At 46.1% G+C, this 143,119-nt stretch overlaps 5 protein-coding genes, 3 long non-coding RNA genes, 1 other non-coding gene and 3 pseudogenes across 11 annotated transcripts; 7 read left to right on the top strand and 5 right to left on the bottom strand.

Moving 5' to 3' along the window:
* Positions 1-41,251: 41,251 nt before the first annotated feature.
* On the top strand, positions 41,252-41,885 carry LOC136552275 (histone H4). The gene has a single exon (XM_066543799.1). It carries the CDS (start codon positions 41,332-41,334, stop codon positions 41,641-41,643), a length of 312 nt encoding a protein of 103 aa, XP_066399896.1. The 5' UTR covers positions 41,252-41,331; the 3' UTR covers positions 41,644-41,885.
* A 495-nt stretch (positions 41,886-42,380) lies between these two features.
* On the top strand, positions 42,381-45,514 carry LOC136552278 (uncharacterized). The gene is made up of 3 exons (XR_010782782.1): positions 42,381-42,558; positions 42,914-43,019; positions 44,180-45,514. It is a non-coding gene; the product is annotated as an uncharacterized lncRNA (long non-coding RNA).
* On the bottom strand, positions 43,585-46,187 carry LOC136552277 (NAC domain-containing protein 45-like). The gene is made up of 3 exons (XM_066543801.1): positions 45,909-46,187; positions 45,545-45,822; positions 43,585-44,116 (listed from the first exon to the last, which is right to left on the bottom strand). The coding sequence occupies exons 1-3, from the start codon at positions 46,063-46,065 to the stop codon at positions 43,895-43,897; spliced, it is 657 nt and encodes a 218-aa protein (XP_066399898.1). The 5' UTR covers positions 46,066-46,187; the 3' UTR covers positions 43,585-43,894.
* Positions 46,188-47,715: 1,528 nt separating this feature from the next.
* LOC136552276 (NAC domain-containing protein 54-like) lies at positions 47,716-50,574 on the bottom strand. The gene is made up of 3 exons (XM_066543800.1): positions 50,188-50,574; positions 49,761-50,041; positions 47,716-48,840 (listed from the first exon to the last, which is right to left on the bottom strand). Exons 1-3 carry the CDS (start codon positions 50,342-50,344, stop codon positions 48,535-48,537), a joined length of 744 nt encoding a protein of 247 aa, XP_066399897.1. The 5' UTR covers positions 50,345-50,574; the 3' UTR covers positions 47,716-48,534.
* A 4,320-nt stretch (positions 50,575-54,894) lies between these two features.
* LOC136548895 (mitochondrial outer membrane protein porin 1-like) lies at positions 54,895-57,097 on the bottom strand. Its single transcript, XM_066540256.1, has 5 exons — positions 57,083-57,097; positions 56,809-56,919; positions 56,474-56,563; positions 56,185-56,393; positions 54,895-55,491 (listed from the first exon to the last, which is right to left on the bottom strand). The coding sequence occupies exons 1-5, from the start codon at positions 57,095-57,097 to the stop codon at positions 55,185-55,187; spliced, it is 732 nt and encodes a 243-aa protein (XP_066396353.1). The 3' UTR covers positions 54,895-55,184.
* A 564-nt stretch (positions 57,098-57,661) lies between these two features.
* Positions 57,662-61,028, bottom strand: LOC136548894 (serine/threonine-protein kinase BSK5-like; annotated as a pseudogene).
* Positions 61,029-63,216: 2,188 nt separating this feature from the next.
* LOC136548893 (poly(ADP-ribose) glycohydrolase 1-like) lies at positions 63,217-66,371 on the top strand (annotated as a pseudogene).
* Positions 66,372-67,839: 1,468 nt separating this feature from the next.
* On the top strand, positions 67,840-70,027 carry LOC136552274 (uncharacterized). 2 transcript variants are annotated; one of them, XR_010782780.1, is made up of 6 exons: positions 67,840-67,898; positions 67,977-68,054; positions 68,200-68,357; positions 68,441-68,698; positions 69,053-69,220; positions 69,728-70,027. It is a non-coding gene; the product is annotated as an uncharacterized lncRNA (long non-coding RNA). The 2 variants fall into 2 exon arrangements; XR_010782781.1 differs by having other exon boundaries at positions 67,841-67,898; positions 68,196-68,357.
* Positions 70,028-84,768: 14,741 nt separating this feature from the next.
* Positions 84,769-88,631, top strand: LOC136552273 (uncharacterized). 2 transcript variants are annotated; one of them, XR_010782778.1, is made up of 4 exons: positions 84,769-85,004; positions 85,137-85,192; positions 85,313-88,010; positions 88,135-88,631. It is a non-coding gene; the product is annotated as an uncharacterized lncRNA (long non-coding RNA). The 2 variants fall into 2 exon arrangements; XR_010782779.1 differs by having other exon boundaries at positions 85,089-85,192.
* Positions 86,861-86,932, top strand: TRNAP-AGG (transfer RNA proline (anticodon AGG)). The gene has a single exon. It is a non-coding gene; the product is annotated as a tRNA-Pro (tRNA).
* A 993-nt stretch (positions 88,632-89,624) lies between the features above and the next one.
* Positions 89,625-92,261, top strand: LOC136548892 (auxin response factor 10-like; annotated as a pseudogene).
* An 11-nt stretch (positions 92,262-92,272) lies between these two features.
* On the bottom strand, positions 92,273-96,420 carry LOC136552272 (U-box domain-containing protein 44-like). The gene is made up of 4 exons (XM_066543798.1): positions 95,899-96,420; positions 95,255-95,763; positions 94,848-95,157; positions 92,273-94,640 (listed from the first exon to the last, which is right to left on the bottom strand). Exons 1-4 carry the CDS (start codon positions 95,936-95,938, stop codon positions 93,016-93,018), a joined length of 2,484 nt encoding a protein of 827 aa, XP_066399895.1. The 5' UTR covers positions 95,939-96,420; the 3' UTR covers positions 92,273-93,015.
* Between the last annotated feature and the right edge of the window lie 46,699 nt (positions 96,421-143,119).

The following is a 143,119-nucleotide window of genomic DNA, read 5'->3' as shown; positions in this document are numbered from 1 at the left end:
AAGCATGGGCCTGTGTCTTTACTTCTTTAGGATATGATGGGACAAGCAACAGCTGCGCTTGTGTGGGTGTTGAGATGTATGTGGATCTTGCTTAAAAAGTGAACTTTTGGTGATCCTACCGTGTAAGCTGCATTCTGCGGGAGTATTTGGTACATTTCAGAGTTGTATATGGAACTTGTCCCATACTCCATTACTCCCTTATGCATTAGCTAGTTCAGCTGTGAAGTGCAACAACAGAAAGATCATTGGGAGGAAAAGAGATCGCCACGTTTTCCCGTGCCACTTGTGTGCTGGACTCAGGACAAATTACAATCTCCTTTCAGCACCTAATGATCGTGTTAGCGTCTTGAACGTATGTTCGTGTGATCATGGCACGCACTGTACGTGTTTCCAAGGAGACGTACGATACAAGTAAAGTCCTTTTTTTTCTCCGTTCGCTTCGCTGGAAAAACAAGCCGAAACACTGTTCCGGCTGATTTGTTATGAGAGAAAAGCACTGTTTCGGCTAAAAAAAACAAGCTGAAAAATACGGATTATAAGAGAGTGCCTTTGTTAGCTGCGTACTGGCTTTCCGGTATCTGATTGGGAAGCAGATCTGTTTGATGACCGATGAAGAACGTTTTAGCCACGTAGACATACAGGATGCCTTACATGAGCTTTTGGCCAGATGTAACTACATCAGAACAGTGGTGGAGCGTGACATTGAAACAGGGGAGGAGGGCAGTTGGCCAAGCCTTTGTTCACTGCTTCCACTCGCTCAAGTCATAATCCTATTTGGACAAGAAACTTCGGATGTTATTACTAGTCTTCCAGGTGCAGGCCAAGATATTACTTGTTGGAAATTATCTTCTGATGATGCATGTTCTATTAGGAGTGCTTACAAAATGCTAGTAGCTGACGAACCAACAAATAGAGTACCTAGTAAAATTTTGTACATTCTTCAACAGGTATGGGAGGACAAAACGATCCAGCCAAGAGTCAAGACATTTGCTTGGAGATTGCTTAGACTAGCCTTAGGCACTACAAATCATCTTCACAGGATCAGTGAAAACCATCTTTTCTTTGAATGCAACTTTGCTAGGGCAATCTGGTTAATTAGGATCGGCTTTGGGGCTTAGGTCAACTGCACTACCTTGGTCAAGAAATGGGTTGCACCTGCAAATCGACACCATCCTGCAGCAACCACAAGCCACGATAAGTTTGTTTTTTTTTTCAAATATGTGGTGCTTGTGGAAATCTAGAAATGATCACAAGTTCAAAAAACAACCATTGGTCAGTTACAAGAGTGCTTCACGAAGTCATTGCTATATACAGAGCTCACCTCGCCAACGGACTCCGCGCCGTGTGCCTCGGTGCCTCCAGCGCCGGCGCGACGCGCCCTCTGCAGTAGCGCCGCCCCACCTATGGCCATCTCCTTCTCCGGCGCTTCACCCTCGCGAATCTCCCACAGCAGCACCCACCACACCTATGGCCCTGTGGCTCCCGCAGTAGCGCCGCCCCACCCGCGGCCATCTCCTTCGCCAGCAACTCACCCTCGCGCATCCCCCACAGCAACACCCACCGCGCCTGCGGCCCTGTCCCTCGCGCGGTAGCTGGACCCCATAATCATTGTGTAATTATTTGTCAAAGTTTCTCGATTCCTCCCAATAAAATCGCATATTGGACGTAGTTACCACTACCGGAAACAGAGACTTTGCCGAGTGCGAAATTCTTTACCGAGTGTTAAAAATCGGACACTCAGCAAAGAATTACACTCGATAAAGAGTTCTTTGTCGAGTGTCGGGCACTCGGTAAAAAAATGCACTCGGCAAAGGATTTCTTTGTCAAGTGCCAGACTCTCGGCAAAAGTGCGGTACTCGGCATAGGATGACCCGCGTAACGGTGTTCGGTCATGTCCTTCTTTGCCGAGTGCCTGCTGTTAGGCACTCGACAAAGATTTATTTTAAAAAAAATATATTCATTGCCGAGTGTACTAGATCTGGCACTCGGCAAAGATTTAAATTTTTTTTAAAAAATTCTTTGCCGAGTGTCTCAGATCTGGCACTCGGCAATTTTTTTTTAAAAAAAATACTTTGCCGAGTGCCCCTGGCACGGCACTCGGCAAAGTTTTTTTTTATTTTTTTTTTGAAAAATACTTTGCCGAGTGCCCTTGGCATGGCACTCGGCAAAGATTTAATTTTTTTTTAAATGTCTTTGCCGAGTGTCCTGTGAAGGCACTCGGCAAAGAGGAAATTTTTGAAAAAAAATTCAAAACCCCCTTTGCCGAGTGCCTTATTCGTGGCACTCGGCAAAGACTCCCTTTGCCGAGTACCATGCCCCGGCACTTGATAAAGTTTTTTTTTTGTTTTTGGCCTCCAAATTTTTTGTGCAGCCCTTTTAAAGCACCAGGAACTCCTAGTTAGAATTTGGGGATTTTTTATGGCTTTTTGATATATTTAGTTACTTTATTTCATTTACTTGAATTTTTTCGAAAAATATAATTTTGAACTACACGTGGTACGAATAATGAAATTTAATGATTCAAAAAATGATAGTCATGTTACTGAGTGTAGTGTGAGGCCGTATCCAGGAACGGACCCGAAATTTCGGACATCTTGTTCACGAAACATGACCGCGAACTTATGTGCGAAGTGTTTTTAAATTCTATAAAAAGCAAATAAAGTCCGAAAATCATGAAACTTGTTGAGATGTCGTGATATCATATATGGAGGCTATGATAAGGTTTGTAAGCATCGTACGTGACAACGTGCACGAAATCTTCTAAAATTACATGGCTTGATATATTCTTCTGCATGGATTGATATCCAAATTACATGGCTTCTTGTCGGTGTTTTGGAACCGGGGGTCCCTCAACCAACGAGTGAATTTGTGCTGCGTGCCCCTAATACTGGATGGTGATGCAAAGAGACACAAGGTTTATACTGGTTCAGGCAATCGAGGCCCTATGTCCAGTCTGAGAGATCGATCTTCTGTTCCTTGCACCAGAGTGCTCGTAGTAGGGGGTTACAAGCTAGGTGAGAGAGGGAGCTAGCCCCAGGTCTCGGCGAGGGTGGTGCGGGCTGCTTGAGGCGTTGTTCTCAAGCAGCGTAGAAGTATGTAGTTCTATCGGTATGTTCGTCTTTCCTCTCCTCCCTCTAGAAATGGCCCCGGTCCCTCCCTTTTATACTCTAAGGGAGAACAAGGGACGTCCATACATAGCGCTCTATAAATGGGGGTGGCGTGTCCGAGCCCTGTAGCCGGCCATTGTTGTGGTATGGTCGATGGAGTGGCCCCGTCCTTGTCGTGCAGAAGTGACGCGCCGGTCATACTTGATCTTGTGCGTCGTGGGGCTCCAGTACAGCTTGATGCAGGACATGGCGGGCGACGTGCTGGTCATCGTGCGATGACGTCATAGGGAGCTGTGGCTCTGCAGATGCCGAGGCCGAGCCATCGTGGGGGGCTCGGCGGACATGGATCCTCAGGCTGCCGAGCCCCTGAAGCAAACTGCCGAGGCCTTGGAGGGAATTATTGGTCCTGGGTACTGATTCCGAGGCCACAGTATCCCAGACGTGGCTCCCCATGCTGCGTTGTTCTTGGAGCAGGAGTTGGCAGCACAGTGAGGCATGGGCGTCAACCATGTGCATAGTGGTTAGCACAGTGGCGGGTAACCCCTGCCCAGTCCTGCCTCCTGTCCCGTCGGCCATTCCGCTGTACTGTGCCGAGCATGCGGCCGATGTCAGGGGCAGCAGTTGGCTGAGTTAATGTGACACGACGTTTTGTCAGAGAGACGGGTGAAGGAAGAGGCAGCGGAGTGCTGCCGAGCCCGCCTCGCGCGAGACGGAGGGTCGGTGGTCCGGCCGAGGCCTGCGACGAGAGGGGGTCGGCCAAGGCCTTTGGTGGGGGATCACCGAGGTCAGCGGTGAGGGGGCCTCGGGCGAGTCGGAGAATCGGCCGAGGCCAGCGGTGTTTAGCTGGTTTCGACTTTTACGAAGTCTAAGCAGTCATTTTTTGGTTCTTGCTTAGGGTACCCCTTCTCACGGTATCCGACAGTAGCCCCCGAGCCTTGGGGGGAGTGGAGGCACTCCCCCTGAGGTTCTGACGAGAATTGGCTCTTGATAGTTCCTGTTGGGATGGTGTTTTGTACTCAAGGTTTCGGTGGGTGCACGTGAGCGCACCCACCGGGTGTAGCCCCCGAGGCCCTGGAGGAGTGATTTCACTTCTTTAGGGGCTTTTTTCTCTCTCGAGTGAGGGGTTTTCATTGTGTTTGCTGGGCCCATGGGTGCGAGTTCGGATCGCAGGGCCTCGACGATGCTACGGAAAGAGCCCCTTAGCCTCCGCCTGGAGCGAGAGGGCCGTCAGGGGTTCCCTCGGCTTTTTGTACGACCCTCGTGCTTCCTTTTCGCTCGGAAGGAGGGGTGGAAGATGCCATGCTACCCTCGGTGGGCACGAGCGACGGCATTTTCGGTGAGCTGTTATCGGGTAAGTCCGAGTGGAGGCCCATACCCCGTTCGCTGGGGGTCAGCTAGCGGTCCGGAGACGCACTCCAAGAGTACCGGCGGGTTTCTCTAGTGGGTGCCGAGGCCGTTCGCTGGGCCTCGGTGGCTCGGTGCCTCCCTACGGTGGGATCCCATTCGGAGACCTCCCTGCCGGTCTCGGACACGACACAGGGCGTGCTCGTACAGGCTTGCCCATAGTCGTCCCTGACTCTTTTGCCCTGGGGCAGCTGTCGAAACCCCTGGGGGCCCAGCCTTCGAACCCCTGGACCGTAATGGGCTTGGGTCGCTTGTCTTTATCTTGGGTGCAGGAAGAGCCCCCGAGCCTCCGCACGGAGCAAGAGGGTGGTCAGGGGTCCTCCCGACTTTTTTGTCCATCCCCCGCACATCCTTTTCGCTCGGACGGGGGGCTGTTTGCCGAGCCCACTCATGTGCGAGCCTGAGCCGCTGGGTCTCAGCAAAGTTGCAGGAGGAGCCCCCGAGTCTCTCGCACGGAGCGAGAGAGCGGTCAGAGGTCCCCCTGGCTTTTGGTTCGCCCCTCACGCGTGAGGGTCTGTCTACCGAGCCCCCCTCGGGTGCGAGCCTAGGTCGCGGGGTCTCGGCGTCTTTTGCAGAAGGAGCTCCCTAGCCTCTGCACGGAGCAAGAGGGCCGTCAGGGGATCTTCTGGCTTTTTGAACGACCCTCGCGCTTCCTTTTCGCTCGGAAGGAGGGTTTGTTTTGCCGAGCCCCCTCGTGTGCGAGCCCAAGTCGCTGGGCCTCGGCAATGGTTTACAGGAAGAGTCCCTTAGCCTCTGCGTGGAGCAAGAGGGCCGTCAGGGATTCTCCTGACTTTTTATTCGACCCTCGCGCTTCCTTTTCTCTCGGAAGGAGGGGTGGAATGTGCCGCGCTACCCTCGGTGGGCGCGAGCGATGGCATTTTCGGTGAGCTGTTATCGGGTAAGTTCGAGTGGAGGCCCGTACCCCGTTCGCTGGGGGTCGGCTAGCAGTCCGGAGACGCGCTCCAAGAGTACCGGAGGGTTTCTCTAGTGGGTGCCGAGGCCGTTCGCTGGGCCTCGGTGGCTCGGTGCCTCCCTACGGTGGGATCCCATTCGGAGACCTCCCTACCGGTCTCGGACACGACACAGGGCATCCCAAGCATTTCGCTTGCTTGGGCCTCGGCCTCGTATAGGCTCGCCCATAGTCGCCCCTGACTCTGTTGCCCTGGGGCAGCTGTCGAAACCCCTAAGGGCCCAGCCTTCGAACCCCTGGACCGTAGCGGGCTCGGTGCCCAGTTCCTTTGCCTGAAAGGAATCGGGGGGGGGGTTATTTCTCTCCCTACGGCTAATAACGGCAGGCGCGTCTTTTAAGGCGGCTTTTTCGGGGAGGCGAAACGGCGCCTGCTGCTGCTGTGGTTGGACGCGACATGGCGTCAGCCGACGGGACGTATCTGCACGCGCGATTAATGAGGAGGGAGTGGGCGCGTGGGCGGTAAGACCGGATCTGGATAACCGCGCCGGATTTTTTGGGGGAAACTTCCCCGATTTCGTCGCCCGGTGGTTTCGTCTCGTCCCTGCATAAATACGCAAAGAGCCTCGCCCTCCCCCTTCTTACCTTTTCTGCATTCGCTTTCGCTGCCTCTGTGCCATTGCTGAGAGCATAGAGCGCCGGGGAGGAGAAGGGCGAGAGCGAGAGACTGAAAGAAAGAGAGAGAGATTACCGCCGTAGCAGAGACCTCCACCGCGCAATGGCTGGTGGTCCCGTCATCCTCCCAGCGGATCCCTGGGAGCATTCTAACGTCACCGAGGAGAAGCTGCAGTCGCTCGTGGAGGCCAGTCTTCTTTGCCCGATCACCGATCCTGACGTGCCAGAGTGGATTGCTCCGGGGAACGAGTCGGAGCCGAGGCCGCGCGACGGCTACGTGGTGAGCTTCGTCGTCTTCCACGAGCGAGGCCTCGGGTCACCGATGGATAAGTTCATGTAGGCGTTCCCACACTACTATGGCGTGGAGCTTCACAATTTCAGCCCCAACTCCATCGCGCAGGCGGCCATCTTCGTCGCCGTCTGTGAGGGGTACTTGGGGATCGCTCCCCACTAGGAGTTGTGGCTCCACTTGTTCCGAGCGACGTTCACCACCAAGCCGGGGGGAACGAGGGGGGCTCGGAAGGTGCAGAGGGCCGGCGGCTGCACCCTTCACGTGCGCCAAGACCGGCAGTCCCTCTACATCTCGGCCTAGCTGTCATCGTCCAACCGTCGTTGGTACGACGGCTGGTTCTACCTCCGTAATGACGACGAAGGACTTCCTCCTTATACCGGACGGGTTGTAGAGAGTCAACCAGAGAAATGGGGATACGGCGTTATCAAGGTTGATCAGCCTAGGCTGGAGCCGCTCTTGCGGGCCTTGGGGAAGCTGCGTGACCGCGGCCTTTCGGCGGCCGTGGTTGTGGCGGCCTTTCACTGCTGGAGGGTGTTGCCGCTGATGGCCCGGCGGCGGCGGCTGTTCGAGATGACCCCGAGCGACCCGATTGCCGGTATCAAGATGTCCACCTTTGCTCTTACCAACAACGAGACCCTGCGTCGGGTGAGAGAGGCGGTAGACGGGAAGCCGAAGATCGATGATTTGATGCCGTTCCCGATGCGCCCGTCGCGGGGGCACATTTCACTGGTGAGTTGGATGTTGCCGACGCTTTCGCGGCCTTCTTGTTTTCCGTCTTTTTTGTCTGTTGTCTTACTTCGTCGTTCCCACAGGGGATAAGAGACGTGCGAGACTCCCCGCCGCCCGTTCCCGAGGACACCCGGCGGCGAGCCGTGAACAGGGCACGCGCCGAGGAGGAGAAGAAGAAGAAAGATGCCAAGGAGGCGAAGCGCACAAAGAAGCTCCTCGTGCGCGAAAAGCTGGACGCTCGTCGCCGGCGTCAGAAGCTCGACGGTCTCCCGTTGGAGCCATCTCCCTTGTCATCGGTGTCGGATTCTTCGGGCGACGGCGGCGGGCGTGAGGTGGGGACGGCCTGCCTGGAACACCTCCCCGACATTAGGGAGATGGTGCCCGGGGCGCCGACAAGGAGCCTGATGCTCCTAGGAGGAGGAGGTGTCCCGGGGCCGGTGGCAGCCCATCTCGGGGCTGAGGCCGACACGCCCGAGGCGCGGGTGTCGGAGGAGCATGCCGTCAGCCCGATGGGTTCGACGGTGGAGGTGGAGCGAGCGACGGTGGGGGCGACCCCATTGTCTCCGCGAAGGGTCGAGGAGGTGCCGGGGTCCGGCGGAGGCCAGCTAGCACCGGTGGACACCGAGGCCGCGCTGCTGCCACCACCGCCGTCGTTGCAGAGGAGGCTGGTGATGTCGAAGCGGCTGCATCCCCGTTCGCGGTAAGCGTCTTTTCTGGTGGAGTCCGTAGTACTTCTTGTTTGCCCCTTGGTCGCATGCTGACCTTGGGAGTGTCTTTGCTTCTAGCTAGAAGCATCTGGTGGAAGATCCTACCTTGGCGCCCTATAAGGCGCTCAAGGTGAACGTTAGCTCCTCCGCCCATCAGGCAGCGGAGGCGCAGGCTGGTGTGCAGCGTGGCGCGGCGTCGGGCGGGGCCGTTTTGGAGGAGGCGGCTGCCCAGGAAAAGGGTGCCGAGGCGGCCGCGAAGCGAGTGGAGGAGGAGGAGCCCACGCCTCGTGATGTCGTGAGTCTTGGGGCGAAGGAGGCTGGGGCGTCCACCATTGCCGAGGCCATTGAGGGTGAGGCCGGAGCCCCGAAGACCTCCGAAGTTAGGGCGGTGGACGCCGGGGCCACCAAGGTAGAGATGGCAGAGGCCAGAACCCCTGGATCCGTCAAGACCGAGGCGATGGAGGTGGAGACGGAGCAAGTTTTGGCGCCGCCCCTGGTTCAGACAATCTCGTCTGATGATTCCTCCCAAGGGAAGGAGGCGGCGGACGTCGAGGCGGCCAGTACCGCGGAGCAACCAGTCCCAGATCCCGCCAAGGGGAGTTCGGCCCTTGCCCGGCTATGGCCCGAGCCCCATGGGTGGAACTTCCCGCGTGTTTTCTGGCGGAACCGAGCTGATCCCAAGGGGGAGCCTGTGTTCGCCCTTGAAGATATCACAGAGGGGGGGCGGTGGGATACCCTCGAGCAGTACCGCCAACTGGCAGTGCGGTCGCTGCAGACAGCGATGACTATTATGGGAGGGGACTTGCCCGGTGTCACCCAGGTAAGTACTTTCCTCTCCCATGCCGCGTTGTTTTCTCTCCGAGCCCCCTCGCAATGTTTGACGTGCGTTTTTTGTTTTGCCTCTTTAGGAGCTCGAGACCCGATCCCTTGGGAAATCGGTATTCCTACGAAGGGAGAGGGATATCTAGGACCAGCTCCGGCGGCAGAAGGGCCTGCTCGCCGATGCTTAGGGGCTTTTGTCAGCGCGGAGTGCGGAAGTGGAGGACCTCCGCCTTCGTTGTGCTGACATTCAGGCCAAGTTGGCCACGGCTAAAGAGCAGTCTGCCCCTCTGGTAGCAAAGATCAAGGAACTGGAGGAGGAGCGAGACGCCTCTAGGTCTCGGGCCCAAGAAGCGACGGCCTCTGCAAAGGCCATAGCCGGGTAGCTGGGTGCGGAGCAGAGCGAGCATCAGCTGACAAAAGTCGCCTTGGCTGAGGCTACCAAGGCGGCCGAGGCCTCTTGGGTCAAGGCCTTAGACTGGAAGAGCAAGGCCGAGGGTAAGTTCCGCCGAACCGTGCTCCTTGTTCTTTTTGTTCTGGTTCGCGTTTGACTCCTAACCCCTCGTTGCGACGTAGATCTGGAGAAAGAGGCCTCCCAGGCGGCTAAGGCCTCCGTCGCAGCGCAAGCGGTGCTGGATGTTGAGGTCCGGGAGCACGAGGTGCTGCGCAGCATAGTCCGTACCGCCTGCAAGGCCCTGGACGTCGAGGGAGTCCAATCGGCCAGCTCCCTTGGGAGCCGCCTAATTGCGTTGAGCGGCCGCGTCCACGAGAGGCTCCGGGGGGCGTTGCACACGGGCATCAAGCGCGCCCTGGCCGTTGTTTCCTCGCACTATGCTATCAACCTCGAGGCTGTCAGCGACGGCTACGTGTTGCCAGAAGATGACGAGGAAGCTGATGCAGAGGTCGTGAAGCTATTGGAGGCGGCCGAGGCACCTGGCACAGCGCTGGCTGGTCTATTTGAAGAAGAGGTGGTCTCTCCCGCGCCGGCCGCCGATCCTTGAGCTTTGACCTGGGCCAAAAGGGGCCATGTAACCGTTTTTTGTTCTACTTCTGAGCCTGTGCCCTCTGTCTCGATCTTGGGAACCCGCAAAGAAATCCCTCGGAACCTAAGCCGTCCTTCGGCGAAGGGTGGTGAGGGAGCTGCCGTAGCCCAGAGGCGTAGGCCGTTCTCACGACTCGACCGGCCCTTTGGCCTCGAGACAAGCTTTTGGTCTTTGGGTTTCTTGTGAAGGTCCTATCAGAGCGCGAGAGAGTTTGGCGTAGAAATTTTTGAAAGACCATTAACAAACGGTGTTCGGGACTTAGGGGGTTCCCCCTTTTTAGCCCCCGAGGGAGGCTCGGCTTTGCAGAGGCAGAGCCGAGTCTCCCTTATAGCGCTATTGTGACGTCGAGCCCCTATTGATAGACAAGCTCTCTGTACAGAACTTCCTCGGAGCCTACGTTGTCCTTTGGGTGAAAAGGTGGTGAGGGAGCTACCGTAGCCCGGAGGCGTAGGCCGTTCTCATGGCTCGGCCGGCCTTTTCGCCTTTGAGACGATCGTACTATCCTTAGGTTCTATACAATCGACTTGTCTATAAGGGGGTTCCTCGAAAGATTATAACAACTAAGAATGCTTCTTTATTGTATTTCGAGAAACAATGTAAACGACGTTTGGAAATTTAAGGGTAGAAACGACGTAGCTGTTCTATGTTCCAAGCGTTGGTGAAGATTTTGCCCTTCTCGTTGGCTAACTTGTAGGTCCCGGGCTTCAGCACTTGAGCAATGATGTACGGCCCTTCCCAGGGTGGGGTCAGCTTGTGGCGGCCCTTGTTGCTCTGCCTCAGTCTCAGCACCAGGTTGCCCACCTTCAGGTCTCAGCTTTGGACGCGCTGGGCTTGGTAGCATCGTAGGGCTTGCTGGTACCTGGCTGAGTGTAGCAGCGCGATGTCTCGGGCTTCCTCCAGTTGGTCGAGGGCGTCTTCGCGGGCGGTGCGGTTGCTTTGCTCGTTGTACGCCTGTAGCCTCGGGGAACCGTATTCTAAGTCAGTGGGGAGGATGGCCTCGGCTCCATAGACCAGGAAGAACGGTGTGAATCCTGTGGCTTGGCTCGGGGTGTTTCGTAGGCTCCAGATGACTGACAGGAGTTCGTCAAGCCATTTCTTGCCAAACTTCTTCAACCGGTTGAATATTCTTGGCTTAAGGCCTTGTAGGATCATGTCGTTGGCACGCTCTACTTGGCCGTTTGTCCTTGGGTGTCCTACGGCCAACCAGGCCACCCGGATGTGGTGGTCGTCGCAGAACGTTAGGAACTTGCGATCGGTGAATTGTGTCCCATTGTCAGTGATGATGGTGTTAGGAACCCCGAACCTATGGATGATGTCCGTAAAGAACAGCACCGTTTGCTCGGATTTGATCTGAGTGATCGGACGAGCCTCGATCCATTTGGAGAATTTGTCGATGGCTACCAGCAGATGGGTATAGCCCCCGGGTGCCTTCTGTAGAGGCCCAACCATGTCCAGCCCCCACACAACGAATGGCCATGTGATGGGGATGGTTTGAAGGGCTTGGGCCGGGAGGTGTGTCTGTCGAGCGTAGTACTGGCATCCCTCGCAGGAGCGTACTAGCTTCGTGGCGTCGGCCACCGCCGTTGGCCAATAGAAACCTTGGCGGAAGGCGTTACCCACGAGCGCCCAAGGCGCCGCATGGTGCCTGCAGACTCCCGTGTGCAAGTCCCAAAGTAGGGAGTGGCCAGCCTCGGTGGTGATGCATCGTTGGAGAATACCCGATGAGCTACGCCTATACAACTCGCCGTTGCAGAGGATGTAAGTCTTGGCTCGTCGCGCAAGCCACCGGGCCTCGGTTCTGTCCACAGGAAGCTCTCCTTGAACGAGGCGATCAAGGAAAGGGACTCGCCAGTCTATTCCTTGGTCGGCCTTGGGAGGCTCTGCGTCAATCGCCATGGCCTCGGGCTTGGCTGGTGGGGTCTCGGTGGCAGAGGGGGCATCGGGCCCTACGTTGGGCTCGGCCGATATGCCCTCTTCCATCGCCGAGGCGTAGTCGATGAATGGCTTGTGGAGGTCTCTGGCGAAGACGTTCGGGGGGACCGGGGCCCGTGCCGATGCCATCTTTGCCAGTTTGTCCGCAGCCTCGTTGAACTTTCGCGCAACGTGGTTGAGTTCGAGACTGTCGAACTTGTTCTCCAGGCGACGTACTATCGCGCAGTACGCCTTCATTTTGGGGTCATGGCAGCTTGACTCTTTCATCACCTGATCGACGACGAGCTGGGAATCACCCCGTACGTTGAGACGTCGTACTCCAAGTTCGATGGCGATTTGTAGGCCGTTGACGAGGGCCTCGTATTCGGCGACATTGTTGGAGGCGGCGAAGTGAAGCCAGATCATGTAGCGCATGTGTACTCCAAGGGGCGAGACCAGGAGCAGGCCCGTGCCAGCCCCAGTCTTCATGAGAGACCCGTCGAAGTACATGGTCCAGCATTCTGATTGGATCTGAACGGGTGGCAGCTGTGTGTCGGTCCATTCGGCTACAAAGTCGGACAGGACCTATGATTTGATCGCTTTCTGAGGCGCGAAAGACAAGGTTTCCCCCATGAGTTCGATAGCCCACTTGGCTATTCTACCCGAGGCCTCCCGGTTTTGGATTATCTCTCCCAGAGGAAAAGACGACACCACAGTCATCGGGTGGGACTCGAAGTAGTGATGCAGCTTGCGTCGAGCCAAGACTACGGTGTAAACCAGCTTCTGGATGTGGGGGTAACGCGTCTTAGTCTCGGAGAGCACTTCGTTGATGAAGTAAACAGGTCGTTGGACGGGTAGAGCATGTCCCTTCTCCTACCTCTCGACTACTACGACCGCGCTGACCACTTGGGTTGTCGCGGTGACGTAGAGTAAGAGGTGCTCGCCCTCGGTGGGCGGAACCAAGACGGGGGGGTTGGTGAGCAGTGCTTTGAGCCTAGCGAGGGCTTCCTCGGCCTCGGTGGTCCAAGAAAAGCGCTCAGACTTTCTCAAGAGGCCGTACAGGGGCAGGCCTTTTTCGCCGAGGCGCGAGATGAAGCGGCTTAGGGCCGCAAGGCATCCCATTACCCTCTGCACCCCTTTGAGGTCTTAGATCAGGCCCATGTTGGTCATGGCCGAGACCTTCTCCGGGTTGGCCTCGATTCCACGTTCCGAGACTATGAATCCCAAGAGCATGCCTCGGGGAACCCCGAAGACACACTTCTCGGGGTTGAGCTTGATGCCCTTCTCTCTGAGACATGTGAAGGCAACCTCCAAGTCGCTGATGAGATCACTGGCCTTCCTGGACTTGACTACAATGTCATCCATGTAGGCCTCGATGGTTCGCCCGATGTGTTTGCCAAAGACTTGGATCATGCACCGTTGGTAAGTATCCCCTGCGTTTCTGAGGCCGAACGGCATGGTTATGTAGCAGTACATGTCGAATGGAGTGATGAAAGAAGTCATGAGCTGGTCGGACTCTTTCATCTTGATTTGGTGGTAACCGGAATATGCATCAAGGAAGGAGAGGGTTTCGCATCCTATAGTGGAGTCGACGATTTGGTCAATTCGTGGTAGTGGGAATGGGACTTTCGGGCATGCTTTATTTAGACCAGTGTAGTCCACGCACATCCTCCACTTGCCACTTTTCTTCCTGACTAATACAGGGTTAGCCAACCACTCTAGATGAAATACTTCCTTGATGAACCCGGCTACCATGAGATTCTGCACTTCTTCGCCGATGGCCCTGCGCTTCTCCTCGTCAAATCGGCGCAGGCGCTGCTTTGCCGGCCTAGAGCCTGCCCGGATATCTAAGGCGTGCTCGGTGACCTCCCTTGGTATGCCCGGCATGTCCGAGGGACTCCACACGAACATATCGACGTTCGCACGGAGAAAGTCGACGAGCATGGCCTCCTATTTGCTGTCGAGGGTGGCGCTGATCTTTAGTCCTCGGCCGTCGGGGACGGCGGGATCGACGGGGATGAGCTTGACGGCCTCTGCAGGCTTGAAGGTCCCGGCACGCCGCTTAGCATCGGGAACCTCGCTACCAAGCTGGTCGAGATCGGCGATGAGGGTCTCGGCCTCCACGATGGCCACGGCATACTCAATGCACTCGACGTCGTAGTTGTATGCATGTTCGTACATGGACTCGATGGTGATGATGCCGTTGGGGCCTAGCATCTTGAGCTTGAGGTAGGTGTAGTTGGGGACCGCCATGAACTTGGCGTAGCATGGGCGCCCCCAGATGGCATGGTAAGCCCCCTTGAATCCAACCACCTCGAAGGTGAGGACCTCCTTGCGGTAATTGGAGGGAGTGCCAAAGCAGACGGGTAAGTCGATGCGCCCAAGGGGTTGTGTGTGCTTTCCTAGCACGATGTTGTGGAAGGGTGCGGAACCGCCTAGGAGTCGTGACTGGTCGAGCTCCAGGAGCTCTAGAGTGTTGACGTAGAGGATGTTGAGGCTGCTGCCTCCGTCCATGAGCACTTTGGTAAGCCGGGTGTTGCCGACGATCGGGTCGACGACAAGCGGGTACTGCCCGGGGTTTGGAACATAATCAGGGTGGTCATCCCGATCAAAGGTGATTGCCTCCCGAGACCAATCGAGGTACCGAGGGGTGGCCACCTTGACCGAGAAGACCTCCCGGCGTTCCCTCTTTCGCTGGCGCGCCGTGAGGCATGCCGAGGGTCCACCAAAGATCATGAAGGCGTTGCGTACCTCGGGGAACCCATCATCTTTATCGCCGTCCCTTTCGCCGGCGCCCCTTTTCCTGGCCTCATCGTCGTCGGGGAGCCCAAGCCGGGCGTAGTAACGCCGGAGCATGGTGCACTCCTCGAGGGCATGCTTCACCGGACCTTGATGGTAAGGACAGGGCTTCTTCAGCATGTCGTCAAATAGCCCGGGGCCCTGGGGGCCTCAGGGATTCCTGCGATCTGCTGTGGCGACATGGACGGCCTCGAGGACCTCCTGCTTCCCTAGGCAACCCTTCTTCTTTCTCTTGGGGACGCGGGTGGGCGAGGCCTCGGGGGCCTTGTCCTTCTACTTCCCCTTGGCGTCGTTGTTGGGGAAGATGGCCCCAACTGCCTCTTCGCCCAAGGCAAAGTTGGTGGCGATGTCGAGGAGTGCGGCCGCTGTGGTTGGTACGTTCTGGCCCAATTCTCGGACCAGGTCTCGGCAGGAGGTGCCAGAGAGGAATGCTTGGACGATTTCTAAGTCACCGACACGGGGCAACTCGGTGCATTTCTTGGAGAAGCGCCGGATGAAATCTCAAAGAGATTCGTCCGGCTTCTGGCGGCAACCTTTGAGGTCCCAGGAGTTCCCGGGGCGCACATAGGTGCCCTAGAAATTCCCGACGAAGACCCTCACCAAGTCGCGCCAGTCATGGATCTGTGTGAGAGGAAGGTGTTCGAGCCAGGCTCGCGCTGAGTCTGACAAGAACAAAGGGAGGTTGCGGATGATGAGCAGGTCATCTTCCGCACCGCCTAGCTGACAAGCCAGGCAATAATTGGCTAGCCATAGCTCGGGGTTCGTCTCGCCGCTATACTTTGTGAGGTTGGCAGGTTGCCGGAACCGGGCTAGGAAGTGAGTGTTGCGAATGGCTCTACTAAAGACCTGAGGGCCAGGTGGCTCGGGAGAAGGACTGCGGTCCTCTTCACTGTCGTAGCGACCACCCCGGTGTGGGTGGTAGCCCCAGGCGGCTCCGTCGCCGTGGCGCCATCGCCTGCCAACTACTTCGTGGTCGCCTTGTGCCTCGTGTTGGTCTCTAGGTCGATCACGCACCGAGGGGGCCCGGTTGGCCGTTGGCACACGAGCGGGCTCGGGACGGACCGAGGCATCCTGGCCCCGGCGAGGTCGCACCGTGGGTTGCTCCGAAGTGCCTCCGCGCCGACGGGAGGTGGAACTTTCGGCCTGCTGTATCACAGTGGTCTTGAGGAGGTCGCGGAGCTCTTCGCGGACCCGTCGCCCCTCGGTGGTGGAGGGCTCGGGCATTGCTCGGACCAGCATCGCAGCCGCTGCGACATTCTGGCTAGCCCGATTAAAGATTGGGGGTGGCTCTCCCCCCTTGTTGTCGTTGATGCGGTGATGGATGTCGTGGGCCTTCCCTCGGGCTCCTCCGCCCTCACCGCGCCCTTGCTGCTCCTGCTCGAGAGTGTCCCGAAGCTGTTGCAGAAGGAGTCGGTCTTGTTCGACCTTGGCTTGAAGCTCGCGGAGCTGCTCCAGGTCTGGGCGTCGATGCCCCCCGCGGACGGGATTCTCGTTTCGTGCCGCTGGGGCTACGAGACGTGGAGGTGTGGCATCGCCCGCCCTTGCCTGGGGCGGGGAATGGTTGCCTGTCCTCTCATCTTCTTCGCCCGCCCTTGGCATCCCGAGCCCGACATGGAAGCACTCACGAGATGGATCGTAAGTCCCTTCGTCATCGGAGTCGAAATAGCTGAGGCAGTAGTCGCTTGCGGCCAAGAATTGGCGCAAAGCCCCAGGGTTGTGGAGTTCGGAGAAATCCACCCCGGGCCATGCCTCGTCCTCATCCGAGGAGTCGGAGTGGGTGCTCAGGTCGAGAGCGAAGCGCTGGCGGCGTTCCGAGGGGTGCTCGTGAGCGGCAGTGTAGGCGTAGGCATAAGAGGCGGTGGCATTCCTCAACCCAAAGGGGTATGGGGACGGTGCCGTCTCCATATTCTGCCCTGCTGGGGTCGACTCTTCAGAGAGTGGTGGAGTGGAGCTAGATGACTGGGCATCGCCACGAGCCACCGGCGATTTTCCTTTGTCCATGCTCAGGCCAGACAGGTCCCCAGCCAGGGACCTCGTACCAACAGCTGGTCGTAGGATATCGGCGGGGAGTGGCGTGCCGCCCCGGGTTCGTGTAGCGTCGGGGTGGCCTTCCTCGCGTCGTGCCTGGCGAGAGCGGCTGCCCGGGCGCCGCCTGCGCCTGGGCTGCCGGGGCGTGACTTCATCGTCAGACGGTGGGGCTCAAGGGGTGAGGAGCACCATGTCGTACTCATGCCCTAGAGACATGAACTCTAGGCTCCCGAACCAAACTACGGTGCTGAGATGTAATGGTCGTATGGGGTCTACCATCCGGGTCCTGCTGGGACGATGAAGCTAACACGTAGCGTCCCCTACCCGGCGCGCCAACTGTCGGTGTTTTGGAACTGGGGGTCCCTCAACCAACGAGTGAATTTGTACTGCGTGCCCCTAATCTCGGATGGTGATGCAAAGAGACACAAGGTTTATACTGGTTCAGGCAATCGAGGCCCTACGTCCAGTCTGAGATATCGATCTTCTGTTCCTTGCACCAGAGTGCTCGTAGTAGGGGGTTACAAGCTAGGTGAGAGAGGGAGCTAGCCCCAGGTCTCAGCGAGGGTGGTGTGGGCTGCTTGAGGTGTTGTTCTCAAGCAGCGTAGAAGTGTGTAGTTCTATCGGTGTGTTCGTCTTTCCTCTCCTCCCTCTAGAAATGGCCCCGGTCCCTCCCTTTTATACTCTAAGGGAGAACCAGGGACATCCATACATAGCGCTCTATAAATGGGGGTGGCGTGTCCGAGCCCTGTAGCCGGCCACTGTTGTGGTATGGTCGATGGAGTGGCCCCGTCCTTGTCATGCAGAAGTGACATGCCGGTCATACTTGATCTTGTGCGTCGTGGGGCTCTAGTACAGCTTGATGCAGGACATGGCGGGCGACGTGCTGGTCATCGTGCGATGACGTCGTAGGGAGCTGTGGCTCTGCAGATGCCGAGGCTGAGCCATCGTGGGGGGCTCGGCGGACATGGATCCTCAGGCTGCCGAGCCCCTGAAGCAAACTGTCGAGGCCTTGGAGGGAATTATTGGTCCTGGGTACTGATTCCGAGGCCACAGTATCCCAGACGTGGCTCCCCACGCTGCGTTGTTTTCGGAGCAAGAGTTGGCAGCACAGTGAGGCATGGGCGTCAACCATGTGCATAGTGGTTAGCACAGTGGCGGGTAACCCCTACCCAGTCCTGCCTCCTGTCCTGTCGGCCATTCCGCTGTACTGTGCCGAGCATGCGGCCGATGTCATGGGTAGCAGTTGGCTGAGTTAATGTGACACGACGTTTTGTCAGAGGGACGGGTGAAGGAAGAGGCAGTGGAGTGCTGCCGAGCCCGCCTCGCGCGAGACGGAGGGTCGGCGGTCCGGCCGAGGCCTGCGACGAGAGGGGGTCGGCCGAGGCCTTTGGTGGGGGATCGCCGAGGTCAGTGGTGAGGGGGCCTCGGGCGAGTCGGAGAATCGGCTGAGGCCAGCGGTGTTTAGCTGGTTTCGACTTTTATGAAGTCTAAGCAGTCGTTTTTTGGTTCTTGCTTAGGGTACCCCTTCTCATGGTATCCGACACTTTTCTTGAGACATATGTGTTTGTCGGCCATCGTGCCGCTGTTTTTTGCAGGTTTTGGAAACCTCACCGTGTAGGGGAGGTTCTACTGAATTTTTTTAAAATGACAGTATTTTGTTCCATTTTTGTAGAAAAGAGCCCATCGGAGCCAAGTTGGAGTTCCTGTCGCCGTGCCGGTCTGCCTACACCGCGCCGCCTCGCCACTACTCCGACCCGCCATGGCCCCGCTAGCCTGACTCTGCCGCCACCCTAGGTATAACCTCTCTTTCCGTATCATGGTCGTAGATCGCGTAACCTAGTTAGGCGTCTCCCGTTCGAAAGAGATACGGTTGGAGGTATGCAGATCTTTGCATATCTATGACCGTATCTGTTTTGGATTGTCCATATTTTTTAGATAGCCCGCAGATACATAGATGGGTTAGTTTCCATGGTCTGCTCTAGTCCGAGACAGAGTTTTGGCATCACCTCCTTGTTGTTCTCTAGATATGCACTCTTCTTTGGCAAGACGTGTATTTGGAGAACAGCGGGGAGGTATTGTCGAAATTCTATCTTGGATAGGAGTAGAGTATGGAAACTAACCTCATCTATGCATCCACGGGTGGGATTATGACTTATCCTCACCTATTAGATAGTAGGAACACCATATAGATGCAATTGATGGTTATATTACTCGCTGATACATATGTTAGAGGATGGATGACCGTCAGTGGATGTACACGGGCTGAAGAAGTCAGAGTGATTACACCACGGAATGGATGAACAAGACCGATGCTTTCTTAAACAGTGCATTTGGCAAGGCTGCTAAAGGACATTGCCTAGTTTTGTGTCCCTGCAATAAATGTGGAAACAGGAGGAGGGTAAACAAGGTGGAAATGGGTAAACATCTTGTGAAGAATGGATTTACGCCAGACTACACCCGGTGGGTCCACCATGGTGAAGCCCATCGTATAAGAGAGGAGGTGGTGAGACCACGGGTGGAGGCTTTTGATGCTGATGCTGGGGTACCAGACATGTTAGATGACTTTCACCAAGGACAGTTCGATGAGGGACATGAGAAGGAGGAGATGGAGGTAGCTACATAGGTGTTCTATGACATGATGGACTCAGCATAGAAACCCCTTCACGATCGGTCAACGGTGTCTCAACTAGATGCCATTGGACGCTTAATGGGGTTGAAGTCTGAGTTAAACTTGAGTTGACCTGGCTTTGATAAGATGTTGGCCGTGATTGGCACCCTACTTTCGGAGGGCCACATTCTGCCAAAGAGCATATACGAGTCACAGAAACTCCTTCGAGCACTTAAGATGTCGTATGAGTAGATACATGTCGTCTAGGTTTATTATACGTCATAAGCGTGCAAAGACGCCGAGCATCTTAAGGGTTGGTCTATTGTGCATAAGGTATCGCCATACGGTAAACTACCTGTCCCAAACGATAAAGATTACAACTTCAATCTAAACACATATGATGGAGAGTTCTATCAAGAAGAGGGACTACAAGGAAGGTTTGACATAGACTTAACCAAAGAGATAGGAATGAAAGTAGACAATAAAAGGGATGATGATGAGGACGCTGGAGACGATGTGCGAAATCTGAAGGACATACAAATGCTTGAGCGATTACGTTTAGGCAATGACAATGAAGACAACATTCCTCCTTCGAATAGTGTTGATGAGTTGGATAATGTTGATAGTGATGACGAGACCTATGATCTAGCTAATCTCAATCATTAAGATTATTTATAATACATGTAATACTATGTTTTTTGTAATTATGTTTTATTCATTTTTGCAAATATTTCTAATACATGTATTACTATGTTTTTTGTAATTATGTTTTGTTCATTTTTTCACCTATTTCTAATTACGTCTTGTTTTTCTTTTTTGTTGTAGGTGATTGAACAAAGATGGTGGGTGACCATCATAGGTCCGTGAACTCGATATACCAAAGACCACGCCGGTTGCAGGAGGAGGTGGAGGGGGCGGTGGAGGGATCAGACAGAAGGAGAACTGCTAGATGTAGGAGGGGCCGTCTCCTCCCATGCCATGTGAGGAGGAGCCGAAGGAGGAGGTGGCACCCATGGACGAGTTGGACGATGAGCTAGTTCGGTAGATGGACGAGGAGGAGGGGCCGCACGAGGACGACGAGTTGGAGGCGGTAGGCATGGGTTCTACATCCTCCGACTCCTCTTCGAGTGTCTACTTGCGAGGTCCTGCGAGCCTTCCACATGTTCCGCTTCCTCACCAACGCCCAGTGATTCGCCCTGAAGGGCAAAAGTAAGTAACTTTATATGTTATCACCACTACTTCATATGATATGATGAAAAAAACTAATAATTTTTCTTAATCACTTGTGTAGGAACTGGGTGGTTGTGTTGGGTGGTAACGCACAGCTAGTCTACGGCATTCTGGGTCTTTTGTGCAGGCAACACTTCCCTAATATTGTCATGTATGCATCGAAGACGGAGCTGGCCTACTCGTTTGACCACTACCAGGGTGTTCGGCTGGTATGAACCAGCTGGTGCTGGAAACCAGCTGGCACAGGGAAAACCAACTAGCATAGTTCCATCCATCCAGCACACATGCAGCCAACAGCACACCTAGCTCATTTCAAACACATGGCGCCAACAGCACATCCAGCCCAGGCAAAAAATGGCGCCAACAGCTCTTCCATTCAATGGAGCCAAACCCAACATCCATTCAAATAAAAATACAACATCTCGAATAACAGTCAACTTGGGGGCTACTAACAGTCCATTAGAAGCTAATCCATTACAAGTTCACTACACATAACTGATGCCTGCAAGCACTTATACAATAGTTCAAATTACACACAACAATTCAAATTACAATTCTTGCTCACAAATCATATAGACTGCAAGTTTCACAAAAATGAAGACTTGAATTTCGTCTTCTTGCCACCTCTATCCTCTAAGGCAGGCAATCAACATTCCAACGAGATAGAGAACTTGCTGGAACCATGGCCTGAAGGAAATCAAGACTAAAACAAGAATCCATGAGCACAACGTGTTAACCGATCAAGATGCATGGCACAAACAAGATGCTCAATTGGCTGCAAGCAAAGAACTGAGCAATGCATTATCACTGCTTTGTGACCCAACCTATGCAATTGCCACAAATGGTTTACATCTTATATTTCACGAACAATGTATGCTTAGCAAGTAGCGGTATAATTTCCAAACTTTAACATGGGAACAATAAACAAAACCTTTAACATGTCCATGAAAAGATGCTAATTATGTTCAGCAGATTCAGGTCATTGTAATAGAGCAAAAAAAAAACACATGCAAACACAAACTACAATGTTTCAATTAATGGCTACCACTGCCAAAGCCAAGGTAGGATTGGTCAAAAACTAAGTCAAACATTCATCTAATTCATTGTGGTGCCAAAAAAACAACTCAAAACAACATTGCAATTAGACAGGCTTGTTTTCTCAAGGATGAGATAATTCCTTTGGATGTAGCAGCATATTCCACCCACTGGAACTATGATACAACGAACATGCGTGGATAAACACATGCTTGTCTATACTCAGTAATGCCCTAAGGGCGAAGAGAGCAAAATCCCAGAAATGTAATTACTTTTTATATGAATTACCATTATGTACAAGAAATGCTGGGATAATTTTATATAATTATGGACAAAAACATATTACGTTGAGTAAAGTCACAATGGCAAACAAACATGACAGTGGCAAAAAACAAAAGAGCTAGTACACTCAAAGATGATACATTGATAAAGTAAAGGTTAACAGTCCACTTGAGTACGTCAATGATAACAAAGATTTGGCAAAACAAAGCACCCATATTTCCCACTTCTTTTAATAGACTTCATTTCACCCAAATTCGTATCAATGCAACAAACAGGAGAATATTCACACTCACAAACACAACATAGTTGATAGTTAAATGGGTGCTGCCTCATGTTGAAAAGTAACATATACAAGAACCACGAATAATGCACCACCTATCAACACTAGTAACTAAACCTTTAACCCCCTCTTTAGACATGCATTCGAATCGAATTAATTAAACCATGAAACACCGAAAGTGTACAAAATGCAACTACATAGCCAAAAAGGAAACTATTCATAGAATGAGGATCACCTTTGCAAAGTAGCCTATGCAGCACCACAAGTGTCTCCTGGGCAACCTAAAACAAAAGAAGAACCCATCCTATATTAATGGCCACTAAGGGCAGCATAACCCAGTCTTTATGAATGGCACAAATACATGGGACGGCACAAATTACCTTTGTTGCATCATTGCCCCCAGAAAGCCACAGATATGTACTCCCTCACTAATGACATAGTGGAATTAGCATTGATCTGAACCCAATCCGACGGTGGGTATGTAGGCGAACCAACTCCAATCTCACGATTGCGTAAAAAATTGTGCAATGCAAAGCATGACATAATAATCATCTTTTGCTTTTCCCTATGATAGAATGGTACCCCATTCAATATGTGCCAATGGGCTTTGAGAACCCCAAATGACATTTCAACGATATTGCGGAGGCTTGAATGAGTGAAGTTAAATTTCTCTTGTCTAGATAATGTGTCCATGTCTACACTCCTAAAATCGTCTAGATGGTACCTTGTATTTTTGAATGGAGCCAAGTAGCCAGTGTCCAGCGCATATCCAGCGTCCACCAAATAGTAGCGTCCTGCAACACATGCAACATTTCAGTTTGAAACAGTTTCAGTTTCCTCAGAGGCAAGTAACAAAAAAGGGACAATTATTGCATGGCACTACTTACTAACCTACTGGTGGATGTGGGAACGATGGTTGCTGCCAACATTCTCTTAGTACGGCCATGTCATGCATTGACCCTGCCATCCTGGTCCCCACAAACGTGAAGCGCATATCCATATCCACAATGGCACAAACATTAATTGTCACATCTCATTTCCTGTTTATGTAGTCAAGTTTGGCCTCCTTGTTCACCGACACTTTAATATGAGTTCCATCCAACGCCCCAATACACCCATCAAAAAATGGTGCATATGTTGCAAACTAAGCTTGCACTCCAGCATAAGTACTATCAATTGGAACTAAAATACTATCTGCCCATCTACTAACAATCTCGGCCACTTAAGTAACCTTCCTGCTTACTATATCTAAAGATCGTTCAAATCTATCCCTACTCCTTCTAGCTGTCCTGTTGTGAGCACAAGTCCACACATACAAACCTAAAGTTTCTATGGATCTAGTCTGTTGTGTACCCTTCAATCCATACTCAACTAAAATGTTGTGCAAATGCAGGAAAGCATCAGGAGACATACGCAGATTTTCTTTGCACCTTTGTTTATTTTGCAGATTGAGTTCCATCCACTGACGCCTGCTCATCTTTGGGAGGGGACGGCTGGGTTCACCACTAGAACCGCATTGTCCACTGCTGCTTTTAACCGTGCGAGGAGGACAGCAGCAGCCGCTATGTTATAAGTTGTCGTTCCTTCGCTCAAGGTGTCACTGATGTCGGAGTCCTCAGAGCTGCTCATCTGCAAGAGCATGATATACAAATTAGGTATGGCTAACAAACAAAATAGCAGTCAATGTTCAGTCCAGAAAGTATAAAACTTCTGCTGATAAATTAAAAGTAATAGACAAGTAAGCACATTTTGAGTCAATGTTCAGTCCAGAAAGTAGCTAACACAGATTTTCTCAACATGAAGCTAAATTTGCCACAAAATCTAAACCACTGCCAATATTGAAAGGGATAACATTAAGTAAAAGGGAGAACAATAAATTTAGATTTAACTGTCCTTATTTACTATTGAATCTTTCTATAAATTTAAGCACGTTTAAATTGTCAGGCTCCTCTTTGGTGCACCCCTCAAAGCTCCCACTGGTGGCACATTCTCCTTGTTGCTTGATGGTGACAGGGCCTATCAAGCCAGCGGCTTGACAACACCTTTCCACAAGCATTCTATTGCTAAGCTGTGCAGTTTAGTACAATCTAGGTTCAATCTAGTCTAGTTTCAGTGCAAGATACTAAGAAAAAAGATGTTGTAATGACTACTATTGACAAATACTTAGACACTGAGAAAAAAGATACTAAGAAAAAAGATGTGACTAACTGCTGATCTAAAAACCAAAACAATAAGCCTTGAGCTGATGACCTAAAAAGAGAGCAAATCATAAAAAAGAAGTTATTGCAACATGGACAGAAACACAAAGACGGCAAATAGAAAAGCAAAGAACTGAACTCATACCTAAATGTGCTCCCTGTCAACCACACTGACACTAACCTAAAAGGCAATGAAAACAATGAAACTAAACTAAAATACTTTGGATTTGCTTAAGAATGGCATTGCAAACACAAATACCTTTAGTTTTTCAAAGTGCACCACAGCAACCCAGGGGATGACCCAGAGAAACAGCACCAACGCTACAAACTAGAAAAGTAGGATAATGTGAGAAGTCACAATAAGAGAGTTAGCAAGGTAACATACAACTCCAATTAATAGAGTCTTGTCTTGTTACAAGTTGTAGGTGAACCTACAACCGACGCATGTACATCACAGAACACGATTTATTTTGATTAGCGAAAAAACGAGTACACAAAGTTCAGGCCACAGGCCACAACACATCGATGCAACTAAGCAAACAATGTCTAGGGAACATTACAATGACAATATAAAATGAAACGAACATAGGCCAAACATACATCCTCAACATGGACAATTCGAACATAAAACTAGATAGAGTGCTGCAGTAGGAATGTTCATTGGGATAACGACTACTTGGATCTAGCTCTCAGAACCTCCCAGCAGGCCTCAATCAAGTTCATGCGGCCCTCTTTCATTTCCATGGTCAGAAAGTTCCTACGGTCAACTGTGTTCTTGAACACAACTAAAGCATGAGCAAACGTAGGATCAGACTCGGCGACCCCATCTTGTTTCATAAGTTGCTTCACTTTGGCCATCTCCTCCTCGTGCTTGCTTGACCTCGCCTTCTGCTGCTGCTGGTTCTTAATGAACTGGGTTAGGTCTTCAAGGCACTCTTCAATGGAAACAATTTTTTACTGGGAGGGCTATTGATGGAATGTTCTTTATTGGTTCATTTGGAGGACTGGCCAACACTGTGTGTACCTATAGGTTCCTGGAACATGTCTTGTGGACTTGCATTGGTAGGAGTACTCGATGTCCTCTCGCGATGATGGCCACCAGCAGCGAGCAGGGTGCCCCTTTCATGAGGGGTGCGTCCCCAAAGAGTGACTAGTAGGTCAAGGCATTTGGGAACTTTGGTCCGCTGCGTAGCCGATTGGCTAGTTTCCTACACACATGCCATGGTTCCACAAGTTAGGCCAAATAGAATAGGACCATCCATAGTACTTGGTAGTTAGTGGGTTAGAAAGAAAAAAGGTTGAAGGAAGTACCCCGTTGCCATCCTCAAAAAATGAGGGGTCAACTGCGACGCCTCCTGTGATCGGGTCATGGCCTAGGCCAGTGTGGGTTTGAAGGTCACGCCAAGTGAAATATGATCGCTTTAGGTCACTCAACTTGTTCTGAAGCTGCTTCTTGTCATAACCCAACTTTGTTTTGTTTTCGAATTGTGGGTACAGGTTGTTCCACCCGACGGTCGTGAGGCCTCATTGGCTCCAATGCAAGAGGTTTTTCTGTTCTATGACTAATTCGAGAAAGATCCTCAAGGTGGCTTCATCCCAGTTAGCACGGTCAGTGGACATCTGTTGGCGTTTCAAAATTGTATGGTATGATGATTGCAGCATATAAGCAAATTTACAGCAATTGTAAGAGTGACAAACATGGGATTTAGGTCGTAATACAAGGGGACTTGCCTTGCTAGAAGTCCTCACATGTTTTGAACGACGGATGCAGTGCCTGCCTTCAGGAGAGGAGCAGGACGAAGCGGACGACGCTGCTAGTGTGTCGAATCCGGTGAGAAGGCTGGTGAATCCAATGAACTGATAGGCGGATCCATTGGTACCGGGCGGCGTCAGCTACAATAGGAGCATGTGGGTGTCAGATCTAGTGGGGGGGGGGACGATGGTGGCATCGGATCCACAAGGTGGGTCATAGAGAAACCACCTGCGGGGTAAAGGCTAAAGGCCTAACCGCTTGAACCACGCCGTGCTATGTCGGCCGAGCAAGCGCTAATCTTGCAGCTACCTAGAAAATAGGGAAGGAGCAAGGAACCGTAGGTGCGGCCACCGGCCACACCATTCCCCCCCTATGGCCTCGAAGAAAATGGTACAAGGAAACCAACGAAGGGGGACAAGAAGACTCAGGAAAAAAAGCAGGGATCTTTGGGCTACTTACCGACATCGGCGAGCAGATCTAATGCGTAGCGGTGGTGAGGAGGACCTAGAAGCTTTGGCGGGGGAGAGGACGGTAGATTTGCGTAGGATTTTTTGCCTTTTTCTTATGAGGAACAATAAGAGAAAGGCAGTGGTGTGGAGAGGAGTGAGGAGAGGGAGGGAGGGAGCAGCGAGTACTAGAGCGGCGTGGAGGGCTCGGCGGGGACGAAGTGGAGTCTAGAGTGTGGGAGGTTTCGATGGCGCCGGGGAAGGAACGGAGAAGCGGAGCTCACACCGGCGGTGACCTGCGCGGTGGAAACCCTAGGCGTGGGGGCGCGCGGGATGGAGTGAGGGAGGGAGGACTACGCTGCCTATTCGAAGTGAGTGAGTGAGCGACTCAAGGACATGGAGGGATGCTGGCTTTATAGCCGTTTGGCTGGACTTGGGCCAGCTGAACAGTTGGGTTGATCAGCCCAGCAAACAGCAGCCTAGCCAGCCGATTTTGCCTAGCCAAATGGGCTCTACGCCATCGCCACCGATGCGAAGTACCCCAACAAGGCGCCGCGGGTGAAGGTAGAGCTTTGGGTAAGTCTCCCTCGCACAACATTACTAAATACATCGCATTCATTGGACTTTTCTTGAAATAATGAATGGATACATCGCTTTTGTATGACAACTTGTTACAGATGCGAGGAGGGATTTGAGGCCAGGGCGGAGCAAGTGACTACCAAAGCCTATAAAAAACTTATCTCCGACATGCATCATGAGGTGCGCATCTAGGCCATCGTAACCTACTATGGGTCAAAGCTTGGAGAGAGAAAAACCAAGAAAGATGCAAGAGAGATGCAGCTGACCTAGGAGTAGTACCTTGAGGTAAATGAAGAACATCAATATTGATTCGTTTTGAGATTAAGTTGGTTTAATTTGATCTTCTTATATGTCCAATACTTGATGACGTGTAGATGATTCCCTGGTGGTGCCAAGCATATCCCAAGTGCTGGGCGATGATGGTGGATAGGTGGTTTACGGAGGAGTACCTCAAGATGCATAGGGATGCCCAGGACCATCGTTTGTAGATGCAAGGTCCAGCACACCATCAAGGCAGCCACAGCCTCACCGGATACAAACAAGCATGGGTACGTGAATTTATTTATCTATTATGATGCTCAATTCTGCCTAATTTCTAATCATCATGTTGTCTTTCTCCTAGTCGGCGTCACATAGTGGCCAGGCTTGCTCGAACTTCCAGGCATGGTGTATGGCACACAAGGGCAAGGCAACATCCGACGTCTCCTTCAACCTAGAGGACCCACCCAAGGCATACACAAATCCGAGTGTCCACTCTCGCATCAGTGAGTACACTGAGGTGGCAAGGTCGCTCCATGGGTCAGCCCATGATCTGAGCACCTAGGACTTTGATGGAGAGGCTGTCAAAAGGGTGGGGCAAGGCAAGAAGCATGGGCAGTTCTAGCTTGGCGATGACGTCATTGACACGACCTCTACTCCCTCTCTATCCTGGCCATTCGCACACGGCTGACCGCTGCACAGCACCGGGTCAACGCACTCGAGGTTATTCCTATTTTACTCATCACACATTGATCTTTACACACCTAAATTAGCTTTGCATTACTAAAATATTGGAGTGAAATATTGCAGGCCCGACTGGAACAAGAAATGAGGCAACATCTGGAGCTAGAGGCCAGGCACTAGAGGATGGCGGCCTAGCTAGAGGCCGAGCGGGCCGAGTGGTAGGCCTAGATGCAGAGGTTGATAGACATTACGGAGTTCCTATGATGACTTGGGTAATGTGTGGGCTTCTCTCTACCACCTGGGCTGTTGGTTCCACCTCCGCCTTCGCGTCCTACAGCTACAGCTACTCCTATAAGTATGAAAGTTTTTTACTTTCGCTTGTGCTTTGCTTGTATGGCCTCTACCTTCCTAGATTAGCTATCCAAATAATCTTGTCTCACATGCAATTTTTTCTCCTTTGTGCAGTCTCCATCTGACGGTGGTTCGAATAATCCACCTCATGCACCTCCGAATGATGGAGCTGGGCCTTCACCACAGTCGCCTTGGCCGAGATGAGTGCACATTGTATTTTTTTCATTTGTTGTTCACTTTGTGATATACTTGTGATGCACTTGTGGACTTTGATGGACTTGTGTATTTATTTGGATGGACTTGAGCACTTATTATTATATATGTGATATATATTATGATGGATATGATATGTGCGGATGGATGTGTGGATGGATGAGATATATATGTGATGGTGAAAGCTCTAGTTTGGTTTTGGTGAATTGATGAAACCCTAAGTGCTAACCTAGTTTATCAAGTGATCATGAGATAGGTAGCACACCATAAGTGGTGAAGCAAATAAAGATCATAGCATGATGATGATGATACCATGGTGATGATCAAGTGCTTGGACTTGGAAAGAAGAAAGAGAAAAAACAAAAGGCTCAAGGCGAAGGTATAAATTGTAGTAGCCATTTTGTTTTAGTGATCAAGACACTTAGAGAGTGTGATCACATTTATGTTTGATAGCCATACTATTAAGAGGGGTGAAACTCGTATCAGAATGCGGTTATCAAAGTGCCACTAGATGCTCTAACTCATTGCATATGCATTTAGGATCTAGTGAAGCGCTAACACCCTTGAAAATGTTTGTGAAAATACGCTAACACAAGTGCACAAGGTGATACACTTGGTGGTTGGCACATTTGAGCAAGGGTGAAGAAGTTAGAGGTGCAATAGAGTTGGTCGCAAAGATGCCGGCATCGGTCAACTAACTGGACGCTGGGTCGCTCAGCGATCGGACGCTGAAGGGCTATGTCCGGTCGTGTTGTCGGTTAGCACAGTAAGAAGTCATAATGTGACTGGACACTTGCAGGGTTCGGTCGAGCATGACCGGACGTGTCCGGTTGGCAAAAATCAGTTTTGGAACCTTACTGTAAATGACCGGACGCTGGGTGTTCAGTGTCCGGTCAACTCAGGTGCAGTGTCCGATCAAGACTGATGACCATTGAAGTTAGGACACATGGCTAGCTATGAGCGACCAGACGCTGGGGGCTCAGCGTCCGATCAACTGACCGGAGCATCCGGTCAGTCCGCGTTATGCCTAGTGAAGAGGTATAATGGCTCTATTTCATGGGGGTTTCTATTTAAGCCCCATGGCCGGCTGTGGCTCATAACTTTGGCCATTTTCATTGACTTAGCAACCTTATAAGCTTAGCCAAAGCCCTCCCACTCATCTCCATCATTGATTCATCATCTTTGTGAGATTGGGAGAGAATCCAAGTGCATTGCTTGAGTGTTTGCATCTAGAGGCACTTGGTGTTTCATATTTCGCTGCAGATTTCGCTTGTTACTCTTGGTGGTTATCGCCACCTAGATGGCTTGGAGTAGCAAGGATCGTCGAGCGGAGAGTGGTGATTGTCTCTGGCTCCGATCATGGTGATTGTGAGGGGTTCTTGACCTTTCCCCGGTGAAGAGCCAAAATATACTCTAGTGGATTACTCGTGGCTTGTGTGATCCTCACCTTGTGTTAGTTGTGTGGCACCCTATTAAGGGTTTGGCGTGTGAAGCCAATTAGCGCGTGAACCTCTAAGTGAGTGAATCGCCACAACGAGGACTAGCTTGCCGGCAAGCAAGTGAACCTTGGTAAAAATCATTGTGTTTATTATTGATTCTGAGGTGATTGGTCTTCATTGTTATTCATCCTTATGATTGATTGGTTCTTTCATCTACACGGCGGTATAACCTTCTTGATCACTCTCTTTACTTTACCATAAACTAGTTGACAAGCTCTTTAGTGTAGCTAGTTGTGAGAGCTTGCTTGGTTGGTTGGTGTGGCTCTTTAGTTAGCCTTTGAGAGCATACTAACATAGGGTAGTGTCATAGCTCTTGTGTGAATCGACACTATCTAAACTAGAATTGTGATAGGTGGCTTGCATTTTGAGTAGGCTAGCACAACACTTGCTTTGCCTTATAATTGTCTAACTATTTTGTTAAGTGTTGTTGTAGAAATTTTATTAGGCTATTCACCTCCCTCTAGCCATTAGGACCTTTCAAGTGGTATCAGAGCCGAGGTCACCGTGATTTGAGGCTTAACAACCTTCGATGTAAAAATGGCTTAAATCAACAACACCAAGAAGCCACCTCAATTTGATGGCACAAATTATCCTTATTAGAAGTCAAAAATAACCACACACATCAAGTCAATCAATAGAAAGGTGTGGAAGGTGGTAGAAACCAAAATTGAGATTGAAGATCCAGAGAATCCCACCGTGGTCGAAGAAGTGCTTCTCCAAAACAATGATATTGCTCTAAGTGTCATTCATGATGCAATTGATGAAAGAACATTTGAGCAAATCAAGAATATTGAGATGGCACATGAAGCGTGGAAGGAAGTTGGAAGATCATTTGAAGGCACTCAAGCCTTAAAGGGTGCTAAGGCATACATCCTTCAAAGAGAAGTTTGCAAAGCTTCAAGATGAAAGGAGGAATAAGAGTGTGCCGGGATGTTCAAGGCTTCAAATGCTTGTCAATGATCCAAGCACTGGAGGGTGAAGGAAGACTTCCCATAGTTCTTGAGGCTTACCTCATGCACATCACCATTTAGTAAGAACGGTTGACAACCATTACACTAACAGTATGAAGAATAATGGATGATCTTTAGAGATAATGATGAGAAGAAGAAAGAAGGAGAAGAAAGATACAGATAAGGCATGGCTTCGAAGCCACATATCAAAGGCAAAGCTCTCAGTGAAGAATATGAATCTAATGATGATATGAGAGATGCTCTCTTGTCAAGATTGCAGTTCATGGTATACCGTGCTAAAGGTAGAAGTCTTATCAAAACAAGAGAGTCAGACAAGTTGGAAGCAAGATAGCAATGCCCATACAATAGCCATAATAATGATGACAACAAGAAGAACAAGAAGGAAAGAAAGAGAAGAAGGACAAGATGGCATTCAAGAAGAATAAGGATGGTTCCTATGTAGTCACTTGGGATAGTGATGCTTCCTCAAGTGATGATATGATGATAGTGATGATAACAAGACCACCAAAAAGAAGGTTCTTACAAGCATTGCTATCAATGAGAAGCCTTTTCTCTTCGAATCTTCATCATGCTTCATGGCTATGGCCACTAAGGTACAATCTTGTGATGATGAAAGTAATGAAGAACATATTGATGATAATGAACATAAAAATGAAAATGATAGTGATAGTGATGATGATGAACCTACTAAGGATGAATTAATTGACATACTAGAAGATGTTAAAGAACACTTTGACATCAAGAGAAGGGAATAGCAAAAGCTTGCAGTAAGGAACTAATAGCTCTTAAGCAAGCCTTTGATGAGCTCAATGCATCTCATGAGAGGCTAGAGGAAGCTAATGAAAAGCTTGGAAAAGCTCACAAAAAGCTTGAAAAGGCTCATTCATCTTTGCTTGATGAGCAAAATAAAAAGAAGCATATTAAAACTTGCAATGTAGGTTTAACTTGTGATATAATTAGGTGAATTACTATCTATGCCTATCATTGTTGCTCCTACTAACCCTTCTTATAGTACTTCCACTTTCCTCCTCATCTAGTAGTGATGGTCTCACTTGTGACACCTCACTAGTGGTTGAGAATGAGAACCTCAAGAAGAAGATCAATAAGCTCACTCACACCTTAGCTAAAGCTTATGGTGGTGAGGACCGCTTGCTTATATGCTTGGGTAGCCAAAGAGCTTCTCTCTACAAAGAGGGATTAGGCTATACCCCTAAGAAAGGCAAGGCAGCCTTTGCTCCTCACAAGACTAGTTTTGTGAAGAACAATGGTCGATTTTGCACTAGTTGCAAGCAAGTTGGTCATAAAGAGCATGAATGCAAAAACAAGAGCAAAAATGCTAATATATCCTCCATTAAGCTTGATTCATGCTATATGCTTACTAAGGGCACAAATGGTGTGAATGTTAAGTTCATTAGTAAACCATGGATGGACTCAAAGAAGAAAGCCATTTGGGTACCAAAGAGCTTAGTGACTAACCTTCAAGGACCCAAGCAAGTTTAGGTATCCTAAAAAGAATTGATCTTCTTTTATAGGTTAATTACAAAGTCAGGAGGAAGGCATTAGGGTTCTTGATAGTGGGTGCACTCAACACATGACTGGTGATGCAAGAATATTCAACTCAATCAATACAAATAGCAATGATGGCTATGATAGTATCATATTTGGTGACAATGGTAAAGGCAAAGTCAAAGGACTTGGTAAGATTGCAATATCTAATGACATGAGCATATCTAATGTGTTGCTAGTAGAGAGCTTGAACTTCAATTTGCTATCTATGGCATAATTGTGTGATCTTGGATTCAAATGTATATTTGGGATAGATGATGTAGAGATCATAAGTGTAGATGGCTCTAACTTGATCTTCAAAGACTTTAGATATGAGAATCTATACTTGATTGATTTCAATGCTAGTGAAGCTAGATTATCTATATGCTTGTTCACTAAGTCTAGCATGGGTTTGGTTATAGCATAGAAGGCTTAGGTCATATTGGAATAAAACAATTGAAATAGATTAGTTAAGCATGACTTAGTTAAAGGCTTGAAAGATGTTATGTTTGAAAAGGATAAGCTTTGTAGCTCTTGTCAAGCCGGACAAACAAGTTGGAACACCCATCCTAAGAAAAGCATGATGAGCACTAGCAAAGTATTTGAGTTATTGCATATGTATTTGTTTGGGCCAACACAATATACTAGTATCAGGTGGTAACAAATATGGTTTTGTGATAGTGGATGACTATACTAGATACACATGGATATTCTTTCTAGTGGATAAAAGTGATGTGTTTACAACATTCAAATCATTTGTTAAAGGCATTCACAATGAGTTTGAAACAACCATCAAGAGAGTGAGAAGTAACAATGGTAGTGAGCTCGAAGAACACTATAATTGATGAGTTGTGTGATGAATTTGGAATTAGACATCAATTCTCGGCTAAGTACACACCTCAATCAAATGGTACCTTGTTGAGAGGAAAGAATAGAACACTAATTGATATGACAAGGTCTATGCTTAGTGAGTACAATATGAGTCAATCTTTTTGGGCCAAAGCTATCAACACTGCTTGCTATTGTAGCAACCGCCTCTATTGTCACCCATTGAAAGAGAAGACACCATATGAGCTCTTGAATGGTAGAAAGCCCAACATTGCATATTTTCGGGTCTTTGGTTGTAAATGCTACATCTTGAAAGAAAGGCACAAGATTGGGACAAGTTTGACTAAGAAATGTGATGAAGGATTCCTACTTGATTATTCCACTATAAGCAAAGCATATAGAGTTTGGAATTTAGATAGTGGCACTCTTGAAGAAGTTCATGATGTTGAATTTGATGAAACCAAAGGGTTCACAAGTAGAGAAATGAGAACTTAGAAGATGTTAGAGGCATTCAACTTTCAAATGCCATGAAGAACATGAATATTGGTGAATTAAGGTCTAGGCAAGTGAATGATGATGAAGATAATCAAGTGTAAGTGCTCTCTAACTCAAATGTATAAGATGATACAAATCAAGTTAGTGCAAGTGGCTCTCATGACAATGAACAAGATCAAGTGGCTAGTACATCATCTCAACCCAATGATCAAGCAAATGCAAGCAATCAAGTTCCAATACTTCAACCTACCAATGTCGCAAGAGATCATCCATTGGACACTATCATTGGTGATATTTCTAGAGGTGTACAAACAAGATCAAGATTAGCATTATTTTGTGAACACGTCTCATTTGTGTTATCTATTGAACCAAAGAAGATAGATGAAGCTTTGAAAGATGTTGATTGGGTAAATGCTATGCATGAAGAATTGAATAACTTCACAAGAAATCAAGTATGGGAGTTGGTAGAAAGACCGAAGGAACACAATGTGATTGGAACCAAATGGGTCTTTAGAAACAAGCAAGATCAAGATGGGATAGTAGTAAGGAACAAAGCAAGATTAGTAGCACAAGGCTATACATAAGTTGAAGGTCTTAACTTTGGAGAAACATATACCCCGGTTGCTAGATTGGAAGCAATAAGAATCTTGCTAGCCTATGCTTGTGTCCACAACATCAAACTCTATCAAATGGATGTTAAGAGTGCATTTCTCAATGGCTACATCAATGAAGAAGTATATGTTGAGCAACCTTCCGGTTTTGAAGATGATAAGAAGCCCAACCATGTGTACAAGTTGAAGAAAGCATTGTATGGCTTAAAGCAAGCACCTAGAGTATGGTATGAGAGATTGAGGGATTTCTTACTCTCTAAAGGGTTCATAATGGGCAAGGTTGACACCACTCTTTTCATTAAGAAGATTGGATAAGATCTATTTATTTTACAAATCTATGTTGATGATATTATATTTGGATCAACCAATCAAGATTTTTGTGACAAGTTTGGAAAGATGATGGCTAATGACTTTGAGATGTCCATGATTGGAGAATTGAGTTACTTCCTTGGTCTTCAAATTAAGCAATTGAAAAATGGTACATTTGTGAGTCAAGGCAAGTACATCAAGGACATGATCAAGAAATTTGGCATGATTGATAGCAAAGTCATTAGCACATCAATGGGAACCAATGGCAACTTGGATAGTGATGCAAGTGGAAACATGGTGGATCAAAAGTTGTATCGGTCTATAATTGGAAGCCTACTCTATGTGACCGCATCAAGGCCAGATGTCATGTTTAGTGTATGCATGTGTGCAAGATTTCAAGCCTCACCAAGAAAAAGTCATTTGAAGGCTATAAAGAGAATTTTGAGGTACTTGAAGCATACACCAAATGTTGGTTTATGGTATCCTAAAGGAGTAAAGTTTGAGCTAGTTGGTTACTCTGATTTGGATTATGCAGGATGCAAGGTTGAAAAAAAGAGCACCTCGAGCACATGTCAATTATTAGAAAGATCACTTATCTCATGGTCATCAAAGAAGCAAAATAGTGTTGCATTATCAATCACTGAAGTCGAATACATATCCGCCGGTACTTGTTGTGCACAAGTACTTTGGATGAAGGCCACTTTGAGTGATTTTGGAATCCAGTTCAAGAAAGTGCCATTGCTATGTGACAATGAGAGTGCAATCAAGTTGACCAACAATCTGATTCGATATGCAAGAACAAAGCACACTGATGTCTGCCATCATTTCATAAGAGATCACCAACAAAAAGAGGACATTTGCATTGAGAGTGTAGGCACCGAAGATCAACTTACCAATATATTCACTAAGCCATTGGATGAGAAAAGGTTTTACAAGCTAAGGAATGAGTTAAACATATTGGATTTCTCAAATATGTGTTGATGCACCCCCACTCATATGACATGCCCCTCCTTCGAGCTAGTCAAGGTAAAAGTTGATTGGCATGACATACATCCTTACTAAGGACATATTTAGTGCATCTAGTCATTTTTTTAATCTCATTAGGACCTTTCAAGTGGTTCTATTTTATTAGGCTCATTCATGAAAATCAAATAAATTTGATGTTTATATGGTATCACTATCGCTTCTATGCTTGACTTGATCTAGTGATGGCACATGACATGTTTATGGGCTCGTAAACCTAGTGTTTAATCTAGAAAATGACCTCTAAAGTGTTTAACTAACATGGTACAAGATAATCCTTATTTGGAGGTGTAAAAACCTTGTCCTTGGATCAAACCGAGTTAAATATCTTTGTCATATATTCTAGTTTGAACCAAATCTAGAACTTTGATCCTCACCCCATTGATTGACATTGATAATCTCGACCCTATAAGTAATACTATCGATATTTTGAACCTTTGTGGTCATTGATGACAAAGGGGAAGAGAAACAAAGATAAGTGAAAAGAAAGTGAAAGTGGAGAGAAACAACAAAATAAGTGACAAAGGGAAGAGAAATAAAGATACAAGTGATAGAGGGAGAACTCGACATAAGAGGAGAGATATGATATAAGGAAAGGGGATTAATTAAAATTTTGAGCACACAAGTAGGGGGGAGCAAGCTCATGAACTTTTATGATGCATTTGAATGTGTATTTCATATGTTTGCTTGCATGGTACAAGCATTAAATTTAAACATCCTTGCTTGTGTGATGTATGCTAGTTGTAAGTTTGAATGATAATATGAAAAACTAGCATGAATAGATTATCTAGTGATTTCATTCTCTAGTATTATTAAGTGGTATCTATTCAAAATATTTTCATGTGGTATATTTTCAAATGGTATCAAATTAATCATAGTGCTAAGGATGGTATAATGGTGCACTCCGATTGGTATCACGCTTCAAAGGTCCATGTTTTATACCTTAGCATCATTTGGTAGACATTGACTCCTATATTTCCTATCTAATCATATGTGCAAGCTTCAATCCAAACTCTTAGCACATATGTAGGGGGAGTAATTGCTACCATATGAAGTTCATGAAACTTGTCCATATCCTTTTACACATAGTAAATATGCTTGGGCAAGCAACATGGATTCAAATGAATTTTATTTCATATCTTTGTATAAGGGTTGTCATCAATTACCAAAAAGGGGAAAATTAAAAGCTCTAGTTTGGTTTTGGTGAATTAATGAAACCCTAAGTGCTAACCTAGTTTATCAAGTGATCATGAGATAGGTAGCACACCACAAGTGGTAAAGCAAATAAAGATCATAGCATGATGATGATGATACCATGGTGATGATCAAGTGCTTGGACTTGGAAAGAAGAAAGAGAAAAAACAAAAGGCTCAAGGCAAAGGTATAAATTGTAGTAGCCATTTTGTTTTAGTGATCAAGATACTTAGAGAGTGTGATCACATTTATATTTGATAGCCGTACTATTAAGAGGGGTGAAACTCGTATCGGAATGCGGTTATCAAAGTGCCATTAGATGCTCTAACTCATTGCATATGCATTTAGGATCTAGTGGAGCGCTAACATCCTTAAAAATATTTGTGAAAATACGCTAACACATGTGCACAAGATGATATACTTGGTGGTTGGCACATTTGAGCAAGGATGAAGAAGTTAGAGGTGAAATAGAGTTGGTTGCAAAGATGCTGGCATCGGTCAACTGACCGGACGCTGGGTCGCTCAGCGACCGAACGCTGAAGGGCTGCGTCCGGTCGTGTTGTCGGTCAGCACAGTAAGAAGTCACAGTGTGACCGGACACTTGCAGGGTCCGGGCGAGGCATGACCGGACACGTCCGGTCAGCAAAAATCAGTTTTGGAACCTGCTGTAAATGACTGGATGCTGGGTGTTCAACGTCCGGTCAACTCAGGCGCAGTGTCCGGTCAAGACTGATGACCGTTGAAGTTAGGACACATGGCTGGCTGCGAGCGATCGGACGCTGGGGGCTCAGCGTCCGATCAACTGACCGGAGCATCCGATTAGCCCGCGTTATGCCTAGTGAAGGGGTATAATGGCTCTATTTCGTGGGGGCTTCTATTTAAGCCTCATGGCCGGCTATGGCTCATAACTTTGGTCATTTTCATTGACTTAGCAACCTTGTGAGCTTAGCCAAAGCCCTCCCACTTATCTCCATCATTGATTCATCATCTTTATGAGATTGGGAGAGAATCCAAGTGCATTGCTTGAGTGTTTACATCTAGAGGCATTTGGTGTTCGTGTTTCGTTGCGGATTTCGCTTGTTACTCTTGGTGGTTGCCACCACCTAGATGGCTTGGAGCAGCAAGGATCGTCGAGCGGAGAATGGTGATTGTCTCTGGTTCCAATCGTGATGATTGTGAGGGGTTCTTAACCTTTCCCCGGCGGAGAGCCAAAATATACTCTAGTGAATTACTCGTGGCTTGTGATCCTCATCTTGTGTTGGTTGTGCGGCACCCTATTGAGGGTTTGGCGTGTGAAGCCAATTAGTGTGTGAACCTCTAAGTGAGTGAATCGCCACAACGAGGACTAGCTTACCGGCAAGCAAGTGAACCTCAGTAAAAATCATTGTGTTCATCATTGATTCCAAGGTGATTGGTCTTCTTTGTTATTTATCCTTCTGATTGATTGGTTCTTTCATCTATACGGCGATATAACCTTCTTGATCACTCTCTTTACTTTACCGTAAACTAGTTGACAAGCTATTTAGTGTAGCTAGTTGTGAGAGCTTGCTTGGTTGGTTGGTGTGGCTCTTTAGTTAGACTTTGAGAGTACATTAACATAGGGTAGTGTCATAGCTCTTGTATGAATTGACACTATCTAAACTAGAATTATGGTAGGTGGCTTGTATTTTGAGTAGGCTAACATAACACTTGCTTCGCCTTATAATTGTCTAACTATTTTGTTAAGTGTTGTTGTAGACATTTTATTAGGCTATTCACCCCCTCTATAGCCATTAGGACCTTTTAGATGGATGAGATATATATGTGATGGATGAGATATATATGTGATGAATGAGATATATATGTGATATATGTTTGTATGAATTTATTTGTCATGATGGAATGTAAAAAAAATTAAAAATTGCAGTTTTGGGTCACTTTGTCGAGTGTTGCACTCGGCAAAGGACCTCTTTGCCAAGTGCAATGGTCACAGGACTCGGCAAAGCTAGAAAAATGGGTGTCCAGAAAACTATTTTTCCAGCTTTACCGAGTGCTGTGACCATGGCACTCGGTAAAGAATTTTTTTTAAAAAAATTCAAACTTTGCCGGGTGCCGCACAGATGGCACTCGGCAAAGAATTTTTTTTAAAAAAAATTCAAACTTTGCCGAGTGCCGGACAGAGAGCACTCGGCAAAGAAATTAAAAAAAAATTCAAACTTTGCCGAGTGCCGAACAGAGGGCACTCGACAAAGTTTTTTTTAAAAAAAAATCAAACTTTGCCGAGTGCCGGACAAAGGGCACTCGGCAAAGATTTTTTTTTTAAAAAAAATTCAAACTTTGTCGAGTGCCGGACAGAGGGCACTCTGCAAAGATTTTTTTAAAAAAAATTCAAACTTTGCCGAGTGCCGGACAGAGGGCACACGGCAAAGAAATTTTAAAAAATAAAATAAAAATCTTTGCCGAGTGCCTGAAGGTTGGCACTCGGCAAAGAAATTTTATAAAAAAAAACTCTTTGCCGAGTGCCTGCAGGGTTGGCACTCGGCAAAGTGACCGTTAACGGGACCGGCGCCGTGACGGTCGTTTTTCTTTGCCGAGTGTCCCTGAGGCACTCGGCAAAGGCTTTGCCGAGTGCCCGATAAAAGACACTCGACAAAAAGTGCTTTGCCGATCAATTTTTTGCCGCGGCAAAGGCTTTGCCGAGTGCCTAAGGCACTTGACAAAGAACCTGAATCTAGTAGTATACTATGCTGCTATCTTGAATTCTGTAGTGATATTTCCCTCCTTTGGATTTATGCGAGTCTACCTTCTATTATCCATCTACGGCTTTTTTGTTCGATTGTATTTGACTTATAAGTCATGACTTATTAATCAATAAATAGTATTTTTTTCTCACATCAAGCCAGTCAATAATATTTTTAGTCAAGGCTTATAAGCCAAACCAGCCAAACAAATATGACGCTAATTTTTCCCTACTGTTGCTGACGTACATTAACACGTTATCTTCGTGCTGTGGTGATTTGGCTGCCAATCTTTGTTCGATTGATTGCTTGCTTCATGGTACTGCCTTGGGGAAACACAACATTATTGTTGATAATAATGCTTTCAGTAGGTTCTTTTCTTCTTGAGCCAACACAAGGAGGCAGGTGACCTAATACCACATACCAAGGATTCAGGCCATTGGTCAACCAATACAACCAGAATACTCAGTACCTTCTTTTGGACTCCTTTATTTGCCTCATGTTATCTAAAAACTGCACTTGCCTGCTGCTATACAGTTTGTTGCTACTTGGTTTGGTGCCCAGCTTCATACTCTTTGCTTTGGAGATACTTGGTCTGTTCGCTGGTTGGTTTCTGGGCTGGTTTGGGTTGGCTGGTGCTGGTTTATTGTGAGAGGAAAATATTATTGGCTGGCTGGATTGGGTTGGCTGAAACCAACAAGCGAACAGGGTATGAAAGTTTGGAATCCTTTATTGGGTTGGCTGAAACCAATACTCTTTGCTTTATTTGCCTCATGTTATCTAATTAGGTTTGAAAGTTTCGTCTCGCGATTTCTCACTCAACTGTGCAATTAGTTTTTTTCGTCTACATTTAGTACTTCATGCATGTGCCGTAAGATTTGATGTGATTGATACTGCGCAAATTTTTTTGAAAACTAAACAGGCCCTAAAGAAGGCCTTAAGCGCTGGTCCGCTGGCAGCCTGTTCGCTTGCTCGTAAATAATCGTAAATTTCAGCCAGGAATAGTGTTTTTCTCTCACACCAAACCAGCTAGGACCGTAAGCCTGCACTGTAGCCACACTGTTCGGTGCCTTTACACAGTCAGACGCGGCAGCCACTGCTGCAGTGCTGCTGCGGCCAGTTTGGTTGTCGAAATTTTTGGCAAAACCACACTGTAGCGTTTTCGTTGTTATTTGGCAATTAGTGTTCAATCATAGTCTAATTAGGCTTAAAAAATTCGTCTCGTGGATTTCGTCTAAACTGTGTAATTAGTTTTATTTTTTATTTATATTTAATGCTTCATGCATGCGTCTAAAGATTTGATGTGATAGAGAATTTTGAAAAATTTGGTATTTTGGGAGAAAACTAAACAGGGCCCAAACAGCCGAATAGGTTATTCACATTGGGCCCATCGTCATACACAGAACGGTCCGAAATTTCGCGAACCGCGAAACTCCCCGCCCAACCTCTGTCGTCTTGAAACATTAGGCCCACCTGGCACCCACTCAACCACGGTTCCCTCCAAAATCCGTCGACCCCACCACATCCTCACAAACACAAACACACCCCCAGATCCCCTCCCAGCCACGTCACCGATCCGCGCACCCGCACCTCCTCCATTCTCTGCCACACATCCCGCATCCAGCGGCACAGAGCTCCCATCACGCGGATCGTGCCTCCCATCTGCCCCCCAAAGGCCCCGCCTCTATAAAACCCAGCCCCACACGCCTCCACCACCCACATCAGCACTGGTCTCCTCTTCACACGAGGGACACAACCACCACCCAATACTTTCAAGCAGGGGAGGCGACCGGCGTCGGAGATGTCGGGCAGGGGCAAGGGCGGCAAGGGGCTCGGGAAGGGCGGCGCGAAGCGTCACCGGAAGGTGTTGCGCGACAACATCCAGGGCATCACGAAGCCGGCGATCCGGAGGCTGGCGAGGAGGGGCGGCGTGAAGCGCATCTCCGGCCTGATCTACGAGGAGACCCGCGGCGTGCTCAAGATCTTCCTCGAGAACGTCATCCGCGACGCCGTCACCTACACGGAGCACGCCCGCCGCAAGACCGTCACCGCCATGGACGTCGTCTACGCCCTCAAGCGCCAGGGCCGCACCCTCTACGGCTTCGGCGGCTAGGCTAGGTCAGGGTAGTTGCCTGGCGAGGTGTCTCGGATCTGTGGTACTCCGTAGCAGTTTGGTTACCTTCCTGTGTTCGTGTGGTAGTTGCTGTAGTGGTTGTAGTAACTGGTTCCTTTGTCCTCTTAGAGTCATGTTATGTGGGTCTGTAAGAACCGCTAGTTCGATGGAATTGGATGGATGGCGATGTAAGAAAATCATCCAGTGATTTGAAACTTGCTCCAACGTAGTGTTGCCTCTAATTGGATTTCTTGCAATTGGCTTTCAATCGTGCAGCTTTGATCTGGTTTATTAATTCTTCGTGTTCAGTTTTAATCCCCTTTCTGAAGTTTCATTACTTCATTGTTTGGGATCAAGTTGTTCACACCAATTTGTGGAATATGCGCTTTGAGTCGAAGTTTCAATTCACGTAAGTGAAACAATCGTTAATTCATCGTCGAATTTGTTAAATCGGGGTTGGAATTTAGCGTGGATGGATCGGTAGCTTGAAATGTGTCAGGAAGGGGAAGGGGCGAACACGGCAGCAGCCAACTCAGACGCTGGGACGAACAGGTACGTACCCAAACCGCCCCCCCCCCCCCCCCCCCCCCCCCCCCCCCCCCCCCCGCCCCGCCCCGTTCAGCAATTTCGTCAAGCAGCTGAGACCCACGGTCTCTGGTGTCGATGGCACCCCATTCATCCCATTGGCATTGGGTGCACCACATCCATCCCATTGATCCTGTTTTCTGGCCCAGACGGTGCACGCCCTCCGGCGCTCCCTTGGGTCTGGTTGGTGACTTTGTCGACCTTGAGGGATGCGCGATTCCGATCCTACGGCACCGGTGTGCAGCGCGACGAGTAGCAACTGCAGCCTTGCTTGGGAATTGGGATTGTCTTCCGAGTCTGGGGCTTGGATTTCGCTTGCCTGCTCAATCGGTAATGATTTCCCTATCTTTTACACGTCCTTATCACGGCTTTCGTTTCAGTTATTTATCGGTGCTGAAAAGCTGCTGGGATTAGTCTTGTGGGTGGTTGTTCCCTGTGGGTGGCTTTCATCAGGCTCACGCCAGCTTGTATCCATGGAACTTTTGTGGTTATCACACATTCTCTGATTTGTCAGTTGTTTCAGAGTTTTTTTTTTCCCGCTTCGAATGCAACAAGTGGAGTGTTGACGTTGTGTTCGGCTCAAACCTTGATCATTGAGAGCTCGACACCATTGTGGAATTGGTTTCAGTCCGATATAATGTCTTCTTAGCCCAAGTACCTAAACAAACTTCTTTAACTATGCCAGCAGCTGATGGAATACCAAGATAAAGCGAATGCATCCAGAAGCAAGTTTTGCAGAGACGAATGATGAAATTTCAAAAGCATTCCAGCATTGAGCAATGGAACTAAAGGTATAAAAAACTTGGGCCATGTTACTGAATCTTACTGTTATATGAAACTAAATTCTGAATTTGCAACACTGCCATAGAAGACGAGCTATATATGCTCTGGAAAATGCAAACAGTGTGCAGTTTAGCGTATTGAAGCTTTGCTGACCCAGAATCCTGATGCTGTGGTCTAGTGCTACTCTTGTACTACTGATTTGCAACTCAGAAATCCCTAGACATTAGCAACGTTGATTCAGTATCATGCTCATACCATACTGTTTCTGGTCTAAATCAAGAAACTCAGACTTTAGATTCAAAACCAATCGGTTCTTCTCAAGTGTCACTCCGTTCTGAGTTGTGGTGCCACTGTTTACGTTTTTTTTTTTTTTTAAACTTTAGCAGTAGTTCTGCACTTGTGCTATTTCATTAGAGTAGAGTGCCAAGGAATTGCAAAGAAAATGTGTACGAGTATGTCTAATAAAAACAACTATCCTTGGGTCTAGGTATAGATTGCAGGTCATAGGGGATTGACAACTTTGGTGACCTTTACTGTAAAATGATATCTGTAGCTGCATATGAAAGGAATATGTAAATAAATAATATGTGTCAAATTAAATTTCTGTCGTTGTACTGTATTCCCCCCTATAAATCGCTGTGTTTAATGACAGATACAGGAAGACCAAACCTTGAAGTACCAAAGTAGGATGTTTTTTCTATTACAGTACCAAAAGAGAACTATAACTCCACATGAAGAGTCAGAGCCCCCAAACTTAGTGGTCATCCTGTCCAAAGTGAGAACTGAAAAGTGATGTTATCAAACATATACAAAGTCAATGTGCAACTGAGAAGTTTCTAGTTAGATGAAGTTAAACAACTGTCTTATTAGTTCCATACTTCCATCACTTTGTTTTGTTGCACCATAGATCATCAGCTATGAACTGCATCCATGTGTTGTCTTTACCATGCTCATTTGAACCAGATGACTGTCCAGCATCCCCGACACTTGTAAACTGTTCTTGTTTTTCTTTAGCTTGTGATGAGCTGCACTCGCCTTGCTTTTGCTTCTGAAACTCTCCGAGTGCCACATTTTTCTTGAAGACACGACACAGTGCATATGAGTCCTGTAAAATAACAGCACGAATTAACAAGAAATTGACTGCATTTCTGTTTCCTTAACAATTTAGGTGGGATGATTTTTGGTTTTGCACCTATGGAAGGAAGACTTCAGGTTGAACAATTTGGATGAAGAGTTATTGCCATGCAAAATTGAATGCTAGTAAGTTGCTTCTTGAGTGCTTCCTATCCCTCTACTGAACAATATATGGTTGTATGTACTGAAAAAGTTTATCTAGATTGTACTGCACTGTTCCGTTGGGAACATTTTACTGAGTCCAATGTCCTCTTTGTTCAAATACATTCCATGTTTATCATTTGTTTTCTTAAGATATAGTATCTAGAGTCAGAGAATCCAGCATCAAGTACAGGTGTACAGCAAGAAATCAACAGTATGCAGATTCAGAACTTATAGCTAAAGCAAATCACTCATCTCCAAATGGTTTTACTGTGTACTTGGGTTGAACAATTTTAGCTCAACTCTTTAGTTCATAGAAATGTCTACTAAGAAGTCAGAGTTAATATCATGCTGCTAAAAATTTCTCTTAGAACACGAGCAATCACTCATTCCTCCAAATAATTACTATGGCACTTACTTTAAAACTGAATTTGGTTATCATGAATGATCTTTGTTCAACTCTTATTTGTTCACAGAAATCTCAATTAATGCCTTTTCTAACTGAACCTGTATTGCCAGATCTAATTCATATGGGGTCAATCAGACATTTTATCGGTTCAGGCTTTAAGTTTTCTACTATTAAGTAAAGTAGTGGGACATGGAGAATAAAGTGTAAAGCCACCGACACAACACTGGGTCACACCACACATGTCTAAGCTTTAAGGTAGCATCCACATGCAACTGACCCAGACTATGTATACTCTGAAGTCTGCATCATGAGGTGATGGCGGCACCTACTAAACCGTGTACAATCATGTGTTATCATTTCACATCCCCGACCAGGAATTGGATGTTAAATTTGTCTTATCAAGAGCACCAGAAAAAAGTGTACCATGTATGACCCCATTAGATAACTGGAACGAAACTTCTTCTGTACTTTGCAAAGTAACTATGTTCCATGGAAGCAAGGAATACTTTATGGCCACAGAAGGATACGGGGAGAAAAGGGATAAGAGCCCTAACTTTACATGCACTCCATGCATAAATAACGTAGCTTCCTAGAACAAACAATGCCCTAATTTGTTTTTCTGTATGTTTCAACGTGAATATTTCTTTAGCATGATATCCTTGAAATTCTTGTGTATTTAAGGACATGGTTACTACAACATTGATTAATATAGAGAACAAACATCTTTTTATTTGGGGAAGTCGGTTAAATTTTTGGTACCTATTGAATGCAGACTGAGATCACTAAATGCAACAGAAGCAACACAAAAGGTTTAACTCATACTGATGCATAGGAACATGAATGAGTAACCTGAATCCCCATGGTGTTCTCGCATTCGCTTTCCTCGATGCGGTACTCATGCATCACCCAGTTGGTCCTCAGCCCCTGAGGAGCTCGACCCTTGTAGTAGACCAATGTCTTCTTCATGCCGATTGATCTGTTCTGGTAGTTGATTCGCCGATCTTTGCCTGTTGATTTCCAGTATCCTGCTTGGGTTGCACGGTTTGTGCGGCATCCATTTGGATACTTCCTATCCCTTGGCCCAAAGAAATACCACTCGGAGTCTCTACTAGGCAGGAATGATTTCTCTTCCAAAACAAAGATATCTCAAATTTCAGTTAGGAGTGATGAAATCTCAGGATGAACAACTGAATGAACTTGGATTTCAGGTTACCTGCTAGCTCCCAAGGCTCACATTTGTAGAGGTCTACTTCAGGGATTATGTCGAGCTCGATGCTGAGCCCATGGACCTTCCTCTTGAGGTAATAGTTCACAAGCTCCTCATCAGTTGGATGGAACCTAAAGCCTGGTGGGAGATCAGCCGGCGCCATGGCCTCCCAGCTCGCTGCCTCCTTTCTTGCTGATCTTTCTTTGTCTTTACCCTTTGTCTTTCCCTTCTGTTGCCGGCCACTGTGCTCTTTAGCTCCTCCGTGAAATGATTCAAAGCCTGCCCTACAAGTAGCCGTGTTTCCCTTTACAGGATTCTCACACAAGCTCTGGACGTCTTACAGCACCGCTGGATCTTCTTTTCTTATCTTTCAACGAAACAAACTTTTATTTTTGTTTCCTGGATAACACACCTTTATGATATTCATGCTAGTAGATTGTGTAGGGCTGTATTGGGACGTGAAAGTTGTCACGGCATTGCCCTCTTGCGCTGTGGGGGTATGTTCTTTTGTTCACTAAACTTGTTTTTGTGTTTCAGAAGCTTGGTCTCTTTGAAGTGTCATAGAAGAGAACAGGACTAAAGGTGAGGGTGTTCTAGTAACATGTCTCTATGTATCGGGATCAGCGTTGCAAAACAGAAAGTTTATGGAAGGTAAAAAGAAAACTAAAGGTCCATGCAGCCATGAGGCCTTCCAGTGTCAATGAGCTTGCAGCTATCTATTTAGCCATCTAGATCAGACAAAACTTTTGGCTTTGGATTCTGATAAAGGAGTACTCGAGTACTAGAGGATCGCCATTCACTTTTTTAGTCTAGCATATATGTCTCTGGACATAAACTTGATTGCCTTCCCCCCGTAATAGATATGATCTAGCTAGTTCCTTTCTTTCTTTAATGAAAGATTTTATAAACAATGATCACAATCTCAACCAATATAACAGATATTTTATTTGATTTCAACCTTGGTTGGGTAACAAATCGTTCTGTCCATCCTGTGATAACTCGCTGTTTTCTTGTTCTTCTTAACTTCCCCAACACTACAATGACAACATGCATTTAAAGAGGTCTGCAACTAGTCTTACCCAATTCTACAGAAAAGACATGCATCCCTTTCAGCTGCATGTGGTCTAAAGCAATTTTTGCAGCTAAATGTAGATTTGCAAATTGCTTTTGCAGTTGATATGCTTGTTGAAATGGTGGAACAGTCCAAAGGTGGTTCTGAGGTGTTGTGTTGACATCAAGGGGGCACTCTGAACATTGCAGAGGCAACACGCTTGCAACAAAGTTTCACGATGAAGATGCTTGTAAGGTAGACTTCTGAACTTTAGTTTTGCCCGAAGCTTAGAAAATAGAAACATGATAGAATACAACACTATTATTTTGCTAAAATCTACAGAAAAGTATTCTTCAGCATATTGGTTATCTTAAATCTGTTACCATGGCACTTCTCGGAGGGTAATTTGCTGTGACATGTTGAAAAATGAATTCCAAGAATTTCAAGGTAGGAGGGTCCAAAGCATCTCTATCTAGCTCAAACTGGTCATAGTTATTGACCTGGAGGGCCGGGGTTCTGATTGACATTCCAGAAAGGGCTCCTGCAACAGCATGCGTTTTAACCTCTGATATTACTTATGGAATAGTATTTCTTCAACCCTTTGTGAACCCAAGCGTTTTAGCTTAGCAAAGCATCGCTACTGACAGCATGTGATTGAACGCCTGCTGTTAGGCTTTTCCTTATCAGCGGATCTATAGAGACCTTTATATGATATAATTGTAAGAACAACACTGCTGTTTGAACAAGCTATACAGCCTTTCTGGTTATATATGCTTAAAGGGAAAACACTGGTTTCTTACATGTGTGAAGTAGATATTTGAGGTGCTGCGAAATATGAGCCAATGTTTTGACAAATAATCTCCAAACTCTTCAGTAACATAATGTTTATATATATCAATATATGCAAATATCCTCATCTTATGATAACATGTACACCAGTGAACTGTCTTTGAGATTAAATTTTCTTTTCCTTTTTCCATTTTATTGGTTACGTAAGATGAGCAGAATAACTAGATTTTGCAGCTTGATATAACTTAAGAGGACAGGTATATAATAGTCATAATAATAATAATTGTCTTCAATTTCCATTCATTCTGTGCATTATATTTCATCTGACATATATAGGCACAAGACAAAAACTATGCAATGGCACAGCTACATCCAGTATGCTTCACAGAAGATAAAGACACCACTCCAAAAGGTACAATACATTCGATGAAAAACCAAAAAAGAAGAAAAGAAAAAAAAAACAAGGGAGCTGGTTGTTCCTATATACTATATAGTATATTAAATATATATAACCCTCCTTATGAACTCAACTCAAGGAAGGATTCTGACAACAATCTTGAGGCGGCAACGATCCTTCAACTCCCAGCAATAGGATGGACGCTGAAAACCCAACGGATGCTTGCTTATTGTGCTATATGATCTTACACCTTGTAGACATGATCACGGTGGTTATTAATAGCTAGCCAGCAGCAGCAGCAGCAGCAGCAGCAGCTCGATCAGAGAGAAAGAAAGAAAAATAGTTATTATTAGGAGAATTTCTCAGCTGCATCATCTTTGAACAGATCAAAGGTTTCAGCTGGCCAGGGCCACACAGGAGGTGCTCTCCTCGGCACCGTCCGCCGTGCTGGAGCACCACGCGTCGTCGGAAATGAACTGCATCCAGGACTCATCCTTGTCCGCATCATCGTCAGCTCCGCCGGATGTGGACCCGACGGGCACGTCCGGCGACGGGGTCTGGTACTCCTGGCTCTGGCTGCCGCTGGTGAGCAGCTGCTGGCAGGCGCCCTCCAGCAGCGCCATGCTGCACTGCGCTTGCAGGCCGTCCACCTCGGTGCAGATGGCGTTCTTCTTGAAGACCCGGCATAGTGCATAGGTGTCCTGATCATGAGAATGCCAGCACAGAGCGAGGAATTCAAAGAAAAAAGTCATTATTAACCAATAATATCTCTGTAGAACCTTAAAAAAAAATACCTGTCTTTTTTGCTCGTTAACTCGTGTACTACGACACTGATGCATGATTATGTTTGTACTACATGCTACATTTGCTATATCGTCTCGTTGAACAAATTAAACACAAACCATGCATGCCCTTTACTGATTAATGTTTTTGTGTTCTGTTATATAAGAACAGAGAGGACGTGCGTGATTTACGCGCGAGAGAAAGAAAGACGGCAAGGGAAGGGAAGGGTGTGCGAGGCTGATGATGGATTCAGCATGGAATAAAGCGGAAAGTGGCCTGGGCGACACCGACTCGCTTGGCCATGAGAGCGGGAAGATTGTGAGACGGTTTGCTTTGTTTTGCTTTGCCCTCCTTTAATACCTCATGGACATGATCAATGCACAGCCCAATGGAGATCATGTCTGCTGATCTGATGATGTTAGTTAAAAGAGGAGATTATAGAGGATTCATATACATATACATAGTACGGCTAAGCTACATACTACTAGACTGTAGAGACACGAGAAAGGAGAGCATTCAGAAACTTCTGTGTCAATAAGATCAAGGACAGAAGGAATTGAAGGGGCCCAATATGAGCAGACCTCTACTAGGTACCTAGCTATCTAACAGGAGAGCGTCATGATGTATCTGCACTACACAGCACGTGATATATCACGATCTAGCTAGTTCAATGTAAGCTGCCTAGCTTATTCAGCATACCAACCAGTTCATTGTAAGCTATATACCTAGCTTATTCAGCATAGCGGTTCGCTACCATTGCCACTGGAGCTGGTACATCATGCAAAATCACAAAGCCAATGCAACAAGCAGATAGGTAGCAGTGGGTAAAGCAGCTAACCTGGATGGGCAGCGTGTCCTCGGCGTCCTTGTCGTCGAGTCGGTACTCGTGCATGACCCAGTCGGTGCGGACCCCCTGCGGCGCGCGGCCGCGGTAGTAGACGAGCGTCTTCTTCATGCCGATGGGGCGGCCGGCGTGGTGCAGCACGCGGCGGTCCTTGCCCGTGGACTTCCAGTACCCCGCCCGCGTCGCGCGGTTGGTGCGGAACCCGTTGGGGTACTTGCGGTCCCGCGGCCCGAAGAAGTACCACTCCGGGTCACGGCTAGGCAGGAACGACTTGTCTGCAATTGCATATGCATGAGATCAATTCAGATCATCCAGCACAAAAAATAATCACGAATTCACGATGGAGCGGCGGCGGATTGCATGCAGCAGAGGACGAGCGAGATGCATATGGAAGAGCGAAGACATGTATCTATACACGTACCTGCGAGCTCCCATGGCTCGCACTTGTAGAGGTCGACCTCGGGGATGATGTCCAGATCGATCTTCAGCCCGTGGATCTTTCGCTTCAGGTAGTAGTTCACCAGCTCCTCGTCCGTCGGGTGGAACCGGAAGCCCGGCGGGAGCCCCACCGGCGACATGGTGACGATGTGTGTATCTCTCTCTCTTCGGCGCGGCGGTGATGAGATGAGCTACTACTGAATGAAGTAGTAGACGTACGTAATGATGCCGCCGCCGTGCTCCGGCCGGCCGATCGAGCTGGCGTGGCGCGCCGAGGAGGAGGAGGGCGCCCGTAAGTGCACCGGCCGGCGATCAGCGAGCTCCTCCACGGGGCCGGGTGTGAGCTAGCGCGTCGCCAAAGACACCTTGCTTGCTCCGTTCCTCTTTGGGCGCTGCTGCGGATCGATGCCTTTACCTGCAACGACCCCTGGCCTTATAAGTAGTTTTTCTCCCGATCGATCGCCGGCGTCAGCAGGTGGTGGCCCTAGCTGGGCCTGGGGTCGACACGGACACACTGCCCAGACAGAGTCATGCCTCTCTCACGATTCTGGGCGATCGGATGGCCACCTTTAGTTGTCGCTTTCCCAGATTCCCTAGCTAGCCCTCAGCCCCTCACAAGCTTGACCCTTTTTTCCATGGGCTCCAGGATCATGCATGCCGCCCTTGGCCCCTTCTCTAGAGTCCAGAAGACTAGATGACCTCTCCTCTCTTCCAACCCTGCACTGACAGATGCATGCATGCATGCTTGGCCGACTTGGTCTCGCCCTCTGCCCCTCCATCTACTAGCTGCAGTACATCACTGCGCAGGTTTTATTCTAGAGTCTAGTCTAGACACACAAAAGCGTAGTTTTTTTTTTAATTTTTTCACTAGGGAGACATACAAAATCTACAATTTTATATGTCTCCCTAGCCTCTGCTCCCTAGCATATATCTGATCTTGAGTCCTTTGCCTTGATTGATGAGAGATTGATATGTATGAATCGCTCTGTTGTAGATTGTGGGATGATGATCCTACAAAAATGATTTTTAGCAATGGAAACTAACTTTTCTGGATAGAGACGGCTCTATTCCTAGCCACCTCTACAAATCGAGATGGAAAAGTAGAGGAGGCTTGCCAACCGCCTTTATAGAGGTATTCCAGCGCGCCGCCTCTATAGATCGGTTTGTAGTAGTGCTTGTCGGTGATCAAAAGTGCACATTGTATCATATATCTGGCTAGGCTACTGAAATTGAATTCTTATATAGTACATCTAGTTAGATATATACGATTGCCCAAACTCTAAACTCCGAGCATGTAGTTCCAAACACCCCGATTCCATTATTTTCTAGAGCACACCAAGCCTCCCAATTCATGAACTGTTTTTTTTTTTGGCAAACTTGCTCCATTGTGGATGTTTTTGTAGTAGATATAGTAGATAGAAAACCTAGAGTGAACCAGTCACAAACAGGCCTATACTTGACACATGGTGCACATGCCACTCAAATTAGCCATCCAAAACCTCATCTTATATATTCTAACCTAAGGAAGAGTATGGTTACAATTGTACATTGAGATCTCGAATGAGATATATGAACAGTTAATGATTTCTTATGGATTTTTTAAGCAAAAACACCATACACATGAACACTCATAACATATGTGCACGCAGACACATACACCCTACCTTATGGAGCATATATGAAGAACTAGGTTGAATCTTACGCAAGATATATATGCGTGGTATAGAGTAGCAGTTCTCATGTCATATTATTTGATATCTAGAATAAAATTTAAAAATAGAACAACATTTTTTCATGATTAAGATACTAAGTTTGATCGGTTATTTATGTTTGTTTAAACCCTATTCTTACTGTAAAATACCATTCCCGCACATATTCTCTGTTATGCTAGATGATTGCATGGTTATATATATTTTGGTGTTTCAAAGTTCAACCTTGCCATTATAAAAAAAAAATCTCAACCTTGCTGACGTTTATATTATTGATTCTTGGTTTATATCTCCTCATCAGTCCTGAGGAGAGAACATTATGTTACCAACTTTGCCCTGACCGTTGATCGATCTGCGTGGTATGTACATTATATATGCACTGCGTGACAAAAAGCAGAAAAGAAGACAATGAAAGAAGGAAGCTGAGATAAAGAATGGAAGGAAAAAAATATCTTTAGAAGTCTTGAGGAAGAAGGGGATACAGAGGAGCTTTGCTGTCTCAGCCACCCTTTGGTGTGCGCCAAGCATCAGCTTTAATTTACTTTCAGGGATCCATCCATATGATCGTCCCAAAAATGGAAGTAATGATAAGCGAAGCGCTGCACATTATGCAAATTAGATACATGTAGGTACAAAAAAACTGATGGACGGTCATACATCCATATCTGACCAGTTTTAAAGTTATTCAGCCTATTCGCTAGTTGGTTCCTAGGCTGATAAACCTGGCTGATGCTGGTTTGTTGTGAGAGAAAAACAATGTTGACTGACTGATAAGCCCTGGCTGAAATCAAGAAGCGAACAAGTTGATTGGCAATTAAGAAGGTCGATTTGTTCATATATTAGGAAAAAATTAGACGGGGACATATATTCCATGGAAATGCCGTGTAAGGAGCTGTCGCGCATTCGTGACATGGATCTATGTGTAAGCATTCAACTATAGGCTTTATTTATAAAGGAGTAGCTTCAAAGAAAAAAATACTATATAAATTTAGAGATTACAACTCTCTTAGGCGCTAAATGCTTGTGCATATAGACATGTAAATTGCGAGGCATTGAGTCCCAAAAACCACCAAGCAACTCAAAACCCAAGGAAGAGGGATCATGCAACATACCCGTGATCAGGTGTGGCAGACGGATTATGCCCCAACCCAAACTCAGGCGGTGGCGGAGGTGGACGATCTTTCAAGGTGTCTACATGGCTCACCATCTCGGACATCTTCTGAAGCAAACTGCTGAACACCTTGTCCAAGGTCGCACACCATGCTTCCAAATTGCTTAGCATGTCTACGATTGCTAAAGCATTGTTTGGAACCCTTCATACTGCTTTATGAGTTCCTCCACGGTGATCGTGAGTTGTTGCTAGAACTTCATGGGCTTGCGCGATGGAGCCATCCCGCTCACACTTGAGGCCTTGTTTTGATGTAGTCGGTTTCGTATCAATCCACATGTGTTGGAGTGAAACTTGAACTAAATTCTACCCTAATCCACTCAACACATGTGGATTGAGTTGAATCCGATAACATCCAAACAAAGCCTGAGGAAGGTCTGGTGGTAGGAAAAAAGTTATGGCGGAGGTTCGGCAGCTCTGGATACTAAATGTTACAGTCCTTGCTTGCGAAGAAGCAACCTGAGATATAATCGAAGAGGAATGGAGAAGAATAGCACAAGTAAAAGGAGGAAGAAGCAGTCAGAAGGGATGGTTACTAGTTCTGTTATTCATTAAGCATTCTCATTTGAGTACACGGGAATTTGTACCTACTTGTAGCATGCAGGCCGCCTATTCTGTCCTGAATGGGCATAGCTCGACATGAACAACCTAAATAGGCCCATACACTCAACCATTAAAGATACTAGCCATTGCTGCCCGCGCTTCGCTGCGGGTGATTTGCTTGGTATAGAAAACCTCATATGACTAATATGTTTTCTCATCGTATTAGTACTGAAGATTGGTCTCAATACTGTAAACGAACATAGAGGCTGGTTGTCATTACATGGTGCCTATTCTAGGCCAACAAATAAATGACATGTTAGTGGAAAGAAGTATTTGATGGAGTTGGGTTCAAGCAACTAACACACTTAGATTTGAAGTACAACATTGGATAGCATTACATTATAGGCGAAAATAGCAAAAACTAAAACACAAGTACTTCTCCTAACGGTAGGGTTTAAAAAAGTGAATTAGGATCCACTCTTCTTAGGTGAATCTACAACACGCATCCAATAACTACGGATGACAATAACGACAAGAGTACAATACAGGAGTACAGCGACGAAAAGCACTACTACTACGGGTACAGCATCCCAAGGCAACTAATCTACCTTGGAACCACGCATCTTGATTCCTGTGCTTGGCGGATTCTTTTACTGTCCTGGCTATGGATCTGCAGCTTCTCGCGCTAATGGCTGAGTGAGAGGAACCAAGGGTTCTGCTTCTAACACTTCCGAAGGTGAAGGCGCTGGCGGTTCTACATCACCGGTTCTCCTTGTTTCAGTTGGGTGGATAGGGATCCCCTCCAAGATCGGAGCATCCCGCATTTCATCAACCAGCGCCCTCCGCTTGGCCCTAGTGAACAAATAGGCCTCACCCAGTTGATGAACATGCCGATCTTCGGCCTCCTTCAGAGCTTCTAACATTGCAGTCTCCCGGCTCTCAGCAGCTGCAGCACTGCCATGCGCTTCGGCGAGCTGCACCTGGAGCATTCGAGTGAAGATCTCGGCTTCTTCGGCGCGTCGGAGGCACGCCCTCAGCTCCAAGGCTTGCCGGTCATACTGCTCATCCAGAGCAAGCAAGTACGTGGTCAAGCGCACCACGATAGGACTATCTTCTTGCGCATCACGCCCTTGCAAAGCCTCCATGCGAGCCATCCATGGCTGCCGATTCCTATCCAAGGGTGGAAAGAACTTCATGGGGGTACGGGCAACGGGCTCTTCATAGAGCTGGCAAAGGTACCACGTACCCCTTGCAAAAACGGTTGCAGGAAACAGGACCACCCCTACCTCAATTGACACAAGTCACCATCAACCATTGTAAACAAGTTCAGAATTCTACCGAGCTTGAATTATTGTGAAGGTTGCTCATTTAACAGAGCGCTACACAGACGACCGAAAAATTTCCTCAATGAAACATTTCACAGTTCATGAAATCGACAGACTACAACGACCAAAAGATGCCGGGAACCCCAACAGTTTTGTTTTCACCAGCTGACCTGATCTGATCGAAACAGTCATGCTAGGAGCTTAGAAGGAAAAAAAATATGGTCTCGATAACCAATCAGGGCTTGAGGGCCACGGCAATCCCGACCTTCGAGCTCTTCTCGATGGTCTCTGTGTCGACCTCGGCCGAGATGGTGACCAGTGACTTTGGGCTCCACTCATGCTGGATGAGGGCGCTGGCCTTGCCAGAGTTGTTGGTGCGGGCCTTCAAGACGGTTAGTGGGTCCAGAGCGTGCTGCCCGCCAAAGTTGAGGGTGTTTTCATTGGTCGAGAAGCTGTGGGTAAGCTCTGCCCCAACAGCTGTGTTGCTCAATTCGCTCACCTTGTGGTAGTAAGCTCCAATAAGGCTGTCTCCCCTGTTGTTCCTGCAAGAGAGGGTTAGATCAGTAACATGAAATTTGGAAAGGCACTGCAATAATAAGACAATAAACATCCTAGAAGAAACGGGATTATATCTGTTGAGGAGCTATGACATCAGTTTCATTTGATATAAGAAAATTATACATAGGGCTTTTTCACTCAATTAGGAAACCAAAATACTGAGCATCAAACCCAAAATTATACATAGGACTTTTCACTCAATTAGAAAACCAAAATGCTTAGCATCAAACCCTTCCTGGAGGCACTGCTCAATATTAGCCATATTGCCACCAGCTTACTGCAAAAGATCCTTTTTTTTCAATGAAACAAAAAAAAAACACTTAGCAAAGTCAGTAACTTTCATCAATTGCTGTACATGCAATAATCTGAGTGACTTAGGAACTCGTGTTTGTTGCAAACAAATATAAGTGAAGCAAAAATATAAAGTTGCTTCTTTCAAAAACTCCATTTGAGAAATGTCTCAAAAGGTGAAATCATGGTGACAATATATTAATATTTTGACTATTTTTATGCACTAAACCAGCTACACAACGGCTTGAAGTTGAAACACATTAAGCAGGGATTTGCACTTAACCATAAAAAAAGAAATTACAAGTATCAAATAAGCTTAAGCGTTGTCAAATAACAGTCGCATACAGTGCCTAAATATATAAGGTTACTACACTTTGAAAACTCACAGGGTCAGGGATGCGATGAGGTCTTCATGAGTGAATCTCAGTCTAGCGTTGTATTTGGTTAAGTTCCCAGTGGCAGTATCAAGTGAGACATCTGCACCAACTGCAAGAGCCTTAGTGCCAAAGGCAGCAGAGAGGTTGACTACCGGATTGGCTGTCAGACCAATGCTTGCATTAACTCCAGCATAATCATGCAAATACTGAAGCTCAACCTGCAACCAGAAATAAATACATGAATACATTGAAGAATAACCTTCCACTTAAGAAATAATAAACTGAATTAGATTATTACCTTTCCAGCCCTCTGATCAGGAACAACAAAGCTAAGGATGGTTTTCAGTCCTGGAGTTGCAATCTCATCAACAGTAACTGTAGTAATGATCTGAACAGCACGTCAAAGCAAGCAGTCAACAGAACTCGAACAGTGAGAAACATGACAGATCAACTAATTAGTCAAAGAGCAAATTGTTGACCAACACAAATAGCATGCTTGATAATAGTTTGGCAAACTACTACTATTAGTCTAGGTGATATCACAAGAAATGAACATGTTGCAGGTCCATTTTGAGCAAAGCATGCAATTTCCAGGGGTTAAGTATATACATATACAGAGAGAGAGAGATTTACATTTGACTCTGAGTTTGCTTTCACATCTACCGTAATGTTCTTGTTCTTTATCTGTGATTGTATCTCACCAAAGATCAGGTCAGCTTTCTTTGTGCTAGAAGCAGTGATAGCCTGCATGAAAAAAGCAACAGAGGATATTAAAATTATAAGAATATGATAGCCATGCATGCAAATAATTCTAACATAGTCACGATTTTCAGTATAAGCATGTAGGCAGCATTAAGAGAACAATCAAACATATACACGCAAACCAAACAATTAGTTGTTAAATCACCCAAGCCTTTACCATTTAGACCACAACATATGTAATTCCAGACTCCAATACATCAACGGAAAATACAAGTTGCAAAAGTCATCATGAGTTGAGAAGCATAATTATGGTAACAGCATACCTAGGGTTCAATACAATCGTTTTTCAGGTGTTTGATACTTCCATTATAGTTTTATTATCCTCAATTGTTTAAGTTCAGTACAGATATATTTTTCCTAAAAGTCTAAAACCCATCAAAACCTACAATTTACTCACATCCCAACCATGGAAGGAAATCCACCGAGCCGTGCTGACATCGCCCAGCTACTTACAATTATTCTACTCAATAACTGACTACCCACTGTCCTCCCACTATCCAGACAGTGCCAACATGTGTTACATCCCCTGAAAATTGAGCCCGACACCAGTTACATAACTAAAGCTGGCTGCTATTTCACATCACCTCCCAGTTTTTACTAGAACCACAACAGCGTGGGGTTCCACCGTCCTTTTTTATTCGAACCCTTTTCTCCCCCGGCTAAGGGGGTTTCTCTAGCGACCCACTTATTCAAAACAAGCATTAAAAAGAGCATCACATGTAAATCACACATTGCCAAATCCTATACCCTACAGCAAAAAACGAACAAGCAGACAGGCATAGAGCACAACTCAAGGCTATGCAGGAACCCAATCTAATCAATAATCTCTTGTGCTGGCTTTCGCTACCAAACAGCCACTCACTCGCTAAGATCGAGCAACAGGATCCGAACCCCACAGACGAATCCAATAGAAGATCATGAACCCATCCCACGGCTATATCAACCACCCATCCCAAGCAAGAATCCATCAGCACTAGAAAGTTCTTTCCTCTTATAAGGTCGAGTGCCTACAGGGAAAAGAAAAGGTAATGTCAACTCGTTCCCTCGAAAAAATATACCAAAGGCAAAAAATAAATATCCACACACAAAGAACTAAATAAAGGAGAGAAAAGGTTAGTGTAAAATTTATTTCTATATAAATTATAGAATATGTTAATAGCACTACAGCGCCAATGTATTATAAGTGTAGACTATGTTAAAAGCACGCAGGGTAGGAAAACTTACATGACTTGGTGGAATGTGCTTTCCACTCAGGAGATCAAGCGAGACAGTGCCAAAACTGTAAACCACTCTCAGGACTTACTCTGCCTGCAGAACAGATAACAGTTAAAGAGGCACATCCCCAAAATGTTTCATGGGATATTGCTAGTGTGACACATTTACCTGTCTTAAGATATTGAGGAGGCGTGAAAGCCAAATTAGTACTGTAACTCTTTCCATCCCTGCTGTTCTTCATCAGACCAAAACATGATAGTCTTGGATTACCATCCTACAAAATTGGCCCACAGTCAAAACACAAAAGGATTAATGCTTTTGTATGAAAGATCTGAGAAGCAACTAATGCGAACAAGTAAAGACCTACCACATCAAAGATGACCCTGTATGCATGCAGATCATGATAGAGTGCCCTCCCTTTGCTACTGCAGTAGTCCAACGCCTGTGCCACATAAAGCGCAGCCCTCATCCTCATTGCCCAACCCAATGGATTTGTCTCCCCTGACACATATAACCACCATGAGGATAAAATGCAGCTATCGTCTTTTTTTAACACAGAGCAACTATCATATATTAGATTGGTATAATCCACTTAAAGATCAAAATTTTAAATGCTTAAAGCTCCTGACAGCCATATCCCTCCGAGAGTGGTCCATAAATGGAAGGTCATAGCAATTCAAATCCTCCCTAATAAGTACCATTTGTTGGAAGCAACATTTGCAGGTTAGATGCAAATCAAGCTACATATATCCTCTAGCATGGCCAAAAAATCAATGGCATGAGTGACTGCTGCACCTCCAACTAGAACAAAGTAACAAACTGAGACAACCCAATATTGGTGATTAAAAGTAACTATAGAAAACCAGTGTCTTGATTTATTGCTAGCCTAAAGTACAGAAATAGCACCAGATACAACAAACAGGTAGAGGATTTGGCACTAGAAACTACTTCCACCCTCTGCGGCCAAAGGCCACATTTCCACAGTGGTTACTGGTACTGAGGTACAGGCGACAAACACACATCCTTAAATATGGTGACTAAAATTAATTATAAAAGACCAATGTCGATTTCCAGTTAGCCTAAAGCACAGAAATAGCCCCAAATAAAGCAAACAGCTAAACAGTTGTGCAGCAGAAACTAACTTGAACAACACTCTACAATTTAAGGCAACACTTCCGGATTGGATACAGGTGACAAACACACATCCTTAAATATGGGTCCCAATACCATCACCTTGATGCTACATTCGAACTAGTACCACATCAGAATCAACTCGCTAATGTAAGAGAAGAGTGAGGAAGGAGAAACCAAACATATAGTGGAAGAGATGCTTTGCCAAGGTCTCGTGCCGCATGAACTCTGCGACGAGGAGACGCTCGACGCTCTCGCAGCAGCAACCGATCAGATTGGCCAGGCGACCACTGCGCAGCTGCCCAACAGCCCTCGCCTCCTCCTGCACCCACGGACACACAGTCATTCAATCAGACGCCATAGAGCCAAGACGAACACAAGAAACAATCCATCCATCACACGGAGCAAGGTACACGAACCAGGAACTGGCGCGAGTCCGGCCAGGCGGAGCGACCGAATCGCTTGATGGCGACGGTGCGGCCGGATCTAAAGAGCGTGCCACGGTAGACCACGTTGGGTGCCTTCTCGCCGTGCTCCGACACGATGCGGTCAGGGGCGAAACCGTCGGTGGCCGCTCGGAGCTCGTCGAGGCTGTACTCGGCGAACACCAGCACGCCGCTGCCATCATCCTCGGCGGCGCCATTCTCTGCACACAGGGAATCGAACACGGCTGTCGGATCAGGACCAAGGACGCGAGCAGACAGCCAGACAGACACAGCGGCACACCACGCTCGGAATCAACAGCAAACCACTCGCTGTTAGCTTCGCATTGCTCTCCGCCACGAGAGTGCACGAAGAAACGCAGAGAACCAAACACGATTAAGTCCAGAAACCTCGCGAGAGCAACCAAATTCGCCGAACCGAGAGGAGGAGAAACGTGAGGAATTAGCGGAGCAAGTGGCGGCCGCTGGCCAGAGCGAACCATGATTCGAATCGCTCTTGCGCGTGCGAACAAATCAAACGGATGGGATCGGAGCCACAGTTCGAGCGAGATCGATGGGGCCGCATCCCACCAAACGGAAGCGCGAAATCACGCACGCGGAAACGAACAGCAGAAACCCCTAAAAAGCCGCAGCAGAAAAAACACCCCAAATGCCGGGCCGACTCCGCCGCCCCCAACAACAGAAGAATCAGGCGCGGGGCGTGAGGCGCATCGAGTGTGTGATGAGGAGAGAGAAAACAAAAACACGGAGAATCCTAGGGAGAGGCAGTGGTGGTGGCAATGTCCTGGTATATCTTGATGAGGAGAGAAGGAGGGAGGAGCAGAGGAGGGGGAGGCCGGCGGGGGAGAGAGAGATGCGCGCAGCGGGGGGAGGGGAGGCGGCTGCGCCCACCGCCGGGGCCTGGCCACGCTAGTGCGCCGGAGGCCGACCAATGCGACCGTAGATCTGGAGAGAGGCAGTGGGAGAGGAAGAGAGAGAGGCACCGCCAAGCCACCCCGTGTGGAGAGAGAGAGAGAGGCAAAGAGAGAGGAGCTCGAGAGCAGAGAGAGAGGGACGAAGGAGGCGGAGGGGAAAAACTCACCCGCGGCGGTGCGCCGCCCGCGCAGGGGCCTGACGTGGCCGGCTCGCCCGTCGCCGCTCCGAAGCCGCCAGCGTCGGGAGAGGAGAAGAAGAGGACGCCCGCCGCCGCTCCGGGGGCGGCCTGCGTCGGGGTAGGAGAGGAAGAGGGTGAGGTACCGCCACGCCGGGGGAGAGCAGGGGCTCGGACGCCGCCGCGGCCACCGGCGTTGGACGGCGCACCATGGCGCCGTGCCGGGGGACGCCGCCGCGCCGTGCACAGGGTGCGGGGAGCCTCAGCGGTGGCGACGATGAGCGAGGGAGAGAGCGAGAGCGAGAGCGCGGAGAGGAGAGAGAGCGCACGGAGAGGAGAGAGAGGAGGGGAGGAATGGAGATGGGGACGGGGATGGGGATGGGAACCGGAAACGAGGATGGGATGGGGCCATGGTGCACACAAATCGACGATGCATGCATGCAAAGCGAGGACGGCCCCAGCATGTACGCGTTAGGCACCGACCATGCATGTCACCTGTTACTGCCTCACCTGACCGGTCGAGACGCGTTTCATGTGAGCCGTGGAATCTCGATCTAACACACTAAATTAAAAGAACTGACATGGACATCCTAGAAGGCCGCCGATTCGGCGTGCCTTCATATCTTTAATGAAGGCACACCGAATCGGCGGCCTTCTAGGATGTCCACGTCACTTCTTTTTATTTGGTGCGTTAGATCGAAATTCCATGACTCAGATGAACCACGTTACAGCCAGCCTTCGTCCATGTGTTCCGATGGCTTTGTCGGCACGCATGCGAGTACGTATGTTGGGGCCTAGGAAAGCGTGGGTGGTCGGCACCGTCCATTCAATGAATTCTCGGCATGCATTCAATGAACTGGAGCATGCGTACTATTTGGCGGACTTCACACTTATCCTCTACTCCCTCCCTCACTCTCAGCAGCGGCGCAGGAGCTCTGGCGTGGCTAGGCGGTTCCGGCGCAGCGGCCACCGGCACAGGAGGACCCCAGCGCAAGCGAGGCCTCGCTCACGCTGCCGGTGTGCGCCCTCGCCTAGGGCGGGCCCCACGCGGAGGTGGCGCGGCGGCGCGGGGGGAGCGCGCAGCGGGCGTGGCGGCGTAGCGCCGCTGTTCGAGCGGGGCTCCCACGCGGAGGCGGAGGCGGCGTTGCTGCTATGGCGCGCGGCGAGCAGCTGTTCTAGGCGTTGGCGGCCGCGGGCGGGCGGGTCTTCTCCATGCACCAGGACGGCCGCGTCCGCGTCTGGCGCGTCTCCCGCCGCTCCCGCTCCGAGAACGCCTTCAAGCTTGTCGCCGCGCTACCCACCACCAGGGACTACCTAGGCCGGGTGTTCCGCCAGCCCAGCTACATGCAGACGACGGCGCGGTGTAGCCACCGGCGCCTCTGGATCGAGCGCGCCGACAACATCTCCTGCCTCGCCATCGCCGCCACCGTGCACAACGCCGCATCCTCCTTCGACTGAGATCACTGCGCGTGCCGCCAGCGCCATGGCCGCGCCACCACCGTCGCCAGCCAAAATCCACTAGCAGCGCGTCGTGTCGCGGGTGCACCTGCGGCCGATCTAGGTTCGTGCGCGCTACCACTTCCCTCGCTTTCTGCTCCCGCCGATGTGATCTTGTAGCTCCAGATTGCATCTCCCTCTCCTCGTTCTTTCGGCTCGGGCAGAATGCTTCTTTCCTTGCTCGCAGGCTGCGGTTTATGCTCAAGAGCGCGATCTTTACGCTCGGAATAGCTTCGTTGCAGGAGGCAGGGATTTCTTCTTGCCCTTTTCCTCGCCCGGCGCTGTGGAATACGGGCCTAGATTTGCTCGTGAGTGAGAGGGGTAATAGAGTGACGGAGGCGCACGGGGAGAAGATGGCTGCGGAAATGGTGAAGGCGGCGACGAGCGACAAGCTCAAGGAGATGGATTGGGCAAAGAACATCGAAATCTGCGAGCTCGTGGCGCAGGATCCTTGGTATGCTTGCCATTCCCCCCTTTCGGTTCCCTTTCTCCCCCTGTTTTTCCCCTTTCGGAACCATTGGTTACCGAGTAGCATTGGAACTTTGCTGGTGGGCGTGTGGATCCGGTTGCCAAGGGCCATACGTGCATGGAAACGTACACAAAGGTATCACTGAGTCTGATCCGCCCCCTTCAATTTTAATCTGTTTCGATCTACTGGTTCCATGGATCTCTCATCCTTCAATTTTGGTTTCGTTTTGCTTTGATCTACTGATTCCATGAATCCATGCTCTTTTTAGCCGTAGATCCTTTGTCCTCTAGTCCTGAGAGTTAGCAGCCGGGGTTGATTAGACAAAAGAAGCAGACCGCCGATGCCCCTTGGAGGTGCTGATGGCTGATGCAGAACCGCTGCCCTCCCCTACGACAACCTCATCTCCGTGCCCTGCCCTGCCCTGTGAGGAGCTGATGGCCATGTGCGTGACCTGTAACGAGCCAACGACAACGGATTACTACCTCATGTTTGTTTTGTTGTTGCCTATCAATGGTAAGTTAGAACTCTTTAACAACATCTTTTCACCATCTGTTCATCGTTTTTTTATGTATTTGCACATCAGTAAGGAGCTCAATTGGGTTGCAGAACACTCTTTGAGGTTGATGGGACCAAGGACGAAACAATCAAGCTTGAATCCTCCTCAGTAAGCTTGCTGCATGCAGTGCAGGTTTATGGAATAGGTTTTTTACAGAAAAAATTCTAGAATGCCATTAGATTTTACAGAAAAGTTTATGATTAAAGAAGTATCAGAAGGAACTGACTGAGATTAGTAGATTCCCATTGAATAGTCTATTATTTTGGTGCTAAAGTTTTTAAATCTGGAACCTGAGTGCATTATTCATGTCTCAGATCAATTCCATTGTTTAGCTATGTTTGTGCAGTGGCCATTCGAGATTACCTTACTATGCATTGCTTTAATAGCTTGTGTGACTTCTTCAGCATGGTGGTTCCATCTTATGGTAGAATCAGCTCAGCGTGTAGTAGTATTTTTTATATCACCATCTATATTGTTTCTTGCACAATTTACCTTTTTTTGTTACAAACAGAACATCATTCGTCTGTTAGATGATTGTTTTGTAATGCTAACTGACTAGTAGCTGTAAAATAAAAGACTAAATGCAACTTGTCTTGTTAAAAGGTAACATCATGCTGGGCTTTTTGCAGCAAAAAGGTACTTGGCGGATGGTGATTCATTTCTTGCTAGGCACCACATGGAATTTTCTGGCAGCATGATTAGAAAAGGAGTAAAACAATGCTTGCACATTGCAGCTTAGATATTGTACTCTCTTATTATTGTCGTTTCTTTTGAGTGTACGGTGAATTGATCTGGAGGCGCTACCAGTTTTTCGTTGCCAGTTGGCTATGATTTTTTTTTGCATATAAGTGGTGGTTCATCGGTTGCCATTTGGAAAGGGTGTTTTTTGTTTACTTGAATGATGTGTTAATTTTCTATTCCCTGTCACTGTCACCAGGAATGCCTCGAGTACATCCGCGCCCACGACGACGCGAGTACCTATGTTCATGTTCTGTTCACCGATTGCAGGGCGCTGATTCACCGATCGCAAAGCCAGGAGCACAAAGTGAGGTGCCTTGCTGTTTCGAGATGGTGACTGATTCTACACCTACTGGTTTTGTTTCGTTTGAGCGCAAAGTTCTTCCCCGCCGAGGCCTCTCTGATAGCATTCCCTACCCTGACATCCATGCGTGGTTGGCATCTAGTGCACCCCTTTGCCAATTCCAGGTAAGAGACCACTGTATACTGATTTACTGATACTGAGTAATATGTTTGTGTTGTAATGGTTATAAAATTGCTTTCAGGTTATAAATTTTTCTGATTATCTGGTTCCTTTTCATTAGTAGGTATTTTCCTCAGGTTTTATAGAAGATGAGGAACAAGAAGCTCTTCAAGTTGACTTTGCAAATAAATATTTGGGAGGAGGTGCCCTTTCCAGGGGTTGTGTGCAGGTACCTTTCTTTTGATTGGCAGATTTTTAGTTTACCCAATCTTAGATTTCGTAGCAACTACTTTGGTTAGGGTCTGTGTGATCATGTGATGATGTTCATTTTCAGCAGTTTTCAGATGAATTTGTGCATCAGCACAGTATGAATTGCAATTTATCCACCATTTCCTATTTGTGCTTAAAAAAGTCCTTCGCGTTCTGCTGTGAATTGAAAACTTTTCAAATAGATTACATATGTTACAATGCTCTCTTGTGGTTTTGTGTAACCACTCTGTGTTTTCCTCTATGGTACAGGAAGAGATCCGCTTCATGATAAACCCCGAATTGATTGTGGGTATGCTATTCATGGCTTCTATGGAAGATAATGAGGCTATAGAAATTTTTGGTGCACAACGGTTCTCACAGTATATGGGGTTAGTGAAAACCCTATCCACCTTTTGCTTAATTTAGTTCATAGATTCGATGAAGTGACTGATATGATCCTTGTATGATTTCCCTTGTGTGATACTATGAATTCAGTACCTGTTTCTCCTTGCAGTTATGGTTCCTCCTTCCACTTTGTCGATGACTATTTAGATACCGAACCCTTTGATTCAATGGGGAGACGGAGAACTAGGATAGCGACAATTGATGCTTTGGATTGTCCAGCTAGGTTACACTATGAATCTGGTTGTCTCCTAAGGTAATAAGTTACTTTTTTTGAATGTCACAGTTGTCAGTGATGATATCCTTTGTAAGCAGATAATATTTATGGTTCCACTGTTTCTAACTATCCTTTGTTCAGGGAAGTGAACAAGGCTTTCTTGTGGATTTTTCGTTCAATCAAAAACCAGCTTTATGTGAAGCTTTTCCAGGTTGTTTAACTAATCACTCCATTGAGTTTCACTCAATAGCGCTTTCCTTTTATTTTTGCAGCCAATATGGCCTTAGTCAACATTGCAACTTTTAGTTTCTTTCTTGTGTTCTGCCAATGATGTAACTAAATGCAGATAAAAAAATGGCACTCTGGTGCTGTAATCTCAAGAAATGCCCAAACATTAAGCCTGTATATGCATATCATCAGAGGTATGACAGATGTGTCATATATTTGCTGATTATGTTTTCCATTTTTAAATACTGTTCAGGATTCACACAACAAGGGTGACTTTCCAAGTATCAATTCCAATGAGTACATAGGAGTTTCAACAGGAAATTGGGGTTGTGGTGCTTTTGGTGGAAACCCTGGAATCAAGAGCATGATTCAGTGGATTGCTGCATGACAGGTACAGGATACATGTGTTTCCATTTAGATGCAGGTGGCTGATTGATGCATAGGGATCAAATAAATCTGTATGCCTCTTTTTTTTTTGGGGTGAAATCTGTATTTTCTTAATCATATAGGCTCTCCGCCCTTTTGTTAATTACTACACCTTTGAGGATGCACTTTGGAAAGATTAGAGGTGTACTATACATCCCTTCCACATTTTTTTTCTTACGCCACATGATTAGAAAGTTAAACTCTTGCTGTACAACTTCTAAAGTTGGTGTACCCTTTATAGAGAGTGAGGATCCTCATTCGGTACAGTTTAGTGGAGCCTCTCCTAGAGATAACTACTAATTGGGCCTGATACATTTTTAGAAATGCAGAACAAGTAGCTTGTACGATGCACAACAAAATTTATTTTGAATCAATTACCACGAGCCTCACTAATTTTTATTGATAAAAAGAAGAGTTACAAAGTTTGCTCCCTCCGGTGATGAGGAGGATCCGTGCAGGGGTGCCGTGGATTGATCCTCTTCGAGCTCCGGCCTTCATCCTCCACCCCATCGATGGTGTCAGCGGCCCTCACGCTGCCGGTGGTGTCTCTGCGTCTACGTGCCGTGGTTGGTGGCCGCACTGATGGGCGGATCCCCCGGCTTCCCCCGCAGGAGGCCGGACGCATCGGCGGCAGGTGGCCAGCGCTCCAAAGCTGCTCCTCCTCTTCTGCGATGGCGTGCCCAAGCCCGCGCGCTCAGCGTTCCCTGGTGGCGTGGTCTCCTCTGGCGGCGGTGTCATCGAATCGCGTTCTCAACCAGGACGGCATGGCTCCCCGGTGACCGGTAGTGGCCCTGCACGGCTGCACCACAACAGCGATGGCGGCGTCGTCCTGGTTCTCCCCCGGTAGCAAGATCCGGCGTCCTGGGTCTCTGGTGGCCAACGGAGGAGCAGATTCTGTCTTTTCTTTTTGCGAATAGCATCTCCCATCCTGGATCTGAAGAGCATCGGCTCTCTCTCTTTCTCTGTCTCTCTCTCAACTGCTACTGATGTGCTTGATTTCAGAAATTTTGTTTTCACGATGAATCTGATTGTTTTTTGTGCAAATGTGATGAATCTGATTGTTTTTTGTGCAAATGGCGGGGGAGGAGGAGAGGAAGCGGGTGCTGGTGACCAACCCTTGAGCTAACAATGATTATGGATGTTGTTGCAAGATTGATCCTTTTCCTCAGTATGTTGTACTCACTGGTTACTTTCCTTACATGTTCAGGGTTCAATTACATTCCATGATGTCATTGACAATGCCCACGATGGTGGAGTGGCTCAAATAAGGTTAGAAGGAGTGTACATATGGCCTTTTAGACAACTCCGCATGGTAGCAAACAGGTAACTGCCTTATTTTCTCTTTGTAACTGAAGGTCTGTTTGAATTTCATTCTCCCGTGGAAAGTTTCTTGTTAAATATAAATATTTTAGACGCCCTCCTTTTGTTGTATGACCTAGTGAAACTTTATTTTGTCCTTTTTACTTTTTAGTGGCGCAGATGGTGAACCACTTCAGGAAGAGGATTACTTTTTGTCAAATCCATACCATTTGGTAAGCTCGCAAATTTAGCTTGTTTTGTTTTTGATGAGTAGTACATATGGATATTATTTCATAATGTATCATTCAAAATTCTGTTTTTGCTTCCTGAGTTTTCACAAGCTTCTTGGTATCCATCATACCTTTGTCTAAGTTGTCTTCAAATCAAATGTGCATTTATCTAGTACCCAGAAGATCTCTTATAATTAATGAGCATGTTTATGAAACATACTTTTACCTGGTTGATTTGTAACAGCTGTGGATTTTCTCCTCTCAAGTGTTCCAAGAATCTTCTGAAGAGAAGAGCCAAAGGAAGAATTGTAAGATTCAAATTGTACACTCAAATACTATATATCGCCTCCTGCAATTTTTGATGTGTGTTATTTCCACCTTATCAGCTCTCACATATGACATGGAGAAACATTGCAACACAGAAATAGCTGCTAAGGTTGTTCGTGTGTCATCTAACCCAAATGGTATGTAATTCCTTTATTCCACAATCAATTTGTTGTGTTTCATCATAATTTACATGTGGCAATACTAAACTGTTAGTTGGTAATTTCCTCATTTAGTTACAGCTGAAACAGTATGTGCTTTTGTAAAAACTTTTTGTTTAGCTAGATGGAGAACACGAGAAGTACCGTTTGGAGGGTTTGGTGGAGAGTCCAGCTGTCCATGATGATGGGGAATGCTTCTCTCCTATCTTATTGAATGCAACTTCTTTGAATGTTGAAGTTTATTACAACAAAGCAGTTAGCTACACACTGATGGTCACTTTTGTATCCTCTGTGCCTGTTTTTTATGTTGGTTTTATCTTTATTGGTCTGTCCAGTCTGTGAATTCCTTAACTAGGGTATGGTAGATCTCTTTCCTTCAAGTTTTGCTGCTGATTAGACAAATGGAGCATAGCAACACTCAATCCGTAAGCGCTTCTTTTCCCTTTGTGAAACATTTAGTAAAACAAAACCACTTGCATTACATGGCTTCCAAGCTCATTTGCTTGGGTTGCTTATGTATTGCTTATAGGGAGCTGCTAAGGTTTTTATTTTAATGATTGGCCAACAAGTTATCATGGATGCATATCTCTGTCTACTTCACCTGACTGCTGGGATATTGGTTGGTGAGTACTGTGACTTGCATAATTTGTTTGTGCTCTGTTCTCTGACTTGTAACATCTGCTAATAAACTAAAACATGACCAAGTAGGATTTCAGTTTTTTTTTGTTCAAGAATTTGTGCCTTTGTGGTCTGTATTTGGTTATATTTTCTTCAATGTTCAGTTCCCTTCTGGTCAGTCACTCAATGCATTATTCTAAAAACCTGGTCAAAGTTAGAGAAATTTGGCATAGGACAAAGCTAAAGTGAACTATATTGGGACATGGAGGGAGTATTGGCCTGCTTAACTTTTATTACCACTTCTGCATTGTGATTATAATTTACTCGAATAACACTCTTATGTGTTTAACTTTCTACAGAGTCAATCTTTAACGCCTTCGCAACGGCTGCATTCTTCAAATTTGTTGTATTTTCTATTTTTGAAATGAGGTACCTTCTCGCCATATGGAAAGCAAGTAGTCCTTTAAACAGTGGAGAAGGTTGGGAGATAATGAGGCGAGAGCTGTCTGTACTTTACAGCCGCTTTTGTAAGTAGTAACTATGCTCATTTGGTTTCTTTTCACTAAGAATCACGCCGATTGGAATGAATCCTAATCAACATAGTTTGCATACAGAGTGGTGGCATGCTTCTTGCCATACATTTGTTTCTATTAGAACTTACATGTGCAATCAATCTGACCTTTCCCCTGTTAGCTGGTTCTTGTCTACAGCATACCTTTGTTGCCCCCTTACCTGCTGCATGTAAATCACATTTACCCATGTTTTAGTTGGTAGGTGAAGTACTTGGTGCTTGCTATAAATGGAAACCTGGATATTCTGTTAGAGCTTTTAGAGTGTTCATTTCCTTTGTTAACTTGATACAAGATATCTTACCCCCTCCCCACCAAGGGAAAAAAACACTTGAAAGAACTTATAGTAGTATGTCATTATTTCAAGAGATGTGAGCTTGTTTGCATCTTCCACATACGGTACAAATTTTTACTTTTTCCTTATCCAACTTTAAGGTATTCTTTAATTTGCTTTGTGCTCTGCAGATGTCATTCTTTTGGGAGGAATCCTTCTAATGTATGAGCTGCACAATTTCTTACGCCCACTTCTTCTCCTGATGTACTCCTTTTGGGTACCTCAAATTATGACAAGTGTCATCAGGGACACAAGAAAACCTCTGCACCCGCAATATATTTTAGGCATGACAGTTACCCGCCTTGCTATTCCATTGTACATGCTTCTGCTTCAGCACTATCTTGGTTCTCGCTGCTTTATTCCTCGCCAGGTATTAACTATATAAGGTTTACCATCGCGCATGCATTGTGTTCTGCTGTATCATAGATGCATTTTAGTTGCCATTCATGCAGCTAATCTGTTCCTTCGAAGGATGTTTAGGTTGCCACTGCTGTATCGAGCTGTTCCTTATATTGATGTTTATAGTGTATTTTATTAGTATCAGTTTTTAGAAGTAATCTATTGTGTCAGTTTTTAGAAGTAAACTGTTCCATGATGACATTCCGAGAGTCTGAAACCTATACTTCTCTACCATGACCAAATTTATTTTGCTTTTTTTCTAAGTCAAACTTCTGTACCGCTACAAATAGTTATGCATGCATAGGTTCATGCAGCGGGCAAGGTGATTGATGGCAGCGGGTGACCCTGGTCTGGTCTACCACGCCACAGCACACCATGCATGCACCTGCAATTGGTCGGTGCAGAGGCGGACCAGACCATGCACCTCGGGGCGACGCGTGCGGGACTCCAGAGCACGCGTCGTGCGCAGGCGCGGGAGGCTGTTCGTGCTGGATCGGTTCTGGATCGTACCCGTAGAAAATCGAGTGCTCACCGCTCGAGAAACACTCGAGTATGGTATAGTTTTACCGAAAAAAGGTAAAAAAAGATGTGGGTATCAGGGTGTGGTATAGATAGACAACAGAGCAAAGCAAAGGGAGCCATGCCTGAACAGAGGTCACTGGCATCCTCATGGTTCAGATAATTCTGAAAAGATGTTGCGATCTCACTTCATATAAAGGTTGGCGCATATTGTGGACAAGGAAGGGAAGGAAAGAAGAACACCTAGGAAAAGTTAGTCTTGGATAGTAGGGAGTGCTTAGAAAAGCCTGAGTGGATGTCAAGTCCCAAGCACTGTGCCCAGCTCGACCACACTATGCACGTCGGGTCACTGTCACCGTGTTCCCTGCGGACGCCGTCGGTGTCGGGCCCGTTAGCACCTTGTCCTCGCATGGCCACGACATCATGCCGCACTCGCCGTCCTCGTGCACTGTGCGCTTCTACTTTTCCCGTCCTCCGGTCCGCTTTTGACACTCGCCCTCGTCCCCGTACCGGACCCTCCTCCCTTCTTTCTTCTTTTGGGGACAAGGCCGCCTGCATGCCTCCCTCATCGAGCGAACCCTCTCTCCTCTCCTTTATCCCCCCTCCGCTCGCTTGCGCAGGAAGCACGCCATGGCCGACTGTATCCCCACAACGTGAACCAGCAGTGTATCCCATCCATGCCATCTCCACTTTCGGTGCGCTGTGCCCTATCTACGTTCGCCACTATAAGATGCCCTTGGTCCTTCCTCTTCTCCTTCATCCTCATCCCTCTCGAATCTGAAGCAGAGCTAAGAGATCCAGTCGTCATTGTGGAACTAGGTTCGTCTGACAGAGGTAATGGTGTAATCTGAGAAGAAAGGATCTGGTTTTCAAAGAAGTTCAAGTCTACCGTTGGTTAGTTTGGTCTTAGGGTTAACGATGTTTTACTTCTCAGTCTCCTGTTTCTGGATCTGTTGGTCATACGCCATGTTTTGGATAATCATTATCTTGTTGTTTCTCCATTGCCCTCGTCTATCCCGACTTCTGGACTAAGCCTTGGTTATACTAGGTTGCTCTTAACCATGTAACTTTAAATCCCGGTGTAATTTAGTGTTCGACGCCGTGTAGTCTTTCGTGTGATTCCAGATTTACGAAATGTGTTGTAGTTTTGCCTAAGAAAAGTGGATCCTAATTCACTCTTTTGTAAACCCTCACGTTTCGCTTGGAGGAATTCTGGAGGAATTTGGATGAATCTGGAGGAATTTGTGAGAGAAAAATACTATTCTGGATGAAAAAAGAAGCGGATCAAGGTGGGTTTAAGGGCACGCGAACGGGGCCTTGTGTTGTAGTTTTTGTTCTTTTCACCTATAATGCAATCCTAGCCAATGTTGTGCTTTGAATCTAAGTGTCTTAGTTGCTTGAGTCCAACTCCATCAAATACTTCTTTCCACTAACATGTCATTGATTTGCTGGCCTACAATAGGCACTATGTAATGACAACCAACCTCTATGTTCGTTTACAACATTGTAATGAAAAAAGCCATGTTATATTTCCTTCCCGTATTTACCCGTTTAATGTACCGAATAGATCAACCTTTCGTACCAACACGATGAGGAACATATTAAACATATGAGCCACCTATACCAAGCACATCACCCGCAGCGAAGCGCGGGCAGCAATGGCTAGTTGTTATGAGCTCCCACCATCTTCAACGTCTTCTGCTTGTACGTGACAAAAGATAGGTCTACTACATGTGTGGATGGAAAAGCTAGTATCCTATTCATAGAGGTCCAAGATCTCATCGCATTTGACCCTGCACTATTTTTTCATGTATATCTTTGATTAGTTATTTTTTTCTAAAATATATTCTTAGAATCCTTGATATTTATGATATTTTGCAAGCATTTTTCTATACAATTCTACACATATACCTTACATGTTTTCAAACTAAAAGTATTGATAGCTTCAAAAAAATTCCTAATTCTTGTCTAAGGGCCGTTTGAATTCTTTTATTTTGGAGGAATTGAAATATACTTAATGGATTATGCTATTTGATTTGGAATTTGAGATTCCATAGCTTTTCAAAGTTCACATATAAGTCCATCTCAAATTCATAGGGTGGGCGATGGAAGTTGATTGTATAGATCACCATGTTATGTTTCTACTCTTTAACTTATTAGCACGCTCTTTGACTCACCTCTCTATAGTAGAAATGCAACATATAAGCATCTTCCTTGCATGGCTAACAATAATATACAAATATATTTCATATACAACCATATTAGTTTAATTATTGCAGCCCTTTGCTATGGTACCGCTGTGGCAGCCAAAATGACTCTGAGCCGTTCATTTAGCCCTTGTTTAGTTCGCGAAATTTGGAATTTGGGGCTACTGTAGCATCTTCGTTTTTATTTGGCAAATAGTGTCCAAACATTGACTAATTAGGCTTAAAACGTTCGTCTCGCAATTTCCCACCAAACTGTGCAATTAGTTTTTCTTTTCGTCTACATTTAATGCTCCATGCACGGGCCGCAAACATTCGATGTGACAGGTACTGTAGCAACTTTTTGGACTTTGAGGTCCAACTAAACAAGGGCTTATTTTGATCGGACGGTTACAATCATATGTGGAATATATATATATTTATTTATTTTAATTTGTAAAATAAGATAAATAAGGTAAGTTTTTTATATAATTTTTTTCTAGATTTAATTAATGCATGCGTGATCTGACAAATATGGTGTTTTTTCGTAATATATACTTTGATTACCATGTATTTTTGTACGTGACTTACATGTGTGTAGCGTGTGTATACGTGTTAGTGAGTGGCCGGTAACGTGAGTACGTAACGTGTTACATGAGAGGCCGGTAACGTGACTTGCATGTGTGTTAGAGTGAGTCACTGCATGCAATGAATTACTGTTTGCAACTTTTGAATCTACTAGTAAAAATACACGATTGAAAGGTTTTTCATCCATGCAATGTGTCATGTCACTTTTTTTTAAAAAAAGTGTCATGTCATATATGTACATATAATCCTATGTCCATAATTGATTGTCGTAGCCTCGTAGGCAACATTACAGTGTAGACCACAACTTGGTAACATGTCATGTGCATATAATCTATTTTATTAGTATTTATTAAAATAATAGACATTCTGGTCATTCCAATAGGCACTAGTAGAGAAACAGGCTGCATGTACTTCTGGTTCTCAACCCTATTCAGTCCCGGTTTTGGAACCGGAAGCATGAATCCGGGACTAAAGGACTATTTCTTTAGTCTCGGTTTTGCGCCCGGGACTAAAGAGGCCTCTCGACCTAGCCACGTGGGCCGACCCTTTAGTCCCGGTTGGTAATCAACCGGGACTAAATGTTTTCTTTTTTTTTTCATTTTTTTGTTTCTATTTTCAATTGATGATTCGTTTTGGTTTTCGAATAGGTTTTCGAATACGCATTCTACGCTGCTAATAATATACGTATTCTACATGTTTATAATGTTCGAATATTTTGTACAAACTAAAGTATGAAACTAACGTATATATTACATGCATATATATATATATATATATTGTACGTTATTTTATGTACATATAATATGTATATATATATTACAAATAAAGCTTGCATTGTATATTCTATCATATTTTTGGCATAACAAATTCACTCCATCTGGTTTGGCTTCCATGTTTCGTTCACGTCATTGTAGAACTCGTCGGCGGGGTTTAGGACCTGGTCATTAAGAAATCCCACTATGGTCTTTTGAATTGCTTTCAGTTGGTCACGTCGTATGACTTTTTTCTTCAACCATAGAGTCTTCGATAAAAGTTAAAGAAAAAGTATTAATATATATATATATATATATATATATATATATATATTATGTTGGCCACGTGATTACTTATATATATATAAAAGCAATAAAAGAAATTGTGAATATATAAATATATTTATATAACATACTTTGAGGTTCTCTTCAGGAGTTCTTTTTTAGTACGCCATGATGAACTCGCAAACATAGTATCCGCAGTAGTTGTTCCTCTATTCTTGCCTCAGAACCTAATTTTACGAGAAAAAAGATTCGATGAATTGAAAGCATGTATGTATATTACAGTGTAAACGTAGCATTGCGTCATCTTAATTTGGCAACTCCGTGGAAGCGTAGCTGCTTTTCAACTAATTAGGGGGGGCTAATATTAATGTTGATTCCTGGATCTGATGCCTGCCTTTGGGCACTCATTGCTATTTGCACTTGCTTTATGATTTTATCCTGGATTCTAGCTTGCATGTCTTTTTCGCGCTCCTGTGCTTGAAGCAACGCCTCCCGTGACTCACGAACATATTCCTCCAACCTGCTGATCCGCGCTGCTTCCTCATCCTTCCTTCTCTGCCAGCTTCTGTAGGTATCTCTGTCGTTAGGGAAACCATGCTTCCAAGAAATGTTCCGTCCTAAACCTCTCGTTCGGGCACTGTGTTCAGCAGTTCCGATGGCATATGTTAATTCATCCTTCTCTCTATTGGGCCTGAACGCACCAATAGCTTTAGCTTGTAGAGCATAAGAAAATCTTTATGTTGCTCTTTTGAGTTTTGGGCCATGAACCAGCTTCCTGATCTCTAAGTCCAGTCTTCCCCCATGAGCGAAAAACCATTTCTTCGCACGTTTGTGTCAATTGAGTGATTCTAGTGTTATGCAAGAATGTCCGCTTCCATTTTTTCTCACTTGGGAATGGCAGTCGCGTAGCCACCTAATCCCATGCCATGGTGGTATACCTTCTGTCGGGCATTCTCTTGGTTCCTTCTTACCCGTTCCTCACCCTCTTTCGATGTCTTGTACTGTACAAAATTATTCCAGTAGGGCCTCAACTTCGTGAGTGGGCCACTAGTATTGAAATTGGGCGTTAGGTTCTTCTTGACGTATTTCGTGTATAGGGATTTCTTCCAAGTCTGAAATTGTGTGGCCATCTTCTTCATAGCCCACTTTCAAACTAGTTCCTTCAATTCATCATCGTTGATAGCATCATAATCATCTGCTTGCAATGTGAAATATTGATGGATATCATCCCAAATTAAATTCTTATCAAGATCAGAGACAAAACTAACATGAGGCTTGTTGATCTTTTGCTTCCATCCACGGGCACTGATCGGAAGTCTGTCCCTTACAAGTCATCCACAGTGTTGCACGAATTTCTTTGCATGTGGACCAAGTGGTTCGCCTGTCTCGATATTAAATTCTGATATTATGTAGCGCCCCTCCAATGGTTTTTTCGGGCCTCAAATATTTTTGCTTTTCGCCATTGTGGTCGTCGATCTAGAGGGCTACGTATAAAAAAGAATAAATAAATATCATGTGTACACATAATAGATGATAGATATTCAAATATATATATAAATAATATTCAAATATATATATAAATATATATACCTCGCCAATGTTTTCTTGCACAATATTTTCTTGGTTATCTTCAAGAGCCAAGTATTGACTCCCGTCATCTACATCCTGCTGGTCACCATCGGCCAATTGAGTGCCGGTGTTGATAATATCCATCATTTCTTCATCCATGTTGTCTCTCGGGGCAGCCATCTAGCTTTTACACCACTAGATATATCTATAAAAAATAAAAACTATATCTATCAAATATCTATCAAATTCTAGCTCAAAAACATGTTTAAATAAATAACCATCCATACTAGTTGACCTTGCTTACATGATCATCTCGACGAGCATTTCTCCACCGGACGACATCGTACTTGGCCACGAAAGAGCTCCAATTCTACGGGGAAGGGAACACTGTCTTCCACGACCGTTGCCACTCACCCTCGTAGAATCAAAGCTCCTCCTTGATGTCCATTACCACTCGGCAGAGAACATGCTAGCCAATATGAACACGGTCCGCCTACGTGATCAACTAGTACGGATTTTCTACAATTTTCTAACTATTTTCTAAGTTTTTCATTTTATGGAAAAATTAATTCTAAAAAATAAAAGGCATGATTTCTAAGTATTTCATTTCATGGAAAAATTAATTCTAAGTGATCTGCTCGATAATGGCGAGCTCGCGGGCATTTTATGGAAAAATTAATTCTAAGTGACCTGCTCGACAAAATTGAGAAAAAACACACGCTCTTATGACCTCACACATCTTCTAAGATCACGTAAGCTTCCGTACTAGTTGACCTTGCTTACATGATCATCTCGGCAGGCATTTCTCCACTAGACGGCACCATACTTGGCCATGGAAGAGCTCCGATTCTACGAGGAAGGGAACACGGTCTTCCACGACCATTGCCGCTCTCCCTCGTAGAATCAAAGCTTCTCCTTGACGTCCGTTACTGCTCAGCAGAGAACATGCTAGCCAAGATAAACACGGTCTGCAAGTTCAACTAGCATGGATTTTCTACAATTTTCTAACTAGTTCGCGCCAAGGAGGCACAGGTATGCCCGCCCGAGTACAAGAACTACGTGCCCTGCTACTACAACATCACGGACACCGTCAAATGTCTCGGATCTAGGGGTCGGCGTCGTCATAAGCTACCGCGCAAAAAGGAGGAAACGACGAAACACTGGGCCATGCCCATGCTCCACTGAGCTCGATGGCTCAGCGCAAAATCACATTACAAGATTGCCGGCACGAGGGCTCGGCACACGCATCCATCTGATTACAAAAGGTTGGAACAACTAATCCATCATAAACAAATTATATATGGTGGCTACGGTGGCTCACATCTAAGGTGTCAAACGCGAGGTCCAGCTCCTACAGCCAAAAAACATGTTAGAGACTTAAACTTTGCTAAAAACAGTAATAATCTGTTTCATTACAGGCCGATGGTAAATATGGCTGCCCATCCATTTGTACACTGCATCTCACAGAGCCTAGACTCCACATCCTACTAATCGTATAATATTACTACCTAGTAGGCTAGCACTCTGTAATGCTTTTATATTGGCACTGAGACTTGCCATGTAGCAAACAAGGTAACCATCGCTGTGACATGTAATATTCTGTATATATAACTATGCTTCTTGCATTGTACTTGAATCTATCAAGACTATCATGCTTGCCACCATTACAACTAATATTACATGTTATTGTAACCACCATAGATTTGGGCCAATTTAGAATTTAATGTTTGTTCAGTGTATAGCAGAAAAGGTAAATCAACGGGTCGGTCGGGTAGTCGAAGCTCTGCCAGAAGACGGCGGACGAGTTGGAGGAGCTCCGTAGGACGAGGTTGCCGTCGTTGAGGAGCACGGCGACGGTGTCATTGGTCATGGGGTCTAGGATCCGACAGATGTGCTATCTAATTTTGTAAAATAGGAAGTTGGCTATTCCTTTATTTTTGATGGCCATATATAATCAAACAAAGCTGTTGTAGATCTCTTCTTTTTTTAGAAGTTTTCTATTTTACAAAATGGCTAAATAATGGAATTTGTCAACTAAATTTAGCTTAGTGCTATAGAAACCATCTGAGATGAAGAGCTTGGACTGTCATCCTCTCTCAAATATGCAAAACCCTGCTGCTCTCTTTGGACTTGTGATCCAACGGTGATGGGAATTGTGTCAGGCACACGATACAACATCCGCGTGGAATGATCATGTTATTGTCGAGCCGACACCGGTTACTAGCGACTATTGAGTGGTGAAGTCAAAACGAAAAATGCAACAAACACAAGATGGAGCCGAGATGATGGCGTACAAAATCCCAACAGAACGTAGTCATGTGTAGCGTGCAGCGAAGGACGCAGTGGAGGCCCATGGCCACGGCACGACTTGACTCTAGCCGCCCCAGGTAGCCTGCACCAGCGGGCGCCTGCCTTCTCCGACTCCCGATGGCGGTGCACGCGGGCAGTGGACCACGCCACGCCACAACGTGTCAACTCCAATGAAAGCGAATCCACCAACGGACAATCGGGGCAGGCAGTGGTCGTAACGTATCCAGTGCCATACAGTAGCAAGCATGATTTTTCAAACATAGCATGGAGAGGAGGATGAAGAAGGGGATGAATTGGAGGAGATAGACACCTCGAAGAACCTTGAACCGCTTGGGGGCAAGGTGGGCTGGGGACAAGGACGACGTGAGGCGTGCGCTGGCTGGTCGGAGAAGAAGCGTGCATGCGCGTGGGGCTGGTGGGGGCGGCGGTGCTGCTGGATCCGGTTGGAGACGGAGAAGAAGGATTCGGCTACTGGATCCGGTTGGAGAAGAAGGTGGTGGAGACAGAGAGGAAGAGAACTAAGGGAGAAGGGCGTGGTTTATAAAGGGGGACCTGTAGTCTCGAGTGATTGTTAGAACCAGGACTAAAGATTCTTTAGTCCCGGGTGATGGTTATAACCGGGACTAAAGGTCTGACCTTTAGTCCTGGGTGTAGCCACGGCCCGAGAGTAAAGGGGATTTTGGCGGGTCGTGAAAACGTAGCCCATCTTTAGCAGTCCCAGGTGATGGTTAGAACTGGGACTAAAGGTTCTTTAGTCTCGGGTGATGGTTAGAACCGGGACTAGTCCCGGGTGGTTGGTCCACCCGGAAGTAAAGGTGGGCTGCAGTTTGGCTTCCCGCCAATTTGTAGAAGTTTTTCCTTTTTTATATATTTCTTTTATATAAATATGAAGAGAGTTGTTAATTGCCTAGTAAATAAAATATTAGCAAAAAAATACAAAAAGAATTCCAGGACCTGGTTTTGCATGATTGTACATAAGAAAAATCTGCAATATAAACTCTTTTGTTTTACCGTATAAATATTTAACATAGTGTAAATAATAATCATAATTTTCACCATGCAAAAATGTACTACTTAATTAAAATTATTAAAACTATTGTTTTTCGACAGGAAATTAGTTTTCACATCTTATTGACGTTGATCATTTGTTTTTTCATCACACATTCTCCATAGGAAATCCACCGTTAAGCAGAAAATTCATTTAAATGGTAGAAAATATGAATACACGATAAAAATATGAATACACTATATATATCAAGTGGGCATAGTAGTGAACTTCTTCTTAACGTATATCCCTTGGTTATGATCGCGCCGTAACCATAGAGTGCCCTTATCATTTAGCTAGATGCTTGGGTCTTTGTTCACTGTGAAGGGTGGAATTCGGTCATCCTTTTCATAATCTTCTGATATGTCTGACTTGTCTTCAATTCTGATGATGTTTCTTTTCCCTGAAAGAACTATGTGGCGCTTTGGCTCATTGATTGGGTCATTGTTGTTTTTCCCTCTCTTCGATTTTGTAGACATATCCTTGACATAGAACACCTGATTCACATCCTTGCAAGGACGAACGGTTCATCTTTGTACCCAATATTGTTGAGGTCCACGGTTGTCATTCCATACTAGTTGTCGATTGCTACCCTGCCTCCAGTCGCCTTTACCCATTGACACTTGAACAAAGGTACCTTAAAAGTAGGTGCATAGTTTAGTTCTCATATCTCCTCTGTGCGGCCATAATATGTTTGCTTATTTCCATTAGGGTCGGTGGCATCTATGCGGACACCACTATTTTGGTTGGTGCTCCTTTTATCTTGGGCTACTGTATAAAATGTATTCTCATTTATCTCATACCCTTTGTATGTGAGGATATGCCACGATGGCTGCCTAGCCAACAAATATAGTTGCTCATCAATACTCTCATCATCCTAACATTCTTTTTGCAACCAGTCGCTGAAAGTTTCTATGTGCTGACGCGTAATCCAAGCTTCAGACTTCCCTGGAAACTCGGATCGGAGCAACTCTTTATGTGTCTCGATATACGGATCCACCAAGGAGGAGTTTTGCAGAACTGTGTAGTGTGCTTTATTAAAATAATTGTCCTACGTACCAATATATATTTTCTTCCCTAGTGTCCCCTTTCCACTTAGTCTCCCCTCGTGTCACGATTCAGGAACACCAATCAGGTCAAGGTTGGGAATAAAGCCAACACAAAACTCAATGATCTCCTCTGTTCCATAGCCCTTGGCGATGCTTCCTTCTGGCCGAGCATGGTTGTGAACATATTTCTTTAGGACTTCCATAAACCTCTCAAAGGGGAACATGTTATGCAGGAACATAGGCCCTAGAATGCTAATCTCCTTGACCAGGTGAACTAGGAGGTGTGTCATGGTATTAAAGAAGAAAGGAGGGAACACCAACTCAAAGCTAACAAGACATTGAACCACATCATTCTATAGTTTAGCTAGATCTATTGGATCGATTACCTTCTGAGAAATTGCATTGAGGAATGCACATAGCTTCACGGTGGCTAGATATACATTTGGAGGTAGAATTCCTCTTAATGCAACTGGAAGCAATTACGTCATGAGCACGTGGCAGTCGTGGGACTTTAAGTTTAGGAATTTCTTCTCTGGTACATTTATTATACCCTTTATATTTGAGGAGAATCTAGATAGTACCTTGATGCTTGCTAGGCATTCAAACATGCTTTCCTTCTCTTCTTTGCTAAGAGTGTAGCTAGCAAGATTTAAGTAATGACGTCTATCATCTGTTTTTTTTTGGATGTAGGTTGTCTCGTTCTTTCAAACATCGTAGGTCCTGTCATGTTTCAAGTGTGTCCTTAGGCTTCCCATACACATCCATGAAGCCTAGTAGGTTCATATAATGATTCTTCATCAGTTGCATCACGTCGACCGCGCTATGGATCTCTAGGACTTGCCAATAGGGTAGCTCCCAAAATATGGACTTCTTCTTCCACATGGGTGCATGACCATCAGAGTCGTTCAGAACAGGTTCGCTGCTATGTGCCTTTCCAAATACTACTTTCACATTCTTGACCATATTAAGTACATCCTCACTAGTTTGGTTGCCCGGCTTGGTTTTGTGGTCTGCCTTACCTTTAAAATGCTTGTCTTTCTTTCTTAGAGGTGATTCGTAGGAAGAAATCGATGATGGCCAAGGTACACGACCTTTCGATATTTTTTCAAGAATATACCTTTAATATCATCGAAATAGTGCATGCATGCATTATATCCCTTGTTTGATTGTCCTGAAAGATTACTTAGAGTAGGCTAATCATTGATTGTTATGAACAACAATGCTCGCATGTCAAAGTGCTCCTATTTGTGCTCATCCCACGCACGACACCTGGTCTGTTCTACAAAAGTAGAAGTTCTTTAACTAGTGGCCTCAGGTATACATCGATGTCGTTGCCAGGTTGCCTTAGGCCTTGGATGAGCACTGGCATCATAATAAACTTACGCTTCATGCATAACCAGGGAGGAAGGTTGTAGATACATAGAGTAACAGGCCAAGTGCTATGACTACTGCTCTGCTCTCCGAAAAGATTCATACCATCCGTACTTAAAGCAAACCTTAAGTTTCTTGCGTCATTTGCAAACTCCGAGAATTCTCTATCGATTGCTCTCCACTGGGACCCATCAGCAGGGTGTCTCAACATATTGTCTACCTTACGGTCTTCTTTGTGCCATCACAATAACTTTACATGGTCTTTATTTCTGAACAGACGTTTTAAGCTTGGTATTATAGGAGCATACCATATAATCTTGGTAGAGATTTTCTTCATGGGACGTTCGCCCTCAACATCACCAGGGTCATCTCGCCTGATCTTATATCGCGATGCATGATATACTGGGCATGCATCTAACTTCTCATACTCCTCGCCACGGTAGAGGATGTTGTCATTAGGACATGCATGTATCTTCTGAATTTCTAATCTCAAAGGGCAGACTACCTGTTTTACTTCGTACATAGTGACGTGTAATTCGTTATCCTTCGAAAGCATCTTCTTTTGGATTTCCAGTAACTCCTCAAATCCCTTATCAGATACACCATTCTTTACCTTCTATTGCAGTGATTCTAGTGTGGTACCCAACTTTTTCTGTCCCGCATCACAAATTAGGTATAGTAATTTCTTGTGATCCTCTAGCATACGCTCGAACTTGATCTTCTCCTTTTCACTTTTGCATTCTCTTTGTGCGTCACAAATGGCCTGACCAAGATCATCAGCGGGCTCATCTTCTACCACTGCCTCTTCTTCAGCTTGCCCCATTACGGTCTCATTGAAGGCACCATATTCAATAATAGTGTCATCATCGTCCCATTGTTCTTCTTCACCTTTTTCCATTACAACCCCGGTTTCTTCATGCTTCGTCCAACAAATATAGTTTGGCATGAAACCTGACTTCAACAAGTGTGAATGAAGGCTCCTTGAGCTAGCATATTCCTTTAAATTCTTATATATGGTACATGGACAGCACATGAAACCATCGCATTTATTTGCCTCGGCCACACGTAAGAAAGAATGCACGCCCTCAATGAACACTTAGGAGCGGCGATCAGCATTGTACATCTAATGCCGACTCATCTGCATTACATGACATATATACCATATTAAAACCTAGAACATAATTAGTTAATTATACGATATGCATGCCACCACATAAGGTATTAATTTATGAAAGTCTCGCTACAATGTAGACAATCCCAACTACCACTAAAAAACTAAAGCTAAAATGCACTTCAGCAGCATAAGGATTTCACGATCAACCCCAACTAAAACAGACAGATCATGCGTTTGTTCAACATCTATGAGCTTCTTCTATAGGATCACTGCCTCATCAGCCACCGTAGCCGCCTGTGCAAGAGAGTTTTGCACGTGTTCAACATATTCTTCCTTCCAGTACTAGCCTGAACATCTAGTGCCATCCCACTGAAATTAAAACAAAAAAATTAGAACTTTAATCACAATCATCATAAAAATAAGTATAAATTAACCATAATTATCAAATGCGACAAAATAAATCACATTACGATCCGGACATTTGTAGAAGATATGGCCTTTGTTGGGACACTCCTTCCTCACCCGATACTCCATCACAATCTTCTCCTCATACTTGCCGCATGCAATGAGAGAGAGGTCCGGCCTCAGTCGCTTTGGAACCCGATGAGAGGCCGAGGACCCAGAAGCAGTTGACATCTACTCTCTATACTCATTTTTAATATAATATAAATTTCTCATTTTATAAACAAATAAAATTAAAAAATCTCTAAAATTCTCTATATCTCTAAACCATGAAGTATGCTATGCATGCTAGAAATGAAAGCTGAATACTAGTTTTGAATAACTACTTCAACCTTCCTTCATTCAAATATGCAAACTTTAAAGTAATTTTAAGCTTAAATGGCTTATAAATAAAAAAAATTCACCATAAAAAACCACATATATCTAGTCCACAAAATAAGATATGCTATTGATGAAATATGAGAGTATAAAGTTGGTAACCTTTAGAACCGAAGAATCGATTGAGAAATTGAAGAAATCTTATGATTACCGACGATGAGGAAGAAGAGAGGCCGACGATGAAGCAAGAACACTGAGCTCGAAGTGGCTCGGGCTCAGAGAGGAAGAAGGGCTATATAGGAGGGGACCTTTAGTCCCGGTTAGAGACAGAAATCGAGACTAAAGGTTACTTTCTAGTCGCGGACGGAGCCTCCAGCCGGGAGTAGACTTTTACTCCCGGTTGGAGGGATCAACCGGGAATAAAAGTTAACCTTTAGTCCCGGTTGGTAGCTCCAACCAGGACTAAAGGTCCACTGCAGCAAAAGCCTGTCGCAGTAGCCGTTGGGCAGTGACCTTTAGTCACGATTGGAGCTACAAACCGGGACTAAAGGTCTCTCTAGTCCCGAGCGCGAAAAATACCGGAACTAAAACCAAATTTCGAGCTGGATCAAAGGTCGTTTCTCTACCAGTGAGGATCAGATTAAACGGCAAGGCCCATCTAGTCTTGCGTGATTAGGGGGATCACTGCGGATGTTTTGAGGGAGAAGAAGATTCTCCACGACCTTTTCTCCCATTAGGCGGATCCGGAGGGATTAATTTTGTTTTTTAGATTTTTTAATTCATTAAGTAAATCATAAAATCAGAAAAATCAATGACATATTGATTTGAGATATTACCTCTTTAGAGGTAAATGTTATACCTTAGCATTGTCTTACGTGCATGGTCCCATTTGTTTATATTCGACAAGCCAAGATGCTCGTTCGGATAAAAGAGACGGGTGCAGATTAGCCCATCATCATCTTCAATGTGCCCGTGTTTTGTGGGCAATAAACTTGAAAAATTGGATTCGTACCGTCAAAAGAACATATTGCTAGATATGTATATCAACAGATTCTTCTTTAGATATGTACCAGCCAAAGATGAAGGTACTACAGAAATCTACCATTCCGTCTACTTCTGATAGTATGATCGCTACTTTTTATTATTATTATTTTTACCTGTGTCTACTTCCAGTTTTACCCTTCTTCTAAACAATCCTATACAGACCGACATGTACAGAGTCGAGAAGAGCGCAGAAGAGAAAGGGGGAACCCGTAACCGCCGACCGGCGGCGCCTTTCCTCGGCGGCCTCCCTGCCGCGCTCCGCCACCGCCCGCGCTCAAGGCCCCGCTCTCCCCTCCACTGGTGCCGCGTCTCCTGGAGCCTCCTCGACGCCGTGGTCTTCGACATCCTAAACCCCGCGCGCTCCCCGACGGTATGCCCCCCACCGGCGCACCTCTCTCAGGTGACCACTTCGTGTGCCCTACCTCCATTGCTGCTGCTTTCCCTTCTTCGTTTCTCATCTTTCTTTCTTTTTATTAAATCCTAGGTTTTCCTTTTTACCGGTGCTAATTAATCAATCTCGAATTGATACCAGTGCTGATTAATCAACCTTGAATTGAGCTGTATGGATCCTTCTGAGACGCCAGATAGGTAAGAACTTTCTCCTTTCTTCTGAACCTCGACAATTTCTTGAAATTTGTACCTATTATGTTGGTATGATGGATGTGGACCTGGAATTGTTGCTGATTGGCATCACATTTGTTCTCGCAGGATTAAATGTAGAGTACAAATCACTGTCAATGCTTACTTTACTATGCGGGATGGTAGAAAGGAGTACAATCGGGGTAGGACAGTAAGCTGGCTTGTTGATTCAGAAGAGTACTCAATCATCGATCTAGAGAAAGATATTGCTCCATATTTTAACAGAAGTATTTGCAAAGAAACTACATGGTGGCAACACTTTCATGGTTGTCAAACTCTCAGAATTGGATGTTCAAACGTGTTCCAGTACAAGCAAGATGAAGGGTGAAAGATGTTGTAAAGGAGGATGTCAGCTTGAGTGCAAAGAAGGCCAGCTGTGCCGGAAGAGGGGTGTTGATCAAATCAATTGCTCAGGCGGTTCCGACTTACTCCATGAGTTGTTTTCTTTTGCCGATCAACATCTGTAAGAAGATGAGGGCTGCAGTTGCAAATTATTGGTGGGGCAGCTCAGCTGATAACTGACATATGCACTGGATGAGTTGGGAGAGGCTCAGCCAGCCGAAAAGCAAAGGAGGCATGGGATTCAGGGATCTCAGGAGCTTTAACCTGGCCATGCTAGGGAAGCAAGGTTGGCGACTCATCACCAGGCCAGATTCCCTATGTGCAAGAGTCCTGAAAGGAAGGTATTTCCATGAATCCATGATACAGACTTCATGCGTGCTACTAGAAAGAAACATGCCAGTAGTACGTGGAGGGCGATCCTTGTTGGTCGCGAGGTTCTGCAGCATGGTTTGATTAAAAGGGTTGTCGACGGAGAATCCACTGATATTTGGGGCGATCGTTGGATCTTGGATCACTTTGGGGCGCGGCCGATCATTCCCAGAGGGGACGGACATCCAGCCCTAGTTTCTCAGTTGCTGCTAGATAATGGTTCGTGGGATGAAGCCTTGATCCGAGACCGGTTCTTTCCGATTGATGCAGAAACCATCTTGAGACAGCTGAGAGGGAGGGGACAGTCGGATTTCTGGGGCCTAGGAACCTGAAAAGTTTGGGGTTTACACAGTAAGATCAGCTTACAAACTTGTGTTTACAAGGAAATCTGAAGCTTTATTTGTGCAGCAGCCAAGCTCTTCTGATGATGGACCTTGGAAGAAGATTTGGGAGCTAGAAATTCCGCCAAAAGTAAGAGTCTTCTGGTGGCTAGTGTTAACATGAATTTTTGCCGGCGAGATAGATCCTATGCAGGAGACATGGAACCGGTAGCTTTTTGTGAAGTATGTGGAGACCCGGAGGAGTCAATTAAACATGTTCTAGTTGATTGCACGGTAGCCAAGCAGTTCTGGAGTCAAACCAGAGCGGCAACCGGGTTAAAGATTCCTAATCTAAATGCAGAGACATGGGTGACTGACCTGATGTCAGAGCTTTGCCCAAAAAGGGATCAAGCTATTATCATGTGTGGCATGTGGGCAATGTGGATGATGTGCAACAAGCGCTGGCATGGTGAGTTATCGATGACGGTCCAGCAGGCGGTGAACTGGGCGAAAGACACGGCGTTTGACTTGTGGCAGTTGGGACATCAGCTCAGTCAACCCAGCAGGGTGCATGATATAACAACCTGGGGATTTAGTCTAGTGGTAAGATGTACGCTTAGGGAGCGTAAGGTACCGAGTTCAATTCTCCGAATCCCCAACTTGAGAAGCTTTTTGCATTTCGATGCCATGGGCAGATTGTCATGAGAAGTATATCCAGACAATGAAATCTGGACCACTATCATGATGTGAAGATAAGGTGTTGGATACAGCCTTAAAACTTAGACTATACATGCATATGGAAAGTAAATGGCAGAATGTTTGTCAAAACTTTAGGATATTTAAGTAAAAAAATATTTGCTATCAACACTGAACTATTTGTTTTGTTGAACCTTGATTGCTTCTGCTGGGTTTCGACTCTAGCCTACCCCAACTTGTTTGGGACTTAAAGGCTTTGTTGTTGTTGTTGTTGTGGAAGCAACCGGAACCGGGCTGGGTGAAGCTGAACACGGATGCTGCATTTTTTGTGGAAAGCAAACAAAGGGCCACCTCGTGTGTTATCAGAGATGAACGGGGTGTCTTCCAAACTGGCCAAGCTACTTGGTATGAGAGAGCTTTTGATGCATGTTCAATGGAGGCAGTGGCCTGCCGAGACGGTCTGAAGCTTGCTACGCGGCTTGGGCTGCGGCGAGTAGCAGTGGAGACCGATTGCATTCAATTTGTGCAGCTTTGGAGAAAGGAGTCACAACGATCAGTCATTGATCCTATTCTGAAGGAGATCGATGAGGTTTGTCTTGCCTTTCAGGAGTTTTCCATCTCTTTTGTTAGAAGATCATGTAACAAAGTAGCACATGTATTAGCTAAACAAGTTTCTGCTTCGTACCGTTTGGAGACGTGGCATGTAACTCCAATATGCGTGTATGACTTGATCATGTTTGAGGCTTCGGCCAGCTGATAATGAAAGGCAAGCAAGTCACAAAAAAAAAGCTTGAGTGCAAAGAAGTTATAGAAAAGATTGGAGAAACACTACAACATTGAATTGGCATATTTCAAAAGCGTGGTTCGAAAGAAGTCTGCAATGGAGAGGCAGGGAAAAGAGGCCCGTATCAATGCAAAAGGTGCTTTCAGTTTGGACATATAGAGAATGGTTGTACTGCCACTCAAGCTGAATTACAACAAGAGCTTTCACCACCACCACCGCCACAACAATAAAGCCTTTAAGTCCCAAACAAATTGGGGTAAAGAGCTTTCACCACCTCATCCAAAAAAAAGCAAAGGCACTGTAATAGGGATCCCACTGTAATAATATGTTTGATGTGTAATGCATTATGTTCCCTATCTAACTTATGTTGTACTTCCTAGGAAATCCAAATCTGAAGTTGAAGTCTCCATGGTTGATGTTGAACCATCCCAAATTGTGGTTGATCCAAAGGTGATGTCCAGTCCAGGTGTAATAACAAGAAACATGTCTTCTCTTTCTCCAACTAGCCCAGGTCGTACAACCAGAAGGATGGCATCTATCCCACCTGGAGGAATTAATCGAAGGTTCATTATTAGCTAGAAACATTAGCTTTCTTATCTATTTTGTGTGTGAGCATGGCTGGTCAATTGTGGTCTTTTGTGCAACTCTGTATGTGTAACTAGGGATCCTGTGTAAATATGGTGCTGCTATGCAGTATTATCTCAGATTTTGATGAACTTGTAAAAATTAGTTGTACCCTGCTATTATGGTATTGAAATGGCAGCAAAATTGGGGCAAATTTGTGTTATGTAATTCTCAAATGTTTGTGTTATATTTTGCTGAGCGGTTGTGTTATATCCTACTAAAAATATTGTTTTATATGACCTGTTATAATGCTGCTGAAACGGAAGCTGCAGCGCAGCTACATTGCTGCTGGAATGGGAGTTGGAGTGTAGCCATATAGTATAATCAGTTCTAGCAAGGGTACAATGCTCACAATTAACGTTCAGTTAACAGAAGTGGTAAGCTGCTAAGAAGTGATATCTTTTGCTGGTACATATCTAAACAAGAATCTTTTGATGGTATGAATCCAATTTTCCCTAAACTCTATGTCTGGCAATGTATTGTCAAAGTCTTGAAGCAAATAAAAAGATGCTACTGTAGTTCTGATATGTCACCACAATAACTACAGTCAATCCGCCAGCTTTATCATATAACATGATGATGATGAAGGCTACTTGTTGACCCGTTAAATTTGTGGCACCGTAATTGTAGTGTAACCAACAGCAGCAAATTAAAGGGCTGTTTTGCTCAAAGACAGACACCCCACGGCCCCACATGCGGCGTGGGCTCTCTTCGTTTGGACTGGTTTGGCTTATAAGCCATCACTGAAAGTACTGTTGTCTGATTTGATGTGAAAGAAAAATATTATTCGTTGGCTGATAAGGGCCTGTTTGGTTCCAAATAAGTCACCTACTTATAGGTTAAAAAGTAAAATAAACGCCACCAACTTATAAGTCACCCCTGCTTATAAGAAATAAGCTGGTTCACCCCTGCTTAAAATTTATAAGCCACATTTTTCCGTGTGGGGCCCACATCTTTTACTTAACAGGCATGAGCTTATAAGTCATCTACGACCAAACAAGCATGACTTAGAAGTCACTGGTTTTCAGTCACCTGACTTAATAAGTCACCTGACTTATGAAAACCAAACAGGACCTAAGCCATAGCTTATAAGCCAAATACAACCGGGTGAAGAGGCTGGACAGCCGCCCTGTGGACTCGTTGTTGGTCTGGGTGAACAGTTCCTTCCACCTCGACCTCAACTCCCGCTCGGCTGCTCACTCGTGTGCATGCTACCATTCTCTCTCAAATCACTTTATCATCGCTGATGCAAGGCAACGGGCAACGGCGCCTAGCTATAAGGAATCCATCGCAGGTGCCCGGAGCGGACCGTGGAGGTTTGTTACTGCCCGGAGCCGCGGAGCGGAGGACTTTTCCACGTCGCTCCGAACCGCCCGCCCACCCTGCAACCGCAGCTTCCGCCCACTCATTCACCGGGCGGCTTCCATACATATACATCCTTCACCGGAAGCAGCTCTCCTCGTGGACTCGACACAGCCCAGTCATGTCTACTGCAGCCTGCGCGCCCACGCGGCTCAGGTGCCCCCATCGCCGGAGCCGGACGCCGGTCGTGGCGCCGCCGAGCCCAAGGGGCGCGACGTGCACCCGCAGCTGTGGCAGGCGTGCGCGGGCTCCATGTGCGCCGTGCCGCCCGTCGGCGCCGCGGTCTACTACTTCCCACAGGGCCACGCCGAGCAGGCCGGCGCCGCCGTGGACCTGCGCGTCCCGCCGCCGTTCGTGGCGTGCCGCGTCGCGGCCGTCAGGCTCATGGCGGAGCCCGACACCGACGACATCTACGCCAAGATACGCCTCGTCCCGCTCCGCCCCTGGGAGCCGGTGGCGGACGTGGGCGACGCCCTGGCCGAGGAGAGCAGGGCCGGGGATGGGGACGGCCAGCAGCAGCTGCAGCAGCAGCGGCCCAGGCCGCTGTCTTTCGCCAAGACGCTGACGCAGTCCGACGTCAACACCGGCGGCGGCTTCTCCGTGCCGCGGCTCTGCGCGCTGTCCATCTTCCCGGAGCTGGACTACAGCTTCGACCCGCCCCTGCAGATCATCTCCGCAACGGACGTCCACGGAGTCGAGTGGACGTTCCGCCACATCTACCGGGGCAGCCCGCGCCGGCACCTGCTCACCACCGGCTGGAGCAACTTCGTCCACAACAAGAAGCTCCTGCCCGGCGACTCCGTCGTCTTTGTGCGCGAAGAGGACGGCAAGGTCCACATAGGCCTGCGGCGAGCCAAGCGCGTGTTCTGCGACGGCGGCGGCAATGCGGGCAGCTCGGGCGCCGCCGTCGCGGGTCCATCAGACGGCAAGGTCCCAGCGGAGGATGTGTTCGAGGCGGCGAGGCTGGCCGCCGCCGGGCAGCCGTTCGAGGCGGTGCACTACCCGCGTGCGAGCGCGCCAGAGTTCTGCGTGCGTGCGGACTCCGTCAAGGAGTCCATGCGGGCCCCCTGGTGCCCAGGCCTGCGGTTCAAGATGGCGTTCGAGGCGGAAGACCTGTCGCGGATCAGCTGGTTCATGGGCACCATCGCCGGTGTCGAGCCGGCCGATCCCGAACGGTGGCCGCAGTCGCCCTGGCGACTCCTTCAGGTACGCGTAGATAAAAGAACACACACGCCATCACTTCCTCCATGTTCGTTCTTCCTCTGAACCGTTCGCTTCTCCAATTTCATAGGTGACCTGGGACGAGCCTGAGCTCCGGCAGAACGTGAGCCGCGTGTGCCCGTGGGAGGTCGAGCTGGTGTCGAGCATGCCCAACCTGCCCCGCTTCTCGCCGCCGCCGCGCAAGAAGCCGCGCACCCCGGCGTACACGGAGACTCTCTCGGAGCGCCAGCAACTTTTCGACCCCGCCTTTCCCGTTCCCGCCCACACACCCACTCCCACTGGCACCACCCTTTTCGGATCTCCACCTCAGCGACCTGCAGCAAAGCCTGCTGTTCTGTGGCATCCACCCCGCCGATCACCAAGCCCCTCCAGCGCCAAGGATCGCCACCGACTTGAAGATCGGCAGCCCAACACCCCGCTCTCCATCACCTGAGGCCAAGAAAGGCGACGACGTCAAGCCACCGGGGATAATGCTCTTCGGACAGGCGATACTGACCGAGGAGCACATGAAAAGCAGCAACGGCTCTGGTGTCCCGACCTCGCCGCGAGCCACCAGCAGTGGCGACGAGAAAGCGTCCAACACGTCTAATCGCTCTAGCTCCGGCGTCTCCCATGGAAGTCCCGCCAAGAAGAACTCGCCCTCCTCTTGGAGATTGTGGTGGTCTGGAGACAGTTCACCGTCTGAGTTTGCGCTGGAGCCCGGGCAGTGCAAGGTGTTTGTGGAGTCGGACACTCTCGGCAGGAACCTTGACCTCTCGGCGTTGGGCTCATTCGAGGAGCTCTGCGAGCGACTGTCCAGCATGTTCGGCATCAGCAACGCTGATCTGAGGAGCCACATGGTCGACCGAACCATCGCCGGCGAGGTGAAGCACGTCGGCGACGAGCCTTTCAGGTGAGCACATCAGCGACTTCATTGCACTTCCTTGACTATACAAATCCAAACCATACTACAACTCCTTTCGATGACTAACAAACTGAAAAAAGGTTGCCGTTTTCTCACTTTTCTTCACTTGTTTGCAGTGTGTTCGTGAAATCCGCGCGGAGGATCACCATACTGACCGACGCTGGCAGCGACAACACTGGCAACCGATGAACGACCAATCGAGATCGGCTGCAAAACCTTCGGGCGCTATATTCCTAGGATGCAATAAGCCGGATGCACAGCTGAGGTTGCTGCCGCATGCATTCGGTTTCCTTCTTAGATCAGTCCTAGAGAGTTTACAGCTTAGAGTAAGAGCATCTCCAGCATTGATGGTAGTTCCCGAAAACTGAATGAGAATATTTTGAGAATCTAAACATACGTAGCCTTCATTAGAGCATCTCCAACAGAATAGCTAAATGATTTTCTAAAGTCAAATATAGCTATTATTAAGAAAAAAAACGCCTCAAACAAACTCTTCAAGTGCCTCTCCAAATTTAGTCGCTCTCTGTCCCAGAAAATTCGCTCCCTACAAATGGACACGCAGCCTCGCTCGCCATCGGTCCTCCACGCGCGCTCGGCGGCCTCTTTCCGCACGCGCAGGCCCTTTCCCGTGCATGGCCTTCTGGTTTCCCTCCACCTTCCTGGCCCTGTGCAAGCATCCGTCTATGGCTGCCATGTCGCTGTCGCTGTGTCCCGGTGTTGCGGCGCCTGTGCAGGGGTCCTGGTCATCTTCTTCGGTGCCCCCGTTCTTGCCTCGGTTCACTGGAGTCCAGATTGTTGTGCTGTCGGGTGGTTCCTCCCCTTGCTTCGATGGCTGGCTTCCGCATGTGCTTCCGCATGGCTGGCTTGAGGAGCGGCGGCACTGCAGAGATGCAATCTGAAAAAGGCTAGAAGGAAACGACGGAGCCCTACAGTGACGTGGCAAGTTTGAAAATAGAGAAGGCTATATTTTACCGAGGCTGTTGGAGTAGCCTAATTTTGGCTAGCCTCTCGGAGATGCTCTTAGATCCACTGCTTGTCTACCTCACCCACCCCAGAATAAACTGTGTTCCTACTGTTAAACAGATAATAAGGGATATGTCGGCCACAAGGCATAAACAGGCCATGTAATTCTTTTGCGTTTCATAACAACCTAGCGATCAAACTTGATAAAGCGCTCCATGCTTCCCATGGATGAACCTCGTATCGAGGGACTCTTATCAATGATTATGGAAAAAGTGGGTAGCTTTCGGATATGCTTCAATGCTGCCTCTGCAATACGCAGTGTTCTGGAATCTCCATGTTGGAAAGCATGAACAAGTGCAGATCCCAGACTGTGATCGGTTGAAGCAGCTTGGGCGATATCCTCTGCCCGCAGAATCCTCTCCACAGCCCACGTCACCCTGTGCTGAAGACTGCCCGTCGGATTTTCCTTCAAGATGTCAAATATAGGTGCAACTCCATTAGACCTATGGAGCACCGAAACGCCTTCTGCAGTCTCCACTCCATCTTCAAGTAGGGTGCAAAGAGCAGCCAGAGCAGCTTCGACAACCTTCTTGTTAGAATGATTCAAACAATGAATCAGTCGTTCCACGGCTTTCCCTTCTAGGATACAGAAGTTATCCCTAATTGAACAGACTCCAGAATGAACACGACAAAATTGAATATTTGGTGCTTTCCTCCCAAATAGTGCAAGTTTAGACCTCTGTTCACTATCATCAAATTTCGGCGTACTAGTCAGATACTTAGATTCTAACGAGAGATTCATTAATGCCTTTGCAGATACCACCTGTACCTCCTCAAGCCCATGCAGCCGAAGCAAGCTGGTGAACAAGGCAGCAAGGTTGTACTCACGAGCAAGGGAAACGCATCGGGGTTCGTCTCGCAGGACATATGTTATCCTTGCCAAGACTTTTGCAAGGCCCTCAAGCAGTGCATTGTCATAGATGTCACTTCCAGCATCCCTGCGGTAGATGCTTAAAACCTTACTAGCAACTATCTTGAAAGCCCCTTGCTCCATTAGCTCTCTGGTGAGGTGCTTGTCCCTTTTTGGAAGGTTTGCCAGAATCTGAAGTGCAGCATCTTGCTCATCAGCGTTTCCAACATTAAGAAAGGCAACTTTAACTAAGCAGCCAAGTAGTGTTGGACTTGCACGGAAGACTTGGGCTATCTCATGGCCCAGGTGGAATGAAATTTTGTATATCAGCTTTATGGATGTAGTGCGGCTTTCCTGATGATCACTCTCAACAAACTGCACCAAGTTGGTGATAGCACCAGAAGATTTTATAGCTGAGACAATTGACAGTACTGTCCCTGTGGAACTGCTCAGGGTATCAAAAAATTCAAGAAGCTTGCACTGTATTGGAGGTGAGGTATTACTGATCAAAAGAAGTAGGCTGTGAACAATGTCTTCAGACACCAGAGTACGGTCTCCGTCGAGGGGTACTGTCCCAAAGTCAACACCAGATGCAACCAGATTAGCTAGAACTGCAGCTGCAGCCTCTTGCAACCTCGGTGGAAGGAGACTGGTGCGATTGATAGAGAGAACTCGGAAAAGAGGGAGAAGGACATTTTCCTCTATAAGAACCTTGGCACTCTCTGCATTGGCGGATATATGCTCTAACACCTTGAAAACAACTTCTTTTGCTTCCAAGTTTCCCTTTTCAACAATACCACCAAATAAGGAACCCACCCTTCGGGCAACTAAGATCTTCAAGTCATTAGACAAAACAATCTTTTCTAGAGATGATGCCATAAGCAGCTGCTTTTCTGGAGAACCTGATCAATTTGCAGAAAATATATCATAGCGTGAGAAACCAGTAAAGCACTTCCATAGTTAACATTGTAAACTAACAAGTTCACCAATGCTAAAAGATGTGGGAAGCTTATAAGTTACAATTACTCCTATCATCATATTAATATATAATAACTTATTAAGATAGTATCGCATTGATCAAGTAATACTGATAGGGAAGGAGATGGCACCTTCAATAAGCAGGTTAAGTAGAGGTTCCAGCCTGCCATTTTCAGCCATCTGCACGGCATTAGTCTCACACCTGTCCAAATTCCCAAGTGTCCTTTCAGCCTTCTCAGCTATTGTTGGATTGTCAGCTTTGCTTCCAGACACCTTGCCCAGTATAAGTACGGCTCCATTCAATTCACTTATTTTCCCACATACTAGCTCAGACTTGGAAAGGTCGCACAATGCAGAGACTGCCAATTCCCTCTCCTGACAATCCTCACAATCGATGAACTTGATGATTGTGCGAATGGTGTCCCCTTCCGACACAGCTTCCTGCAAAGGATGAAGAGACATGCTGTCAATACTATTGTTATCGTACACCACGTAATTATAAACACACTCAATTTCGTTGTCTCGTCCTTTCACCTACCCTGTCTTGATCAGTTTCACTGGCAAATTCCTGAATAGTTTCCAGCGCTTTGAGACGCACCATGGTGCTGCCGCTTTTCAGCATGCCACCAACCATGGGCATCATCCCCTCGTCACGCACTGTGCGCCAGCCCACCCGCCCTCCGCTCCACCCTCGCGCAACGCAGCCTAACGCCCGCACCGCCTCTTTCTCCGTGGCGTCCTTGGTGAGCCACTGGCAGACCCTGCGGAGCTCATCCCTCTGCTGCCTGTCCGTCCACTCCTCGATGGCGGCCCGTAGCGCCAGGACCGGCCTCAGGTCCGCCCTGTGCACCTCCCGCATCGTGATCGGGCAGCACGGCCCCCTGCCGAGGTCGCGGCACTCAGAGAACCACCGGGCGATGGCCTCCCGCTCGAAGGCGTGGCCGGTCTCGATCACCACCGGGTCCCGCATCACCTGCATGGTGATCGGGCAGACGAACACCGACAGCGCCACGTCCTCCTCCTCGTGCCCGTCGAGACCGTCTGCAACTGCAAGTCGAAAAATCAAAGAATCAGAGTCCCCCGCGAGCAATCCGTCGAGCACCGTGAGGGCGTGAAGACGTCATTGCGGCCTTTGCGCCGATCGGTGAGAGGATGGTTAGTGCGATGGACGGGCTACTTTACCTTCTTGTTGACGCCGCGATCCTTGGCGGTGCCGCTCCATGGCTCGTGGGGCTCGGGGAGGAGGAAGAGGAAGCAGCAGGCGTCAGTGAAGTTGACTGGGCGGGCGCCATTGGGTTTGGCGGAGTTTAAAGAAGAGTTGAAATGGGAATGGAGCTGGTTGGCAGAATGGCGCAGCGCACACGGAAAGGGCGGCGGTCTCAATGTCACGGTGGCGATGACGCGCGAGGGGGCGGTTGGAAACGTGCGGCGTGAGTGGGCAGCTGCGGGGCGAGGCTGACGGTGGTGGCCCGTGGCCGCGGGGAAGCGCGGGGTGGAAACGAGAGCCTGCAACTGGGCATGGGTGTGGCCGGGGGTGGTGAGTCGGTGATGGGAACTGCTCCGCTGCCCTTGTAATCCAGGTTTCTTGCGTGTACCAGGCCAACATTCGTCCCTCTCGCGGTTTAACTGGTCGTGCGCGAAATTACGGAGCATCACCGCCTGCCATATGTGTGTTGACGAGGTGGCGAGGTGGAAGAAAGGCAAGCGACAACCTCAACGGCAGACTTTGTCATCCTAGGGGTAATTTTTTTAGTCTTTTTACATGTGTGTTATTATAAAAATTTGTAATGACCTACCACCGGAGGTGTTGACACTTAAATCGGGCCACGCTAATTTAAACAGGCCCATGACAGTTTTGACATAATCTAAGAAAAAATTCATAAAGCGACATAATAATAGTACCACATTGGTTTTCTTATATGATAAAACCACCCCTACCCCTTATGATACATAGCCGATTGAGTTTCCATCTATCCAATCGTCACACAAATCAATCTACTACCTCTTCTTCAACCCCCATGATGTTCATCCTTTGATCTGACGACCAAGGATGATGTCGTAGGCTTGCCGGCCGACCTAGGGCAACCCGGCGATGTCCTTGCCGTGACGGGGTCTCTCCCGGGTAAGAGCTTCGACGGTTTCTTTGCTAGTTTGCCTGAAAACTAGCCGGTTCTTCGTCACGTAAGCACGTTAGTTATCCTTTGGCGGTTTGCTTGAAAACCTCTCCGTTCTTCACCACGAAAGAGTGACATCCTCGCTGCGTTCTTCGGTCCGTGGCGGCCCGGACGTCAAGGCCCTGCTGGTTTGTGATTCGGACCACCTCCGACGTCAACACACTTTTTGATGATTCCGCTGGGACTATTACCTGATTTTTATGAATTTAGTGGTGAAGATGATAAAACCGCTATGGAACACATTAGTATATATCTCTCACAGCTGGGTTTTACCGGTAAAGAAGAGTATATGAGAGTGCGGAATTTTCCTTTATCTCTTACTGGTATTGCCTTTGCACGGTTTACATCTTTGTCCCGGTGTACTGTTGGTTCATGGTCTCAATTAGAGGAGCAATTCTATGAATATTTTAAAAAGACCAATGAGAAAAGGCCGATCACAGTTGAGCCATCGGCTAAAAGAGGATTGTTAGTGGGCATGAAAGAAAGAATTGATTCGAATGTAACCAAAGGTTCGGTTACAAAAGCCAAACAACATAATATCCTTTCCAAATCAATCACATATGAAGAAATAAGTCTTGCTACACAAAAGCATGAGAAGCGTAAGAAAATAGCTAGACTTGATTTTTCAGGAGCTAAAGGGGTTGTACATTTATCTAGTGATTACTACATCATTGATGGAGATCAAGCCCCTACAAGTAAGAAAGGAGGGTTGCCTGCCTGCTCAGAATCGGCTGAGTCGACTTTGAAGTCGGCTGAGCCGACAATTGCCTGCCTAAGTCGGCTAGGCCGACTACCCTTGCTGCTGCTTTGCCTGCTAGCGCCCAAGTCAGCCCAGCCGACTTCCTCTGTTCTAGCAGTTGTTGAGGTGCTTTCGGGTGATTTGACCCCTCTAGTTGATTGGTTTCTAGAGATAAAGAGCAACATCATTCAAATCAAGGATATGCACTTCTCCAGCCTAATCAACAAGGCACAAGGTACAAGTATTTTATCAAATTCCTAATCTAGTCATATTATTTCAATTGCTACATCTATTAGCGATATTCTTGCTAGTAGTTTTAAAAGACCGATTGAGGAAGGTACTTTACTTGTTGATGATAACAAAAATTCAGATTCTATCGGCCAACACATTATTCCATATGGCAAGGCCGATGGTGGTAGTTTGTTAAAGCTAAAGTTCCCCAAAAGCAATTACAAAAGTGTGACTGAATGAATTGATATCAAATCTAATCCATTCGTATGTCTAGATTTAAAGCCGACCCCACAAAAGAATCGGCTCAAGAAATCAAAGTACACCTTTGAATTTACTTTTTGTGATCATGTCTTTGATGTCTTGCTCAAGAATAATTTTATTAGAATCATTGATCACAATACTTTGCCATCTGTTCAAAATTTAGAAGAGCTTATATATTGCAAATGACACAATTCTTCTGATCGTAATACTTCTAATTACAATATATTTCATCGAGTGATCCAATCGGCCATTGATAAAGGACGATTGAGACTTTTTGAAGCTCAACAAATGGACCAATTGGATTTAATTGGTCTTGATGGCAAACAGGTTTTGAATCGGCTTGCATTAGCCGATTCACTGAAAGCTCAAAGCTTGGATGCCCAAGAGAGAGATGTGGAGCCCTCAAGTGAAGACAAGGTTGTTGTCCATGAATTGCAAATTGAAGATACTCAAGAGGACAACAATATTATCACAATTTCAGAAGACACTGGGGGGCAGGTGAAATCTCTCCAACTAAAACAAAAGCCGATTGATCCCGTTGAGCAAGGGGAATCGGCTAAGGATCCTCCTTCAGAGCATGTCTGTCAAGATGGAGAGAAGAAGGAGGACGCCCATAAAGCTGATGGAGGTAAAGGTCATGACAAGCAGAAGAGTAGAAGGCCAAAGCTCAGCTTCGAGGAACTTCTAGCTAAATACAAGAAGATAGCAGAAGAAAATGTCACTAGTCAGCCAAAGAAGGTCCAATCATCAAGATTGCCTCCAAAGCACAAGTCTCAAGAGTGGAATTGGTAAGGAGATAGATCTCACACAGCAACAACATATTCTCCTTTTGAGCAGCCAATTCCCATGTCATATGGACCACAGCTCACATATTTTCATCCTTATTCATCTTGGGGATGGTTTGTGTCGGTGTTTCGAGTAAACACCAAATAGTAAATTTGTATTTATTGCGCATTAGGCTCGGATGGTCTGCTAAAAGATACAAGATTTATACTGGGTTGGGCAGAATGCCCCTACGTCCAGTTTGCGGCTGCTGCTCGTGTTATTAGCACTGAAAGGTTCATAGTAGGGGGTACAAATGGGCGAGAGAGGGACAGGTCCTAAGTCTCTGATGGAAAGGTTGAACGGGTGCTAAGAGCTTAGATGCTGCTTAGCTATGTGGTGTGATGTGTGGGGAATCGATCCGTCCTTTAGTGGGGTGCCTTGCCTTCCCTTTTATAGACTAAGGGGAGCAGGGATTACAGACAGGAGAAAGAAGAAAAATCAGAGGCCAAGAAGGACCTTCGAAGGTGTCGGGTCTTCCTTTTCCTCTAAGCCAGCCCCGCTGACACGGTAGACGGTGCCAGGGATAGCATGTTCACCGATCCTAATAGGGCCGTGCTCTGGCTTTGTTCAACAAGTGGTCACGTCCCATCCCGTCTCGGCGGGCGGCACGACGCACCAGGGTGCTGAACCATGACCCTATGGGGAGCAGACGGTGTAGAGGCCCCACGTTTGTTACTGTAGATGACATGAGTTTCCTCCTAGACCGTAGCAGTTGTCATATGTTTCCGTCAGGATTCATGTCCGAGGGCAAATGCCGGCGCCCATAACACTGTAAGACAAATGTTGGCGCCCACAACACTGTTTAGGCTTTGATATGCCTGGAAGGGCTTAAAGCGCCCGTCTGGTCATATCCTGATGGTACTTTCCCATAGGCGTGTAGGATATGGTCCTTAGTACTGCGGTTGACTTGAGTGTCCTGCCTTATCTGTATGTGTAGTTATAAAGAAGCAGCACACAAACATTGGGCGAGGCAGAGCTAGCCCCCAAACGTTGGGCGAGGTGGAGCCTGCCCTCAGACATCAGGCGAGGCAGAGCCAGTCCTCAGACGTCGAGCGAAGCAAAGCCAACCCTCGGACGTCGAGTGAGGCGGAGCCTGCCCTCGAACATCGGGCGAGGTGGAGCTAGTTCCTAGACGCCGGGTGAGGCAGAGCCCGCCCCTAGATGTCGGACGAGGCAGAGCCCGCCCCTGGATGTCGGGCAAGGCATAGGGTTCTAGCGGTTCACCCAGTTTTACTCAAAGTTTATGCCCACACACCACGCCTATAATTTTTAAACGTAAGGATGGGTCGGGCAAAGAGAAATGTCTAGCGAGTAGACTCTCTTGCCAGACCCCGAGCAATGTTCGATCCCCTGCCGTTGCTGGGGTTGGAGGCTCGGTGATGAATTTAATATGTAATGTAAGCAAGTAAGGGTGCTTATCTCTTGGCGGCGGTTTTGAGCCATTCGATCGACCCATTTCTCAGCCGTGGCCAAGCCATCCGGTTGACTTATGTTTCCTATTAAGACAAGATTTTCCTGCGGGAGTTGAGGATGAGAGTATCCCGCGTGAGAATTTAGTTGGGTAGATAAGCCAAGCGATGAACTTGTGCGAAAACGAACAAGTTCTTTGTTATAGCAGACAACTTTTTTGCTCTTCTCCCTCTTTTTGCAAAAGGGGTTTAGGTTGCAAAAGGGGTTTAGTTCATTCTGACCCTTCCCATAGTTAAGGACATAAAAGCTTGGAGTGCGGGTGAGCTAGCTCTGATCACGCTAGTGACTAAAGACGCCGTAGCCACTGGGGCGTAGGTGCCTCACAGTCCACCCAGTTTTACTCAGAGCTTGTTCCTGAACTTCTAGCTCTTAGGATTTACTGTGAGAAAGGAAGGTAGGCACATAGAATGTTCGTAGGATAAATGTACTCATACCAGCCCCTAAGTGAGGCCCGACCCTCGCACTTATAGGGGTCAGATGTCATAAAAGATCAAGGATTTCAATGACAAAACTGATAAGAGAAAATATGCATTTATTTAGGGGTAAAAGCGATGTAGCTGCTCGATATTCTAGGCATTGGTGAAGACCTCGCCGTTGATGGTTTTCAACTTGTAGGCGCCTGGTCGGAGTACTTCTATGATGACATATGGCCCCTCTCAGGGCGGGGAGAGCTTGTGGTGGTCCTTGTTGCTCTGCACGAGGCGGAGGACCAGGTCCCCCATGTTGAAGGCTTGGCCCCGCACTCGTTGGCTATGGTACCATCGCAACGTCTGTTGGTACTTGGCCGAGCAGAGGAGGGCGATGTCACATGCTTTGTCCAGCTGGTCCATGGTGTCCTCATGGGATGCCTTGGCTCCTTGTTCGGCATATGCCCTGATCCTTTGTGCTCCATAGTCGAGGTCGGTTGGGAGGACAGCCTCAGAACCATAGACCATGAAGAAGGGCATGCAGCCGGTGGCTCGACTAGGAGTTGTCCTTAGGCTCTAGAGTACCACAGGGAGCTTAGTGACCCACCGTGCACCGAACTTGTTCAACCGGTTGAAGATCCTAGGCTTGAGGCCCTATAGGACCATGCCGTTCGTGTGCTCGACCTGCTCATTTGTTCGGGGGTGCGCGACGGTGGCCTAATCAACCCGGATGTGGTATTCATCACAGAATTGAAGGAACTTTTTTCTGGTGAACTGCATACCATTGTCCATGATGATGGAGTTTGGAACTCCAAAGTGATGGACAATGTCGATGAAGAACAACACGGCTTGCTCGGATTTAATCGTGGAGATCGGCCAAGCTTCTATCCACTTTGTAAACTTGTCTATGGTGACAAGCAAATGGGTATAGCCCCCAGGTGCCTTCTTTAGAGGTCCAACCAAATCAAGCCCCCAGACCGTGAACGGCCATGTGATGGGAATCATCTGGAGTGCTTGGGCTAGGAGGTGAGTCTATTGGGCATAGTACTGGCACCCTTCATAGGTGCGCATGATCTGCTCAGCGTCGGCTACTGCAGTGGGCCAATAGAAGCCCTATCAGAACACATTTCTGACTAGAGTTCTAGGTGTGGCATGGTGACCGCAGGTCCCACCATGGATATCGCTCAACAAATGCTTCCCCTATTTGATTGGGATGCAGTGCTGTAGGATCCCGGTGTGGCTTTACTTGTAGAGTTCGCCCTCCATAAGAACAAAGGACTTGGCACGACATGCGAGCCATCGAGCTTCCATCTTATCCATTGGCAGTGTGTCATGGAGGAGGTAGTCGAGGTAGAGTACCCTCCAGTCATCTAGAGGTTCGAGCTTTGTCGCTAGGTCTTCTTTGAGCTCCATGACTTTGGGGCCAGACAAAGCCGATGGTTGGTCAGCCCCCGAGGCTAAATCGAGGGTACCATTATCGGCCTATTCCAACCCCTCGTAGCAGACTAAGAGCTTGTGTTGGTTGTTGGTGAAGACACCCATTGGCACCAGCTCTTGGTCGGATGCCGCCTTCACAAGCGCATCAGCCACCTCATTGAGGCGCCTCGATATGTGATTGAGCTCAAGGCCATCGAACTTGTCTTCCAGTCGTCGAACTTCTCGGTAGTATGTAGCCATCTTGGCATCATGGCAGCTTGACTCCTTCATGACTTGATCAATGACTAGCTGGGAGTCTCCCCAAATGTCGGGACATCGGACGCCCAACTCGATGGCAATGCGTAGGCCGTTGACGAGTGCCTCATAGTCGGCCACATTGTTTGAGGAGGGGAAATGGAGACGAATCATGTACCTCATGCATACCAAAAGGGGTGACATGAAGACCAACCCTACGCCAGCGCCCTTCTTCATCAGTGACCCATCAAAGTACATCGTCCAATACTCTTGATCGACAACTGCCAATGGCATTTGGACCTCGGTCCATTCTACAATGAAATTAGCTAATACCTAGGACTTGATGGCTATCCATAGGGCATACATAATGCCTTGATCCATCAGCTCAAGTGCCCATTTCATGGTTCTCCCCATGGCATCTTGGCTTTGGATGACCTCACCAAGAGGGAAGGATGTCACAACCGTTACCAGGTGTGATTCGAAGTAGTGGCGTAGGTTCCTCTTTGTGATGAGGATGGTGTATAGGAGCTTCTAGATTTGGGGGTAGTAGGTCTTTGAGTTAGATAGTACCTCACTAATGAAGTACACAAGATGCTATACTTTGAGGGCGTGCCCCTCTTCTTCCTGCTCCACTACTAGGGCGGCGCTGACCACTTGCATGGTGGCCGCTATGTAGAGTAGAAGGGATTCTTCCTTGGTGGGAGGAACCAGGATTGGGGCCTTTGTCAGGAGCTGCTTAACCATGTCAAGTGCTTCCTAGGCCTTAGATGTCCATTCGAAGTGATTGACTTTCTTTAGGAGTCGATAAAGGGGGAGACCTCATTTGCTGAGGCATGAGATGAAGCGGCTGAGCGTGGTGAGGCACCCCATAACCCATTGTACCCCTTTTATGTTCTGAATTGAGCCCATCCTCATGATGGCCAAGATTTTCTCTAGGTTGGCTTCGATGCCACGCTCGGAGATGATGAAATCGAGTAGCATGCCCCTCAGGACCCCAAAAAAGCACTTCTCGGGATTGAGTTTAATGGCATTTGCTTAGAGTTTTGCAAAGGTCTACTCAAGATCTATAATGAGATGGTTAGCCCGCTTGGACTTGACCATGATGTCATCAATATAGGCCTCAATGGTCCACCCGATGAGGTCACCAAAACATTTGAGCATACAACGCTGGTATGTAGCCCTAGCGTTCTTCAGACCGAACGACATTGAGATGTAGCAGAACAATCCAAAGGGTGTGATGAAAGATGTCACGAGCTAGTTGGACTCTTTCATCGTGATTTGATGGTACCCGGAGTAAGCATCAAGGAAGTAGAGGGTTTCACACCCTGAGGTAGAGTCAACTATTTGGTCTATGCACGATAAAGGAAATGGATCCTTTGGGTATGCTTTGTTGAGACCCATATAGTCAACACACATCCTCCATTTCCCACTCTTCTTTCATACAAGAATAGGATTGGTCAACCACTCTAGATGGTACACTTCCTTGATGAATCTAGCCACCAAAAGCTTTGCGATCTCCTCACCGATGGTCCTACGTTTCCCCTTGTCGAAGCGACGCAGACATTGTTTCACTGGTTTGGAGCCTAGGTGGATCTTCAAGGTGTGCTCGGCGACTTCCCTTGGGATGCCTAGCATGTCCAAGGGTTTCCATGCGAAGATGCCTTTGTTGGCGTAGAGGAAGCTGATGAGCACGCTTTCCTATTCGGAGGAGAGCATGGTACCAATGCGCACCATTTTTCAATTGGTGCCCCCAAGGTCTATGAGGACTTCTTTAGAGCCCTCTGTAGGCTTGAAAGACCCAGTAGACTTCTTGGGGTCGAGCGCTTCTTCGATGACCTCCTTGATGGCAGCGAGCTCTTTGGAGGCGACGATTGCTGCGGCGTGACAGCAACACTTGACCTCGCACTCATAGGCGCACTAGAAGGAGGTGCCGATGGTGATGACCCCACCGAGGCCTAGTATTTTTAGCTTGAGGTATGTATAGTTGGGTACGACCATGAACTTCGCATAGCATGGATGTCCTAGAATAGAGTGGAAAGTTCCAGGGAACCTGACCACCTCGAAGGTGAGGGTTTTCATCCTATAATTGGATGGATCCTCGAAGGTAATGGGCAGATTGATCTGCCCAAGTGGCATGGCCTGCTTTTCAAGCACGATGTCATGGAAAGGTGCTCGGGTTGGGTGGACACATGCCCGATCGATGCCCATTTCGTTGAGCATCTTGGCATACATTATGTTGAGGCCGTTGCCTCTATCCATCAGTATTTTGGTGAGCCGCTTCATGCCGATGATCAGGTCAGGTCAACCATGAGTGGATATCTCCTTGGATGTGGGATGCTCTCTGGGTGGTCAGTCCAATCAAAGGTTATGCTAGACTCTGACCATCAGAGGAAGGTAGGTGTGGCTGGTTCGGTCGTATAGACCTCATAGTGTGCGACCTTCTGACGATATTTGGAGTCATATGCCGCTGATCCTCCAAAGATCATGAGGCAATCATCTAGCATCGGAAAGCCACCATCCTTCTCCTCAGCATTATTCACGGTGGGGTTAGGGTCCTTCCTATGCTCCCCTTTGTTGGAGCCCTAGACAAGAACCGCCGCATGAGGCTGCAGCCCTTATACAGATGTTTGACTAGGAAGGCATAGTTCAAGCATGGCCCCTCTAGTAATTTTTTGAAATGGTTCAGAGTGCCCTCTGTGGGCTTCCGACCACCCTTGCGGTCAGCGGTGGCCATGAGCGAGCCCTCACGCCGTTGCTTGATGTTCTTCTTTTTGGCGGAATGATTGGATGAGCCTTCACCGACGTCCTTGTCCCACCTTGCCTTGCCATCAAGGCGATCAAAGATTGCTCTGACCGCTTCTTTGCCTAAGGCATGGCTGGTTGCAATGTCCAAGAGTTCCTTCGTGGTTCGTGTGCCCTTACATCCTAGCTTATGAACCAGAGATTTGCAGGTGGTCTTAGATAGGAAGGCTCCTATAACATCAGTGTCGGCTACGTTAGGAAGCTCGTTGCACTGCCACAAGAAGCGCTAGATGTGCCCACAGAGGGTCTCATCGGTCTTCTATCGGTAGTTTTGAGGTCCCATAGGTTCCTAGGGTGCTTGTATGTGTCCTAGAAGTTCCCCACAAAGATCTTATTCAGATCCGCCCAACTCTAGATTGCGTTGGATGATAGGTGTTCCAACCACGCTCATGCCGAATCGACTTAGAACCACCGTCGGCTTGGTAGGCAAGCCAATAGTCTTTGAGCCATAGTCTGGGGTTTGTTTCCCTAGAGCACTTTAGGATATTAATTGGTAGTCGGTACCTTGGCAGGAAAGCAGCGTTGAGGATGTGGCGGCCAAATGCCTGAGGGCCCAATAGGCCAGGGCTCAGGCTTTGGTCCTCGCCACTATCGTAGCGTCCACTGTGACAAGGATGATAGCCATGGCTAGCTCCTTCTCTTGGATCATCGTGGGTACGCCTACAAGCATCGAGAGTGCTGCGTGCATCGCGGTTGCGGCTAAGACGCTGATATACTAAGACCGTGGCGCGCTGCCTGCTGCCCTATGGTGCCTGGTGGACCAACGCATCCCTGCTAGGCTGCTCGAAGAGTGTGTGTTGGCTAACATCAAGCTTGCATTGCTGAGACAACGAACTCTCTGCCTGCTATGCCACCGCACGCTCGAGTAGCGTGTGAATCTCATGGTGGGTCCAATGGTCCTCGAGCGTCGCAAACTCTAGAAGGCCATGGAGCAGGGCCGCTGTAGCGGTGATGTTCTAGCTTGCCTAAGCAAAGCGAGGGAGGGCTTCATCATCTATGATGATCCTACGGTTCACATCACGAGCCATGGTACGTGCGCATCCACCATCTCTGTGGTGTTCGATCTCCTGATCGAGCTTCGCACATTCCTGCTTGAGCTAGAGTCATGCTTCCTCGATCTCCTGGTGTTGGGCTTTCAGCTACTCCACCCTCATGCAAGGTGGGGCCGCTGTCTCCCCCTCAGCCTCATCACTGAGGTTGTTCACAGGGGTAGCCTCCTCCTTGGAGGTGCTTTCGATGTGTCCCTCAAGAGTGCCATCATGAAGCATTCCTAGGGGTGATGGCTCCCCCTGTTGGAGTCAGAGCCAGAGGGCAACCCTGGCTCCTCTGTGAGGAGGTCGTGGAGAGATTCTATAATGTGTTTGATCACCCCCATGAACTCATTGTTCATGGGGAATGGGATCATGCGCTATGCCACAAGGTGGCTAACGGTCGCCGCGGTGTTGCGAAGATCGAATGGAAGCATTGTCAAGGCGCTCCGTGTGGGGTGTTCTAGAGAGAGGGTGAGGCAGTGCTAGTCCTCCCTAGATGGCTAGGGTTCCTAAGGAGACATCGAGCTAGCACTCAAGCCTCCCGTAGTTGAGGCCAATGGAGAAAGAGGTTGGATGGCGATGTGAGCCAACACCAAGTCTCCTCCCACCGTAATGATGAAGTCTAGGTCACCAAAATGGATGTGTGTGCCTGAGACCTAGCTGATTCCATGGCTAGCCATCCATGGCCTGATGTTAACGTCAGAACATGCAAAGGTCCCCTACCTGGCGCACCAACTATTAGTGTTTTGAGTAAACACCAACTAGTAAATTTGTATTTATTGCGCGTTGGGCCCAGATGGTGTGCTAAAAGACACAAGGTTTATACTGGTTCAGGCAAAATGTCCCTACGTCTAGTTTGCAGCTAATGCTCATATTATTAGCACTAAAAGGTTCATAGTAGGGGGTATAAATGGTTGAGAGAGGGACATGTCCCAAGTCTCTGATGGAAAGGTTGAACGGGTGCTAAGAGCTTGGATGCTACTTAGCTGTGTGGTGTGGTGTGTGAGGAATTGATCCATCCTTTAGTGGGGTACCCTACCTTCCCTTTTATAGACTAAGAGGGAGCAGGGATTACAGATGGGAGAAAGAAGAAAAACCAGAGGCCAAGAAGGTCCTTCAAAGGTGTCGGGTCTTCCTTTTCCTCTGAGCCAGCCTCGCTGACACGACAGATGGTGCTAGGGATAGCATGTTCACCGATCCTGATAGGGCCATGCTCTGGCTTCATTCAGCAAGTGGTCACGTCCTATCCCATCTCGGTGGGCGGCGTGACGCACCAGGGTGCCAAACCATGACCCTATGGGGAGCAGACGGCATAGAGGCCCACGTTCGTTACTATAGATGACATGAGTTTCCTTCTAGACCATAGCAGTTGTCGTATGTTTCCATCAGGATTCGTGTCCGAGGGCAAATGCTGGCGCCCATAACGCTGTAAGACAAATGTCGGTGCCCACAACACTGTTTGGGCTCTGACATACCTAGAAGGGCTTAAAGCGCATGTATAGTCATATCCTAATGATACTTTCCCATAGGCGTGCAGGGTATGGTCCTCGGTACTACTGTTGACTTGAGTGTCCTGCATTATCTATAAGCGTAGTTATGAAGGAGCAGCACATAGACGTTGAGCGAGGCGGAGTCTGCCCCTGGTCGTCAAGCGAGGCGAAGCCAGCCCTCAGACATCAGGCAAGGCGAAGCCTACCCTCAAACATTGGGCAAGGTGGAGCCAGTCCCTAGACATCGGGTGAAGCAGAGCCAGCCCTCGGACATTGGGCGAGGCAGAGATTGCCCTCGAACATCAAGCGAGGCGAAGCCAGTCCCTAGACATCGGGTGAGGCAGAGGCCACCCTCGGACATTGGGCAAGGCAAAGTCTGTCCTCGGACATCGGCGAGGTGGAGCCTGCCCCCAAATGTCAGTCGAGGCAGAGTCTGCCCATAGACATCAGGTGAGGCGGAGCTAGCCTCAGGACATCGGGTGAGGTTGAGTCTGCCCCCAGACATCGAGCGAGGCGGAGTCTGCCCTTAGACGTCGGGCGAGGCAGAGTCTGTCCCTAAACATCGAGCGAGGTGGAGCCCGCCCCTGGACATCAGGTGAGGCAGAGTCTGCCCCTAGACATCGAGCAAGGCAGAGCCAGCCCCTAGACGTTGGGTGAGGCAGAGTCTGCCCCCAGACATCGAGCTAGGCAGAGTCTGCCCCCAGACATTGGGCGAGGCGGAGCCAGCCCCCAGACATCGGGAGAGGCAGAGTCTACCCTTAGACGTCAGGCGAGGCAAAGTCTACCCTTAGACGTCGAGCGAGGTAGAGCTAACCTTTGGGGGTCAGACGAAACGGAGTTAACCCTTGATCGTCGGACAAGTGGTGTAGTCGCGTTCTTACCTGTTCAGAAGCATTAACATTTGATGGTTATTAGTTCCTCCTCTTTGGGTACCCCAGTCTTTGGTCCCCGATAGTTTGATCAAGAGGAACATGATCCATCATATTTTAGGCCATAATATGTAGAGTTTGAAGCTCCTAGACATTAAAAAAATATCATCATTTTGTAAAGACCATTTTGATCAAAATCGGTCCGGAGCTCAACCAAAGAAAAAAGTGGTAAAGCAAGTTTACTGAGTGAAGTATGATGGACAAAAGAAGAAAAGTTCATATCTAAATTCAACTATTGAAAATCTAATTACATTGATGAAAAATCTGGCTATTGATGGCAAAGAAGTGGGGAAATCATTTATTGATATTCTAGGTGCCAAATCTGAATAAAAGAAGGTGAGAGTGCCCAAAATCAAGAAATATTTGTTGCTATCCAAAATAGAAGTAAAATCAATATGCTTAATTGGTTTACCAAAGTGGCAAGAAAAGAAGTTATAGAAGCTTAGTGCAGAGAAGCTAAAAGAAAAGGGCTTGGCGTGGGTTCCTAATGGAAGCATTCAAGCTTAGAAGGATGATGCTCAAGCAAGTGGTGCAACAAAGGCAAAGGAGAGAAGTAGATTCAAGAAATAATTGCCAAGTTGGAGGTTTGCACCAAATCATCAAAATCATTGGTCATGGCATCATCCATACTCTCTGCCTATGCCTATGTGGAATTCATCCCCTAGTATGCATAGTTATCCCTCAGCTCCTTATTTTGATCCTTGGTATGGATCTTTATGTTATGGAGGGTTATCAAATTATTTTGCATACCAATGATCAAGAGCTGAAATATTTATTTTGGTTATGCATACTTTTGTGGATGAATTCGTATGGCTAATATTTTGATATTGCCCTTAGTATAAAAATATAGTCGATGAATGCTTGTGACTATCGTGCTATTAGAAAGCTCCCATGGAATTTACTTTGATGGCTTTAAGGCCCGGGGGCATGATATGTGCATTTTGATTTACTTCATGGATGTGACAATATGATTAATCAGCTTGCAAATAAGGCCAAGGTGTTGGCATAATCATTATTTCTCATAATGGTGTCGTTTGAGAAATTAAGCCATTTGAAATTATTTGCACCAATATTTGAGCCGAATGTGAAGTTTTCTTATTCGGCTTGGCCATATTGCAATCCATGGGGTATGACATGTTGAAGCCTTTGGTGATTCCTTGCTAGTGGCATAGCAAGTAGTTGATGAGTTTCAGTGCCTAGAAAGATCACTTGATGCTCATCTTGATATGTGCCTTGATATAATTGCTACTTTTGCTGAATTTAAAATTCAGCATATTCCAAGGTATGAAAATCAAAATGCCAACATGTTAGCTCAACAAGCATCTAGCTATGATGTCGGTGGGTGTATTTTCATATTCAAGAACAGCCGATGCATGAAAAATTCAATTTTCCTGTGCATGTGCAGACCAGTCGGCTAAGCCGCCCCCTCTTTGCTGAAGCCCAATCGGCTAAGCCAACTGCCCTAGTTGGCCAAGCCGACACCTCCAAGTTGGCTAAGCTGACTCCCTTGTGGCCAGCCCCATCACTTCGCCCGAGAAGCTCCCAAATTGGCCTGATGTAACTTCTAGTAATGTTAGGGATGATTTAGAAGAATGGAGGACTCCCTTGCTGAGATATTTATGTGATCCAAGTGCTAAAATTGATAAAGGTGTTTGGCGGAGCACTTTCAAGTATGTATTACATAATGATGAGCTCTATCGGAGAATTCCCAAAGATTTGTTGCTCAAGTGCTTAGGATCTGATCAAGCAAGAGTGGCTATGGGAGAAGTCCACAAAACATCTGTGGTATGCATCAATCGACCCCAAAAATGAAGTGGCTATTGCATAGAGCCAGTTTCGATTGGCCTACTATGATGGCCAATTGTTTTCGTTACTACAAAGGTTGCGAAGAGTGCCAGAAGTTTGGGAATATTCAGCTTGTGCCTACTGCTATGCTTCATCCTATTATCAAACCATGGCCTTTTCATGGTTGGGGGCCAGACTTCATTGGCCAAATATATCCCCCATCTTCAAAGGGACACCATTTTGTGTTGGTTGCTACGGAGTACTTTATAAAGTGGACTAACGCAGTTCCTTTGAAGAATATGACACACAAGGAGGTAATTGAGTTTATCACCGAGCACATTATCCATAGATTTGGCATCTCTCAAATATTAACTATAGATCAAGGGACATCATTTGTGTCTAAGGAAGTGAGGGAATTTGTCGAATTATATAAAATTAAGTTGCTCAATTCAACTTGTCAGTGTTTTGTAAACTGGACTAGTAAATTTATACGATTGCTGCGCTGCTCAAGGAAGATGATGGTAGCATTCAATAGACATGAGGATTTATACTAGTTTAGGCTAGAGCCCTACATCTAGTCTCAGAGAAGATTGAGTGCGTGTTCCTCGCTTGAATGCTCTAAAGTTCTTACAATAGGGGGTGCAAGAATGGTGAAAGAGGTGGTAGAACCTATGCTAGATGAGGGGCAGCTCGAAGAGAAGCTCTAGGAGCCCTATTGCTATGGTGAATGGATGGAATGGTAGAGGATGAAGAATGAGACCATGTCCTGAGGTGGGTGCCCTGGCTGCCCTTATATAGAGTTCAGGACCAGGGCTTGATACAAAGAGGAGGTTCCCCCGACCAAAGGGTCATGAGCCTAAGGAAGGTCCTAACTAACTTAGCTTGCAAGCTACGCCATCTTCTGGTGTCTGTCCGGGCATGGCCATCGTCATGGTTGTGTGGCCACATTGTGGTAGAGCGAGATGTGGTGCTACTGTGCTAACCATGGCGGGCACTATAGGCACATCAGTGATTTGTCAGCCATCCTATGCAACGTGGTGTCTATCATGGTCTTCGTCGCTGCTTCTAGGTTTCCCGGGGTGTCATACCCATAGCAAGTAGCTGCCCCAGGTCATCGTTCGTTTGGTCATTTCTTAGGGCTAAGGGCCATGACCCCGATCATTGGGGTCAGGGCTTTCAATCGGCCTAGTCGGCCTCTGCGCTAAGACTCTTGTCGTGGCTCCCATTCCACAGTGGGTTGGACCATATACCTACATGGTTGGGCTGTATCTGGTCGGTGGTTGTTGATGGTCACTAAATGCCTATTTTGACCATCAATGTTGCACCAAAAATGGGAGTAAACAACAACATAGGTAGTGATTTATGTTTATAATTGACCTAGTTCCACTTGCATGGAGATTTATTTGTGTGCAGGAAATTTGAGCAAAAATAAGCAAATAGGTGACAAATATGGACACATAGAGACAAGTGGACATGGAAGGAAGCCTTGGGGCCACTTGGGCCCACCGGCCAGCCCCACTTGGGCGCCACCCCAGCCCTCCATGTGCCACCTTATCACTATCCACATCACTGATCCGTGGGAGCTGCTCCACAAGCTCTCCCATACATTGATTTAAGTTGGTATGCATCAATGGTCATGATAGAGTGGTCTTGGATCCATGGGTCCACTATCATGAACTTGAGGCCCTTTAACTGACCTTAGAACCACCTTACTGGCCAAATCTTCACACATGCTGCCTTCGCAACTGCCTTTGTGAGCCAACCAAGGCCCTAAGATCGAAAGGCGGTGAAATCAAGGGTTATCCAGGGCCCTACCTATGCCGCCCGGAGCCCCACTTCTGCCTCTCCTTCATACATATGCAAGGTAAACACACTTAGAAGCAACGTGGTGCATCCATTTATGGTGGTTTCATTGGCAGTTTGATCCAAGGGCAAGGAGAGGATGTCACACAGATCGCTGATGTGGCGATGGAGTAGCCCCTACTCCACCTTAGGCTATAAATAGGACCCTCACCCCTCACTTGTAACTTACACCTTCACTTATAAGAGATGTAGCTCTCTCTACTCTCTCAAGATGTAGCTCTTCTAGTAGTAGCTAGTCTTGGTGGGAGCTCTAGGAGTAGTCTTCAGGAGTCTGGTATAGCTTTGCCTCTCTTTTGTAAGTACTTTATTTAGTTAGTATATTACTTTCTATGCAAGTATTATTTCAAGTCTTTTACTTTAAGTATTAGTCTTGTGCTCTAGTTATGCTTTGGTTATGCTTATATTCCTATGATAAGTGGGCTCTTAGTAGCATAGGGTTGTTCATCACTAGTTGATGCTTTAGTCTTAACAGTGAGGCTAGGGTAGTATCAAATAGTGTAAGTGTGGTGCTTATACTATGGGGTACCTTGCAATGTGGCTAGGCCTTTAGATAGATCGGGGTAGTTAGGTAGGTGGTGATAGCCCTATCCATCCTATGTATTGCCCCATGATAGGTCTAGTTGTTAAATCATAGGGCTCGTGGTGCTTTGTGCCCAATCAACCCTCTGGGTGAGTTTGGGGCAGGTACGCCTCAAGTGCTATTGCATCCTACCTTGCATTATCTTGGTTTATCTATAGTCACAGTCACTAGCTAGAATAGTGCTAGAATAGAAGTAACTTAGGATTCTAGTGTTCTCTTATTATTATTGTCCTGCTATTTAGTTATGTTTCCAATTTACCTTTCCATGATTGGATCAATGTGCATCACCCATTTTAGTGTATATCACTTACCCCCATGTTAGCCTAGTCAGTATATTAGTTAGTAGATACATGATGGTTAACTATCACTATCTTTAACCCTTGCTTCTCTATGATAAAATATAAATAACGATATCTAGAATACTCCCTGGTGAAATGCTACAATGATATTCTATGCGCTTGCGGAATTATCTACTTGAGCATAAGAAATATCAACAAATATTTCTGGCGCCATTACCCGGGATACAAACCTGGTAACGACACTAAGAAATAGTCAACAAGCATTTCTAGGCGCTGTTGCCGGGGAAGCAATTGGAGTAAAGATTTGGATGGTTACCTTGATGTCCGCTAATCTAGTTTACCACTAGCTTTTGTGGGATTATCCTTGTCCTATTGAGTGTGGAATAAATAGGGCAAAATCAACCATTAAACCTTCTGTCTTATTTCTATAGGAAAATCATCAAGAGCCTAGGGTGCCTGGTCATTCATGTCTTCAACACCTTCACCCTGCCATCTCAAAGGTATGTGCAGTCCATACATTGTAACCATGTGTAGATGGAGAAAAGGTCACCGTTAAGACAAGATAAAATCATCATATGTGATGGAACAAAGGCTGTGCATCACTCACAACTCCATCTCAAGTTTTGGGTGATAGCAAAATCAATCAAGGTATGTGAGAACCTATTTTTCCATTTTTTCTCACCATTCCATGTTTACTTGAGTCATCAAATGTTTAGTGCTTTCTTTGGGTAGCTTCCTAGTCTCTGAACTATAGTCAGGGTACTATTCCTAGTCTAGGTAGATGGCAAATTTCCTTTGTTATCTATCTATTCAGGTTCTTAGTCTAGCTTCATAGTAGACTTAAGTTAAAAGGGACCAATGGATTCATATGTTGGCTAAATATGCCATTCTGTATGATATCGGCTGTGCTTGCAAGGAAAAAGCTAAGTCCTGGACATTTATGCTTAAGCATTCATTCAGTTAGAATTCTTGTTTCAAAATGATAGCATTCATTTAGCTAGCTTTCCATTCTATGGCATTCTTGTTTAATTGGTTCACCATTAATATTCTCATCTTCGCTTGAATGAATCTTAAAATGCTTTCATGCTTCCTTTCATTTATGCTAGTATGTTCTAGTTTGGAAGTATTGATCATGCATTTATAACCTTTAAATTAAGCTTGGTGCCTAGTTTAAGGTTTGGATGCTTGATCATATTTCCATTGGCTTTTAAAATTAAGCAGTGGTGCTTAGGTTAAATAGCCTTCCTTAATAAAATTAGACATCGAGTCTAGTTTGATTATTGAACTAAAACTACTGGTATAGATAGTGGTTGCATGTAAAATTGTAAATATGATGGATAAGTTTTTGAGATAAATTCAAAATAGAGAAAAATATCTTGTGATGAAAGCTATTGAAAGAACTTGGTGAACAATAAACAAGAACTAAAGAACATGGGAAAAACTATCCATGCTAACTAAATAGGAGTGCCAACTTGTCGATATGATAACTATCACCCTTGTTTCTTTGTGAATTTCTTCGGGTATGTGTTGTCCACTAACCTTTGTAGGAAAAGAGAAGATCAAGATGGTGTGGCAGAAACAAGAAATTCAAACTAAATTCAATGGGGAAGTCATCAATTGACTCGACACAAAAAGGCATCGCCGATAGGATAAATCGGTATATATCCCGTATTTAATTTTCACATATTTTCTTTCATGCATAATAAATTAGAATAGTCTTATCTTAGGTTAAAATAAAAAATTAAAAATAAAGATTTACTTGCATTATTTATTTTCATAATAAGTTTGCACCAATTCCTCATAAAAAAGCAATTAGAAAAAACATGCTTCTAGGACAAACTCCTTTTGGATATCCTTGTTCACTAACTATTTTAAGATTAAAAAGAACAAAGGGAGTACCATGTCCAAGAACTCTAAAAAATCATGTTTAGTCTCTTCTCTTTGTTCTCACTCAAAAAAAAAGAAAGAAGTAACTTTGTAAAGTGAGAACAAAAGCATCTTGTAGAACTTGTATCCTTCGGGTATTTGTTGCTAAACCTTTCAGGTTGAACACAAAAGGATGAAGGGTCAACACAACAAGGTGACAACAACTTGAGCAAAACATCATTCAATAGTGGAGTACACTCTGAGGGATGCTCCAACATCTTCAATAGGATTTTAATGTCAAATGACATAAAGTCCTAGTGTGGGGAGGCTGTCCGATTCTTCTCTCAGGCCTCCACCACTTTGGCACACTGGTTTGCACTCCCTCTACCCACTCTTGATTTATTCTTATATGTTTGATGTGTTGAAAACATGTTGTATACTAAAATCAAACTTAAAATGTGAATCATGCCAAACTATGAACATGACTTTATAAAGATTGACCAACATAGACTTTATACTTGGTTCATATACTTGTTACCTGTGGACATATCTATATTAGGAAAACATGTCAACTAAGTTATTGTGAAGTGAGATATGGTATAGACTAAAGAAATCCTATCTTCCTATATAAGCTCTTGGAGATTTCTTGTTTTGATAAAACATCAAAATTAATAGCCTCACTTCTCCTCAATGGTGAGATTTTCCTACCAAAGCCAAATACCATGTTATATGTTAAAAACCTTATATATATGCTACTTGTCTTTGCTTTGAGCTTTGTCAAATTTTGTTGACCTTTGTTGAGAATTTTATCATGCTCTTAAGATCAAGGTCACATACACTCCACTAAATATATGCTATGCTTCTACACTAGATGTAAGCAAAAACATGCCTTTCTATTTCCACCAAATAAATACTCCATGTTTGCTAGCATGTTCTTTTCTCCATCATTCTCATAAATGAGGCATGGGCTAGAGTATTGAAAAAAATGTGGACACATGAAGGTCCATAAATAAATGTGTGGACACATTTTGGTCTATAGTCAAGCAAAAAAAAACTAGCCCTGCTCTCATATAAAGGATGGAGAAAGATTCATTGATATGGAGTAATCATGATCATCCAACTTCCACACACATGCACACCTTGATCTGAGTGTATGATATTTTTCTCCATGGATCCATTGTTTGACTTAGCAATATATGCAATGCAAGTGTGCTTTACTTTTATCCTACCCAAACTCCACATAAGCCTATTAGAAGTAGGAAGGCACACATCAATGCCTTGGTGAGGATATATACACCATTGAGTGACTTGAGAGTACCATTTTAGGAGAAGTATGAGCTATATTTTCAATTGCAAAAGTTATAAAAACTCCAAGTATGCTTCATAGGGGATAGTGATGACTTGGTGTCAACACCATTCCACCTTTCAACCGCTCAAGGTGACATGGTAGACACTTTAAAATCCACAAGGTATGAGGTATGACTTGGTATATCTTTTATGTTAGCATCATATCTTTTGAAATCTTGTTTCATATCATGTTGCACCTAGATCTTTGTTTTCCCGCTTTGCTTGGGACGAGCAATGGTTTAGTGTGGGGGAGCTTATTGACGGTCACTAAATGCCTATTTTGACCATCAACATTGCACCAAAAATAGGAGTAAACAACAACATAGGAAGTGATTTATGTTTATAATTGACCTAGTTCCACTTGTACATGGAGATTTATTTGTGTGCAGGAAATTTGAGCAAAAATAAGCAAAAAGGTGACAAATATGGACATATGGAGACAAGTGGACATGGAAGGAAGCCTTGGGGCCACTTGGGCCCACCGGCCAGCCCCACTTGGGCGCCGCCTAGCCCCCCATGTGCCACCTTGGCACTATCCATGTCACTGATCCATGGGAGCTACTCCACAAGCTCTCCCATGCGTTGATTTAAGTCGGTATGCATCAATGGTCATGATGGAGTGGTCTTGGATCCATGGGCCCACTATCATGAACTTGAAGCCCTCCAACCAACCTTAGAACCGCCTTACCGGCCAAATCTTCACACCTGCTGCCCTCACAACCGCCTTTGAGAGCCAACCAAGGCCCTATGATCGAAATGCGGTGAAATCAAGGGTCAGCCGGTGCCCTACCTACGCCGCTCGGCACCCCACTTCCACTCCACCGCCTCTCCTTTGTACATATGCAAGGAAACACACTTAGGAGCAATGTGGTGCGTCCATTTATGGCGGTTTCATTGGCAGTTTGATCCAAGGGCAAGGAGAGGATGTCACACAGATCGCTGACATGGCGATGGAGTAGCCCCTACTCCACCTTAGGCTATAAATAGGACCCTCACCCCTCACTTGTAACTTACACCTTCACTTATAAGAGATGTAGCTCTCTCTACTCTCTCAAGATGTAGCTCTTCTAGTAGTAGCTAGTCTTGGTGGGAGCTCTGGAGTAGTCTTCAGGAGTCTGGTATAGCTTTGCCTCTCTTTTGTAAGTACTTTATTTAGTTAGTATATTACTTTCTATGCAAGTATTATTTCAAGTCTTTTACTTTCCGAGCCTGCTATAAGATAGAGCCGCATCTTGTAGCAGGATCAAAGAAACAAGTGAAAAGGATGAAATCCCGTGCTTAGCACTAGACATTGGGAAAAAATAAGCACTTAAAATGGAGAAAAAATGGAGAGTGCTTAGCACTTTACCGTTGGAGAAAATTGGGAGTGCTTAGCACTTAAACCATGGAGGAAATGGAGAGTGCTTAGCACTATACCATGGAGAAAATAGAGAGTGCTTAGCACTATATCGTGGAGAGATTGGAGAGTGCTTAGCACTATATTAGGGCAAAATTGAAGAGTGCTTAGCACTTGACCATGGCGAAATTTGGAGAGTGCTTAGCACTATATCAGGGTGAAATTGGAGAGTGCTTAGCACTATGCCGTGGAGAACATAGGAGAGTGCTTAGCACTTAAATAGTGGAGAAAATGGAGAGTGCTTAGCACTATGCCATGGAGAACATGGAGAGTGCTTAGCACTTTACCATTGGAGAACATGGAGAGTGCTTAGCACTATACCATGGTTAACGTGGAGAGTGCTTAGCACTTGACCGTTGGAGAACATGGAGAGTGCTTAGCACTTAACCATTGGAGAACATGGAGAGTGCTTAGCATTTTACCATGGCGAAATTTAGAGAGTGCTTAGCACTATGCCGTGGAGAACATGGAGAGTGCTTAGCACTTTACCATTGGAGAAAACTAGAGAGATAGCCCGATGAAAACTGGCCCAGCCATTTAGTATGCTTTGATTCCCATTGAACTGTAAAGAACTTAGCTCTAGTGCACGCTTAGGAGCATAGGCATCATCGAGGAGCTGCTGCCGACCACCCATGATGCAGAGCGCTGCTGCTCTGTGCATGTTTAGGTGTTAAGTCGAGGACAGGGCTGCTTCTAGATAACACAAATGAGAACATGACTGGTCAGCGATGATAAAATTGCTCGGCCCTCGAGCTTTCTGGCCTATCGTCATGACGATGGTCGTGGTCGTTATAACACCGTTCTTCATGATGATCATTGGGATGCAGCAGGCGATCGAAACAAGTAGTTCGGTTAGCTCGCTTGACAGTTCGGATGGCTCACATGATAGCTTGGATGGCTACGTGGAGTCATAGGAAAACAGGCGTAATCGGAGCGTAATGGAATCAATCTGCGTAGAGAGGCGAAGCCCATGAGCGTGTCCGACCGAGGCGAGGGTGCAGTCTGATTTAAATGGCAATAGTATGCGTCATCTTAAAGATGTTTAGCATGGAGAAATAAGTAAAGGGAGAAAAATTATGGAAAATAAATGGAGAAAACATTATAGATAAAATCATTATTGAAATGCATATATACATAAAAAGGTACATATGTTTTGTAGAATGTGTCAAGGACCGTCAAGGAGCTTTTCATTGGCAGCATTGAAATTGCGCTTAGCGCCTGGCTACTCTACATTGTTGATGAAGTTTTTTGGTCAGTGGCGACATGGCTGTGTAGCCCTCGATCCCTCTGACCGATCATTATGACGGCGTTCATGATCGTCGTAGCGTCTGTCATGATCTTTATAACGTTGTTCTTCACGGTGATCATCATCACGGCGTGGGTGGCGATCCGAGCAGGAAGCACAAGCAACGCCATCCTAGAATGCTGATATAGGCCCTCGAGCAACGACGTTTGGAGAATAATCATGGAGAAACAAAATAGAGACATCATTACGAAAACTTTAAATGCAAATATAGGAAGGGTACTTATCTTTAGTCATAAAGTCTCATCGGCGGCATATGACATTGTCTAGTCGATGTCGACGAAATTGCCTATCCCTGGAGCTTTCTAGCCTGTCGTCATGGTGGCGGTCGCGGTCATCATTGCGCCGTTCATCGCGGCGATCGCCATTGTGATGTGGCAAGTGGTCAGAGTAAGTAGTCCGGGCAACGTCATCCTTATGTCACTTCAACTTGGGTGGTTCGCTTGATGGCTCGGACGGCTTGCTTAGTGGCTCACTTGGTGGCTCGATGTGGTTAGGCGACTTGCTACGTAGAAGAATTGATCTTGAATTGCTTTGACAACCGCGGCGTTGTAGAGTTGAATGGCACCAAGTAGTAGCCATGCACGTGATCGTGAAGGCAATGATGCATGTATATGCAAGTCAATCCCCTTGCATGTCTGAGCTACGTGAAAGCTAGCTTGCATGGCGGCATAGATCGTGCGTCCATCTTGCTTGCTTGCTATTGGCTTGCATGTAGATCAGTTGGCATCGATGGATACGATGACGAGCAGTAGCCATCACATATGTACGATTGAGTCAGGATAGGACTCCCGTGCATGCTTGGCTGAGTCAGAGTAGGACTCCTATGCAGATGCAGCTGACCCATTGAGGCATGGATAGCTGACCCGGCTACGTTGGCAGCCGCACGCTAGCTAGCTTGTAGGTGAGGTGTGTCTCATCGAGGAGGAGGAGACGCCTTGCTTGATGCTGCTATCTAGGATCCAGGACCCAAAGTCGACTAGCGTGGGGCTAAGTGAGAATAGACATCAGGTTGAGGTGAGTCGCATCTGAATGGAGAAGAGGCCCAACATCCTAGATGTTCAATGATGCTACTTTGTGTTCTGCAACAACCAAACGGATCGGCATCAGCGGTGAGAGTTGCGAGCCAAAAAGCGCAGCCGAGTTGGATTAGTCGACGGGTGAAATGCATCCTGGCTATGGATTGTTGAGGTTGTCATGCCCTTCTTTACTGAGTCGATCTATCTGGTTGATCTCGATGTAGCGTAGGGAGTTGGAGCTAATGCAACGGTTGGTGGTCATCCATGGCGACTTGTTGATGAGGGCCAGCGAGATCCCCCGCTTTAGACCAACGAGCCACCATGGATGATGTTATTCTTGAGGTACGCCATCTAGCTCACCATGGAATCAGCACGTACACCCCCTACCTGGCGCGCCACTATCGATGAAATCTAGTTGACAGTCTACTGAGGGGTATACCCATGGTAGTAGATGATTGGTGGAGGTGCGCGTAATAGGAACATGTTGTATACTAAAATCAAACTTAAAATGTGAATCATGCCAAACTATGAACATGACTTTATAAAGATTGACCAACATAGACTTTATACTTGGTTCATATACTTGTTACCTGTGGACATATCTATATTAGGAAAACATGTCAACTAAGTTATTGTGAAGTGAGATATGGTATAGACTAAAGAAATCCTATCTTCCTATATAAGCTCTTGGAGATTTCTTGTTTTGATAAAACATCAAAATTAATAGCCTCACTTCTCCTCAATGGTGAGATTTCCTACCAAAGCCAAATACCATGTTATATGTTAAAAACCTTATATATATGCTACTTGTCTTTGCTTTGAGCTTTGTCAAATTTTGTTGACCTTTGTTGAAAATTTTATCATGCTCTTAAGATCAAGGTCACATACACTCCACTAAATATATGCTATGCTTCTACACTAGATGTAAGCAAAAACATGCCTTTCTATTTCCACCAAATAAATACTCCATGTTTGCTAGCATGTTCTTTTCTCCATCATTCTCATAAATGAGGCATGGGCTAGAGTATTGAAAAAAATGTGGACACATGAAGGTCCATAAATAAATGTGTGGACACATTTTGGTCTATAGTCAAGCAAAAAAAAACTAGCCCTGCTCTCATATAAAGGATGGAGAAAGATTCATTGATATGGAGTAATCATGATCATCCAACTTCCACACACATGCACACCTTGATCTGAGTGTATGATATTTTTCTCCATGGATCCATTGTTTGACTTAGCAATATATGCAATGCAAGTGTGCTTTACTTTTATCCTACCCAAACTCCACATAAGCCTATTAGAAGTAGGAAGGCACACATCAATGCCTTGGTGAGGATATATACACCATTGAGTGACTTGAGAGTACCATTTTAGGAGAAGTATGAGCTATATTTTCAATTGCAAAAGTTATAAAAACTCCAAGTATGCTTCATAGGGGATAGTGATGACTTGGTGTCAACACCATTCCACCTTTCAACCGCTCAAGGTGACATGGTAGACACTTTAAAATCCACAAGGTATGAGGTATGACTTGGTATATCTTTTATGTTAGCATCATATCTTTTGAAATCTTGTTTCATATCATGTTGCACCTAGATCTTTGTTTTCCCGCTTTGCTTGGGACGAGCAATGGTTTAGTGTGGGGGGAGCTTATTGACGGTCACTAAATGCCTATTTTGACCATCAACATTGCACCAAAAACAGGAGTAAACAACAACATAGGAAGTGATTTATGTTTATAATTGACCTAGTTCCACTTGTACATGGAGATTTATTTTTGTGCAGGAAATTTGAGCAAAAATAAGCAAAAGGTGACAAATATGGACATATGGAGACAAGTGGACATGGAAGGAAGCCTTGGGGCCACTTGGGCCCACCGGCCAGCCCCACTTGGGCGCCGCCTAGCCCCCCATGTGCCACCTTGGCACTATCCATGTCACTGATCCATGGGAGCTACTCCACAAGCTCTCCCATGCGTTGATTTAAGTCGGTATGCATCAATGGTCATGATGGAGTGGTCTTGGATCCATGGGCCCACTATCATGAACTTGAAGCCCTCCAACCAACCTTAGAACCGCCTTACCGGCCAAATCTTCACACCTGCTGCCCTCACAACCGCCTTTGAGAGCCAACCAAGGCCCTATGATCGAAATGCGGTGAAATCAAGGGTCAGCCGGTGCCCTACCTACGCCGCTCGGCACCCCACTTCCACTCCACCGCCTCTCCTTTGTACATATGCAAGGAAACACACTTAGGAGCAATGTGGTGCGTCCATTTATGGCGGTTTCATTGGCAGTTTGATCCAAGGGCAAGGAGAGGATGTCACACAGATCGCTGACATGGCGATGGAGTAGCCCCTACTCCACCTTAGGCTATAAATAGGACCCTCACCCCTCACTTGTAACTTACACCTTCACTTATAAGAGATGTAGCTCTCTCTACTCTCTCAAGATGTAGCTCTTCTAGTAGTAGCTAGTCTTGGTGGGAGCTCTGGAGTAGTCTTCAGGAGTCTGGTATAGCTTTGCCTCTCTTTTGTAAGTACTTTATTTAGTTAGTATATTACTTTCTATGCAAGTATTATTTCAAGTCTTTTACTTTCCGAGCCTGCTATAAGATAGAGCCGCATCTTGTAGCAGGATCAAAGAAACAAGTGAAAAGGATGAAATCCCGTGCTTAGCACTAGACATTGGGAAAAAATAAGCACTTAAAATGGAGAAAAAATGGAGAGTGCTTAGCACTTTACCGTTGGAGAAAATTGGGAGTGCTTAGCACTTAAACCATGGAGGAAATGGAGAGTGCTTAGCACTATACCATGGAGAAAATAGAGAGTGCTTAGCACTATATCGTGGAGAGATTGGAGAGTGCTTAGCACTATATTAGGGCAAAATTGAAGAGTGCTTAGCACTTGACCATGGCGAAATTTGGAGAGTGCTTAGCACTATATCAGGGTGAAATTGGAGAGTGCTTAGCACTATGCCGTGGAGAACATAGGAGAGTGCTTAGCACTTAAATAGTGGAGAAAATGGAGAGTGCTTAGCACTATGCCATGGAGAACATGGAGAGTGCTTAGCACTTTACCATTGGAGAACATGGAGAGTGCTTAGCACTATACCATGGTTAACGTGGAGAGTGCTTAGCACTTGACCGTTGGAGAACATGGAGAGTGCTTAGCACTTAACCATTGGAGAACATGGAGAGTGCTTAGCATTTTACCATGGCGAAATTTAGAGAGTGCTTAGCACTATGCCGTGGAGAACATGGAGAGTGCTTAGCACTTTACCATTGGAGAAAACTAGAGAGATAGCCCGATGAAAACTGGCCCAGCCATTTAGTATGCTTTGATTCCCATTGAACTGTAAAGAACTTAGCTCTAGTGCACGCTTAGGAGCATAGGCATCATCGAGGAGCTGCTGCCGACCACCCATGATGCAGAGCGCTGCTGCTCTGTGCATGTTTAGGTGTTAAGTCGAGGACAGGGCTGCTTCTAGATAACACAAATGAGAACATGACTGGTCAGCGATGATAAAATTGCTCGGCCCTCGAGCTTTCTGGCCTATCGTCATGACGATGGTCGTGGTCGTTATAACACCGTTCTTCATGATGATCATTGGGATGCAGCAGGCGATCGAAACAAGTAGTTCGGTTAGCTCGCTTGACAGTTCGGATGGCTCACATGATAGCTTGGATGGCTACGTGGAGTCATAGGAAAACAGGCGTAATCGGAGCGTAATGGAATCAATCTGCGTAGAGAGGCGAAGCCCATGAGCGTGTCCGACCGAGGCGAGGGTGCAGTCTGATTTAAATGGCAATAGTATGCGTCATCTTAAAGATGTTTAGCATGGAGAAATAAGTAAAGGGAGAAAAATTATGGAAAATAAATGGAGAAAACATTATAGATAAAATCATTATTGAAATGCATATATACATAAAAAGGTACATATGTTTTGTAGAATGTGTCAAGGACCGTCAAGGAGCTTTTCATTGGCAGCATTGAAATTGCGCTTAGCGCCTGGCTACTCTACATTGTTGATGAAGTTTTTTGGTCAGTGGCGACATGGCTGTGTAGCCCTCGATCCCTCTGACCGATCATTATGACGGCGTTCATGATCGTCGTAGCGTCTGTCATGATCTTTATAACGTTGTTCTTCACGGTGATCATCATCACGGCGTGGGTGGCGATCCGAGCAGGAAGCACAAGCAACGCCATCCTAGAATGCTGATATAGGCCCTCGAGCAACGACGTTTGGAGAATAATCATGGAGAAACAAAATAGAGACATCATTACGAAAACTTTAAATGCAAATATAGGAAGGGTACTTATCTTTAGTCATAAAGTCTCATCGGCGGCATATGACATTGTCTAGTCGATGTCGACGAAATTGCCTATCCCTGGAGCTTTCTAGCCTGTCGTCATGGTGGCGGTCGCGGTCATCATTGCGCCGTTCATCGCGGCGATCGCCATTGTGATGTGGCAAGTGGTCAGAGTAAGTAGTCCGGGCAACGTCATCCTTATGTCACTTCAACTTGGGTGGTTCGCTTGATGGCTCGGACGGCTTGCTTAGTGGCTCACTTGGTGGCTCGATGTGGTTAGGCGACTTGCTACGTAGAAGAATTGATCTTGAATTGCTTTGACAACCGCGGCGTTGTAGAGTTGAATGGCACCAAGTAGTAGCCATGCACGTGATCGTGAAGGCAATGATGCATGTATATGCAAGTCAATCCCCTTGCATGTCTGAGCTACGTGAAAGCTAGCTTGCATGGCGGCATAGATCGTGCGTCCATCTTGCTTGCTTGCTATTGGCTTGCATGTAGATCAGTTGGCATCGATGGATACGATGACGAGCAGTAGCCATCACATATGTACGATTGAGTCAGGATAGGACTCCCGTGCATGCTTGGCTGAGTCAGAGTAGGACTCCTATGCAGATGCAGCTGACCCATTGAGGCATGGATAGCTGACCCGGCTACGTTGGCAGCCGCACGCTAGCTAGCTTGTAGGTGAGGTGTGTCTCATCGAGGAGGAGGAGACGCCTTGCTTGATGCTGCTATCTAGGATCCAGGACCCAAAGTCGACTAGCGTGGGGCTAAGTGAGAATAGACATCAGGTTGAGGTGAGTCGCATCTGAATGGAGAAGAGGCCCAACATCCTAGATGTTCAATGATGCTACTTTGTGTTCTGCAACAACCAAACGGATCGGCATCAGCGGTGAGAGTTGCGAGCCAAAAAGCGCAGCCGAGTTGGATTAGTCGACGGGTGAAATGCATCCTGGCTATGGATTGTTGAGGTTGTCATGCCCTTCTTTACTGAGTCGATCTATCTGGTTGATCTCGATGTAGCGTAGGGAGTTGGAGCTAATGCAACGGTTGGTGGTCATCCATGGCGACTTGTTGATGAGGGCCAGCGAGATCCCCCGCTTTAGACCAACGAGCCACCATGGATGATGTTATTCTTGAGGTACGCCATCTAGCTCACCATGGAATCAGCACGTACACCCCCTACCTGGCGCGCCACTATCGATGAAATCTAGTTGACAGTCTACTGAGGGGTATACCCATGGTAGTAGATGATTGGTGGAGGTGCGCGTAATAGGAACCGGATGGTGACACGGGCGCAGAGACAGTGATTTAGATAGGTTCATGCCATCTGATCAATGTAATACCCTACGTCATGTGTCTTTGGTGGATTGTATTGAATATGAGATGCATTCGAGGGGGGTCCCTACCTGCCTTATATAGTCTCGAGGGTAGGGTTACAGGTCAATTTAGGTCTAGATCTAATTGGCTATATGGTAAGTATTTACAAGGAATATGGTATCTATCATATCCGAACAGATCTTCCTTTATCGCCAAGATGTCTTCTGATTGCCTTATGGTGCACGCTGACCAGAGCCAAGCACCGTCGGCCTTGATCTTATGGGCTGGACCTCCCCTGGTGGTGCGTCCCATGTCCATTACCATGGATACCTAGGGTTATACCCCCCACTTCCCTGTGGTAAAATATAAACAACGATACCTAGAATACTCCCGGGTGATATGCTACAATGATATTATGTGCGCTTGTAGAATTATCTACTTGAGCATAAGAAATATCAATAAATATTTCTGGCGCCGTTGTCGGGGATACAAACCTAGTAATGATGCTAAGAAATGTCAACAATGGTCATTGTACCCATCGTTACCGCCTTAAGGTGAAGTTGTCTTGTCCGTGCAGCGTGACACAGGGTTGGCATCGGACCGAGCTGAGGTGACTACTGTCACTTTGGTCCTTATGGGGTCAGTGCAGCATGCTTGCCCCCATCATGGTAGGCTCACTTTGCAAGACACGACCTCTTTCTATCTCTTTTGGAGGTCACGACAGAGAGAGGTTGTACGCCTTGCGAGCATAGTGAGACCAAGGCCGGTGGAAGAGGTTGTGGATAACCCCAACCTCAGCACCTGACCTGACCTATTTGGCTTTTGCTGGGCCTCGGTCGTTTGGGCCTTTGTCTATTGTTGCGTTGTGAGCTATGCGGCCCACCATCTAATCGATGCCTTGAGATACCTTGGGGTTATAACCCTGATAGTAGCCCTTGAGTGTTTTTGCGATCATGAAATGATCATGAAAGCGCTGGTATACGCGTACGTCGTGGCACCGACTCGCGGTCGTAGCTTATTCGGGCTCCGTTGTTTGGCTCCTTGCTGGTTGGTGTATTCAATGCGGTGAGCGGCCATCATGTTTTGCTTTGTCAGGGTGTCCTAATGATGTGGTACTCAACTATCGTGTCTTTGGGCTGTGCATCGGGGCTTGCATTCCAGGCGGGACCTAGTGGTCTCATTGATGTTGTACCAGCCCTGCCTTTAGGAAGATCTCAATTTTCCCAATCTTTTGTGCCTCCTATTGCTCGTCATGTGGCGAGGGAGTCCCAGGCTATTCAATCTGCCCTTGGGCTTATAAGTGAGGGCCTTCCTCTGTCCGAGTTACCTCTGGCGCTGAGATTCCTTTGGCCCCTTCAAGGGGCTGAGCTCCGACTAGGGAGCAAGAAAGGTCTTTGAAGGGAACCATGTGGTTCTCGAGCATGCGTCCTATTGGAGACCATTCATGGTAGCCAGAGGCTATCATTGCTAGTTCCAATAGTCGATGCTAGAAGGGATTTTGTGAGTTTGGAGGGCGAGGGGCAGTATGGCCACAATCTTGGGTTATACACAACATCAGTGTGCCATCTCGTTGCCATTTCTCGCTCCAAGCCTAGGTGGCTTGTGTGTTCAAAATGGGCAATGACCGGTGTCGCTCCCGGCTCCCCTTGGAGGCCTACACACTGGTTGCTGGTCTGCTCGGACTATTAGCGGGATGGGAGGATGAAGTAGTGCTTCCCCATCACTCCACCCTTGTTAGACGGGGTACAATGGTGACACGGTCATACTGCTGCTGCCGGCCACCCCTTCCTCTAAAGCTAGAGGACTTGTGGTGGCACTCCTATGCATTGCTCCTTAGAGGCACGATGTCATCCCTAGCAGCGCTTGGCCCTAGGTTGTCAATTGGCATCACCATCGTGGTGACACCTTTCATTGATGTTTTAGAGACGCGGTTGCTTTTGTTCCTGCTAGAGGAATTTTGCTCTAACACCTCTTGCAGCCTACGCCGTAAGCCCCCGAGCCATGGGTTCATGGTCATTGTTGGCGGTCCTTAACACCTAAAAATAACCACCCACTCCTGAATAAAATCCTCCCATATAAACACCAAACTTAGTATTAGGGTTTATAACTAATAAATTCCATGAGTTTTGGTGATTGTTCAATTGCAGGAGAATATATCATGAAAACATGGAAAAGAAGTCAAAATGCGCCACCAAAGAAAGCGTAACATAGATCCACATGAGCAAGAAAAAGAGAGAGCCCACTCAACTACCAATTCTAGGCTGAGCACCAACGTGGAAGTGATCTAGACCGTGCTAGCAGCCCACAACACAAAGGCAGTGGCCAGCGGGGCTTGCCAGGGTGCGACCGCACCCTGGGTGTGCCCGCACCGCCACCACCGCCTCTTGGGCCCACCTTGTGCAGGCGGTGCCATCAATGCACCTGGGGGCGGTTCAAGATGGTTTCCTATTTTATCTCCCCCAAATCGACCACCAACTAGTATAAGTAGGGGGTGGAGCTCTCCCACAAAACACACCTACACTTGTGCTTTACTCTTCATCTATATTTAGTAGTAGTGTCCCTCTAGGTGCTCGCACCTAGTTGTAATAAAGAAAAGAGGAAGAGAGGAGAGGAATAGAACGGAGGAGGAGCCAGGTTTGTCTGATCCTCCTCGACTTTGTACCTCTACAGAGATGACTCAATCTTGAGTAATATCTAGGTTCTTCTTTTGGAAATTTCAAGCCTTCTATTTGACTAAGTTCAAGTTCTACTTTTCTTACTTATGGGAACTCCATTCGACCAAGTACTCTAGTCTAAGGATCCAGACTAGAGTAGTAATCGCTAGCATAGACGTGGTGTCTAGGCTAGAGTTTACCTGAGTTTGCGCCCAAACCCACGGTTAGTTGTGGTAGCCCCAGAGGTGATAGCTCTGACTAGGCCTTTGTATTCCACCATGTTTGGTTTGGTGTTCTCGTAGAGCTTCTGGTGGCCTGACCCCGATCACCCCTTCCCAGTTTTTTTGAGGATCAAAAAGGATCCAATGCTCCAAAGTAAGTGAGTTTAGTAAGCCTGAACCTTGGTTATCTAGTTTGTCTTGGAAGAACCTTAGAAAACCCCTCTCTACCCACTAAAACATTTATCCTTGGACGACCTTGATCCTTTCTAATACACTTCATGTTCCCCGTGGAAATCGATACCTAGGAATACTCAGTGTGAAAGCTACAACGGTATTCGTACGCTTGTGGATTTATCTATTTGCGTTAACAAATACCAACAAGCTTTCTAGCGCTGTTGCCGGGGAACGATAGTTGTTCTAGAATCAAACCAAGTCATCAGTGTATCTTTGTTTTTACTTTTACCACCACCACATTCGGTTCACCACAATCATCACCCACCACATGGATTTCACTCCTGTTCATAAATTCTCCACTCCAAAGGGTGAGTTCTTAGAGCCACCACAATCGTCAAAGCCAATCATAGCTTCTAGCTATGAACTTTGTCCTAGCTTTATAGCCATGGTTCAGGAGCAATCCTTCTCTGGGAAGGAGGACAAAAATCCTTATACCCACCTTTGGGAATTTGAGCAACTGTGTTCTTGCCTACATATTTCTGGCATGACACATGAGACCATTAAATGGAAATTGTTTCTGTTCTCCCTTTTGGGAAGAGCAAAACAATGGTATGCTCATACCATAGGAAGTGTTCATGGAAATTGGTATGAACTTCGAGACAAATTTTGTCTCGCTTTCTTCCCTTTTTCTCGAATTGCTGCCCTTCGAATAGAAATTCTCACCTTTCAACAAAAGGAGGAGACTCTAGGAGTAGCCTGGGCTAGGTTCACAAACCTCATCAATGCCAGCCCAAACCTTTTTTTCCTGACCATGTCCTCCTACATCATTTCCATCTTGGTCTTAGCAAAGAAGTTGCTCTCCACCTTGACATATCTTCTAGAGGCTTGTTCGCACACAAAACTATTAGTGAGGGGAAGGCCATTCTTGAGAGAATCCTCGAAAACACCCCTTACACCAGCATATATGATGAGTTTCCTGAAGTAGTTGAGTCATGCCCCAACCAACAAGAGGAGCACTTGCAACAAAATTTGAAATACCTTCAAATCCCTCTCATGATCTGGTTGCCATAAAGCCCCCTATTAAGGGAACACACCACACTCTAGAGGATGATGAACCTCATCCCTCTTTGTTTCCCTTTGAATTCGAGGAAGATCTCTTTGAAGATTTTGGGAATGCCTTGAATTTACTGGTTCAAGTGAGACCTCTAGTGCACTCTGCACCATCTAAGGATGATGGTCCACAAAATGGTCCTTCCTCATAGAACACATCAAAGAACTCTCAGCCATCATGAGTCATGAGTGGTCGGTAGAGATAGAGTTATCCACCAAGGTAGCTTGAATCATTGCCCCATCAGATATTCTACCTTGCATCCTAAGGAAACCACCATAGAGGCTCACTATTGTCCGACCATTGGGATGAATAAGCTTTGGCTAAAAACCTTTGCCCCAATGAGTCCTCGATGCCATCTCATAATCTTTTAAAGACTCCTTCAAGAGTTATTCTTGAAAGTTATGGGGTCATGAGGTATATTCCTTTGCGCATAAGAGATTCTGAGTACCATCTAGATTTTCACATCTATGATGTCTCAGACATGTCCCTCTTGGTTGAATTACCCTTAGGGACACTCTTTCAAGGAACACCAAAACAAGGTCTCTTGAATTTAAAACTGGGAAGTTCTCCTATTGTTGTGTCGCTTGCACGCTCAAATAATACAATAGTAGAACCCAAGCCTAAACAAGACCCCATTGAAGATGTCTTGATGGCCTCTCTAGAAGACATGGCCCAACCAGCTCTCAATGATGAAAACTTCATTCCATAAGAGGAAGAGCTAGCAGAGCCTATCGAATTAGACCAAACAGAAATGCCATCACAACCCTCAATCGAGCTAAAACCCCTTCCATCTGGCCTAAAATGTCTTTCTCAAGGACAACCAAGAAACCCCTATCATTGTAAGCGACAAACTCTCTAGAGATGAAACCCATAAACTTATCGCTATCCTAGACAGACATAAATCAGCCATAGGGTACTCACTCTAAGACCTCAAGGGGATTAGTCCCACTCTCTACACTCATCGTATCCCTATCGATCCTAATGCTTCACCATCTAGGGAACCCCAGTGGAGACTTAACAACGCTATGAGAGAAGTTGTTAAGAAAGAGGTCCTCAAACTTTTGCATACCAGGATTATCTATCCCGTGCCATATAGCGAGTGGGTTAGCCCTATCCAAGTCATGCCAAAGAAAGGAGGGATGACAGTCGTTGAGAATGAAAAGAACAAACTATCCCTCCATGAACTATCATCGGGTGGTGGATGTGTATTGACTATCGAAAACTTAACAAGGCCACTAAGAAGGATCATTTCCCATTGCCGTTCATTGACGAAATGTTAGAATGCCTCACAAACCATTCCTTCTTCTATTTCCTTGATGGGTATTCCGGGTATCATCAAATCCTGATCCACCCCGATGACCAAAGTAAGACCACATTCACATGCCCATATGGAACCTATGCATACCGATGTATGTCATTCATGTTATGCAATGCTCCAGTCTCTTTCCAATGGTGCATGATGTATATTTTCTTCGATGTGATTGAGAAAATCATGGAGGTGTTCATGGATGACTTTACTGTCTATGGAAGAACCTTCACCGATTGTTTGGAAAATTTAGACAAAGTCTTACAATGGTGTAAAGAAAAACACTTAGTCCTGAACTAGGAGAAATGCCATTTTATGGTTCAGGAAGGAATAGTGCTAGGACACAAGGTGTTCGCCCATGGGATAGAGGTGGACAAAGCAAAAATTGAAGTCATTGAACAACTTCCACCTCCCACGAATGTGAAAGGCATTCGTAGCTTTCTAGGCCATGCAGGGTTCTACAGGCGATTCATCAAAGATTTTCTCAAATCGCTAGACCCCTAACTAGCCTCTTAGCTAAAGATGCACCTTTCATCTTTCAATGATGAGTGCCTCGAAGCCTTTTAAATTTTGAAGAAGGCACTCATTTTAGCTCCAATCATCCATACCACTAGATTGGAAGTTGCCCTTTGAAATCATGTGTGATGCTAGCGACTTTGCTAGTGGGGGCCATTTTTGGGCCAAACAAAGGATAAAAAGCACTATGCTATATCCTATGCTAGCAAAACCTTATCAGGGGCACAACTGAATTATGCCACAACTGAGAAAGAGTTGTTGGTTGTTGTCTTTGCAATAGACAAGTTTAGATCTTACTTAGTGGGGGCAAAGGTAATTGTTTACACAGACCATGCTGCTCTCAAATACCTCCTCACTAAGAAAGATGCTAAGCCTCGGCTAATCCGATGGATTCTTCTACTCCAAGAGTTTGACATAGAAATAAGAGATAAGAAAGGGAGTAGAAACTCGGTAGCTGATCACTTGTCTAGGCTTCAACATAGGGATACACATGAGTTACCTATTAATGACTATCTAAGGGATGACACACTCCTCAAAGTAATGGACTCAGACCCATGGTATGCAAATATTGTGAACTATATAGTTGCAGGATATGTTGCACCAGGGGAGGATAGGAGGAAACTCAAGCATCAAAGTCATTCCCACTTGTGGGATGACCCATACCTCTACCGAGTCTGCGCTGATGGATTGCTAAGGAGATGTGTCCCAATGGTTGAAGCCACAAAGATCATAGAGAGATGTCATGCATCACCCTATGGAGGACACTATGGAGCATTCATACACATGCCAAGATCTGGCAAAGCAGATTCTTCTAGCCAACTGAATGTATCAAGATACAAAAGAGTTTGTCAGAAGATGCGTCAGATGCCAGAAGCATGGAAATATCAATGCTCAGGATGCAATGCCACTCATGAACAACCTCCAAGTGGAGTTGTTTGACGTCTAGGGGATTGACTTCATAGGACCATTCCCAAAGTCTAGAGATGTCAGAATACATCTTATGGTAGCAGTGGACTACATGGTCCAAGTGGGTAGAAGCACTACCATATCAGACCACTCGACTCCAAGCACTCCAAAAAGATGTTCCATGAAGTGATATTCCCATGGTTTGGAACACCTCGAATGGTCATAAGCTGACAGAGGGTCACACTTCATCGACAAGACCTTTCGGTAGTTCCTAGCAGAATATGGAGTCAAGCACAATGTTGCAACTCCATACCATCCCCAAACAAGCGGTCAAGCTAAAACATCAAACTAAGCAGATCAAGAGCATCCTACAAAAGACCATGTGATGAGATAGGGGAAGAAATGGAAGTACAAGCTGCATGATGCACTATGGGCATACCGAATAGCATACAACACACCCATTGGTATGTCACCATATTAGCTTGTATATGGAAAAACATGCCATCTACCTATGGAGTTGGAGTATAGGGCCCATTAGGCAATTAAGAAATGGAATATGGATCTCCACCTAGCCGGCACGAATCATCAAATGCAATTGTCCGAGCTAGAAGAATGGAGAGAAAAAGCTTACCACAACTCCAAGATTTATAAAGAAAGAACAAAAAGATGTCATGATAAGAGAATCAAGCACAAAGAGTTCACACCTGGAGATAAGGTTCTGATGTTCAATTTAAGGGCGAAACTCTTTGGTCATGGAAAACTTCGCAGCAAATGGGAAGGGCCATTCAAGGTGATCGAGACCTCATCACACGGTGTCGTCACGCTCCAAGATGATGAAGGTAACATATTTAAGGTAAATGGCCAACGCTTAAAAGTTTTCCTTGAACCACAGAACTTAAAAGAAATTGACGTAATTGAATTTCTGCAATTTAAAGATTCAATCTAAGAAAAATCAATCCTGTACCTTTTAGATTTTAGGTTAATCCTTCAAGTCAATAAATTTTTGACTCTCTGGTGTTTCCTCACCAAAAGAGTACCCTTTTATTTTCACCAGTTTTGTCTTTGAATAAAAAGTCAGATACAGCTTCAAAGAAGTGTGGGGGTGTGCAACACCCTCATTGAAGAACAAAAAGCACCGAACCACATCATGGACTAGTGGAGGAGACTACACATAATTCAGTTTGATTCCTTCCCACCTGTTCATATGATTACTCCCAGTTCTACACTTATTTAAACATACAAACTAAAGAGAACCAAGTTTCACACTTGGAGTCAAATTTGAAAGTAACATGAATATAGCTCTTTTGAGATTGCCCTGCATAATCTTTATTCCTTACATACACTTAGTGCTTGTGGGAAAAATATCATATAGGAAAAACATATTGACTAAGTTGTTGTGAAGTGAGATATTGCATTGACATGGAAATCCAACCTTTTCTATTCAAAGTACTTGGAGAATTTCCTTCTTGATAAATTTTCAAAATCCATAGTTTCACACATACTCCTCAATGGTGGAAAAATTCCTACCAAGGCCAAATATCATGATGGTAACCTTCTACATATGCTACTTATTTTTGTGTTGAGCTTTGTCAGACTTTGTTGACCCATGTTGAGAAAGTTATCATGCTTTTAAAATCAAGATCACACAAACGCTGCCAAGTATATGCACTACTCCTACACAAGGAGTAGGCACAAAAACATGCACTCCACTTAGATACATCAAAAAAATTGTTCTACTCCTACATTGGGAGTGAACAAAAATATGTTTGTTAGGTTGCATCAAAATAAATGCTCCATATCCTTGATATCTCTCTCAAAAGTTTTGTTGAAAAAATGAGGCATGAGGCTATCATCAAAAAGAAAGAGAAAGAAAGAAAAAAAGAGATGATAAGAAAAAAAAGAGAAGAAGAAAAGCAAGATGAGAATAAAGATAGCCCATGTTCTCACAAAAAATTTCCAAGTGCTAATAAAGAGAGAGAGATATGTTTTAAAGAGCATAGTAGAATTAGTTTTAGCCACCATATATATCCACCTAATGTTCCACACACATGCACATCTTGATTTGATTGTATGACATCTTTCTCCTCGGATCCATTGTTTGACTTAGCAAAATATGCAATGCAAGTATACCCTCATACTTTTCCCTACCTGAGCTCCACATAAGCTTCTTAGAAGTAGGAAGAAAAAGAAGGCAATGCTATGACATGCCTTGGTGAGGAACCAAACACCTTTGAGCAATTTGAGAGTATCATTCGAGGAGTACATGTGAACTATGCTTTATTTCAAAAAGTTTACAAAAAAACCTCCAAGTTACTAAGATAAGAAAATGGGACGAGATGACTTTGTTTCAGAACCATTCCACTTTTCAACCACTCAAGAAGATATGTTAGCCAATCCACATATCCCTCAGGTACGAGGTGAAGTTTAGGAATAAACCTTATGCAAGCCCATATCTTCAATAGCTGTGTTTATATTTACTTTATCCTCAACCTTTGCACGGGACGAGCAAAGATCTAAGTGTGGGGGAGCTTGTTGGCAGTCCTTAACACCTAAAAATAATCGCCCACTCCCGGATAAAATCCTCCCATATAAACACCAAACTTAGTATTAGGGTTTATAACTAACAAATTCCATGAGTTTTGGTGATTGTTCAATTACAGGAGGATATATCATGAAAACATGGAAAAGAAGTCAAAATGCGTGACCAGAGAAAGCGTAACATAGATCCACATGAGCAAGAAACAAGAGAGAGCCCACCCAACTACCAATTCTAGGTCGAGCAACAACATGGAAGTGATCCAGGCCCTGCCAGCAGCCCATAACATGAAGGTGATGGCCAGCAGGGCTAGCTAGGGTGCGGCCGCACCCTAGGTGCGCTCGCACTGCCACCACCGCCTCTCAGGTCCACCTTGTGTAGGCGGTGCCATCAATGCACCTGGGGTCAGTTCTAGATGGTTTCCTATTTTATCTCCCCCAAACCAACCACCAACTAGTATAAAGTAGGGGGGTGGAGCTCACCCACAAAACACACCTACACTTGTGCTCCACTCTTCATTTATATTTAGTAGTAGTGTCCCTCTAGGTGCTCGCACCTAGTTGTAATAAAGAAAAGAGGAAGAGAGGAGAGGAATAGAGCGGAGGAGGAGATAGGGTTGTCTGATCCTCCTCGACTTTGTACCTCTATGGAGACAACTCATTCTTGAGTAATATCTAGGTTCTTCTTTTGGTAATTTCAAGCCTTCTATTTGACTAAGTTCAAGTTCTACTTTTCTTACTTATGGGAACTCCGCTCGATCGAGTACTCTAGTCTAAGGATCTGGACTAGAGTAGTAATCGCTAGCATAGACATGGTGTCTAGGCTAGAGTTTACCTGAGTTTGTACCCAAACCCACGGTTAGTTGTGGTAGCCCTAGAGGTGACAGCTCTGACCAATCCTTTGTATTCCACCACATTCGGTTTGGTGTTCTTGTAGAGCTTTTGGCGGCCTAACTCCGATCACCCCTTCCTAGTCTTTTCGAGGTTCGAAAAGGAACCGCTGCTCCAAAGTAAGTGAGTTTAGTAAGCCTGAACCTTGATTATCTAGTTGTCTTGGAAGAACCTTAGAAAACCCCTCTCTACCCACAAAAACATTTATCCATGGACAACCTTGATCCTTTCTATTACACTTCATGTTCCCCATGTAAATCGATACCTAGGAATACTCCGGGTGAAAGCTACAACGGTATCCATGCTCTTGCGGATTTATCTATTTGTGTTAACAAATACCAACAGTAGTCTCTTTGACACTGGCTCATTTGGAGAGGCTATTTTGTTCTGGTGTTTTGGGGGATCGTTCCCCTGACCTCTTTCTGCACAGTCGTGAGGTTTCTTGCGGTCATGCATCGGCTCGTAGGTCTTGGACCCTTTTGCTTTTTCCACATGACCGAGCTATGACCATGTTTGGGGTTCCACATTGTGCGTTACCCTGGCCTTTTGCTCCATTGATCTCTCCTAGAGAGGTCATGAACCCCTGACGGTTTATGGGTCTCTAGAGCAGGCCTTAGGTCTAAGACCTAGAACACACAGAGGAGTTAGCCATGGCTTGGCCCTAGCTTCCTTTAGGGTCATAGGAACCCTACTCTATCTTTCCCTGATGTCCTTGCCAACCCCAAGAGGTTGTGTTGCCTTGCTGAAGGCGAGTTTGTTTTTGCCCCACATGAGGAGAGGTACGTCCACCGTAACCACATGGTCGGAGTGGTGTGCCTCATTGGGGTCTATGGGTAATTCGAGTGGGACCTGATATCGTCCCCAATCAACGTGGAGTTCGGCTATGCCTCATGTGAGACGTCCCATAAATCATCGGTCATTAATCTCGTTGGTCTCCAACCGCCTCCACAGTAGCTAGAGGGTAAGATGCCTCCCCTAGAGGGCTTCAACCTGGGAGACTTCGAAGCGGATGACTTGAACATAGGGAGAGATGGTCATGTAGCTCTGCACCACCGATTAGAGCCACGGGGGGCCCATCTCCTCCCTACCCCTATCCCTTTTGTGGCCTCGAGCCCTTCTAAGGGCCGGCCCAAGAGTGAGTTTCCTAAGTATGACATGGGGTCATGATTATGGTGGGCCACTCGGCGCATGATCCCCAGGGGCGGTCGGCCTCCCTAGTCACATCGTGGCGTGATGTCGATCGCTCGCGAATGGTCGTGCACCGCGAATGCAGATGCATAAATTGAAACGATAGAGGGAAAGTGGGGGTGTGCGTAGCTTACTTGATTCGCCCCATCGCTTGGGCGACCATCATTCCACCTCCCTTCCGATCGCTTCACCTGCTCTATGGGGTTTTCCAAGTGGTTAGTAAATGTAATCGTGCGCGCGTGCACTTTGAGTGCCCTTAGTGGTTACAAATACACTTGGTTTTAGCACCCTACGGGTGGTGTGCCCATTCTTGTATTGGTGGGTGCTAAGAGGGAAGAGGCTTTCCCTAAGTTTGGGGCTTTCCTTGCTGCGCGCCATTAGGGCTACGCCTTTGTCCAAGGTAGCCGAATAAATCATTTGATGCAAGGAACTGTGTCCCTGACCCCCTTTTCATACGGTCACGAGGCTTTTTTGTGGTCGCACGATGGCTCATAGGTCTTGGACCTTTTGTTTCTTCTGTGTGACCGAGCCGCAATCATGCTTCGGGCTTCGCATTGCGCGTCACCCTGGCCTCTTTGCTTCATCGATCTCTCCTAGAGAGGTCGTGGACCCTAAAGGGACCGTGACGCCTAAGAGGGGGGTGAATTAGGCAACTTAAAAATTCTAACTCTAAACTATGGCCTCTTTTTCTAACCTTAGCAAAACCTATGCAAAAGATAAACTATCTAAATGCGCAACTACAGTTTTGCTAGTGTGTTGCTATCTCTACCGCAAATATAGTAAAGTAATCAATGTACATGCGGAAGCTAAAGAGCAAGGTAGAGATATGCAAACTCCCGTCGACGACTCCGGTATTTTTACTAAGGTATCAAGAAGCGTGTAAGCTTCCCCCTAGTCCTCGTTGGAGCCCCTCACAAGAAATCCCTCGCAAGGGCCAAGCTCCTAGTAGGGTAACTCCGTGGATAGCCTCAGGCCTTCTCCACGCGTAAGTGGGTCTCTGACGTGCCTTCCGGCAAGCCTCTCCCAGATGCTCCCCACCATCTTCACTATCAAGCTTCCGGCCAAAATGCCGCGGGCCTTGTTCCCTCCAATACACGGTGGCGGCCACACCACAAACACGGTTGGTGTGATCTCATAAGACTTCAAGCCCCTTCGATGTACAACAATGGTGCTCGCAAGCACCGGGTGGTAAGAGGTATGCAAACCTCACTAAACACTAGGCCTAAACCTAGAGCAAGCACATAAGCGGTGGTCTAATCAACCTAAGCACTTTGCAAAGCACCTACGCTAATCACCTGATGAAACACTAAGCACTATGCAAGTGGAGATCACTAAAATGGTGTATCAACACCCTTGGTATGTTTCCTCAGCTCCACACACCTCAAATGGCCAGTTGGGGGTTGTATTTATAAGCCCCACTTAGAAAGTAGCCATTGGGTCGAATTCCCACGAAACTGCTACTGACTAGACGCTGAATCGTCCTAACCGGACGCGTCCGGTCGTCCCAACCGTTGAGCCAGCAATATACTGATCGAACGCTGGCCAGCGTCCGGTCGCCTGCCACCAGACGCGTCCGATCACAGATTTGCCGCTCTAGAACCTCACTGTACTCGATCAAACATTGCTGTCCTGTGTCCGGTTAGTTGCCGCCAGCGTCTGGTCTAGTGTCCGATCACCTGTCTGCCGGGTCCTCTGCCCAGCGTTCGGTCGCTTGTCCAGCGTCCGGTCGCCTCAGTGAGCTCGTTTCTTCATGATCTTATGTACAGCTTGGTTCCAATCTTCGTGCTTGGACTTTGCTTGATATCTTGGGTCTTCTCTTGTGCTTCTAAGGTCTTTCTTAAGGTGTTGATCATCAGATCACCACGTCGCCTTCGTCCAAGTCACGTCTTGTATCCTATTGAACTACAAAATAAACACTTGTAAATTCATTAGTCCAATTTGGTTGTGTTGGTCATCAAACACCAAAATCCAAAGTAAATGGGCTAAGGGTCCATTTTCCTTACAATCTCCTCCTTTTGGTGATTGATGACAACACGACCAAAGCAAGCAAATGATAAGAATTTAAAGATTAAAAACTACCTACTTGCTAGGATGTAATGCAAAGGGCAAGGTTATATGATACTAATTGACAGATGCCAATGAAAACTTTACTTAAAAGCTTGTCTTGCCCTTGCAAATGTCCCCATGTGATATTATGGATTAAAGCCTAGCTTTCTAAAAAAATTCTCCCATTACTTAGACTAATCCATAATTCACTTTCCTCCCTTTCTCGGACCATTACTACTTGTAACTAAATGCTTGTCTTTGGTCCTTCAAATTCTCCCCCTTTGGCATCAAACACTCAAAAAAGAATACATTAGTAGCACAAGGAAGGGTCAAACTTTGTGAACCAAAAGAAGGATTTGATTAGCATGGAATAGGTCACAAAACTTGACTATCACATTATATAGACTAAGCTCTCCCTAAATTTATGCATACATATGAGAAAAAACAAAGCATATGCATAATTAGCAAATTATTGCACAAGAGAGGTTAATCTATATAATGCATGAGAAAGAAAATAAATATTAAAGTGAGATCAACATGGTGATATTGGTTTAGAAATACCACATGTGAAAATCAATTTGATTTCTACCAATTGAAGTATAATACTTTCATTCGAGGACTCCATTTTCCTTGCAATGAGACTACTACACACAAGATAAGCTTGAAAAGATGTTAGTCTCAAAGCATCCAACTTGTAGATTAAGCTCCCCCTAAATTTGTGCACACAAGTGTTGAATACTTGTAAAATTTGTGCACATTGATTTAAGTATCAAAATACCACTTAAAAGATGATATTTGGGAGAGATTATCTATAATTTGGACTTTGGCACATATTAGATAAATAATTGTAAAACAAGCTATGTGCCGTGCTCCTAAATAATTTTAAACCATGTAGGTTTGCTCCAAGGGTTGATAATGAAACTGAGCAAGCCTACCATATGATATACCTATTGAATGCAAGACAAAAGATTTAAGCATGTAAATGCAAACATAGGCATGAAAGATAACTAGATGCTTTAAGAGTATATCAATTTGAAAAATAATACCAATTGAAATGAATACTAATTGAAGGTAATGACATCTAGTTACCTAACATGGGAAGGGGAATTTGGGTCCATAGTATTCACTAACCTACTTGGCAATGACTTTGTCCATCATGATGCACCCCATGAAATGCACCTAAACTTTGCCAAGTTTTTAAATTCCCCGAGGTCCGATGGACTTCTCACTTCCCTTTCGGGATCCAAACCTTCTTGGGGCTCTTCATATTTGAAATGATTTCCTTTGGCACCCAAAAGCGTTTGACCCCATGGTTGGCTTGCTTGTTCACCTTGATGGCCACCACCTTGTCATTTTTCTTCTTCTTCAAGAGATAAGGTGTGGAGGCCTTCTTGTCCACCTTGTTGGTGTAGGTGTTGGAGAGCTTGCTTGTTTGCTTTTTCTCCTTCTTCTTTGCTCCTCCCACATTCTTCACCTTGCACTCATAGGACTTGTGACCTTCCTTGTGGCACACATAACAAACCATGGTTTGTCCTTCATCAAGCTTCTTCACTCCCTTGATGGTGTTATCTTGATGAAGTTGGGTTTGCTTTGCCTTGCCTTTCACTTGAGTCAAGTCCTTGGTGAGGCGAGCTACTTCTTGCTTGAGTTGCTCATTCTCCTTTGCAACCTCTTGTGAGCATGTATCTATAACAACTTTCTCAACAAAAACTTGGTTACACAAAGGTGAGTCTAAACATAAATCATTACAAGAAGTAGAGGCATCCTTTTTAGACATGTTAAAGATAGAACTTTTCTTTTTAGATGCCTTGGTGGGGGTTGTGCTAACGGCTTTAAGATTAGCAACTTTATTAGTTAGCTCATCACAATGTTTGCACATGGTTTCCATTTTAGCAAGCAAACTATTATATGCTTCTTGTGAGCTAGCTAACTTTTTTTTTAATTTTTCATTTTTCTTTAAGAGTTGCTCATCATTGATTGTGCATGCATTTGTTGTTGCACTAGTCTCAAGTTTCTCAATTTTAGTAGATAATTCAACATTGAGATTAGCAAAGTTCTCATATTGTTCAAGCAAGGTTTTATATGCTTTTTGTGAACTATCTAGCTTTTCTTTTAAACTTTTGAGCTTCTTTTGTTGACTAGTGCAAGCTTTAGCATAATTAAGATTTTCTTGCACAAGTTCATGATAAGAAGGCATATCATCATCACTATCACTCTCACTAGAGGAAGAGCTTTCGTTACCTCGTGCCATAAGGCACACACGAGAAGAGCTTGATGATGAGTGCTTGCGGCCTCGCCTCTTGTGATGGGGTTCTTCTTCACTTGGAGAATCATCACATGATCTTATTGATGTGAGGGCTTGGTTCTTGTATGCCTTCTTCTTTGTCTTGGGTGTGGGCTTGTTGGGACAAACTTCCACAAAGTGCCCCAACTCGCCGCACCCATAGCATTCTCTCTTTCTTTGCTCATTTCTTTGATTTATGAAAATGAAATCTTGAATCTGGATTGGCACACCCTTGACATTGAGCCTTTGGATCATCTTCTCCACCTTGTTGATCACTTTGATTGATTCTTCATCAATATCGAAGGTGGAGGAGGAAGATTAATCATCACTTGATTCTTATTCATCATCATTATCATCCTCATCTTCTTCTTCACTTGAGGAGCTTGAGCTTGAGCTTGACTCAACTTTCTTGCCCTTCATCTTTTTCTTCTCGCTACAAGCGAGAGCTTTGCCTTTGCTTGATGAAGATGCTTCTCCTTGACCCATCTTATGTGACATTTCAAATGCCACTAGCTTGCCAATGACAATGCCCGGGGTCATGGTGCTCAAGTTCTCCATGTTGTGAAGGATGGTGATGATGCTTGCATATTTCTTTTGTGGTAGAACGGAGATGATCTTCCTCATGATGTCCGCATCATCTAGCTTTAATAATCCTATTGAATGGAGCTCATTGATAATTAGATTCAATCGAGAATACATATAACGAACAAGCTCATCATCATTTATAGCAAAGGAATCATAATTTTGCTTGGCTAGACAATGTTTTTGCTCATGAACATTACTTGTGCCGTCATGGAGCTCTTGGAGTTTTAACCAAATTTCATGTGCCGTATTTAAGGTGAAAACTTGGTTAAACACATCCATGCTAAATGATTCAAACAATCAATTCTTAGCTCTAGCATTAAAATGCATTTCTTTTTCGTCACTCTTTGTGGGCTTTTCAGGATTCTTAATGGGTTTCATCCCGTCACGAGTGACTCTCCATACACCTAAATCAACCACCTCAAGGTGGCAAGCCATTCTAGCTTTATAGTAGAGGAAGTTAGTGCCATCAAATTGTGGAGGCCTAGCAGTATCCATCCCAACCACTCTACAATAGTGTCGGCTCAACGGTGGTTAAGCCAAAGGTCCAAATATGAGCCAACTGGCTCTGATACCAATTGAAGGGACCGTGACGTCTAAGAGGGGGGGGTGAATTAGACAACTTAAAAATTCTAACTCTAAACTATGGCCTCTTTTTCTAACCTTAGCAAAACCTATGCAAAAGATAAACTATCTAAATGTGTAACTACGGTTTTGCTAGTGTGTTGTATCTCTACCGCAAATGTAGTAAAGTAATCAATGTAAATGCGGAAGCTAAAGAGCAAGGTAGAGATATGCAAACTCCCGTTGACGACTTCGGTATTTTTACCGAGGTATCGAGAAGCACGCAAGCTTTCCCCTAGT

Source organism: Miscanthus floridulus, chromosome 4 (genome assembly GCF_019320115.1).
Source record: "Miscanthus floridulus cultivar M001 chromosome 4, ASM1932011v1, whole genome shotgun sequence".
Classification (NCBI taxonomy): domain Eukaryota; kingdom Viridiplantae; phylum Streptophyta; class Magnoliopsida; order Poales; family Poaceae; genus Miscanthus; species Miscanthus floridulus.
Note: the sequence above shows the minus strand (reverse complement) of the source record. Positions and strands in the feature narration are given on the sequence as shown.

What these genes read in the sequence shown, in the direction of transcription:
- LOC136548895 (XM_066540256.1), bottom strand. An exon ending in CTGATCAGAGGGCTGGAAAG is followed by an intron (nt 56,394 to 56,473) that starts GTAATAATCTAA and finishes TTCTGGTTGCAG; the next exon opens with GTTGAGCTTCAGTATTTGCA. An exon ending in CTCATCGCATCCCTGACCCT is followed by an intron (nt 55,492 to 56,184) that starts GTGAGTTTTCAA and finishes CCTCTCTTGCAG; the next exon opens with GAACAACAGGGGAGACAGCC.
- LOC136552276 (XM_066543800.1), bottom strand. Translation starts at nt 50,344, where the DNA reads ATGTCGCCGGTGGGGCTCCCGCCGGGCTTCCGGTTCCACCCGACGGAC. An exon ending in CGAGCCATGGGAGCTCGCAG is followed by an intron (nt 50,042 to 50,187) that starts GTACGTGTATAG and finishes ATGCAATTGCAG; the next exon opens with ACAAGTCGTTCCTGCCTAGC. An exon ending in AGGACACGCTGCCCATCCAG is followed by an intron (nt 48,841 to 49,760) that starts GTTAGCTGCTTT and finishes TCTCATGATCAG; the next exon opens with GACACCTATGCACTATGCCG.
- LOC136552272 (XM_066543798.1), bottom strand. Translation starts at nt 95,938, where the DNA reads ATGGAGCGGCACCGCCAAGGATCGCGGCGTCAACAAGAAG. An exon ending in ATCGCGGCGTCAACAAGAAG is followed by an intron (nt 95,764 to 95,898) that starts GTAAAGTAGCCC and finishes TTCGACTTGCAG; the next exon opens with TTGCAGACGGTCTCGACGGG. An exon ending in ACTTAACCTGCTTATTGAAG is followed by an intron (nt 94,641 to 94,847) that starts GTGCCATCTCCT and finishes CAAATTGATCAG; the next exon opens with GTTCTCCAGAAAAGCAGCTG.
- LOC136552275 (XM_066543799.1), top strand. Translation starts at nt 41,332, where the DNA reads ATGTCGGGCAGGGGCAAGGGCGGCAAGGGGCTCGGGAAGGGCGGCGCG.
- LOC136552277 (XM_066543801.1), bottom strand. Translation starts at nt 46,065, where the DNA reads ATGGCGCCGGCTGATCTCCCACCAGGCTTTAGGTTCCATCCAACTGAT. An exon ending in TGAGCCTTGGGAGCTAGCAG is followed by an intron (nt 45,823 to 45,908) that starts GTAACCTGAAAT and finishes TTGTTTTGGAAG; the next exon opens with AGAAATCATTCCTGCCTAGT. An exon ending in AGAACACCATGGGGATTCAG is followed by an intron (nt 44,117 to 45,544) that starts GTTACTCATTCA and finishes GTTATTTTACAG; the next exon opens with GACTCATATGCACTGTGTCG.